The sequence below is a fragment of the Cryptomeria japonica genome, chromosome 8 (assembly GCF_030272615.1).
Source record: "Cryptomeria japonica chromosome 8, Sugi_1.0, whole genome shotgun sequence".
In the NCBI taxonomy this organism is placed as follows: domain Eukaryota; kingdom Viridiplantae; phylum Streptophyta; class Pinopsida; order Cupressales; family Cupressaceae; genus Cryptomeria; species Cryptomeria japonica.
Genome location: NC_081412.1, coordinates 680,794,330 through 680,938,508, shown reverse-complemented (window position 1 = coordinate 680,938,508; position 144,179 = coordinate 680,794,330).

Genomic DNA, 144,179 nt, shown 5'->3' with positions numbered 1-144,179 from the left:
ATATTGTTTCTTCTATGGTGAGGTTATGCCTTCAAAACATATGGTGCAAGTGCTATTACATGGATGGTGCAATACTTTCATAAGAAGACTATCTTCTATGTGTCTTTGAATCAAATGGGCAAAATATGAATGTAGCTCTTGAAGAATCAATATGGCCTTGAATATTTATGGAAGAGTTCCATTTGGATACATGTAAAAGAACCATCTTACTTGAAGTTACTTTACTATTTTTAGAGAATATCATTTCTAAAAATCAAAATGAATATTGAAGATCATGGGCACCTCACTCAAGTGAAATAATTCTATAATAAAGGCACCTTGAAGATCATGGGCACCTCACTAGAGTAAAATCATTCTATAATATAGAAACCTTGAAGATAATGGACACGTGCTATATATTGTAATTTTAGCCATCACTTTGAAATCCTCTATGCAAGTGATTGGTTTTAAGTGATGCCATTAATGGGGAGTGTACATGAAACCACCTAGTGGCTAAATCCTAGATGCAATACCTAATAGGCATAAGACCTTTAGGCATTATATTCTCCAAATTAAAATAATGCTTGGCCTTAGGTGATGTCATTGAGGGGGAGTGTGCATGTCAATGGCACCACCTAGTGGCTAAATCCTAGTTTTAAATCCTACGGGTAGGCATATGTCCTAATAGGTATGAAATAAGACCTATATAGGCATTAGTAAGTCATTTAAGCCTGCAGATAGGCATATGTAAGTCCTTTTTGTTTTAATACTATAGGTAGGCATTAGTAAGTCCTATAGGCACATTTGTGCTTAAGTCCTATGGGCATATTATAAAAAAAATTCTCCTTGTAAATCTTCCACTTGTAAAAGTATTGTATTAAGTCCTATGGGCACACTTGTATTAAGTCCTACGGGCACTATGTAATGAACCTAGGGAGAGGCTTATTTGATGAGACCGTGGCTCCAATATAATTTTTAAGAGCTCATAGCATCATTTTTAAAACAATGGGATCATAAATTATGACAAGATGACCTTCATGTAGTCTGGAATTCATAATCTTCATGTTGGAATATATATGTGTCCATGTTTATCAATGTCAAAGAAGACCTACGTAACTTGGATACTTCATTTTTTCTTTTATGAAAATTGACATGTGATCCCCTATTAACATTAAGGGGGAGTGTTAGAACATAATGTTATTAGGGGTCATATCCTAATAATATTTATATATAATGTTCTAATATAAGGCTATAAAACCTTATATATTATAAGCTTTATAAGCATATCCCATTTGAAATAATTATAATTTAATAAATATTAGATTATTAATTATTTATGAATGACGGTTATTGAAAAGGTGTGACTAGTGAAGCCACCCTTTCTCCTCTATTTAAGGAGGTTCTCTCTCATTTGAGAGTTGTGTAAATTTGGAGCTTTATGGTGAGTTGCATCACAATGCACAAGAGGTATTATTGGCCATGTGGAAGTATTGGAGGAATGTCCTATATTTGTAAGTGTTTTAATAAAATAATGCTTTATGGGGTTTTTTACCCGAAAGGGTTTTCCCCATGTATATCTTGTGTAATGTGTACATTTATGCATGTATGATTCTCATTTAATTTATTTTATGAACTTGTTTATAATGATTAGTATCCTAAGATCCTAATTTCTAACAGAGAGTTAATGAAATTGTAATGGGAATTCAATGTTGTGGTGGATCTTTGAGTGAAGATGAAATAGTTTCTAAAGTGATGAGAGATTTGCCACCAGATTAAAAGATGAAGGCTACTACAATTAATGAGTTAAGAACTATGGAAAACACTACTATCAACCAGGATACCTTGGTTGGAAAATTATCCTCTTTTGAGCTTGAGGAATTTGGACCTTCTAGAGTTGTAAAGTCTGAACCTGCTTTTCATGCATCTACATCATCAACCAACAAGAAAGATTGGAAATATTTGTATGCAAAAGAATTGGATGATATGAAGAGAGAAGATGAAGAATTTGAGCAACTTGAAGCTCTATTTGCTAGAAGTACCTAAAGGACAAAAAACAAGTATGAAGGAAACACACCTTTTAAATGTTTTACATGTAATAAGATAGGTCATTTTGCATCTAGATGTCTTGAAAGGAATTCAAGATTTGAGGAAAGAGCTAGATGATCTTTTAGGCCTAATCATGATTATCAGAACAAGCATAAGTACAAGAGAAACATAGACAAATCATGTTATATTGTAGATGAGGAAGGTGTGACTAATTATGATGATCAACCGACACAAGATTCTGCTAGTGGTTCCGTCAATGGAAAGGAATGGGTGTTCTTGGCTATCAAGGATGATGATCTAGTGCCGGAAGGGAAGCAACCAGAAGAGAAGGCCCTTGCTCATAAAATTGAAGATAAGGATGAATGGGCGATTGATAGTGGATGTTCACACCAAATGATTGGAGATAAAAAGAAGTTTCTATCTTTGCAAGAATTTGATGGTGGTCTGATTAGGTTTGGAGATGACAAAACATGTATGATCAAGGGAAAAGGAACTATATCATTGGATGGTAAGAATAACAATGATAATGTTTATTATGTTGAAGGTTTAAATCATAATATTTTGAGTGTAGGACAGTTGGTGGATAAGAAATTCCAATTACAATTCAAGGATGGAAAATGCAAGATTATTAACAGATTTCTGGATTATTAAGGATTTTAAGGTATTTGCAAGGAACAACTGAATATGGTTTATGGTATCCTAGAAATGATGACTTTACATTATGTGCATATACAAATGCAGATTAGACTAGAGATGTTGATGACCGTAAGAGAACATTCGGTGGAGCTTTCTTTCTTAGAAAGAAACATATTTCATGGATCAACAAGAAGTAGTCATGTACATCTTTATCTACTGCTGAAGTTGAATATGTTGTTGCTGCTATTAAATGTACACAAGTTCTATGGATTAAGCAAATGTTGAAGGATATAAAGGTGGACTGTAATGAACCAGTAGTTATTCATTGTGATAATTCTGCTACTATTGATATATCAAAGAATCTGGTATTTCATTATAAGACAAAGCACATATCTATCAAGTACAACTTTATGAAGGAAAAGGTGGAAGCAAATGAAGTGAGATTGGTTTATGTGAACACTAAAAAGCAGATTGTAGATATTTTCACTAAACCTTTCCCTAAGGAATCATTTGAGTACTTCAGGGACAGATTGGGAGTTTCTGCCCCTCTATTAGAGACTTGATTGATGCTAACTGACATCAGTCCAGTATCATAAATATTACTCATTCTAGATTTATGTGGGGATGCTACTACTCAGGGGGAGAAGTTAGCCTTGTAATTCAATAGTTTTTGGTTTTTGGTTTGATATTTTTGTCATATTTCTGGCATTGATGTCAAAGGGGGAGAGATATTGATGTGAAAAACTTAAGGAGTTGTATACATTAGGGGGAGATGTACATGTGTAATTCAGAGATTTACAATAATATCATTCACAGGGGAAGTTTGGTCTTTGGTAAGCTTGTTGGATGTCTTCCATTGAAGGATGCTTGTTTGGCATTTTCTTGGCACTTGGAAGTTTTTCAGATCTAGTGTTGCCATCAATGCCAAAGGGGGAGATTGTTGGCAATTTGGAGGAATTGATTATGTCTTGCATTGATGTTTTGTCATTGATGTCAACACTAGCTGTTTTGGTTGATTTACCGGTATTCTTCTGATCCCAGTAGGTTGTTTGGTTTCTGGTTGGATTAGATCATGGCGATCTGGTATGCTCCGGTATGTTTGGTTTATGGAATTAGATTATTCATGCTTCTTAGATTCATGTTCAGTCCATTGGTTTTGATTTAGTGGTCGAATGCTATCCTATATGCTGGCATGTTTGGTTTATTGTTCCAGTGAGGGTTTCACCGACAGAGCATTATTTTAGATATTTGATATTATGCATAAGTGGTGTTGGCATGGCTTTAGGTGGATCTTCAAGATGCTGATGGTGATCATGGTCAAGACTTGGTTGATTTAGATAATTGCTTTAGCGTGTGTGGACCTAAATTGGGTACCGATTTATCTAGGTTATGGACTGACATAATATAACGTGTGAATTGGTATTCTCTATGTGTTTCTAGAATGACTTATGATTTAGTCTTTGGCTGACATGTTTTGTAATTATGTAATTGTTTTATTGTCTTGTGGCTGAACTTATTGTTTATTGTTGAGGGTTTGTATATATAGATGTAAGATCTCATTGTAGATCATGGTTAAGAGATTATGAGATTATATGTGCGAATAATGTAATAATCATTAAGGCAGAGAATTTGGTTGATCATTGGAGATTGAGTTGGGTTTATGTAAGAGAATTTAGTCCTTCGATATTGAGCTTAACTAGAATTGTACTCAGGCATAGGGGATGTTATCATTGCAATTCATTCATTCTTCCAGATTGTACTCTAGATTTTTGTGTAGTCAGTGAGGGTCCTTTTGTAATGAGTAGTGTGCTCTAGGCTGTTGGCCTTCCTACAAGTATAGGCCCCTCATTTGAAATCTTTTTCCTTTATCAAGTTTTCCATGTACAAATATTGGTGTCATGTGGATGGTATTTATTCTCTAATTATCGCTTGTTCTTAATTGGTATATCTTCTATTTTGGTATTTGGTTTATTCATTTTGGTATTGTTCTTTTGGTTGTAGGTATTAAAGTTTTAATTACATAAGGTTCGGGTAATCTGCTGACAATTGATTCACCCACCCCTCTCAGTTGTCCTCCAGTTATTTGAATTGTCTAACAATTGGTATCAGAGCTTGGTCCTCTCTACAGAAGCTTAACCTCTTGTGGAAGATCGTATGGTGACTAATAGTTCAAGTTCTTCATGCACATCTGGAGTTGTTTTCCAGAGAGAAATTCCTAGGTTTGATGGAAGAAATTACAAGGTATGGAAGATTTGGATGGAGACTTATCTGAGATGTCTTGGAAGGGAGGTTTGGGAAATCATAGAGAATTGGGTTGCACCTTTTAATCCATCATCTAGAAATCCTCATCTTTTAGGTTTGGATAAGGAGTTTGAGAATGATTGTAGAGGAAGAGAGAAGCCTTATTGTGTGCACTTTTTGTTCAACAAATAATGGGACTAACTAACAAGGAAACTGCAAAGGCTATATGAGATAAATTGGAGACTCTGAATGAAGGTGATCCTACTGTTAAGATTGCAAAACTTGATGGTTACCAGGTGAGGTATGAAAACTTGAAAATGGAAGAAGATGAAAGGATTACTGCTTTTATGGAGAGAGTTAATGAGATTTTTATGAGATTTAAATGTTGTGGTGGATATTTGAGTGAAGATGAAATAGTTTCTAAAGTACTGAGAGCTTTTCCATCGACTTATAAAATGAAGGCTACTACAATTAATGAGTTAAGAACTATGGCAAACACTATTGTCAACTGGGATACCTTGGTTGGAAAATTATCTGCTTTTGAGCTTGAGGAATTTTGACCTTTTGGAGCTGCAAAGTCTGAACCTTCTTTTCATGCATCTACATCACCAACCAATAAGAAAGATTGGAAAGTTTTGTATGCAAAAGAATTGGATGATATGAAGAGAGAAGATGAAGAATTTGAGCAACTTGAAGCCCTATTTTCTAGAAGAGTACCTAAAGGACCGACAAGAAGTAAGTATGAAGGAAAAGAACCTTTTAAATGTTTTACATGTAATAAGATAGGTCATTTTGCATCTAGATGTCCTCAAAGGAATTCAAGATTTGAGGAAAGAGCTAGAAGATCATTTAGGCCTAATCATGATTATCAGAACAAGCATAAGTACAGAAGAAACATAGACAAATCATGCTATATTGCAGATGAGGAAGGTGTGACTAATTCTAATGATGAACCGGCACAAGATTCTGCTAGTGGTTCCGGCAATGGAAAGGAATGGGTGTTCTTGGCTATCAAGGATGATGATCCGATACCAGAAGGGGAGCAACCAAAAGACAAGGCCTTTGCTGCTAAAATTGAAGATAAGGATGAATGGGTGATTGATAGTGGATGTTCACATCATATGACTGGAGATAAAAAGAAGTTTCTATTTTTGCAAGAATTTGAGGGTAGTCTGGTTAGGTTTGGAGATGACAAAACATGTATTATCAAGGAAAAATGAACTATATCATTGGATGGTAAGCATAAGACTAATAATATTTATTATGTTGAAGGTTTAAAGCATCATCTTTTGAGTGTAGGATAGTTGGTGGATAAGGGATTCCAATTACAATTCAAGGATAGAAAATGCAAGATTATTAACAGATTTGGATTGGAGATTGCAACCGGTACACAAACTAAAGGTAATATCTTTCATTTGAATTCCGGTGAGAAGACATGTTTGATTGCACAAATTGATAAAAGTTGGCTATGAAATAAAAGGTTGTGTCATGTAAATTTTGATTGCATTGCAAAGATCAGTTCAACTAAGACAGTAAGAGGTAAACCTAAGATTGTGAAGCCCTATAATCCGGTATGTAAGGAATGTCAAATGGGAAAATAAGTCAAAATTTATTTTAAGAAAATACAAGGCAAATCTAATGATGTTCTTGATCTTATTCATACTAATTTGTGTGGCCCTACTAGAATCAAAAGTTTTCAAGGTGATAGATATTTTATGCTAATCATTGATGACTATTCTAGAATGATGTGGGTTACTTTTCTTAGGGAGAAATATGAGGCTTTTGAAAAGTTTAAAATCTTTGAAGCAAAAGTTGAAACTGAGACAGGTTTGAAGATTAAATGCTTAAGGTTAGATTATGGTGGAGAATTCGGGATAAGGAGACAATTATTTGCACCTTAGACTCCTCAGCAAAATGGAGTTGTGGAAAGAAAGAACATTACAATCTTGGATGCAACTATAACTATGATGATGGAAGCTAATCTGCCTCATATCTATTGGAGAGAAGTTGTAAGCATGACAATATGCACATTCAACAAAGTTCATATCAAAGGAGAAACCAGTCAGACACCTTATGAGTTATCGTTTGGTCATACATCGATAGTTAAATATTTCAAAATCTTTGGTAGTAAATGCTATATCAAAAGAGATGATTCCATTAGAAAGTTTGACCCAAGATGCGATGAAGGAATATTTCTTGGTTATTCTAATGAAAGCAATAGATGTTATAATAAAAGATTGCAAAGAATTGTGGAAAGCACTAATGTCAAGGTGGATGAGCATAAAAGAAGTCAAATCAGAGCTTATGAGAAGGAACCAGTAGTGGAAATGATCATAACTGAACCAGTAGCACCTACACCAAAACAAAATGTTGAAATAGTTACTCCAGTAGTATTTGAAAATTCAACTATAACTGAAGATCATAGCAGAAGAACATAAAATCAGAAGACTCCTAGGTATGTAAGGTTGAATCATTCAAAAGATCATTGGAGATAAGAACAATGGAGTGATGACAAGAAGGAGATTGGCAGCTAATGAGGTTTGTTTAATTTCTCAAGTTGAACGGACATCAACAATTGAATCATGTAAAGATGATTGTTGGATGAAATCTATGGAAGAATAATTAGATTAGATAGAGAAGAATAACATGTGGAATTTAGTTCCTTGGCATAAAAATAAGAATGCTATTCGAACTAAATGGGTTTTAAGGAATAAATTGAATGAAGAAGGACAAGTTGTAAGGAATAAAGCTAGATTGGGTTGTAAAGGATATTCTTAGAAGGAAGTAATTGATTATGATGTAACCTTTGCACTTATATCTAGGATTGAAGTTGTGAGATTATTTCTTACTTATGTTGCACATAAGAACTACAAGGTTTCTTATATGGATGTTAAGTGTTCATTTCTGAATGAAGATCTTAAAGAGGAAGTTTATATTGAACAACCTGGTGGTTTTTCACTTTCAGATGATAAAAACATGGTTTGCTAGTTAAAGAAGGTTGTATATGGATTGAAACAAGCTCCTAGAGCTTGGTATGCAAGGTTGGATAAATATCTTTTGAAGCTTGGTTTCACTAAAGGTAATGCTGATAGTAATTTATATTATAAGATCACTAATAATGACATACTGATTATTGAGGTCTTTGTTGATGATATCATTTTTGGAGGTGAAGATAAGTTGTGTAAGGAATTTGCTAACAATATGAAGAATGAATTTGAGATGTCTATGATTGGGGAGCTGAAATTTTTCTTAGGTTTCCAGATTACTCAAATTGATAAAGGTATTTTCATCTGTCAAACTAAGTATGCTAGAGAGTTATTAAAGAAATTTGGTTTGGAAAATTCAAAACCGATAGGTACTCCTATGGTTACAAGTGAAAAATTGACAAAGAAGGATGCATCTGCACTGATAAATCCTACTAGCTACAACTCTATGATTGGAGGTTTGTTATATTTGAATTAGACTAGACTAGATATAATGAATGCAGATTGTATTGTATCAAGATTTTATATTGATCCTAGAGAAAATAATGAGAATCCAGTGAAAAAGATTTTCAGGTATTTGCAGGGAACAACTGAATATTTTTTATGGTATCCTAGAAATGATGACTTTACATTATGTGCATATACATATGCAAATTGGACTAGATATCTTGATGACCAGAAGAGAACATTTGGTGGAGCTTTATTTCTTAGAAAGAAACTTATTTCATGGATCAGCAAGAAGTAGTCATGTACATCTTTATCTACTGCTGAAGATGAATATGTTGCTACTGCTATTAACTGTACACAAGTCCTATGGATGAAGCAAACGCTGAAGGATATAAATGTGGATTATAATGAACTGGTAGTTATTCATTATGATAATTCTGCTTCTATTGATATATCAAAGAATCTGGTATTTCATTATAAGATAAAGCACATATCTATCAAGTACAACTTTTTGAAGGAAAAGGTGGAAGCAAATGAAGTGAGATTGGTTTATGTGAACACTAAAAAGCAGATTGCAGATATTTTCACTAAACCTTTGCCTAAGGAATCATTTGAGTACTTCAGGGATAGATTGGGAGTTTTTGCCCCTTTGGTAGAGACTTGATTGATGCTAACTGGCATCAGTCCAGTATCATAAATATTACTCATTCTAGATTGATGTGGGGATGCTACTGCTCAGGGGGAGTAGTTAGCCTTGTAATTCAGTAGTTTTTGGTTTTTGCTTTGATATTTTTGTCAGATTTCTGGCATTAATGTCAAAGGGGGAGAGATATTGATGTGAAAAACTTAAGGAGTTGTATACATTAGGGGTAGAGATATATGTGTAATTTAGAGCTTTACAATGATATCATTCACAGGGGAAGTTTGGTCTTTGGTAAGCTTGTTGGATGTCTTCCATTAGGGGAGACTTGTTTGGCATTTTCTTGGCACTTGGATGTTTTTCACATCTAGTGTTTCCATCAATGCCAAAGGGGGAGATTGTTGGCAATTTGGAGGAATTGATTATGTGTTGCATTGATATTTTGTCATTGATGTCAACACTAGCTATTTTGGTTGATTTATCGGTATCCTTCTGATCTCATTGGATTAGATCATGGTGATCTGGTGTGTTTGGTTTATGGAATTAGCTTACTCATGCTTCTCAAATTCATGTTCAGTTGGTTGGTTTTGATTTAGTGATCAGATGCTATGATGTATGCTGGCATGTTTGGTTTGTTGTTCCAGCGAGGGTTTCACCGACAGAGCATTATTGTAGATATTTGATATTATGCATAAGTGGTGTTGGCACAGATTCAAGTGAAGTTTTAGGATGCTGATGGTGATCATGGTCAAGACTTGGTTGATTGGGATCATTGCTTTAGCATGTGTGGACCTAAATTGGGTCTCAGTTTATCTAGGTTATGGACCAACATAGTATAACATGTGAATTGGTCTTCTCAATGTGTTTTCAGGATAACTTATGATTTAGTCTTTGGCCGACATGTTTTATAATTATGTAATTGTTTTATTTTTTGGTGGCCGACCTTATTATTTATGGTTGAGGGTTTTTATATATAGATGTAAGATCTCATTGTAGATCATGGTTAAGAGATTATGAGATTATATGGGCGAATAATGTAATAATCATTAAGGCAGAGGATTCGGTCGATCATTGGAGAGTGAGTTGGGTTTAAGTAAGAGGATTTAGTTCTTTGGTATTGAGCTTAACTAGAACTATACTCAGGCATAGGAGATACTATCATTGCAGTTCATTCATTCTTACGAATTGTAGTCTAGATTTCTATGTAGTCAGTGAGGCTCCTTTTGTAATGAGAAGTTTTCTCTAGACTGTTGGCCTTCCTGCAAGTGCAGGCCCCTCATTTGTAATCACATACTTGCTGTATAAGTATTATCTGACTAGGGGTAGGCTTCCCACCGTGGTTTTTCCCTTTATCGGGTTTTCCACGTACAAATCTTGGTGTCATGTGGATGGTATTTATTCTCTGATTATTGCTTGTACTTAATTGGTATTTCTGCTATTTTTGTATTTGGTTTATGCATTCCGGTATTGTTCTTTTGGGTTTTAGTATTAAATTTTTAATTGCTTAAGGTTCTAGTAATTTGATGACAACTAGTTCACCCCCCCTCTCAATTTTCCGCTGATTATTTGAACTGTCTAATATTTACCTTCTTAACTACATCATCGGATTCTATCTTTTCTTCATTAGGAGCTGCAACATATATTTTGAATCCCATTTCTCTCTTCCTCTTCTATTTTCCATCAGATGATTTGGATTAGGGTTTTGTAGATCTTACAGGTCTTTGAGGATCGGAGGAGGGTGCAGAGCTCCTTGTCTGACTAGGCTTTGGAGCAAAGAATTTTGATTTAGCCTTTTGTTTCTTGACTGGATCCTTAGTAGGTAAAATATTTCTATTCCTCGCTTCCTAGCTTGCCTCTTTTGTGATCCCTATGCTCTTTGCATATGCCTCCACTTCGTTTCTTTCCTTCTTTTGAATTTTAGGCTCCTTGAACTTACTATGCAAGTCCAAGCTCTTCTTAGGATATGTTTTGAATCTTTCTTCTGAGGCATCTACCAACTTTCTTAGAAAATGTTGAGAATATAGCCTAAGGATTTATTCCTCTACCTCATACCCTATGGGCATGATCTAGGATGTCCTAGGATCAACAACTTCCATCAAATATTGGTTTGTATCTACCACGAAGAAAATAGTATCTTGGTACTTCTCTAGTACTGACTTAGGGATTCTCCCCCTTCCCTACATAGTACTCTGAATTTTTTTGAAATATCCCCAGAGTGTAGCATTCCAAACCTTTGCATCACCAATGCTATACAAATACTCTCTGATTTGCACTACCACAAGTCTATCATATGCCCATTGGACCTGATGTACTCCCAAAAAATTGTTCATGAAGTAGAAGTACAAACATAGTATCAAGGTGTCATAATTGAATGTGTGCTTCTTGTCCTCCTTGATCTTCTTTGGGTTCTTCATCAGCTCACTCTAGAGCAGTTCAAAAAAGTCATATTTCTTGTTCTCCTTAATCATTTCATAAGTAGCGTAGATTGTTGTTCTAGACATAGTTATCCCGTATGGAGTGGTATATTTTATACTCTATCACCATAGAACCAAACTTAACATCATACTCAAGGATATTGTTGATTGTCATGGCTCTTCGGTCGAATTTTGACCCTATCACATTTGTGACGATATGGTTTTTTAGAACCTTCAATGTGGATAAGTCGTCGGTTGAGCATAGACCAGTAATAGCCTTAATAACACTCTTTATAATCTTGAATGGCTTGTTCAACCACATAAATTTATTATGTATCCTACTAAGTACATATCAGACCCATTCAAATTCATCAAATATAAATTTTTTGACATACTACAAAAAACCCTTTTCCTCCATAGCTTTGAATTTGGGTTTCAGACTACCAACCTCACCTATCATCTCCTTGGTGTATAAATTTAACATATGTGCACTTCCAAGATCCTCAATATTGGCATGGATATAAACCCTAATATCCTCTACATGCAAAATGCCATATGAAATAGTTAAGAATGCAAGATCATCTTCCATGGATTTATACAGGTTCTTTTTGAAGTTGGGCCAAGCTCTCTTGGTAACATCTATGACTAGAGAAGTTGTTGTACCAAAATAAGCCATTTTAGAAATTTCAAACTTCAAACTTGAAAAGTTTCAACAAAAAAAAACCATGACCGCCAGATCAGGAAATTTTCATGGCAAATCTGTTGGTATTTTGGATATGTTGATATGGTTTTGTCATTGATGTCAACACTTTTCAACATTTATCAACACTTGGAGACTCTTGGTTATGTTCACAAGCAAGTTAGTGACTTATGCACAATCACAAGTATTTGGTTCACCGATAGGTTATATTGTTCATTGACACTTGGAATGACTTGGAGACTACTTGGTTATGTCTAAGACATTGTTTGGACACTTTGTTATGGTGATTTGTTCATTGGTCTATTTGGGTTTGCATATTTGCTGTTACAGGCAAATAGGTCCAAGTTATGCACCGACAAGCATATCTATTCCAAATCAGCACGACTCGATATGAAGATGATTTGTTGTTATTGTAAATGCATTGAGCCGACATGATGCATCGCATAATGATTTATTTGTAATTGATTTTATTATAATATCTTTAGTGAGCTGACCTACTCAATTGGTCTTAGGTTATGGTATAAATGTAAGATCTCATTTGTGAGATTGAGATGGGATTGGAAAAGGGATTGTAATAAGGTATATGCAAATATAAGCAGATCTATACATGCAGACATCATTCAAGACTGAATGAAGGTTTGAAGAAGGCGTATCAGAGCTAAATTGGTACTAAATCCAGCATATGAAGATGCTATTTTGAGTAGTACATTATCATTGGATTTAACCATCCAATTGTAGTCAGTGTGACTCCCATTTTGTGATTGAGCAGTGAGCTCTAGGCAGTTGGCCTTTCTGCATGTGCAGACTCTATATTGTACACACATACTATCTGTAGTAGTATCATCTGATTGTGGATAACACTTCCCACCATGGTTTTTTCACTTACAAGGTTTCCATGTACAAATATCTATGTTATGTGTTGTGGATGTTATTGTCTTTCTGTTTCATGCATTAATCTTTACCGGTACTGCAATTAATTGATAAAATTGTCTATTGGCATAAAGTTTGGTTTACCGGTATTAAGCATTAAGTTTTGGTTAATTTAATTTTGGTTTGAATTTATTGGACAATTGATTCACCCCCCCTCTTAGTTGTCTCTAGGTTCTAACAATTAATATCAGAGCCTAGTCCTCTTTTTGCAGAAGTTTAACAGCTTGAGGAGATTCAATGTCTTCTAACTATTTCAGGAAGGATAGTCCTAAACTTAATGGAACCAACTATGACATATAGAAGATCAGTATGGAGACACATTTGAATTGCATTGGAAAGGACATATGGGATGTTACAAAGAATGGTTATACTGCTCCTACTCAAGGTCAACCTAATCCAGCAACCTTGGCTAAAGATGAGGAAAATGATTGCAAAGCAAGAGAAGCACTTTTGAGCGCATTGTCAGATCAACAAATCATGGGATCATTATAGATCTACTGCTAAAGCTATTTGGGACAAATTGGAAACATTAAATGAAGGAGATTCCATAGTCAAAATTGCAAAACTTGAATACTTCTAGGTCAGGTATGAAAATCTGAAAATGGAAGAAGATGAAAGGATTTTTGCTTTTATGGAAAGAGTAAATGAAATTGTTTTGGATATACAATGTTGTGGAGGAACCTTAAGTGAAGATGAAATTGTTTCTAAAGTTTTCAGAGAATTTCCACTGGCATATAAAATAAAAGTTACTGCTATAAATGAATTGAGAACAATGCCTAATACATCAGTATCTAGAGACACTTTGGTTGGAAAACTTTCAGCTTTTGAACTTGAGGAATTTGGTCCTGTTGCTACTCTTAAGACATATTTAGATTTCAAGGCATCAACATCATCTGCATCATCATCATCATCATTTGACAAATCTGATTGGAAAGCCTTTTATGCAAGAGAACTTGAAGAAAGTAGGGGAGAAAATGAAGAATTGGAAGAACTTGAAGCACTATTTGCAAGGAAAATGCCTAAAGGTCTAGTTGGAAGTAAGTATGAAGGTAAAGCACCATTTAAATGTTTTAACTGTAATAAAGTTGGTCACATGGCTTCTAGGTGTCCTGATAGACAAGCACAATTAAGAGAAGAAGCTAAAAGAACATATAAGCCTAACCCTGAATATCACATATACAAGTTCAAGAAGAATAGAGACAAATCTTGTTACTATGCTGATGAAGGAGTTACTAATGATTTTGATGAAGATCCAACAGATAATGGATGGGCTTTTGTTGCCATAACAGAAGATCAACCGACACCTACTGTTCAACCGGTAGAGTAGGCCCTGGTAGCTAAAATTGAAGATAAGGATGAATGGATCATTGACTTAGGATGTTCACATCATATGACTGGTGATAGAAGTAAATTCTTAACCTTTTAGGAATACAATGGAGGTCTAGTGAGATTTGGAGATGATAAAGCTTGTTTGATCAAAGGAAAATGCACTATATGTTTTGATGGTAAGCACAATACTAATAATGTTTACTATGTTGAAGGTTTGAAGCATAATCTTTTGAGTTTTGGTAAATTAGTTGAAAAAGGATTTTAGTTACAATTCAATAATGGTAAATGCACAATCATGAATAGAACTGGCTTAGAAATTGCAACTAGTAATCTGACTAGAGGTAATATCTTTCATTTAAATAACAATGAGAAAGCATGTTTGATTGCTCATATTGATGAAAGTTGGTTATGGCATAAAAGACTTTGTCATGAAAATTTTGATTGCATTGTGAAAATCAGTACAACTAAGGCAATAAGAGATTTACCTAAGATTGTTAAACCTCACAATCTAGTATGTAAGGAATGTCAATTTGGAAAACAAGTTAGAGCATCTTTTAAGAGTATATCATATAAATCCAGTAATGCTCTTGACTTAATTCATACTAATTTATGTGGTCTAACAAGAACTAGGAGTATACAAGGAGATAGATACTTTATGCTAATCATTGATGACTATTCTAGAATGTGTTGGGTTACTTTTCCCAGGGACAAATCAGAAGCTTTTGGGAAATTCAAACTATTCAAGGTGATGGTAGAGAATGAAACCGGTAAGAAAATCAAATATTTAAGATCAGATCAAGGAGGTGAATTCACATCTAAGGAATTTAATACATTTTGTGAAGTGAATGAGATCAGAAGACAATTAGCAGCACCCCAGACACCCCAGTAGAATGGAGTTGTGGAAAGGAAAAACAAAACTATCTTGGATGCAGCTAGAAGCATGATATCAAAAGAAAACCTACCTCATATATATTGGAGAGAAGAAATGAATACAATAGTTTACACATTCAACAAAGTTCACATCAAAGGTGAAACCGGTAAAACCCCTCATGAACTATGGTTTGGTAATACTCTCACTCTTAAATATTTCTATATATTTGGAAGTAAATTCTATATTAGAAGAGATGATTATATTGGAAAATTTGATCCTAGAAGTGATGAAGGAATATTTCTTGGTTATTCATCTAAGAGCAAGGCATATAGATGTTTTAACAAGAGATTGCAAAAAATTGTTGTGAATAGGGTGTAGCTCCTGTAGGTGTGCGGACACTTGTGCGGTATACCCAAAGTGCAGGATTAAGTTGGATATGCCAATTACGGCCAGCGTCATTGACTGTCTTTTTTAGGATTTTAAAGATTGTCTTATTAGACGCCTCACCTTGACCGTTACCTTGGGGGTAATATGGCGTGGAGAAATGATGGGAAATATGGAAGCGGTCACAAAGTTCACAAACATCCTGATTTTTGAAGGGACGCCTGTTATTAGTGATAATGGAAACAGGAATACCGTATCGACAAATGATATAGTTGAGGATGAACGTAGCAATTTGTTTTCCAGTGACTTATGTGAGAGGCATGGCTTCAATCCATTTTGTGAAATACTTTGTGGCAGTGATAATGAATTTATGACCATTGGAAGGAGGGTGAATCTTGCCTATGAGATCGAGTCCCCACTAACAAAAGGGCCAAGGAGACGCAATTGGTTGAAGTTCTTGCATTGGCGCATGGATGAGGTCTCCATGAATTTGACATTGCTTACATTTCTTGACAAACTGATATGAGTCTTTTTCCATATTGGGCCAGTAATATCCAGTCCTGATGAGTTTCTTGGCTAAGGTAGGACCACTAGCATGTGGACCACATATCCCTTCATGTACTTCACATAACACAATTTGAGCTTCATTACTTTCTAAACATCTAAGAAGAGTGCCATCTAGACCTCACCTGTATAGGATATTAGCTAAAATGATGTATCGAGAAGATTGGCGAATGAAAGTGTGACGCTGGTTATTGGATAGATTAGGAGGTAGGGTATTGTCATGAAGGTATGTGAAGATGGAACCATATAACTGGGACTCAGGACCGACAACACATATCATCTCAGTAGGAATGATTTCATATTAAGGAACTAAAAGGTTATCCACCAAGAACTCATAACAAGTCTCATTCGGAGGTAGATCGATCAGTGAAGCAATTGTAGCCATGGCATTTGCGGCTTGATTCTGCTCTCTTGGTATCTGCTCAAAGTCTATCTTTGTGAAATGTTGTTTCAGGTCATCCACCATTTTTTTGTAAGGCATTAATTTTTTATCTTTTGTTTGGTAATTATTAGTTGCTTGATGGATTACAAGTTGAGAGTCCCCAAAAACACGATGTTCTTGGATCTTCCACTGAACTGCAATCCGTAATCTAGTTGCTAATGCCTCATATTCCGCTATATTATTAGTGGAAGGAAATGATAATCGGTATGATTTTGGTATAGAATCCCCTTGAGGAGTTATAAAGAGGATGCCAACTCTTGCCCCATGCTGTGTGTATGAGCCGTCGAAGTACAGTTGCCATGGCTTCGCATGTGACATTGTTAAAATGGATTCATCTAGAAATTTTGAACTTAGAGGAACATCATCTATCATGGGAGCATCTGCTAATTGATCTGTGATGGCTTGTCCTTTTATTGCTTTTCTGTCCACATAATCGATGTCAAATTCACTCAGGATCATTACCCATTTGGCCAGTCGCCCAGTAAGCATTGCTTTATTCAGAAGGTATTTCAATGGATCTATCCTTGCAACCAACTTAGTCTTATGAGTTAGCATGTAATGTCATAATTTCTGTGAAGCAAAGACCATGGCAAGACATGCGCGCTCAATTGGTGTGTAGTTTAGCTCATATCCTACCAATGTGCGACTGATATAGTATACTGCTTTTTCTTTGCCCTCAGCAATTTGTTGTGCTAAGAGTGCCCCCAGTGCTATTGAAGTAGCTGATATGCATAGTAACAGAGGGTGATCTGGAACTGGTGGCATCAAAACTGGCGGATTTAGAAGATAATCTTTGAGTGTCTGGAAAGCTTGTTGACAGTTATCATCCCATTTGAATTTGATGTTTTTATGTAGCAGGTGCTGAAAAGGATTACACTTATCCGCAAGTTGCGCTATGAATCTTCGTATGGACTGGAGTCTCCCTTGTAAAGACCGAAGTTGACTGATATTTCTTGGTGGTTGCATCTCTAGGATGGCCTTGACTTTTGCTGGATCAGCTTTGATTCCTCTTTTTGATACAATGAATCTTAGGAGCTTCTCGGAGGTTACTCCAAAGACACATTTCTTTGGGTTTAATCTTACCTTGTATTTTTCCAATTGATCAAAGACAACTGAAAGTATGTCCAAATGTGTATTTCTGTCTATTGATTTGCCCAAGAGGTCATCGACATAATCTTCCACAATTACGTGCATGAGATCGTGAAAGATAGTAGTCATGGCTCTTTGATATGTAGCACCTGCATTTTTTAGCCCAAAGGGCATGACATTCCAGCAGAAGGTTCCCCAAGGACAAGTGAATGATGTTTTATGTTGATCCTCAGATGCGATCTTTATTGATTATAACCAGAGAATCCATCCATCAACGATAACATTTCATGACCTGCTGTGAGATCGACTATCAAGTCAATATTTGGTAATGGGAAGTCATCCTTAGGACAAGCTTTGTTGATGTCTCTGAAATCTGTACATATTTTGATGCTGTGATCTGGTTTACTAACAGGCACTAAGTTGGAGATCCATTCGGGATAATCGATTGGGCATATGAATCCGACATCCAATAATTTCCCAAGATCTGCTTTGACCAATAATGCGACTTGTGGATGCATCTTTCTTAATTTCTATTTCACTGTTTTTGCCCCCAGCTTAACTATCAAATGATGCATTACTAAATCCAGATCTAATCCAGGCATATCAGTGTATGACCATGCAAAGTTGATTTGTCGATCTTTGAAGAAACTTATGAATTTTGACCTTTCTGACGCCGTCAATGATTGAGCTAGGAATATGTTGTGTGGAACCTCTTCTGTACCAATGTTTGTTTTGACAGTCTCCTCTACCAACATAGATGACTTTTCCTCATATGATGCTAGGAGAATGTCGAGCCTTCCATCTTCGGGTGCCTCAGAGAGGTTTTCACCCTTAGATACGTCCTTTCTTTTTACTTTTTTGGGGTCAAACAGCGCCACAGTGTGGTTTTCACCATAAGACCCTTGGTTTGTTCTTATTTTCACATTTTTGCAACTGGAAGGTCTGACGCCCTCACCAAAATATGCCACGCTATTGAGTTCTATAATGTATCCTACTTTATGGTCCCCAGGGGGTAGATCATCTCGTATGCCAAGATAGTCAATAAAAGCTTCATCATTTTGGAATGTGTCAAATTGTGCAGGTCCTTCATGATCCTAGTCAATGAGTTGGTGGTGAACGAGGGGAAGGCCTTTAATGTCTTCGAAGTTAGCGGGGCTAAGAGTGAAGATGCAGTTATATTTAGGTATGCCAAGGTAATTATCGAGGTCATCGATGGCACTCTCCTCATTAGTCTCAATCGCGAACGAATCTAAATTATCATCACTAGTAGCGCATTCTGGGATAGGTGTTCTCATCCTATGTGATTTCAACCTAGGACCTTGAGACAAGGACTATGTGGAATCCTCATGGGTTGTTTCTTAACCAACTTTGAATCTTTTATAAAATTCCTCTTCTTCTGTGGGTTCATCTGGCTCTCTAAATGTCTCGATGAGCTCGTAGTCACTGGAGGATTTGTTTGAACCCCATTCCCATTCGTTGGAGTCTGTGGAATAGCGATCCTCCTATTGAATCTTGGCAGCTTTGATTTTTAAAGCTTCTTCTATCCTTTGAGTGTGGACCTTGGAAGTCAGGAAACCAAGTCCCTTCGAGCATTCCTTTTTGAAAGTCAATTCAGGTTGTAAAGGTTCAATGATGCCTTCCTTTCGTAACCCAAGAGGGCTTTTTCCATCATACCCAAATTTTTGTAGAATCTTGAAACCTTTGCCATATTTCTCACATGGTAGACTGATGTGATCTTGTGTATCATCTTCAAGGTCTTTGTAAAGCATTTTGTATAAGTCTTCCTCTTCTAGTCCGCCCCATCTTTGAAAGGTAGTAGGGTCCCATTTGAGTACAATGATGGATACTTGCTTGTTAGGATGTGGTCTTCCATATTCTTTTGGTGAACTCATGACTTGTTGTAAGTACATGGTCTGATTTAAAGTGTATTCCCCCATGCCCTTGTCTTGAAATTTGCCTTTAAGCTCACCTTGTTTTGATGTCGAAGGTTTTAATGACTCAGGATCAATGTATGCCCAAGAAGGAATAGCTTCACGATTACTGGGAATGATGGTCTCAATTTTTGATCTCAGGTTATTATAGTATATGAATGGATTTGGATCACCGTTAACTGTTACCTCCACTCCATTGTGAGGAAACTTAATGCATTGGTGATATGTAGATGGGACTGCCCTCATTTCATGAATCCAAGGACGCCCTAGCAATATGTTGTAAGTGAGATCTAGATCTAGGACTTGACAAGCCACATCCTTCGTAACTGGCCCAACTCTGAGAGGTAAGGTGACTGTGTCCTTGGATGAACACTCTTCATCATCATATGCCTTGATGGTGATTTTGTTTGTAGAATTCATAGCTTTATCAGAATATCCCAATTTTTTAATTGTGCTCAATGTACAAATGTTTAGACCAGCTCCTCCATCTATCAAGACTCATTTTATTCGATGTTTATGTATGAAGGCTTCAATGTGTAATGGTGCATTATGTGGTTGGCTCACAGAGGCATCGTCGACTTCTGTGAATGTAAGAGAGTGTGGAATGGAAAGGTATCCCACCATGGCTTGAAACTGGTCCACATTTAGATCAGTAGGAATGACAGTATCTCTTAAGATTTTGTCAAGAATAGCTTTATGTGCGGGGGATATGCGTAAGAGCTCAAGGATGGAGATGAGTGCGGGTGTCTTCCCTAACTGTTCTACAAGGTCGTACTCTATCTTGGTTGATGAAGAAACAGTGTTTTTGGCTGGAGCACCTTTTAAAGTGAATTTACCTCGATGGGTTGTAACATGACATTCAGAGGTAGGTTCGGAAGAAGATCCAACACCTTGTAAGACAATCTTGGGTCTCTGGGTAGAATTCTCAGGGTTTTTGTCCTTGATGATAATGGTAGAGATGTAATTGTCCATCGAAATGTGATTGATAGTTGAATCATAGTTATAGGTTGCTCTGGTATAGTTGGTTTGGTCATCTGTGGCTTTAGCTTTTCCCTTGTCATGCTTTGGGAATGGTTCCTTAAACATCTCATGTTCTTGATTGGATGAGTGCCCTTCAATCTCAATGTCACCCCTATCAATGAGATCTTGTATGATGTTCTTCAGTCGATGGCAATTTCCTATCTTATGACCCTTGCTCTTATGAAATTCACAATATTGATCATCATTCCACCAATTTGGTTTAACCTTTGGTTCATATGGAGGAAAATCTAGAATAGTGATTACCTTGTTTGCCACTAGCTTTTTGAAAACTGACTCAAGTGGTTCTCCCAATGGAGTGTACTTCCTTCATGATTTGGAAGATGTTTGAGTATTCACTTGATTTGATCCGAAAAAAATGAATTTGGGTCGCACTGTATTGGCATCAACAACACCATCATTGACTGTGTTCTTGTTTTTATTCCAAAATCTTGGCTTATCTTTTCCTTTAAAGTCATCTTTGTTTTCCTTGAATATCTTAATGACTCCCTGTTCAGTTAGGACCTTTTCTGTCGCTAAGCCTTTTTCACTGACGTCCTTAAAGGTGGACAAACAAGCTTTTCTTAAATCATAGCCAATGTCTTTGTTAACATTCTGAGTGAACATTTCTACCATTTGTTTTTCTGGAATTTCACAAGAGCATCTGTTGGCTAGATTCCAACATCTTTTTAAAAATGATGCAAAAGACTCTCCATCTTTTTGCTTGGTGTTGCACAAAGTAGTGATTGATATGTCTGTCTCTATGTTGTAGGAGAAATGTTGGATAAATTCCTCTACTAAGTCACCCCATGACTTAATTCTAGGTGAAAGTTGGGAGAACCATTCCATAGCTTGATCGCCTAAGCTTTGTGGGAATAATCTCATCAAATATGTCTCTTCTGATGCTACCTCAATGCAAGTTGTGAAAAATTGTCTTATGCGTGCCTTAGGATCCCCTTCGCCTCTGTACTTATCAAACTTAGGCGTCACAAAGTGTGTAGGAAATGGAGGCATCAGAATGCTCTTGTCAAATGGATAAGGACATATGTCTCTCATTGTGTAAGTTGGCTTCGGTGTATTTATGTCCTCCATTTTCTTTTGTAAGTCCCTGATTTGTTGCTCCAAATTGCTCTTAGGTGGAGATCGACTTCTTGGACCATACCCTATGCTTGAGGCACCAATTGGACAAGGAGACTGTTGCATATATGGATGATATTGATCATACACATGTTCATATGGAGGAGGTCTATAGTGATGCTGCATATATGGACCACTTGGTATAGATTCATATTGAGGAATGCAATATCTATTTTGTCCATGTATACCATACTCTACAGGCATGTCATGTTCTAATGTGTTGCCCCCAAATTTGACACGGGGTTTCCTTGTGTCCAAATTTTGAGCATGCCTTTGAATATCCAATTGCTTTGGTGGTTGATCCTTAGCATTGGTATGTGATTGAGCATATCTTTCTGCATAAGATTTCGATAATGGTCTGCGAAGGTGAGCATCATATGCATGACCATGTGTATGTGGGACCTCTGGTTTTTGAAACAAAGATGATGGTGATTCAGGTACCATATGTGGTCCTCTATTGCCTCCACTATTAGGTCTCCTTTGATCCATGTTGGGGTGAGTTTGTTGCAAAGGCCTATGTTCCATTATTTGAGACATGTCAAAATCATGAGGTATCTTGGCTCCACTTTGTGCCATCATTTGTAAGAAATATTGTCTATCCCTCCTCATTATTTCCTCAACCAATCAATTGAAACGGGGATCCATAATGGATTCTTCCACATCTGTTGAATGTACTGAAAAGTTGTCCATATCATCATTGTGTGTATCATTGTTGTTTGTAGTGTCTATGTTCTCAACATTTGGAATATTTCTATAGGCATCCATGTCAGGTAATGTGTTATGATCAGTATTGAAAAAGACATCATTGTCATACTCATAGACACTCATGTTTGTGGACTCTTGAGCCTCTCTAGTTTCTCTCCTAGATTTTTGAAGACGGGTTTCAACCATGAACTAGGTATTGACCGAGATATGTGAGACTAGATGAAAATGGAAAAAATATGGAAGACTAAGAGTTGGATGGAATGTAAATGAATCTGAGATGTACTTGCAATGTCCAAAGTGTAAGACCAAGTATGTATGTAGTAGAGTAGGTGTGACTTCCAAAGAGAGGATAGTTTCTCTTGATGAGGTAAGTTGACCTTGACTCTAATAAGACCAAATGAGACCCAAAGGTGATAGACCTTGATGAGGGACCACTTAGCAAAATGTTGTTGTATGTAGTGTGTTGAAAAAGTATAATGAGGACAAGCAAGTGACCTTTTGACTCAAGTTTAGACAAATGTAAATTTAATGCAAGATGTAAAGCAATGATGGAATTTGTGAGACCTAAACACAAGTTGAATGCTAGATGAAAACCTGGAGAAACAACGTAGGAAGCTCAAGAATTTCGAAACTGACTGTGTTTGTTTGATGGACTATAAAAGTTTTTCAATTCTAAACACATACGTGTTTGTATACTGCACAGACGCGATTTCCTGACACAGATGTGGTTCTGTCTAACACAGACGCATTTTTGAGATTTTTGTAAAGTGCACTATTGATTCTGGAAACACAAACACGTTTTTGCCCTTCACAAACGTAGTTATACAACACAGACGCTATTATGTCAGACACAGACGCGTTTCCGAGATTTTTTTTTTTTTTGTAAATTGCAATGTTGATTCTGGAAACACAGACGCGTTTCTTCCCTTCACAGACACGGTTATATAACACAAACGCTATTATGTCTGACACAGACGCGTTTCTACAAAATTTGTGCAATTTTTTTCAATCTATGAAGTTATTTTGTTGTGACCAAATCTGACTGTTTGACTATTTTTCGTGACAAGAGGACATAGTGTTGATGAAGACTCAATGTTTGCAAGTGTCTAGTACTCCACAAAAAAATGATTCAAAGAAAGTGTGTTGTTTGATGTAAAATTATTTTACATACACGTGAAGACACAAAAGACACAATGTTTTGTTGTTTGGTCTTGAATGTTTTGAATGTTTAAAATAAGTCAAGCACAATTCTTATGGTTGGCCAAGACAATAGTTGTTGATCCCACATGGGGTTTTACCCCTGAGGCTATGCTATTTAGAGCGGATACTTAGATGCTTGACCTCACTGGCTCCACCCTCGACACTCACTTCTTGGGTTAGCCAAGCATTAGTCCCCACGAAAACTCCCTGTGGTGAACTTTGTATCTCTACTAAGAACCGTATGTGTGTGGGCCGCTACCAGAGGTCCGACCTCTTGCCCCAACAACTAGAAGGATTTGGGATTCTTAAATAAAAAGGTGCTAGTAAGGGCATCTGCTTGTGTGGCCATACATGCAACATTTTCAGCTCTATAAATACAGAAGGCTCCCAGCTGGTAGGGGTTATGCCCTACAACTGATCAAATAAATTTGATCAAATGGGTTTATGGGGAGACATAGTGTCGGTATGAACTAATCAGCACATGTTATTAATAGTTTTTACCATGAATACAGTTATTTACAGTGGTTTGGAAGAAGATAGATTTTTTTTTGCTACCACTTGGGTCGTTCTCTTCTCACTAGTAGTCCTAATGACCACACGAGAAGACAGGCCCTCTAAAGATTAAATAAAAAAAGCCTATTGCTCAAGACACAAAAAACAATGATTCAATTTTTAGTGCACCAATTGAAGTGTTTGCTAGTCTATTGAAAACAAAGCACATAATAAAAAATAAAAAACCCTTGCCAAGGACCTGCAAGAAAGATTTATTAGTAGTTTGGATTGTTTGAAATAATCACTCCTTCCTACAAGCACAAAAGTTAGGTAAATTTTAGATCCCAAAAGACTTTGTGAAAATAGGGGCCTTCAACCAAATGATTTTGCTTTCAAGACAAGCTGCACCAATTTCGTTAGCTAGATCTGAAGATGTTAGCTCAAAATAAACCAGATCTGAAATATTGAATGACCAAAAAGTGAATCAATAAAGCTAAGAAAAAAGAAATCAATGCACATAGACACGGTTACCCCAAACATAGACACACCTATCTGCCACAGACACACCTCTGTGAGACACAGACGCGTCTCCAGAACCCAGACGTGACTTTTGGATAGAGACACATCTAAAAACACCGCAGACGTGATTGAGGAACACAGACGCGGTTTTCAGAATCTGCAAAAAAAAATAATAAAATGCTGTCGAGGATGCAGATGCGGTTCCAGATGTCGCAGACGCTGCAGAAAATAAAAAACGCGACCCAAAAGTGTGCAGACGCGAAAATGTTGAAATGTTGTCAAAAAAAGTCAGATTTGCAACTTCAAACACAAAATCTGCAACAAGGATGTTAAATGCAAAAGGGACAAGAGTCCCACCGGGCGTGCCAAAATGTATATGGTGAAAATGGATAACAATAATAACAATGTTGGAAGACTAAATGGATTCAACCACAAAAACCCTAGCCTAACAACAACAAAGATCTACCATAACATATGAAGATTACCTAAGACAATGCAAATCAAATGAAATCATAAAGATTATACCATCACATGTCCAATAGGGTTTTGATCTCCATTCTTCCTATCTCCATTGATCTTGTTTGATATATTTGCTCTCGGATTTTATGTGTGCACAAGAGCTCAACAAAGAACGAAATGTGGTTGCAAGTAGGATCACAATATGCCAAGTAGTCAATTGATCAAGTAATTAAGATGCATAGATTGATTAGCCAGGGTTTGATAATGAAGGAAGCATCTCCTTATATAGAAGACACTATATGAAATGGAGGGATAAGATTGAGAGGTGTAAAGGAGGTCGGCTATGATTAGAGAGTAGGTAAAAGAAATATTAAAATAATGAAAGGGGTAGGTAGTGTAGGAATTAAGAGATTAATGACATGTGTCATGGGTAGAAAAGGTTAATGAATTAATTAAATAAATAAAGATTTATTTAATTAATAGAAGGAGTGAGATCAATTAAATAAATAAGATATTTATTTAATTTAAGAAAAGGATAATTTAAATAAATAAATATATTTATTTAAATGAGAAATAAGGCTAGAAGAGGATAAATGAATTAATTAAAAAGATTTATTTAGTTAATAGAAGAATTAGGCTAAAGTAATTAAATAAATAAGAATATTTATTTAATTAGACTAGACAATTTTGAGTGTCTACAAGTACAAATGTGAAGATTGATGAACAGTTTAGAGGAAATTCAAGGTACATGGACTCTGCACCGGCAATAGAGATAATCATAAATGAACCTACAATGAGTACACTGGTACAAAATGTTGATCCAGTCACACTGACATCATTTGAGGATTCAACTGTCACTGAAGAACAACAAGTAAAAACTGTTGGTGTAAATAAATATTCATTATGGATATTATTACACTTACTTAAGTTAACTTAGGATAATGCATCTCTTCGTAGTTTGGATTTGAGACACTTAGGGAAGTGTGCACTTAGGGATAGAGCTTGTAGGAGAAATTCCACCTTTTGTGGTCTTATTTTGCTGTTACACTCCACATTCAGTGGGTCACCCACCTCTTGTGGAATATTATATTATTTCTCCTACCTACCCTTAGTATTTCTTACCTACCCTTGTTTCTCATTGAGCCACATGTCCTATTTGTGTACTCATACATCCATATGGCCTTGCCTATATAAGCAGGCCTCTATTCATTGTATTGGTTAATCCAGTTGATCATTTTGTATATTGATGAGAATACAGTTTGTTCTTGTCATTCTATTGTTTCTTTTATACTTTTCATTGTGCCCTTGATCTTGGCAAAATCCTACATGGTATCAGAGCTATTGGGGCTTCATTGATCGGTTTTTGGAGACATCGTGGAAGGCTTCTATTTTCGGATTTGGGGATCTTCATTTTTTGGGGGCATCATATAGTGATTTGGACATCACCATTGAATCCGGGAGGTCGTTTCCATAAATTTCGATTATAAAGTCAACCTATTTTGGTGAGAAATTTTTTTCCCCCATTTTGGCTATTATCATACGGATTTCGAAAATTAAAAAAAAAAAAAAAAAAAATCAAAAAATCAAAAATCAAAAAAAAAAAAAGAAGTTTTTTTTGGGGGTCTGCAGACCCCCCTGCTGTATGTGTGTTGCAGGTTCTGTGGCCGCCGTACCTCCAAGCAGCCAAAGACCTGCGCTATGACCCGTGCCGCTGCCTGTCTCCATTGCCCGCGCCGTACCTGCCGAGATCCGTGCTGCCGCCGCCACTGCTGTGTCTCCTCCGGCGACCACAGCCACCTCCCGTCGCGCCCGTCTACCCAGCGCCACCGTCGGCCGTTTCGTCCCTGCCGACACCCATAGTCACCGGCATCTGAGTCGTCTCCCATCGGCTGCTTCACTTGCACGCCGCCGACAGAGACCTCCCGGCGACCTCGGCTCCCGGCCCGCCAGGATCTTCCTCTCCGGCAATGCCTCCCTCCGCCGATGACCACCAACACAAGTGGCCCCGCATCCGCCATGTGTCAGGCGGCCACTGGCCCGTGGGCTAAACCATACGACATGTCACCTGCCACAGACCTTCGTACACATTGTCAGATCGCCACGTCATCCGTACGGCCTGCACAGTCATCTACCCAGTCAGCAGTCCGTACAGTACGGACGCCCAGTCAGTAGGGAGGCGAAGTTTTTGCGACAATCATATGGCTGTCAAATTGAACATGGTGACTTGTTGACATCAGCGCCACATCAATACTTTTTGAAATTTTTTTGACCCCTCTCCATTGAGCTTTTTAGTTTTGTAGTCCAACTTTGAAAGACCATATCTTGCTCATTTTTTCTCCTTTTTTGGTGCAATTTTTTTTGAAATGGGCTAAAATTTCATGATCTTCGCAGTGGTGTAGCTATTTTATGAATTTGGTGCATAGGTTTTTTGAAATTTTTGGATTCTCTCAGCTGTACCTGTCCAATCCTCAATTCTACAACTTCAAAGGCCTCGTTTGAGCTCATACGACCTCCTTTTCAGGTGCCGTTTTTTTTGAAAGTACTTATTTTTTTGTCTACTTTCATAATCTATGATAAGATTTTAGAGATTTTGAGTGGACATTGTACTTTCAGATATTGGTCTTATTTGGCCTATTAGGTACTTGTAAATTGCTTGGATCTTAGTAAGATCTCTTGCATTCTCAGTTTGAGACTCTTTTGGCCTTATTGAGGCAGTTGTAAAATTTTAAATCAGAAGTCCACTTTGCCATTTTTGGCAAGTGGCCCATTGTATACGCACTACTTATAAAGTGCCAAAATCATCACATTGGGGGGGTTCTTTGATTGAGTGAATTTGGGGGGGTGTCTTGTGTGATTGTGCCTCTCTTTGTGCTCTTTCCATTCTTGTTGCAATGAGTCCTAAAAATTTTCCACCTTTAACTCCACATAATTATGCATCATGGAAAATTAAAGTATGGAGTAAACTAATGGAAAAGGGTCTCACACACTACATGGATGGAACAATAACAACACCACCTGATCCTAAGGCTGATCCAAATGCTCAATTAGAATAGCTCACAAAGAATTGCATGGCTCTTGGAACCTTACGCAAGTATGTATCAGATGACCTCATTTTTCACATTGAGAAGTGTAAAACAATCAAAGAGGCTTGGGATATGTTTCAGAAATTATATGGACAAGTTGATGAAATCAGAGGCTATCAGATTGACAATGAGCTCACCAACTTGGATCCCAAGAGTTTTGATACAATCCAAGATTATGTCACCAAAGCAAATGAGCTAAGAGCAAAGCTTAAGGATTGTGGAATTGACAAAAAGGATGCTTAATTGATATTCAACTTGTTGGATAAGCTTGCAGCAGAATATGCAGCATTTGTGTCAAGCTTCCAAACTCATCATTTGACAGTGGGGAGTTCTTATGTTATGCCTTCATTTGATGCTTTCACAGAAATGTTGATATTGGAACAAACTAAGTTGTTGAACATGGGGTTTCTCAAGTCTTCAAAGTCCAGGGCTTTGGTAGCGAATCAAGGAAATCAAGGAAGTCAAGGCAAAGATTCCAACAAGAAGAAGAAGCACTCTAAGTCTAAGCCACACCAGCAAAAAGGATAATCATCCTCTCCATCACAAGGCGATTTTTCATACTCTTCCAAGAAGGGGACACCACCTAAGAAGGATAAACCAACTTGTGCATATTGCAAAAAGTATGGTCATGATGAGCATCGATGCCACGCAAAACAAGTTGATGAGTTAACCAATCTACTCAAGAAAAACAACATCAACTTGCCATCTGCCTACACAAAGAAGGATTCATCTCCTTCCTCTTCCTCACAGTTTAAGGGAAAAGGGCAAGCATTTATGGCTAAAACAGGTTCTTCACAGCAATGGATACTTGACTCGAGTGCCTCATATCACATGGGTTCTACAAAGGAGCAGTTTTCTTCATTGGAACCATCTAAGGTACCTCACATTTACATAGGTGATGATACACAAGTAGAGGTTGAAGGGAAAGGTTCAATTGACATGGATGATGGAACATTTGAGAATGTTCTCTATGTTCCTAACTTGTCTACCAACCTTCTCTCCATCTACCAAATCACTCACTATGGGAATGGGAAGAAGGTTGAGTTTACACCAGATTTAGTTGTGGTAAAGGAACTTGGTGATGATGCCTTGGTAGCAGTGGGACAAGTCAATGACAACTCAAGGCTTTATTCATTTTCCCACTTTGTGCCAAGTTCACCTTCTAGGGCCTTGCTTACTCATTCAAATTCAGAAAGTAAGCTATGGCATGAGCGGTTTGGTCACCTCAACTACCGCTATTTTCAGTAGCTAAGCACTAAAGACATGGTCACAGGTCTACCTCGAATCAGTTTTTCAGAGGGTGTATGTTGAGGTTGTTCCATGGGCAAGCATCCCGAAGAGAAGTTTGATAAAGGGAAAACTTGGAGAGCTTTGGAAGTTCTTCAACTTGTTCACAACGATGTAGTAGGTCCATTTCCATCACCTTCATTCAGTAAGGCCCGCTATGTTCTTACTTTCATTGATGACTACTCCCGCTTCACTTGGGTTTACTTTCTCATTCATAAGAGTGAAGTATTTGACAGATTTCAGGACTTCAAGACTCGTGTGGAGAAGCAATCAGGGAAAATGGTCAAGATTCTTCGCACAAATATTGAAGGGAATATGTGAACAAGAGACTTGAGGTTTTTTGTACATTTGAGGGGATTGATCTTTAGCATTCTATCGCATACACTCCACAGCAGAATGGGGTTGTAGAACGCAAGAATAGAACTCTCAAAGAAATGGCTGGCTATATGCTACATGCACGTTCTCTTGATCCCGCCTTTTGGGCGGAGGCTATTAGTTGTAATTTGAACTAAAGACAAATGTAATTTGAACTAAATGGGTTTTCAAAAATAAACTTAATGAAGATAGTAAGATAATTAGAAACAAAGTAAGATTAGTGTGTAAGGGATATTCACATAAAGGAGTTGATTATAATGAAACCTTTGCACTGATAGCTAGAATTGAGGCAATCAGATTATTCTTTGCTTTTGCAGCTCACAAGAACTATAAAGTATATCAAATCGATGTTAAATGTGCATTTCTGAATGGAGATCTTGAATTATATTGAACAACCTGATGGATTTTCATTGACAGATGACAAAGATATGGTTTACAGGTTAAGGAAATCTTTGTATGGACTAAAGCAAGCTCCTAGAGCTTGGTATGCTAGATTGGACAAATATCTTTTGAAGATTGGATACACTAAAGGTAATGCAGACAACAATCTATACTACAAAGTGACTAATGATGACATCTTATTTATTGAAGTTTTTGTTGATGATATAATCTTTGGAGGAGAAGATGGATTATGCAAAGACTTTTCTAAAAAAATGCAGCAAGAATTTGAAATGTCTATAATTGGGGAGATAAATTATTTTTAGGATTGTAGATTTCACAGACTGATAAAGGTATATTCTTATGTCAATCTAATTACTTGAAGGAATTACTAAAGAAATTTGGCATGGAAAATTCTAAACCGGTAAGTACACCTATGACTACAATTGACAAATTATCATTGAAGGATGAATCAACACCTGTTAATCCAACTAGATACAAGTCTATGACAGGAGGTTTACTGTATTTGACACAAACAAGACTTGATATTATGAATGCATTATGTATTGTCTCAAGATTTCAGAGTAATCCTAAAGAAAATCATGAATCAACAGTAAAAAGGATTTTCTGGTACCTACAAGGCACTACAAATATTGGGTTATGGTATCCTAGAGATGAAAAATTTGATTTATGTGCATATACAGATGAAAATTGGGTAGGAGATGTAGATGAAAGAAAAAGCACTACCGACGGAGCATTTTTTCTTAGTAGCAGATTAATTTCTTGGTTGAGAAAGAAATAGAGTTGCACATGTTTATCAACAACTAAATCAGAATATGTTGCAGCAACAACTAATTGCACACAGGTATTATGGATTAAACAAATGTTGAAGGACATAAAGGTAAAATGCAAGGAGCCTATAACTAATTACTATGATAAGATTGTAGCAATTGATATATCTAAGAATTTGGTATTTCACTCAAAGACTAAACATGTTTCTATCAAATTAAATTTTCTGAAAGAAAATTTTGAAGCAAAAGAAGTGAAATTGGTTTATGTGAATACTAAAGAGAAGATTGCAGATATTTTTACTAAGCCTTTTCCTAAGGAGACTTTTGAATATCTCAGAGAGCAGCTTGGGGTTCTACCCCCACTAGTAGAGACTTAGACAATTTGATGTTTGTCATCAACCGACATAATTAACAGAGAAATCTTTTATTCCGACTTTGATGAGGAGAGCTACTTCTCAGGGGGAGTAGTTGGTATTTTGTAACGAGTTGGTATTTTGTATTTGAATTTGGTTTTTGTATTGCTTTAGCATTTGATATCAAAGGGGGAGAGATATCTATGAAAAATGCATTATACCTTGGGGGAGAGACTGTTACTTTGGAGAGAAATTGTTGGAGAGATTATTACTCTTTGTATCTGTATTATGGTTTCTGGTTAATGATCTCTTTGGGAGATTGTTGGTTTTTGATTTTTGGCATTTTTGTTTTGGCACTTTGATGGTTTTTCCATCTTGTGTTGCCATCAATGCCAAAGGGGGAGATTGTTGGTATTTTGGATATGTTGATATGGTTTTGTCATTGATGTCAACACTTGTTAACTTTTATCAGTACTTGGAGACTCTTGATTATGTTCACTGGCAAGTTAGTGATTTATGCACAGTCATTGGTATTTGGTTCACCGGTAGGTTATATTGTTCACCGGCACTTGGAATGACTTCGAGACTACTCAGTTATGTTGAAGACATTGTTTGGACACTTTGTTATGGTGATTTGTTCATTGGTCTATTCGGGTTTGCATATTTTCTTTTACCGGCAAATAGGTCCAGGTTATGCACCGGCAAGCATATCTACTCCAGATTAGCACGACATGATATGAAGATGATTTGTTGTTATTGTAAATGCATTGAGTTGACATGATGCATCGAATAATGAGTTTAGTGTAATATCTTTAGTGAGCCGACCTACTCAATTAGTCTTAGGTTATGATATAAATGTAAGATCTCATTTGTGAGATTGAGATGGGATTGGAAAAAGGATTGTAATAAGGTATATGTGAATATAAGCAGAGATATACATGCAAAAATCATTCAAGATTGAAGGAAGGTTTGAAGAAGGCATATTAGAGCTAAATCGGTACTGAATCCAGCATATGAAGATGCTATTTTGAGCAGTACATTATCATTGGATTTAACCATCCAATTGTAGTCAGTGTGACTCTCATTTTGTGATTGAGCAGTGAGCTCTAGGTAGTTGGCCTTTCTGCATGTGCAAACTCCATATTTTACACACATACTATTTGCAGTAGTATCATCTGATTGTGGATAAGGCTTCCCACCATGGTTTTTCCCCTTACAGGGTTTCCACATACAAATATTTGTGTTATGTGTTGTGGATGTTATTGTCTTTCTATTTAATGCATTAATCTTTACTGGTACTACAATTAACTGATAAATCTATCTACCGGCATAAAGTTTGGTTTACCGATATTAAGCATTAAGTTTTAGTTAAGTTAATTTTGGTTTGAATTTATTGGACAACTGATTCACCCCCCCTCTCTCAGTTGTCTCCGAGACCTAACAAAATCTTCTTCATGCCTTGTTCTTTGAAAATTTTGCTTGCAATGCTCTCTTCTCTTCTTCTCTTTGACTTCAAAGTGAGAAATAAAGTTATTAATTTACTTTTTATCTTCCACACACCTAAATTTTAGGTATAATAAATACACTTTTCCCTAATTCTTTTGAATACCCTGCATACATAAATAGTTCTTCAAGAAATCTTCTGTGGCTCTTCAATTTCATCAAACTCATCCATAAATCCTTCAAAAACATCTGTACTACCATAGTACAGTTACTTAAAATCTATGGATCTTCTGACACCAACATCTGGTAGGGGAGAAAAGATCTGCATGAATATTCCCCTTAGGCTAGAGGCCTCAATCTAATTCCCAAAGGAATTATCAACACCAAAATCAGGTGCAAATCGAATTCCATCATTCGAATCACTCTTCTTCACCCATGTCTTATTCATTTGATCTATGATCTCATCCACTTTCACTTTCCCTTTCTTTATTTTCCTGCACATTATTATTCTTGTCTGTTGGACTATTCCTATTCATATTTTTGCTTCTGCAATGTCTTGCAATGCGATCATTTTTGTTGTAATTACAATAAACAACATTTCTTTGTCTAGGCTTGAAGTTCCCTTGATTTTCTCTTTGTCTGCATTGATTAGCAACATGTCCAAACCTACCACATGCATAACATCTAGCATTCCTTCTATTTTGAGAGTTAATCATCATACTTTTGTATTCACTTGACTTATGACTGTATGCAAGGAAAGGGGTTGGTCAATCAAGAGTACAAACAACTTGCATACCAATGAAACATTGTATAACAGAGATGAAATGAACAAAACAAGTTAAATAAGCCAGCTCCTCAAACTGTTCCATTATTTTCTATCTCCAAGGATTTTTCAAATCAAGATTGCTCTCAGATTATATGAGCATTTGATCTTTAGAATGACCACCTAAAGAATGAGGGATGAATTGATAAAGATCTAAATGGAAGTGCAACTAAGATCTATTGATATGATATTGATAAGCTATGATATGATAAAAGATGGCGAACCTAAGATGAGATTATGCTAACATGATACACGAACATGATAGATGCTAAACATGATAGAATGTTATACTAATATGCTTCTAAATGATTAATATAATGATTAAAAAAGAGAGGCAATGCTTGATAAAGTATATTATAATCTAGATGCATTAAAACTTGGATTGTGATAATGAAGAAAATGAGGCCTATTTATAGAAGAAATGGACAATTGGATGGTTAATATTGAGTAATATTAACAAGGGAAAAGATTGAATGATCCTCAATCCATGTGCTACTTTAAAACTAATCCCATGTTGACAAGTGTCAATATGAGAAGGCTTGAGAGGGGAGAGAAGAGGCATTAAATGCTTGAGGAGATATGAGGGTTGCCCTAGGGGGTTTGGTTAGGGTTAGGTTAGAGTTGAGCTCTTGGATAATCTTTTTTCCCAAAGGATAAACTCTTGTGCAAGAACTTTACATGATAACCATGGTCAAAGCAATGAATGCTTGAAGAGACTCCTAGGTTAAAATGATGGTTAAGTTGGAGAGAAAGTCTCTAACCCAAGGTTGAGGTTGAGTTAACCATTAAAGGTTATGTAAGAGTCTTTAATGGTTTGAAAGACTTTAGAGGTTAACCATTTGAAGACATAAAGCCTTTAAAGGTTATTGAATACTTTGGAGACTTTTTGAGAAGTGACCTCTTCTCTTAAGGAATGTGCAAATGATTAAGGGGTAATTAGGAAAATAGGAAGTGATTAGAAGAATCTAGAAGGGGTTTAGGCATGCAAGTGGATTTTGTAGGAGAATGAAAGTGGGAGATATTTTAGGATTTTTAATTAAAATAAAATTATTTATTTCAATTAAATGATGCAACTTGCATTTGTAGGAAAACACAAGTGAGTTTGGGAATTATAAATAAATATTGATTTATTTATACAAAAGAATTGGTTTAATCAAATTTAAATTTTATTAAATGTGGAAAAGAGTATTTTATCAAATTAATATGATTTATTCAATTAATAGAAGAATTTGGCTAGGTGAATCAAATAAATTAAATAATTTATTTAATTAATAGTAGAAAGGTGAAAAGGGATTAATTAATCAAATATTGAATTTCATTAATAATTGGATAAATGATAATTAAACAAATTTAAAATTCATTTAATTAAGTGGACAGAAATAGGTGTCTATATTTTTCCCCTCTTTGAAGTGATGTGTGACCACACATTGATTCAAAGAAAAATCACCTGATGATGCTGCCAAAATTCTTAATTTTGATGATGTTGATGAAATTTTTGATTCTTGCCCTAGATACTAGTTGTTGGATATTGATATGATAATGATGCCCCCTCAGGATATGAATTGAGAAAAAATTAATGATCAGGCCGATTACTTGGATTTTTATAAAAATTTTGATGTTTTGGGTTTTTTAAAAAAAAATTCTGATTTTATTTTTATATTTAAATTTTTCAATTTTGATCTTCCAATAAAAAATGATATGATTTGCAAAATTATGGTGCGAGCATAACACACACATGCCCCATACATCCATCTAGGTGTCATACCATGTTGACATCACCACCCACTATATAAACCCCTAGAGCTCACTTTCCAGCTCATTTGTGCATTTGTCATTTGGAGATTTGGAGCTTGGAGAGAAGAGCATAGGAGAGAAAAAGGGTGCCACCATACCACCTTCACCAATTTGAGAGAGTTTGTTGGTTCAAGAGGCCAACTGCATATGGATCTTTGGTAAGTGAAATTTTATACCTTTCTCATGTGATTTCAAAGATTTTTGTGTGTTTTTCACCTTTTTAGTGTGCCCTAGGTTTTATGATTTTTATAGCACCTTTGAATTTTTGCATGGTGCATTTGATTTTTTAAACAACGCATTTAATTTTTTTCATGGCGCATTTGATAGATTAAGTAGCACCTTTGAAATGTTTTGTAGCGCCTACAAAAAATTTATTAGCCCATTTAATTTTTTAGATGGTGCATTCAATTTTGCTGATGGCGCATTTGTTGTAGTGCTTGCGTTGATTGTTTTAGTGTATATGCAACAGTGAGGATTTTTGATAGATTTTTTTCAGTGTTTAAAGTATACAAACTTGATTTTGATGTTGTGTATGATGTTTGATACTTATTTTGATGAATGATTAGAACCTGGTTGATTAGATATTTGAGAAATTTTGAAATTTGATCTCGATAGGACTAGTGAATTGCCTATTTGTGTTCATTGATATGGTGATTTGATTTTGTTGGTGTAAATAAATATTCATTTTGGATATTATTACACTTACTTAAGTTAACTTAGGATAATGCATCTCTTCGTAGTTTGGATTTGAGACACTTAGGGAAGTGTGCACTTAGGGATAGAGCTTGTAGGAGAAATTCCACCTTTTGTGGTCTTATTTTGTTGTTACACTCCACATTCGGTGGGTCATCCACCTCTTGTGGAATATTATATTATTTCTCCTATCTACCCTTAGTATTTCTTACCTACCCTTGTTTCTCATTGAGCCACATGTCATATTTGTGTGCTCATACATCCATATGGCCTTGCCTATATAAGCAGGCCTCTATTCATTGTATTGGTTAATCCAGTTGATCATTTTGTATATTGATGAGAATACAGTTTGTTCTTGTCATTCTATTGTCTCTTTTATGCTTTTCATTGTGCCCTTGATCTTGGCAAAATCCTACATGGTATCAGAGCTATTGGGGCTTCATTGATCAGTTTTTGGAGACATCATGGAAGGCTTCTATTTTCGGATTTGGGGATCTTCATTTTTTGGGGGCATCATACAGCAATTTGGACATCACCGTTGAATCCGGGAGGCCATTTCCATAAATTTCAACTATAAGGTCGACCTATTTTGGTGAGAAATTTTTTTTTCCCCATTTTGCCTATTTTCGTACGGATTTCAAAAAAATTTTTACAAAAAAAGTTTTATTTTTAAAAAAAAAATTCCGAAAGCAAAAAAAAAATTAAAAAAAAAGAAGGTATTTTGTTGGGGGTCCGCAGACCCCCCCCGTACACAGCACCTGTGTGTTGCAGGTCGCAACACCGTGCACTATATTTCTGCAGGTTTCGCAGGCTGCCCGTACCCACAGACCGCCGCCGAATGCCGTGCCACCACCTCAGTTTCCGGTGCCTCCCCCGCCCACTGGCTCTGGTAGCTCTCGACGCCTCCCCTGCCCACCGACTCCGATAGCTCCCGACCACCACCACTCCACGGCTCCGGTAACCTCCTCCGCCGGCCAAAGACTCCCGACGCCGCCCTGTTGACCCGACTGCCACGCAAGAGTCCAGTCAGCAAACAGACCCCACCACGTGGCTCGTAAATAGCTGTCCATACGCTAGGTCATCGTGCCACATCGACCATACGGTCTGCCCAGTCACTGTGCCACATAGCCAGTCCGTACAATGCAACATCATCTGTACGACTTGCATAGTCATCTGCATAGTCAACAGTCCGTACAGTACGAACGCCTAGTCAATAGGGAGGCGAAGTTTTTGCGACAATAATACAGCCATCAAATTTAACATAGTGAATTTCTGATGTCAGTGCCACATCAACAGTTTTTGAAATTTTTTTGACCCCTCTCCATTGAGCTTTTCAGTTTTGCAGTCCAACTTTGAAAGGCCATATCTTGCTCATTTTTGCTCCTTTTTTGGTGCAATTGTTTTTGAAATGGGCTAAAATTTCATGATCTTCATAGTGGTATGGTTATTTTCTGATTTTGGTGCACAGGTTTTTTGAAATTTTTGGATTCTCTCAGCTGTACCTGTCCAATCCTCAATTCTGCAACTTCAAAGGCCTCGTTTGAGCTCATACAACCTCCTTTTCAGGTGCTGTTTTTTTTGAAAGTGCTTTTTTTTTGTCTACTTTCAGAATCTATGATTAGATTTTAGAGATTTTGAGTGAAAATTGTACTTTCAGATATTGGTCTTATTTGGGCTATTAGGTACTTGCAAATTGATTGGATCTTAGTAAGATCTCTTGCATTATCAGTTTGAGACTCTTTTGGCCTTATTGAGGCAGTTGTAAAATTGTAAATTAGAAGTCCACTTTGCCATTTTTGGCAAGTGGCCCATTGTATACGCACTACTTATAAAGTGCCAAAACCATCACATTTGGGGGGGGTTCTTTGATTGAGTGAATTTGGGGGGGTGTCTTGTGTGATTGTGCCTCTCTTTGTGCTCTTTCCATTCTTATTGCAATAAGTCCTAACAAATTTCCACCTTTAACTCCACATAATTATGCATCATGGAAAATTAAAGTATGGAGTAAACTAATGGAAAAGGGTCTCACACACTACATAGACGGAACAATAACAGAACCACCTGATCCTAAGGCTGATCCAAATGCTCAATTAGAATGGCTCACAAAGAATTGCATGGCTCTTGGAACCTTACGCAAGTATGTATCAGATGACCTCATTTTCCACATTGAGAAGTGTAAAACAATCAAGGAGGCTTGGGATATGTTTCAGAAATTGTATGGACAAGTTGATGAAATAAGAGGCTATCAGATTGACAATGAGCTCACCAACTTGGATCCCAAGAGTTTTGATACAATCCAAGATTATGTCACCAAAGCAAATGAGCTAAGAGCAAAGCTTAAGGATTGTGGAATTGACAAAAAGGATGCTCAATTGATATTCAACTTGTTGGATAAGCTTGCAGCAGAATATGCAGCATTTGTGTCAAGCTTCCAAACTCATCATTTGACAGTGGGGAGTTCTTATGTTATGCCTTCATTTGATGCTTTCACAGAAATGTTGATATTGGAACAAACTAAGTTGTTGAACATGGGGTTTCTCAAGTCTTCAAAGTCCAAGGCTTTGGTAGCGAATCAAGGAAATCAAGGAAGTCAAGGCAAAGATTCCAACAAGAAGAAGAAGCACTCTAAGTCTAAGCCACACCAGCAAAAAGGACAATCATCCTCTCCATCACAAGGCGATTTTTCATACTCTTCCAAGAAGGGGACACCACCTAAGAAGGATAAACCAACTTGTGCATATTGCAAAAAGTATGGTCATGATGAGCATCGATGCCACGCAAAACAAGTTGATGAGTTAACCAATCTACTCAAGAAAAACAACATCAACTTGCCATCTGCCTACACAAAGAAGGATTCATCTCCTTCCTCTTCCTCACAGTCTAAGGGAAAAGGGCAAGCATTTATGGCTAAAACAGGTTCTTCACAGCAATGGATACTTGACTCGAGTGCCTCATATCACATGGGTTCTACAAAGGAGCAGTTTTCTTCATTGGAACCATCTAAGGTACCTCACATTTACATAGGTGATGATACACAAGTAGAGGTTGAAGGGAAAGGTTCAATTGACATGGATGATGGAACATTTGAGAATGTTCTCTATGTTCCTAACTTGTCTACCAACCTTCTCTCCATCTACCAAATCACTCATTATGGGAATGGGAAGAAGGTTGACTTTACACCAGATTCAGTTGTGGTAAAGGAACTTGATGATGATGCCTTGGTATTAGTGGGACAAGTCAATGAGAACTCAAGGCTTTATTCTTTCTCCCACTTTGTGCCAGGTTCACCTTCTAGGGCCTTGCTTACTCATTCAAATTCAAAAAGTAAGCTATGGCATGAGCGGTTTGGTCACCTCAACTACCGCTATCTTTAGCAGCTATGCATTAAAGACATGGTCCTCGAATTAGTTTTTTAGAGGGTGTATGTTCATGTTGTTCCATGGGTAAGCATCCCAAAGAAAAGTTTGATAAACAGAAAACTTGGAGAGCTTTGGAAGTTCCTCAACTTGTTCACAGTGATGTAGCAGTTCCATTTCCAGCACCTTCATTTAGTAAGGCCCGCTATGTTCTTACCTTCATTGATGAATACTCCTGCTTCACTTGGGTCTACTTTCTCATTCATAAGAGTGAAGTATTTGACAGATTTCAGGACTGCAAGACTCGTGTGGAGAAGCAATCAGCGAAAGTGGTCAAGATTCTTCACATAGATAATGGCAGGGAATATGTGAACAAGAGACTTGAGGATTTTTGTATATTTGAGGGGATTGATCTTCAGCATTCTGTCGCTTATACTCCATAGAAGAATGAGGTTGCAGAACACAAGAATAGAACTCTCAAAGAAATGGCTAGTTGTATGATACATGCACGTTCTCTTGATCCCGCTTTTTGGGTAGAGGCTATCAGTTGTGCCACACACATCTAGAATTGGGTTCCTCACAAAGTTTTGCAATGTATTACTCCTTTTGAAGCTTGGGCTGGTAGGAAATTGATTGTGAGACATTTCAGAGTCCTTGGGTGTCCAGCATGGGCTCGCATACCTCCACAGAAATGCAAGGCATTGGAACCACAGAGTCGGCCTTGCATATTTTTTGGAAATCCTGAGGGTGTTAAGGCATACAGATTGATGGATCCAGAGACACATGAGGTATTCATTGAGAGGAGTGTTCACTTTGAGGAAAGCTCTCCTAGCTTAGCCTCTCTACCTTGTCCACCTTCCTCCATTGTGGATAGTGATGTTAGTGATTTAGATGATGAGACTCCCTCAACTCTGACTTGCAGGGTTACACCTCCGCAGGGTCCACTTGCAGTTGAGGATCCTCATTCTCCACCTCCACCTAGACCTTGTTGGGCTCGACAGACACTTGAGTCCACGGGATCTCTTGTTGGGGATCCTTCAAATACACAGAGAACTCAATCACAACATCAGGATCTTCCACATGCATTCATTGCTACCACTTCCAATCCATAGACATTTAGGGAAGCATCAGGGGTTCCTGAGTGGGACCAAGCTATGGAGGAAGAGTATAATTCCTTGATGAGGAACAACACATGGGATCTAGTCCATCTCCCTAAGGGGATAGAGATGGTTCGATGTAAGTGGATCTATCAGACCAAGTTTGCAGCGGATGGTAGTGTGGATAAGTATAAGGCTCGGCTTGTTGCAAAAGGTTTCTCACAGGTTGCAGGTGTTGACTATACTGAGACCTTTGCACCCGTAGCCAAGATGAACTCCATTCGTTTGACACTTGCTATTGCTACAGCTTATGGTTGGGTTGTACATCAGATGGATGTAAAGAGTGCTTTTCTTCATGGTGATCTTGATGAGGAGATTTATATGGAGTAGCCACAGGGTTTCATCTAGGATACTTCCTTGGTTTGCAGACTAAGGAAATCTCTCTATGGCCTTAAGCAGGCCCCCAGGGCTTGGTACGCCAAGATGGTTTCCTTTCTTCTCTCCGCAGGTTTCACCAGGTGTCATTTCGATCCAAATGGCTACATTTTGCGAGAGGATGACTCTCACTTGATACTTGTTCTCTATGTTGATGACTTGATCATTACAGGGAGTACTTCATCCATCATTAGCAGGGTCAAATCTGCTTTGCATGACAGATTTTCTATGACTGACTTGGGTCTTTTGCACTACTATCTCAGGATAGAGATTTCACAGTCACCTTCTGGGATTACTCTATCTTAGCCCAAGTGTGCTCTTGATCTACTTGCATGCTTTCATATGGTTGATTGTAAGCCTGCCTCGACTCCCTTTCTTTTAGGAGTCAAGCTTGAGGCTCAGTGTTCTTCTCCACTAGTTGATGCCACTTTGTATCGTCAGCTTTTGGGTAGTCTTATCTGCTTGACTCATACACGCCCTGACATTTCATTTGCAGTTGGTATGGTTTCTCACTTCATGCAAGATCCACATGAGCTTCATTAGAAAGCCGCCAAACGCATCCTTCATTACATCTAGGGTACACATCACTATGGGATTCACTATGCAGCAGGCAGAGGACTTCGCTTGGTTGGTTACACAGACTCCGATTGGGCTGGTGATCTAGTTGAACATAAGTCTACTTCTGGTTATAGTTTTCACCTTGGTTCAGGCCCCATTTGTTGGCAGAGCAAGAAGCAACATGCTATTGCTCTCTCTTCGACTGAGGCTGAGTATTGAGGCGCTGTTAATGTAGTGACTGAGACCATTTGGCTCCCCAAGATCCTCACAGAGTTTGGATTCACTACTCCACGACCGATAGTCCTATATTGTGACAATCAGAGTGCCATTGCCATCTCAAAGAACCCGATCCAGCACCAGTGGACCAAACATATCGAGATTCATATGCACTATATCCGAGAGTTCATCTAGGAGCAGGTCATTGATTTGCAGTATTGTCCTACAATAGAGTAGGTTGCTGACATATTCACCAAACCTTTCACCGAGAATAAGTTCCAGCAGTTGCAAGCTCTCTTGGGGGTGCAGGATGTGTCATTAAGGGGGGTCAGCTAACTTCTCCTTCCTCTCTTATGGGGGGGACTTTTTCCTCTTTGAGGTTTTGTCCTTCCTCTTTGAGATTCTTTTGTACATTCATCTCTCTTTTGGGGGGGAGTTTTTTCCCACTGGGTTTTCTCCCTTTCTCCATTTGTGAGAGATTGCATTGCATAGTTTTGCTTGCATTTGCATATTGTACATGGGTACCTATCATGGCCTAGTAGCCAGGACCCATCTTGCATTGTTGACTTGAGTCTTCATTCCCCTAAGTTGCACTTAAGGGGGGGTGTTGGTGTAAATAAATATTCATTTTGGATATTATTACACTTACTTAAGTTAACTTAGGATAATGCATCTCTTCGTAGTTTGGATTTGAGACACTTAGGGAAGTGTGCACTTAGGGATAGAGCTTGTAGGAGAAATTCCACCTTTTGTGGTCTTATTTTGCTGTTACACTCCACATTCGGTGGGTCATCCACCTCTTGTGGAATATTATATTATTTCTCCTACCTACCCTTAGTATTTCTTACCTACCCTTGTTTCTCATTGAGCCACATGTCATATTTGTGTGCTCATACATCCATATGGCCTTGCTTATATAAGCAGGCCTCTATTAATTGTATTGGTTAATCCAGTTGATCATTTTGTATATTGATGAGAATTCAGTTTGTTCTTGTCATTATATTGTCTCTTTTATGCTTTTCATTGTGCCCTTGATCTTGGCAAAATCCTATAGATTTTTTAAGAGTTTATGATTTAAACTCTAAGTGTTTGATAGATTCATGACTAATGTCACTTGATAGGAATAGTTAGATTGACCCACCAGAGTTGATAAGAGTTTATGATTGAAACTCTTGAATGATAGCATGACTTACATCACTGATAGGTTAGGTTAAGATGAGCCCACCTAATGGATAAGAGTTTGTGATAGAAACTCCTAAATGATAGAATGACTTACATCACTGATAGGGTAGGTGAAGATGAACCCACTTGATTGATAAGAGTTTTTTGATAGAAACTCCCAAATGATAGCATGACTTACGTCATTGATAGGTTATGTTAAGATGAACCCACCTGATTGATAAGAGTTTGTGATAGAAAATCCTAAATGATTTCATGACTTACGTCACTCATAGGTTAGGTTAAGGTGAACCCACCTGATTGATAAGAGTTTGTGATAGAAAATCTTGAATGATAGCATGAATTACGTCATTGATAGGTGTTGAAAGAGATTGATTAAGATCTCACTTTGAGCTTATAGGATATTGATTGATTGAGTGATGATATTTGATTAATTGGATAGATAGAGTTGACATTATGTTGATATCTTGATTTAGGAGCCCTTGCATATATAGATGTCTTGGGAGTGATACCTAAAGACCTTCTCCATGACAAGAGACCTTTCAGATGTAGATTGTGTGATCATTGATGCATATGGATTATCTCACATTTTGTTTATGCCCGACTATCATATGGATAGGTATCTACTAAATGCACTAGCTAAGAAGTGGCATACCAATCACAACACCTTTCACCTTCCCACTGGATAGATGACAGTGATTCCAGAGGATGTATACCAAATTTTACGGATTCTTATCATAAGGGATTTGGTATAGTATGATTGTCAGACAATAGTAGGGGTAGTGACACTGTGACGGGTATTCAATGATGAGGAGATTGATATGCCGTATATCTATAGGGACTACATAGTAGCATTGTATTTGCTGCTGCCATGCATATTGGCAAGTTTTATAGGAGGCTTCCTCTATCTCGATAGAAGGCCACATGGGTTTCTAGTGGGATGGGGTTCTGTACTGGAGTAGATGGTGATGTGGGGGACCCAGTATGCTTGGGGGATTTATGTCCTATCCCACCTCTATCATAATTTACATCAGATGGTGTATGATAGGGCAACCAGTCTATCTATAGGGGTGACATTATTATAAATATGGGCATGGGAGCACATAGCAATGACCTGATTGGTTGTAGAGAGATCTTGAGCACTAGGGAATCACTACCTATTTTCTTATAGACATACAGTTTCCTAGCCCATTCTTGGCAAGATGGAGTATTGGAGGTGAGTTCTTGATGACCTGGATCAAGTGATATGGAGGTCATACCTAGATTGTGAGGCATGGCACGAGGGTGTGACTAATATTTCTATCTTACTGCAGAGTAGATATTTGATAGGGAGGACCCCCTATGTGGTTGAGAGATTCATTTTAACTCATGTGTATCAGCAATTTGGTTAGACCCACGGGATGCCTCAAGGTTCTATTTATATGTCCATATGGACAAGGACAGGGAAGAGTGGGGGCCTACACTGGATTTTGACGTGTAGAGTTTCATGCACTTCCACTGGTGTGGTGGGATATGGCACTAGGGATGGTGGATGTGGGGATGACACCATGTATGCATAGTCTATGGTAGAGCATCCTTTTCCATGCTTGACAAGGCCAAGAAATCCAGTACCACCCCTTAAGGGGGTGGATGATGATTATGATCAACTAAGTACAAGAGGATAGAGAGAATTTGGTGGGCGCAGTTGTGGGAGAGTTAGGGGTAGGATGGTGAGAGGGAGGGGTGGTGGATTGATTATAGGTCGAGGGCGAGGAGTGATTGGGAGAGGTGGAGGGTGTAGAGGAGGTTTAGGTTGGGGTGGACTACCTACGGATGGGGGAGGATATTGGCAGGGTTGGTGGAGATTATTTTGACTCCGAGGAGATAGAGGATGAAAAGGATGAGGAGGGAGGTGGGATGAAGGATTTTGATGAGGAGTAGCCACTAGTCAGGAGGAGGAGAGTAGATATACCTCCACTTGTAGCCCTAGTATAGGTTGTTCCAGGATAGGTCACATTGGATCCTCAACCTCCACAATGATTGATAATATAGATTTCAGTGCCACCCATCAACAATAGACACAAATAGCCACTTTGAAGTCTATGGTGTAGGGTTTATAGGGATAGTTGGCATAGGCTCAGGCACAAATTGCACAACTATAGGGATAAGTGACCTATTTTACTACAGTATGGGATATAGGGATAGAGAGGCATGGTCAGACAAAGGATTTAGTGAAAACTCTATAACAACCAACATCCTTAGGGCCTTTTGGAGAGACTATGAGGGAGATTATACACTAGATAGGGTGAGCTGAGTATTACAAGGGTCTTTACTTTCAAGCTGTAACCCCACAGAGATGAGCATTGACATATGTTCAGAGTTCCAAGAATGGGGGTTCCTAGTGAGAAACAAAGAGCCAAAGGGTTACAAGACCTAGGAGAGATCTAGGTGGAGCTGGTGCAGGTGCAAGTCCCTTAGTTACAACTAGTGGGCTAGGTTCTAAGCCTATAGATTCAGGAGGGAGTCACTCATAGTTTTGCCCCTCTGTTGTATTTTGATCATCAGATGTATACATTGATGTACTTTTATATTGATGATTTTGATCCTTTGTACATTTATTTTGATGTGATATCTGGACACTTGATAGTTATTGATTGTTTTTTTACATTTATGAGATGGTGACAATGATTTTCCTTTGGATCCACATATGTCACTTATGCATTATGATATGATGTTGGATATGTTTTTATATGTTATGGATTCTTATATGATGGATGCATTTACTTAATGATCTATATGCCTAAATACATGTGCCTATGAGTTTATGTTTATGGATGGATATGATGTCTACGTGGTGTATGATTTTGATGTAATTTTTGATGATCTGATCTATATATTTTGAAGGTGATATATGCCTATATAATGATGTATTGTAATGTGATGCATTGATTTATATATGATAATGTTCTATGATGTGATGAATAAACATTTATATGTATGTGATTCCTAATGATGGTATAATGTGATGTAATGCATTTACCCATATGGATGAATGTTTATATGATTTGATGTGATGTATGGATGTATGATGATGCCCCTAATGGTATGGATAAATGATATTTGTGTACTAATGTGATAATAGACGTGCACCTATTTCGATGTGAATGAATGCATATGTGGCTTAGAATGAGGCTGATAAATGCAATTACATGTAATTAGAATGATGATGTAAATGATTATGATAAATGCAATTAAATGCAATCTATATGACATGTAGCTAAATGCACTAATATATAATGATTTAAAATGATATGCAAATAAAGATAAAAAAATGATATGTAACTAATGTTTAAATGAAATGCACCTAATGTGAAGATTAGAAAATGATATGCAACTAATGTGAATATTAGAAAAAATGATACACAACAAATGATTATGACTTAAAAATGATATGCAACTAAAGTAATGATGCAAAGATAGTCATTATGTTGATCAAAGTATTGTGCCCCTTTTATCATCATTGAATTGTTTAAAATGTTGAAAGTTATTACAAACATCGATGGTATAATTGAACCATGATGACCTGAGTATAAATTACATGGATTTTGATATTTCAAGATGACACAAGCATTGAGGTATCATTGAACCAAGATGATCCGAGTGTTGCTTGCATACAACAAGCAAGAGTTAACCTTCATCCTGTGCAAATATGAAATGTCCTCAATGATATGTTACTGTTGGTGTAAATAATTATTCATCATGTATATTATTACACTTACTTAAGTTTACTTAGGAAATGCATTTCATAGTAGTAGTTTGGGTATGAGACACTTGGGTGTTTGTGCCACATTAGGATAGAGCTTGTAGGAGAAATTCCACCTTTTGTGGTCTTATTTTGTTGTTACACTCCACATTCGGTGGGTGATCCACCTCATGTGGACTATTATATTATTTCTCCTACCTACCCACACCTATTTCCTACCTACCCTTGTTTCTTATTGAGCCACATGTCATGTTTGTGTGCTCACATATCCCTAGCCTTGCCTATATAAGCAGGCTCATCTACATTGTATGTAATCATTATTATTGATCATTTTCTATTGATGAGAATACAGTTTATTCTTGTCCTATATTGTGTCTCTATTTTGTACATTTCATTGAGCTCTTGATCTTGGCAAAATCTCATAGTTACCAATGATTTCTGGAGAAAAAATTTCATAGTGTTAAGGATTCACTCACAAAAAAAATACAAATGAAAATATCAAACTCCTTCCTCACTTCTCTAGTTTCAAGACATCCTTGAGTTTCTTAGGAGATTTGATAACCCAAATCAAACTACCATAGATGATCATGTATGCTTACCCTTGTTACTTTGTCAGATAAAAAAATCTTGCCAGATGAATCTTTGTTTGGTTTTGTTGTGGATATCACTTGGTGTGTTTGGATCTTGTTTCGATTTTTATCATTGCGTTTCATGATCTTTTCTTATGCGAGATATGTCTTTGTTTGTGTGGTCAGTTTCTTGCTAAAACCCAAAAAGGCGGATTGCCCCCAGTGAGGTTAGAATTTTGTCCCCAGCCTTAGACACAATAGTCTATATGGATATATACATTAATTACAAAGCCATGGTGAGATATTATACAAATAAACTATTGTAGACAATGAAGGAAAGTGACTACGCTAAGTGTATCCAAGATTGTACTACATTAAAGAGTTGTGCTAGCTGATGGCTTAGATGAAATGGATGCAAAAAGGTATGATATATGTATTGATAGATAGAAGAGCTGATCTATCACAAATAGCACATGTTTGCCAAGTTTTCACCACTTTCTTTTATTGCACTTTTTGATTTTTTATGATGTTTTTGTATTTTTCTTCATTTTTCTCTTTTTTTCTTTTTTTTTTCTTTTTTGTGCATTGGATGACTTAGGTGTAAAAATTGTTGAGATGTATGTTGTTGATAGGTTCATCAAACATGTCTTATTTTGATGTAGATAGCTGATATACCCTTGATCCATAGGCTAATATGATGACGAAAGGATGTAGCTAGTTTGGTTCATTCTTGCCTTTCTTTTCTCAATCCTGTTGATTGCGAGGATTTTCCTTCAGTACCAAGTCATCAATTTGAAATGCCCTTGATTTTATTATGTGGTTATAGCTCCTGCACATGTGTTTCTAGTATTCTTTGAGGTAATCAAAATCATGTTGACAACTTTCATCTAGTAACTCTAATTATTGTAGTCGGTTTACCTTGTATTCCTCATCTGGAATGCGTCCTTTTAGTGATACTTTAAGTGATGGTATTTTGACCTCAATGGGAAAGATGGCTTTTGAGCCATATAAAAGTGCATATGGCATGTCTCTTGTAGGTGTGTGGATGCTAGTGCAGTATGTCCATAAGGCAGGATTTAACTAGACATGCCAATCATGACCAACATCGTTCACTATCTTCTTTAGGATTTTCAGGATGGTTTTATTTGAAGCCTCTGCTTGGCCATTCCCTTGAGGATAATAAGGTGTGAAGAAGTGATGCTATATATGAAATATTTCATAAAGTTATTGCACATATTTATTCTTGAAAGGTCCACCATTATCAGTGATAATGGAATTGGGTATGCCATACTAACAAATGAGATAGTTCAGGATGAAAGATGATATTTGTTTGCTAGTAACATAAGTCAATGGAACAAATTCAATCCATTTCGTAAAATACTCGGTGCATGTGATTACAAACTTGTGTCCATTTGAGGAGGATGGATTAATCTTACCCATGAGGCCGAGTTCCCATTGACAGAATGGCCATGATGTTGTGAATGACTGCAATTCTTGTGATGGTGCATGTATAAGATTGCCATAGATTTGGCATTTCTTACACTTCTTAGCAAACTGATAGGATTCTTTTTCCATGTTTGGCTAGTAGTGTCCTAGTCTTAGAAGTTTCTTGGATAGAGTAGGACCACTTGAATGCATACCATAAATACCTTTGTGAACTTCTTGCAAGGTGGTTGCAGATTCATTACGATCAAGACACCGAAGGAGTGTACCATCAAGACCTCACCTACAAAGTGTATCAGTGGTTAGGGTATAACCGAATTTTTGACATATAAAGTTGTGTTTCTGGTTCAAGGATAGATTTGGTGGAAGGGTATTATCCTTTAGGTAGGCATAGATTTTTCCATAGAGTGGTGAGTCAGAACTAACTAGGTATCATACGACTTAGGATTTGGGATTTTCATAGGTAGGGGAATATAATTGCTCCACTAGGAACTCATAATGAGTCTGTCTTTCTGTTATTTGTAGGAGTGAGGTTATGGTCGCCATGGCATCTGTAGCTTTGTTATCCAGCTTGGGTATTTGTTTGAATTTGATATCCACAAAGTATTTCTTTAAGTCATCTACCATCCTTTTATATGGCATCAATTTGTCATCCTTGATTTGATAGTCATCATTGACCTGATTGATGACCAATTGGGAGTCTCTAGAGACCTGTAATGCCACGATCTTCCATTCTACTACCACCTTGAGCATGGGACCATGGCTTCATACTCAACTATGTTGTTCTTGCAAGGGAACATTAATCTACAAGATCTTGGGATGCTGTGTTCTTGTGGCATGATGAATAGAATGCCAACACTTGATCCATACTGTGTGTATGATCCATCAAAGTACAAAACCCATAATTATGGTGACTATTAGAACATTCATGTTAGGAAATTCTACATGCAACAAATGATTGTATTGTAATGGGGCTTCGAATAACTGATCTGCTATAGCTTTGCCTTTGATTGCTCTTTTCTCTATGTACTTAATGTCAAACTTGCTCAAAGTCATCACCCATTTAGCTAGTCTTCCTGTTAAAGTAGGTTTGTTGACTAGATACTTTAATGTGTCTATTTTTTCTATTAGCTTGATTGTATGAGCTAGCATATAGTGTCAAAAATTTTAGGAAGTGAACACCACCGTTAAACAATATTTTTCAAGGAAGGTATAGTTGAGCTCATATCCATTCAATGTTCAACTGATGCAGTAGATCACTCTTTCTTTGCTTGTTGAATCTTCTTGTGCTAATAAAGCTCCTAAAGATACCTTTGTGGTTGATATCTAGAGAAGTAAAGGGCTTCCTATTATTTGTGGCACCAATATGGGTGGATTAATCAACTCTTCTTTAATTCATGGAATGATTCTACACATCTGTCCTCCCATCTGAAAGAACATTCTTGTGGAGTAGGTGAGTGAAAGGGAGGAACTTGTTAGCTATTTAAGCGATGAATCTTCTGATGTATTATAACGATCCCTATAGAGATATTAAATGACTGATATTTATAAGAGGTGGCATCTCCATGATTTCTTGTACCTTTGCAGGATCCACTTTGATGCCCTATTCTAATACTATGTATCCCAATAGTTTGTCGGATGTTACACTGAAGACACACTATTTTGGGTTCAATTTTACATTAAATTGTTCTAGCCTCTGAAAGATTTTGTCAAGAATCTCCAGATTTCCTTCTCTTGTAAATGATTTGGCTAATAGGTCATCTACATAGTTTTCCATGAATGTGTGCATCATATCATGAAAGATTATGGTTATTGCTCATTGATAGATTGCTCCTACATTCTTTAAGCCAAAAGGCATAGCATTCTAGTAGTAAGTACCCCATGGACATGTAAATGTTGTTTTATCTTGATCTTTTGGCACTATTTTGGTTTCATTATAGCCTTAGAAACTGTCCATAAGTGATAACATGGCATGTCCTACTATTAAATCTACAATTTGTTGGCATTGCATGAAGATTGCATTGAAGAGGTATATTAAGAAGTGTTGTCATTGATGTCAATGGCAACCGGTAATGAAGTAGTAAAGGCAACTGGCAATGAAGAAGTATGAATGGTTATGATCAAAACAATATATTTCATGATGAGTTTATGAGATATGTGAGATTAGAAAATATTCAAGTAATGCGGTTATGGGTGATGATTTGTTTCATAGTCATGATCGCAAGTGTTAGTGTGAAGTACAAATTAAATTTTGAGTCTCAGTGAAGATCAACCGGTAACCCTATCCAGTTGAGAAGTAGAAATCTAACTGATGAAGCTTTGAGATCAGTTGTGATGATTTATGATCAGATGATGATCGGTGATGAAGATACCACGAAAGCATGTTGTACATGATGAGTTTCTAGAAGGTTTTGGCACGTAAAGATAACCGTTTATCTTGGGAATGATCAAATTCATAGTATAAAGTAACAAACATGTGTTGTGTTACAAGATTCAAAGTGCGATGATCCAAGAGCGGTTGTAGATGCCTAGAAGAATGTAAAGTTGTTGCAATATAATCTAACCGTCAAGATTAAACCGATGTGTTTGTAATCTCTATGAGAATTTTAGTGTTTATGTTGTGTTACCAACCTAATGTATTTGTTTATAAGGTCAATGGATTGGTTGAATGAGTGGTTGGAAAATTTGATAAAGTGTGAAAGTGATTATTGCCAAACCAGAAGGTGTGTCTACAGAATGATGTGAAGGTAGATAGGAGTAGTAAAGGATCTGATTCAGTAAGGAAGTGTTATTTCCAGATCGGTCAAAGAACCTATTATTCTCTAACCATTACAACAATTTGAAATCCCCTCACAGGATAAGCTATAACAAGTTTGTTGTTGAAATCCTCTAATCAGGTGATCCATTAGCTTGTATTTAAAATCCTCCACTGAGGTTACCTTTAACATGGTATTTGTAGTCAGCCCCTTAATCGGGTGGTCCTTAACCAGATTCGTTCCTAACATAACATTCTTGTATAAGCTTCTAACCAGGATTGGCTCCTAATAGGGCGAACTTCAGAAGAGTTCAAATAATACTTGTGGGTATTCATCCTCACCATGGTTTTTCCCATTTGGGTTTCCACGTGAAAAATCACTGTGTCAAGTGGTGAATGATTTTATGGATTTTTTTTGGTATGGTTGATATGAATGATTGGTAAATATACATAGATATATTTAAATGATTGCAAATGATCTAAAATATGTTATTATTAGTATTAGTGAAGTGATTTAATGTTTTGGTCAAAGGATATTTAAGTTTTAGATTTGTTGCATTATATCACTGAAGTATTAGGTCAACAGATAAGGTTTAATAGAGCATCTACATATTTGTTAAAGTGACTAAATCGATAAAATTTGCGAGTTGATTCTAAGTTGAAAATTTTTTTGGTGAAAATTTAGTTTATTTTCCAACTACTGATTCACCCCCCCTCTCAGTAGCTGACTAGATCTTTATAGCTTCATCATATTATTAATTGGTATCAGAGAATTCTAGGTCCTCTTGAGTATAATCCTAATAGATTGAGGAAAATATCCAGGAGAAAATGATGAAGAGAGAGGGTTTGAAGTTCAATAGAGATAACTACAAAATCTGGAGTGATAGGATGAGATTTACATCAAGAGCTTAGGAAGTCAGTATTGGGATCATATTGTTACTAAGTATAACTTGCCCAGTGGAACTTTGACAGATGATCAGAAGGAGCAACAAGAGAAAAACTAAGCATTGGAAGCCATCATCAGTACCTTGTTAGATTAATAATATGTTGATGTTCATAGATTGGAGACTGCACATGAAGTTTGGAAGAAATTGGAAGAAATCTATGGTGATGATGAGCATGTAAAGATAGCCAAGGAAGAGAGTCTCAAAGGAAAATTTGATGATATGAGAATGGTTGAAGGAGAAAACATTCAATAGTATGGTCATAGAATCAAGGAGATAATTGGAGAAGTCAAAAGTGTTGGAGGTACAGTGGATGATGCCACTATGGTTAGCAAGGTATTGAGAACCCTTCTACTGGTCCACACTATTAGAGTTGTAGCCATTCAAGAAATCAAATCTACTGACTAGACAAAGGTAACTCTTGATTCTATCATTAGTAAATTGATTGTATTAGAATTAAATGTTTTTGATGGAAGTGTTCAGAGGTCAAAATCTTCATTTAAAGCCTCAATCTCAACCCCACCAATAAGGAAAAGCAAATAAGTAAGTTACAATCATGAATCTAGATCCACCCGAGAGGTAGATGATGAAGATAGCTTGGTGGAACTTGAAGCATTGTTGGCCAAGTTGTTACCCAGAGGTACTAGTAAGTATAAAGGTAAATTACCACTAAAATATTTTGCATGTAACCAGATAGGACATAATGCAGCTAACTGTCCTAATGAAGATAACAAGGAAAAAAAAGAGAAATATAGGAAGTTTAAAGGAAAAGGAAAAAGAAAATGTCTCATTGTAGTGGATGAAGGTATTGCATATGAAGAATCCAAGGAAGATAAAAATAAGGACATTGTCTTTGTTGCTATCAAAGAAGACATATCAGATCATAAGGAATTGGTCTCTCACTTGGACAACTCAAATGACTAGATTATTGACAATGGTTGTTCACACCACATGACTGGTGATCGAAGAAAGTTCCTAACACTGGACGAATTTGATGGAGGTGTTGTTAGATTTGGGAATAACTCTCCCTGCATGGTGAAAGACAAAGGACCCATTTCCCTGAATGGTAAGAGTACTGCAGATGATGTCTACTGGGTTGAAGCTGATGAATAATGATGAACAACAGATACCCCAATCGGTATTGAGAGGGGGGGTGAATCAGTACAAGCAAAAAATTTCTCAACAACTTATCTGGTTAAAGAAATACCAGCTAGTTGTCACCATCACTAAACTTAACCATGGCAATACTGGTTAAACACAGTAAGACATCAGAAACCATAAACTGATAAGTCTGAACACTTGAAATACGATCAATACTTGATATCAACTTCACCCATAAACATATGCATGTGGTATACTAGTAATACCATAACCTAATAACTCTGCATGTATAATCATTCAACCAAATAATACATAATCATCACAGGGAAAATGCATAACACATAATGTTAGGCCGAATATGGAGAGCTAATGTACTGAGAGGGGAGGGATGAATCAATAATCCAAAACTTTTCTTCAATAATAACTTTACTGTTATGCATAAATCGAATAGTGCAAAAATATAGTATAAAGCTAAAACAAATAGATAACAATCATACATGATTCACTCCATAACACATATATTTTGGTTACGCAGAAACTCTTGGTTAGAAAGAAAAAGTACGGTGGGGATGGCACCCACAAGTTCACTACTACAATAATAAAGAGTTCTCGGTTAGAGCTACATGTTTAGCTATTTTTGATAGCTTACCCTGTTAGGAGTAACAAGATCTGTTAGATCTACCTTGATAAAGGATTTTACAACACTTCATCTAAATGCTGCACCTGGTTAGAGGCTTTGCAATTTATAGATTTGATTAGTGTCTTTTACCCTGTTAAAGGTTTCTCTTACAACTTCAAAATTTTACAATAAAATTATTACAAATATCTGCAACTTTACATCTGGAATGTTATAGCAGATTCTATGTGCTCAAAATAAGCTTACCTTGCTTATAACATACCTCGGTAACCCATATAGTAACTCGGTAAACCCTTCTGTTTACTCTGTTCTTTGACTGTTCTCTGAAAACCTTCTCGGTGACCTTTGTGTCTCTGTAACAATCTTCTTACACTCATGCACACACCTCTTTAACTCTTAACTCATGCTGTATAAATAGATCTCTTATGATGGTGATCCTTTTATTGCTTCGATCTTACAAACATGATTTATTGAATGAATAGCCATGCAAATTATTTCATTGGTTAGATGACCTCAAAATCATACACAATCTTTAAGTGCAATTTCCAATGTGATAATGGTTAGATGTGCCTTGATCTTGTAACATGTTTTCATATGCATGTCCAGGTTCAATGAATCTGGTAACACGTTTCACGCGGTGTATATCAACTCGGTGTGTCATCTTTGCTGCTTGGTAGAGATGTAAAGATACTCGGTAGACAACTTGGTGTATACTGTGTTTTGTGACTGCTTTCTTCTGTAACCCACTAGACTGTGCATGCCGACTGAATATCTCGTTAGAGATAACCGACTAGAGTATATAGTATAATTTTGACATAAAACTAATGGCAATCTAATAAGTAGTAACAATCTCCCCTTTTGACATTAGTTGAGATGTTTGACAAAAACTACTTTCAAAGTTATAACTCAAAAATTTATATACTTGCAAAATTTGACTATACTGATAGTATATACAGTAGTCAATAATATAATATATCAGATATACTCCCCTTATCGATATATGTACAAAACTCTAATTTTGCATGCTTGGTGATCTATTATGTGTGCTTTGCTTAGTGTTCTATTTACTGCTTAGTGTACTCCCCCTGTATACTATACTCTGAATACTATACCATTCTCTCAATACTGTATCACTCTGTATTACTCCCCCAAGACTGTATCATATTACTCCCCCTTTTTGACAAACATCAAAAACTTAATTACCATTTGGGGGTGGTAACTGATCAAAAATGGATTTGTACTTGGTCCGAGCGTTGGTGAGAGTGACAGTGAGTGCATCCTTTACATTGTCCATTAAAGAATTCTACACTTGAATATTAGCCAATAGTGATATTAAGCCATCTAGAGTGCTTCCCTCTTGAGTAGTAGATAAGTATGTGGCTCGGTTGATCTGTTCTTGGACCGATGAAAGATGTGGAAGGAATAATGTCTAAAGGGTCATTATGTCCATCCCGATCTTGTGTTCTTCATTTCTTAAGTCCAATTGTTGAGCCATGAGCTGTTGTAACCTTGTATAAAAATTCTGAACTAAATTTGGCTCTGTGGTCAACTTGCTTGAGAGATCGGTGATCTCTTTCTCAATTGCCTCTATTTTATTCTTAATGTCTTTAATGAATAAAGAAAATGTGCAGAGTTTCTGAAATAAATAAAAAATGTGCTTGAGTTGAGGAGTCAACTCAGCAATAAATTTGACAAGTTTAACTTTGCCAATAGCTATAGCTTTTTGTACCTCTTCTATCATTTTTGCAGTGATCTCTTTGTCTTTCAGCTTGCTCAAATACTCCGATGCATCTAATCCAGATGTCTCTATCTTTGTTAGGAGTTCATCTAGTTGAATGTGGATGGCTGCATCAGTTGATACTGTAGCTTCAGGTAGCATATCTATTAGGAGTGCTTTTACCTTCTGAAGTACTTTATTTTTCTTTTGAATGGCCATTTTCATTTCTTGTTTGGCCTTTGCTTTGCACAGTTCACCGAAATCAATGAGTGCTTTCCCTTTCAATTTTGATATGTCTACATTGGGCAACACTATTGGTTTTGAGAAATCAACTTTAAAACTATGCTTTTTCATTTTCTTTTCTTTACCTTTCACCGATGGAACTAAGAGAATGGCTTGTGAGGCTTGATGACCCTCAGTAGGTTGCTCGATAGAGGCAACACTTTGATCGGTTCCTTTAGCCTTTGTAGAGTCCTTCGGTGTCTCAGTTGCAATAGTCTTAGTGTTAGAAGGTGCTTGAGATGTCTGTTCTTGACTAGTACCTTCTCCTGCTGTAGACTTGTGACCTTCAGTGCCTTGATCTGTATCCTATGGAGTTTCAGTTGAGACAGGTTGCTTGACTAGTGGATAAGGCTAAACTTGTTCCAAGACCGATTCACTAGATACAAGTTTTGCATATGCAGTGCCTTCTATCATTTCCTATTATGGTGCCTTTGAATCCATGACATCTTCATCTATTTGAATGGTGTCAGCAGGGTCTTGTTCGGTAGCATCAAGACCTTGCTCGGTGACATCAGGATCGTGCTCGGTGACATCAACAATTTCAACTATAGCTTGCTCACCAACATCCTTGATTTTGAAGATTTCTTGTCACTTTTCTTTTGTCTCATTTTCCATTTCAATATACAACCCATTCATCAGTTTTAAGGCTCTTTGTTTGACAAGAAACTTTGAGTTGTAGGTTGTCAGATGTTCCTTTATTTTAGCTACTGACATGTCAGGAAAGAGATGAACCAGACTTCTCTTTCTGATCTATTTCTCTGAGTCCATTGCATACTTCCACCTATTATCAATATGCAGATACAGTTCATTCAGAAGTGACTTAACTAGTTCCAATGGAGCTAACTGGAACTTTATAAGTGTGCAGATAACAATTGCTTCAATTTGTCTCTTCTCATCATTATTCCTAGTTTCATACTTGACATATCTAAATGATCCAAATTCTCCATATTCTTTCAGATTAGCATAGAAGTTTTCAACACTATGTATATTTACCTTCTTGCTCTTGACAATCTGGAATTTGCTTGCATCCTTTGATTCAATATCACTAGACTCTTTTGCCAAAATGAGTCTCTGAGTAGATTTCTTGAATGTCTTTGTTACCTTGGGAATAGTAACACTCTTTGTCTTCTTACTCGGTGAGGCTGTAGATGCTCTTGTGTTAGGTTGCTTTACTGGAGGTGGAGTCATTGAGGCCTTTGACGTGTCCCGTTTCTTTCTCTTCAATACTTTTCTCTTAGGCAATTTGGTGCTCAGTGTTATAGCTGCCTCTTGGGCTTCAGATTCCTCTTTAGTAATGGCAATGGTGCCTTTGACAGGTGTAGAGGAAGAGTCTGTTCCAAATTTCTCTAATAATGCCTTTATCATTTTTGATGCCTTTCTTGTAGCTTTGGGTACTACAATGTTCATCTTTACCTTTTCCTTTACTTCCTCATAGGTACCATACCTCAGCTTAGTAGCATGTCTAGGCAATGTAAGAAATGCATCAATTTGTTGTTTTGTGATGTTAGAATCAATCTCGTAGCCCATTGGTGACAAAGATTGAGTCCTTGGTTCCATAGCATTCACATAACAGTAATCGGTGTCAACTTCAAAACATATATCATTTTTGTATTTCTCTACTAGCTGGGGTGGAATCCTATATCTGTTATTCATTTTCTCTTAAAATTTACTGAAGTATTCATCCATAATATCATTGAAATTGTCTCCTAACTTCTTAATGAAGTCATTAATCTGATGGGTGATTGGTCAGTGTAATTCCCAAACAACTTTACCGACTGATGGAAAGAATTTTTCAAAATAGAAAAACATGCATACCAGTAATGATCCAAACTTTAGAGTATTAGCCGAGTTGTTCTTCTTCGGCTTCCTAATGGTGTTCAGATTTTCAAACAGGTTCTTCAACAACACCTCACATAGGTCAATTTTCATTCCCTTTTTCACAATTTTGTAGGCCAGGTCTACTGCTGCATAGGGAACACTGTTTTCCCTTGCCGATTGGAAGAAACAGTAACCCATTACTCTAATGTAAAATTTTAATTCTTCATCTATGACATTGTTTAGTTTCAATCCCCTGCAATCATATTCTACTCTGGTTAAACTGATCAATTCCTTCTGTGATATCATCTTCTGGGCTCGGGCATGATCATAGATAGGGTAACCGGTAATCAGATGAATGATTTCCTTAGTAATCTTAAATGGTTGCTCTTCTAGCCACATGAAATCATCGTGAACTCTGCTTAGAAAAAACTTGACCCACTAGGGTTTGAACACACGAGGATAGGTTAGGGCTTCAGTTAATCCTTTGATTTTGATGTGCTCATACTTGTTGTTCAATTTACCATCAGTACACAACTCATCATAGGTGTCTTTGATTTCAACATGACCGAGTTCTTCAACACGACATTTGGTGAAGAATCTCACATCCTCGACTAGTAACACTCTGTCCAGGATGAGTGAAAAGGTGGTTTTGTCATCCGGTTCAGAAGCAACTTTGGGAGTCAAAGAGTATTTTAGTGAGGGCTTTTCTACATTCTTGACAACTATGGGACCTTGAATCTTGGGTGCCATTGAAGATTTTAGATAAAAGCTAACAAAAGATCCTTAGGGTTTCAGGATTTCAAATGACAGACGCTTTATACTTAGTAGATAATGGCAACTAGATAAGATCAATAAACTAGCTTAATGATGTGTTGAGATTGATGTAAATACCTTGAATTTGCTTTGTAGGAGGTTTGATCACCTTAGATTCGCTTGCTCTTTTTTCTCGAAAACTTGGTAAGTGAAAATGACCGCGAAAATGCTTTTAAGTACACAAAATACCTTATCGGGCTCCATGCAGGTTAGGTCAAAAACATTAAATGCACTCAGTTCCTCTTTAACCGATTTACTCACCTTTTTCCATTTTGACTGAGTAACCAACTTCCTTTGTTCACCAACTAGACAGGTTTCCTGTATTCACCGACTTGACAGACTTCCTGTAAAGTGCTTCAAAAGACTTTGATAGAATTTTAAACTTACTAATACATCTTAATTATGCAGATTTTGAATTAAGTACATAAATAGAATTGGAACTCTTAAGAGTTTAACCTTCAAACAATGCAGTCCCTTCATACCTTTATCGATTAATTTGGAATAGGTGCACCTAACTCGGTAGGTAAGGTGCTTTATTCATTTGACACAATTTCCTTCTTTTTCCAAATCATTTTTAATTTTTCTTTTATTTCTTCAGTGTCTTTTCTAGGTTGATCTCTATAATCTCTAGCTAAGTGTTCAACTTTATGACAATGAAAACATGCCATACCGGGATTTCTCCATGATCTTCGGTTGTTCATTCCAAACCTTATAAAATAGTTGGCACTTATATGTCCATATCTTCCACAACATTCACACCATATCCTTGTATTGTAATCCCACGGTACTACAGAATACTGTCGATAAGGATCTGTGTGAGTTCGATAACCTCTAGCATTTGCTCGGTGTGCATACCACGTATAGTTCTTTTGCTTAAGCCAACACTTCTCGGTACTATGTCCATATCTATTGTAGTTTTTACAAAACCCTTTGAATTTTGCTTTCTGATAATTGTTAATAGACTTTGTCCTACATTGATTAGATGTGTGACCATATTTATTGCAATTGTAACAATAACCATTGGACTTAGTGACATTCGGTTTTCCTTACCTTTTCTGATTTGGCATATGTTGGCAGTGTGACCTTGATTTCCACAGTAGTTGCAAATAGGCTTCTTTCTTTTGATGTTATTCTTATTTCTAGCTTGCTTTGATGATTCTTCTCTCTCGATAGTATGAATTCCTTTCTCGATAGAGACTTTTCCTTTGTAACCGAGTCCTGCATCTTTGTTGGGTTGTCTTGTATTCAGTTGCTCATCCAACATCTTTGATGCTTCATAACTCTTCTTTAGTGTTTCTTTGGATTTATTGTTTGTTTCAAGTTCATCGGTTAACTTTGATACTTCAAGTTTCAATGCTTGATTCTCATCATTCTTCAGAATTGCTTCATGATGTGCATAACCTAGTTGATCTGATAGGTTTTGTTGAATTCCAGTTAACCTTGTGATTTCATTATTCTTATCAGATACTAAGACTTCAAGTTGTTGTTTCTCTCTCTGTAGATCTCTTGCTTTATCCTCAGCTGTCCTCAATGCATCAAGATTTTCAATCATCTGTGTGCTGAAATGTTCATGTTCTCTTTCCATTGCTTTCAGTTGATCAACCAGTGCTTGGTTCTTTTCTTTCAATTCTCCAATCATTTCTTCAGTTTCTTTAGATATAGTGTTCTTAGATGATGTGTCAATTTGTTCCACTAACTCTTGAGAATCCTGCAAATCATCAGATAATCTTCTTCTCACTTTTAGAGATTTTTGCATTTGTCTTTGCATGTCTGCAATCACTTGATTAGCATGATCTAGCTCTTCTTGCAGATACACAATCCTCCAAGATTGTTTATAGGCTTCCATTGATAAGATCTTTCTCTTTAGGTAGTTAAACCCTTTTCCAAGATTCAAGCTTTGATACCAATTGTTAGGCCCAATATGGAAAGCTAATGTACTGAGAGGGGAGGGGTGAATCAGTACTCTAAAATTTTTCTTCAATAATAACTTTACTGTTATGCATAAACTGAATAGTGCAAAAACATAATATAAAGCTAAAACAAATAGATAACAATCATACATGATTCACTCCATAACACATATATTTTGGTTACGCAGAAACTCTTGGTTAGAGAGAAAAACTGTGGTAGGGATGGCACCCACAACTTCACTACTACCATAATAAAGAGTGCTCGGTTAGAGCTACATGTTTAGCTATTTTTGATAGCTTACCCTGTTAGGAGTAATAAGATCTATTAGATCTACCTTGCTAAAGGATTTTACAATACTTCATCTAAATGCTGCACCTGGTTAGAGGCTTTACAATTTATAGACTTGATTAGAGTCTTTTACCCTGTTAAAGGTTTCTCTTACAACTTCAAAATATTACAATAAAATTATTACAAATATCTTTAACTTTACATCTAGAATGTTATAGCAGATTCTATGTGCTCAGAATAAGCTTCCCTTGCTTATAGCATACCTCAATAACCCATATAGTAACTTGGTAAACCCTTCTGTTTACTTTGTTCTTTGACTTTTCTCTAAAAACCTTCTCAGTGACCTCTGTGTCTCTGTAACAATCTTCTTACACTCATGCACACATCTATTTAACTCTTAACTCATGCTATATAAATAGATCTCTTATGATAGTGATCCTTTCATTGCTTCGATCTTACAAACATGATTTATTGAATGAATAACCGTGCAAATTATTCCATTGGTTAGATGACCTCAAAATCATACAGAATCTTTAAGTGCAATTTCCAATGTGATAACGGTTAGATGTGCCTCGATCTTGTAAAACATTTTCATATGCATTTCTAGGTTCAATGAATCTGGTAACAAATTTCACTTGGTGTATATCAACTCAGTGTGTCATCTTTGTTGATTGGTAGACATGTAAAGATACTTAGTAGACAGCTCGATGTATACTACATTTTGTGACTGCTTTCTTCTGTAACCGACTAGACTGTGCATGCTGACTGGATATCTCGGTAGAGATAACCGACTAGAGTATATAGTATAACTTTGACATATAACTAATGGCAATCTGATAAGTAGTAACAGATAACACATAAATTTTTCACGTGGAAACCCAAATGGGAAAAAACACGGTGGGGATGAATACACACAAGATTGTTTTTGAACTCTTTTGAAGCTCGCCCTGTTAAGATCCTAGTCCAAGTAAAGACTATACATTAAGGTTCTGTTAGGAACTGCTCCTATTAGAGATCACCCAGTTAAGGGATGGCTATATACCTTGTTAAAGGTTCAAACCCTGTTAGAGGTCACCTTGCTAGAGGATTTGAAGAACTCAATGATCTTGAGTCACCTTGTTAAAGGTTTTACAATAAGCATGTTAAAGCTACCCAGTAAAGGGATTTTCCAACTATTGAAATGATTAGAAGACAACAGGTAAAACTTCTGATCTGATAACAACACTAAATGCCAAGGCAGATCCTTTTCATTTCCTCTACTTTGCATTCACACTCTACAGTTTTCGTCTTACTAGTCTGGCAAGTATCTCATCTCTCAGATACACACAACATTTGCCAACAACTTTACAATAACAAACATCATCGACCTTATAGACATCAGTTAGGTCGGTAGCATAAACCCTAAACCCTAAGCATCTTAGGTTTACAACATAGGTGGTCCAATCCTAACCATCCAAACACATTGCATAGAGTATTACAATTTCAAATAGATTACAAGACAATATGCATTGTTCATTCTTCACCGCACATGGGAATCAGTAACCAATCACGCTCTCTTCTCATACCGCCAAGAAAAATGATCATTCCCGAGGTAGAATTCAAACACAGTTGATTTTATCATGCAAGAGCCTCAAGGAAATCCTTCACATGCACAAAGCTGATGTGGCACCTCGATCTCATTCCTATCTCTTAGCTAGCTCATAACAAAATGTCATCGGTTGCATCTCACAAGCAAGATTTCCAAACCGGAAACCCTAGAGTTGAGACTACCAACTGGTAGTCACACTCAGTGAAACCCCGACACCGGTTCACTACATCTCTTCATACTGGTTTACCAACTTCTTTCAATCTACATACCGGTTCACTTACACTTATTGACATCAATGGCAACATACATTATCATCATATCAACATGTCTGTTCATCATATGCCAACATAAGGTCTGAAACACAATCTTTTGAGTGTTGCTCAACTCAATGAAAATGGTTACCCATTAGAATTCAAGAATGGAGTATGCAATATCTTTGGAAGCAAAGGTGAGCTAATTGCAACTGGCAAACAAAGCCATGGTAACCTATTCCACTTAAAATCTAAAGTCAATAGTTGATTGATTGAATAAGTAGAAGATAGTTGGCATTGGCATTATAGGTTTTGTCATGTGAATTTTGATAACATTGTAAGAGTCAGCAAGTCAAAATTAGTAAGAGGATTGCCATAGTTAGACAAACTGATGAATACTTTATGCAAGGAATGTTAGTTAGGGAAAATGACATCCTCAACCTTTAAGAGAAAATCTTTCTCAGCTGAACATTTTCTAGATTTGGTTCATACTAACCTATGTGGACCAATGAAGACTAGGAGTATTCAAGGAGATCAATACTTCATAATATTTATTGATGACTGCTCAAGGAGGACGTGGGTCACATTCTTGAAAGACAAGACACAAGCATTCAACAAATTTAAAGCATTCAAAGGCTTGGTTGAGAATAAAATTGGAAGGAAGATAAAATGTTTAAGGACTGATCAAGGTGGTGAATTTACTTAAGAGGAATTCACTAGATACTATGAAAACAATGGGATCAAGAGGTAGCTATTTGCACCAAGGACACCACAACAAAACAGTATTGCAGAAAGGAACATCCGATCAGTGGTCGAAGCTGCTAGGACCATGTTAAACCAAGGAGGTGTAGCTAAGATATTTTGGAGAGAAGCTATCAGCACAACTATTTTATATAATGAACTGGATATTGGTCAAAAGAGGTAAAGACAAAACACCCTATGAATATTGGTATGGTATATCACTGAATGGCAGTTACTTGAAAATTTTTGGTAGTAGATGTTTTATTAAAATAAGTGATTATATTAGAAAGTTTGATGCCAAAAGTGATGAATGCATATTTCTTGGTTAATCCACCAAGAGAAAAGCTTACAAGTGCTATTTATGGTGAAAATGGATAAAACAATATTGAAAGACTAAATAGATTCAACCACAAAACCCTAGCCTAACAACAACAAAGATCCACCATAACATATGAAGATTACCTAAGACAATGCAAATCAAATGAAATCACAAAGATTATACCATCACATGTCCAATAGGGTTTGGATCTCCATTCTTCCTATCTCCATTGATCTTGCTTGATATATTTGCTCTCAGATTTTATGTGTGCACAAGAGATCAACAAAGAATGGAAATGTGGTTGCAAGTAGACTTGATCGCATATGAAAGTTCGAATGCTAGAAGGCTTGATTAGGTGATTAGGTTATTTAGTTGATAATGAAGGAAGCATCTCCTTATATAGAAGACACTGTAAGAAATGGAGGGATAAGATTGAGAGGTGTAAAAGATAAATGGTCGGCTAAGATTAGAGGGTAGGTAGAGAAAATAAGAAAATAATGAGAGGGTAGGTAGTGTAGGAATTAAGAGATGAATGACATGTGTCATAGGTAGAAAAGGTTAATTAATTAATTAAATAAATAAATAATTATTTAATTAATAGAGGAAGTGGGATCAATTAAATAAATAAAAGTAGTTATTTAATTTAGGAAAAAGGATAATTTAAATAAATAAGTATATTTATTTAAATGAGAAATAAGGCTAGAAGAGGATAAATGATTTAATTAAATAAATAAAGATTTATTTAATTAATAAAAGAATTATGCTAAAATAATTAAATAAATAAAGATATTTATTTAATTAGACTAGACAATTTTAGGTGTCTACAAGTGCTACAACAACCAGACTAAGAAGATCATTGAAAGTGTCAATGTCTGAGTAGATGAATTTGCTGAAAAATCTGAACAATTCCGCAAGAAGAAAGAAGAAGAAGAAACAAACACACTATTTTTGGAATCAAGATTGGTAAAGCCAAAAGTTGGAGGACTGAACATAGAAGTCCCAGTTCAACCGAAACATGAAGGTCCAACAGAAGATGAAGAAAGTGAAGAAGAAGAAGAACCTGAAAAACCAAGATCATGCTATTCCAAGGTATGTCAGATGCAATCACAGTCCCGATTAGATTATTGGAGACAAGAATGCAAGTGTGTTAACTAGAAGGCTAAGAGAAAACTCTTGTATGATCTCCACCATTGAGCCTAGAACAACAAAAGAAGCCTTTGCAGATGAAGACTGGATCAAGGCAATGGAAGAAGAACTTGATTAGATAAAGAAGAATAGTACATGGTCATTGGTACCCATATCGGAAAAAAAAGAATGTAATATGCACAAAGTGGGTATTTAGAAAAAAATTGAATAAAGATGCAGTAGTGGTCAAGAATAAAGCTAGTTTGGTATGCAAAGGATATGCATACGAGGAAGGTGAATATTATGGTGAGACATTGGCTCTAGTAGAAAGATTGGAAGGAGTAAGGATTCTACTTGCATTTGCAGCATACAGAGGATTTAGGGTATATCTGATGGATGTTAAATCAACATTCTTAAATGGAATATTGGAAGAACAGGTATACATAGAATAGCTAGATGGTTATGCATTAACTAAAGAAAAGGATATGGTGTGCAAGCTACATAAGGCACTATATGGATTGAAATAAGCACCAAGAGCATGGTATGAAAGATTGCACTCCCACTTAGTAAAGATAGGTTTTCAAAGAAGTAGTGAAGATAGTAACATATATCTCAAGACAAAAGGAGATAAAATATTGGTAAGTGAGGTATTTGTTGATGATATGTGTCATGATTTTGATAATGAAATGAAGAATGATTTTGAGATGTCACTGGTAGGTAAGATAAAAAAATTTATAGGTTTGCAAATCCAACAGATGAAGGAAGTAATTTTTATCACACAATCCAAGTATGTGAAGGAAGTGTTGAGAACTTTTGGAATGGGAGATTGTAAACCAGTTGGAACACCAATGGTTACAGACTATAAATTATCTAAGGAAGATGATTTTGCACTAGTTGATGAAAAAGAATACAAATCTATGATAGGTAAGCTACATTATGTTGTCCACAACAGACCAGAAATTGCTCATGCAAAAGGATTGGTTGATAGCTTTCAGAAAAATCAAAAGGAGTCACACATGATTACAACCAAAAGAATTTTTAGATACTTGAAAGGTACAATAGATTATGGATTATGGTATCCATATGCAAGAAACTTTGACTTAAAGGTCTATACCAATGCAGATTGGGTAGGCAATATTGATGATAGGAAAAGTACAACTAGATGAGCATTTTTTCTTGGAGACAGATTAGTGTCTTGGAGCAACAAGAAACAGAGTTGTATCTCTGAATCAATAGCAGAAGATGAGTATATTGTAGCTTACATGAATTGTACCCAAGCAATCTGGATGAAACACATATTGGAAGGTTTCAAGTTGAAGATATTAGAATCGGTAATAATTTTCTGTTATAACACAAGTGTTATAAATATTTCTAAGAACTCGGTGTTGCATGCTAGGACAAAGCATATATAGCTGAAGTATCATTTCCTGAGAGAGAAAGTTCAAAGAAAAGATGTATCACTGGAGCATATTTCCACTAAAGAACAACTAGAAGATATTTTTACTAAGCCTCTACCTAAGGCTACATTTACATATTTTAGAGGTGAGTTAGGGGTTGTACCCCTAGATGAAGTCAATTAAGAAGATATGGAAGACATCAATCCCAGAGCCTATTGAAAATATTGAAGGACTGGTGAAGAATGGAGCTACTCCACAAGGGGAGAAAATAATTGCATATTAGTGAAGCATGGATAAGAAATAAAATGGTTTACCTTCACTTTGGCATTGCTATCGAAGGGGGAGAAAAGTATATGATTGAGGGACAAAAAGGAAAAGTATATGATTGATAGCCTTATATTTTAAGGAGAGAAGATAGGTTGTAGACCAACTACTAGCTGAAGATATGAAGATACAATTGAAGGATAGTATATGTTGAAAAATGTAAACCAGGATTCCTATACCCAAGTATATGTTTTATTATCAATCATGACAATCAATTGGTATTGATATTTGTATTTTCATCAATACCAAAGGGGGCGAATGTTGGCATTGCAGGAAGATTGCATTGAAGAAGTATATTAGGAAGTATTGTCATTAATGTCAATATCAACCAGTAATAAAGCAATAAAGGCAACTAGCAATGAAGAAGCAAGAATGGTTATGATCAAACCAATATATTTCATGATGAGTTTATGAGATATGTAAGATGGGCAAATATTCAAGTAATGCAGTTACAGGTGATTATTTGTTTCATAGTCATGATCACAAGTGTTAGTGTGAGGTACATATTACTTTTTGAGTTTCAGTGAAGATCAATTGGTAACCCTATCATAGGCTATGGGCTTGTGATATATTTTGTATGCACCTGAGTTTCGAGCAAATATATGATTACTGACAACATTAGCTAAGAGATGGAACTCAAAGACATGCACATTTGATTTGCTGATGGGTGAGATGATAGTCACCTTGGAGGATGTATATAGGATATTGAGGATACCGATCGATGGGGAGTTAGTTCCTTATGATCGAGAGGGAGACAGGGATGCACAATGATGAGTGTTTCAAGATCTAGGACTGGAGATGAGGGCTAGACACATGGCTTGGGATACCATGAAAATGACATAATTGTCTCTATTGGTGGTGCTAGCAGGAGCTTCTGTAGACCATCACAGGCTGCAACGACCACTAGAGGGAGAGATAGGAGACAGACATCTAGTGGTGGAGTCATGGGTCCTCCACCACCACTAGATAGAGGGGACATGGGAGATGATCCTAGGGTGGGTCCTTCTAGGGCTCAGACTCCATCGAGTCTATCCAACTCCGAGGGAGGGAGTTCATCACAATATTAGAGGGATCCCTATGTATCAATGTTGTACCATTTTGTATGATGATGTTGACACCTTCGGGTGATTGTAGCCATATGTATTTTGACATCATTGTATCATGACACTTATGATTTTTTTATATATATATGAGATGATTCATCTTTGCTGCAACTATATGTATGGGTACCTATGTGATGTATGTTTCTATGTGATGCTTATGATATGGATGCAAAATATGTACATGATGAAATGCAATATTTTTGTTCGTTTATGTTTTATATGTTTATGCAAATGCAAATGTGAATGTATAAGATGCAGATGGATATGATAATGCAAATAACTATTTACATGATGAAAATGTAAAATGTGCTAACATGTGTTGTGTGTGGGATGTGATGCAATTGTGATATCTATATGTATGTATGAAATACTAATATGTGGTAATGCAAGTGCAACTACATGAAATGCAAATATTTTTGGCGTGTCATTATACTCAGTCATGTGATAGTAGGCTACACAGATTCAAGAAGGAAGATGAAGGTCAATCAAGAAAGGGGGATGGAAGATAGAAGATATGAAAGTGAAAGAGCTTCTTGTGCATTATCATCATTGAGCTTTTTCATGGCAAGTAGGTTATGACAATCTAGATATATGTTTGACCCAGAAAGTCATTGTACCTGTTTGCATGGAGATCAGACAGTTGCAAACAAGGAATGCCCCAGTTCACACTAGACTCATAGTATCCTCATATCCTTGGAAAAGTCATAGTATTACTAAGAGACAATCCACAGACAACAAAGAAAAATAGGTGACGATACCCCATCCTCGCCTTTCTAGTCAAAGACATCCTGGAGATAGAATCTCTAGTCAGAGACATCCCAAAAAAGCTAAAAGACATGTCACCAAAAGATAAAATCAAAAGAAAACCAAGAATCGACACCAACATCCACTGTAGTCCTCAAGTTTATTGTCTCTTTTCACTTGGATAAGTCTATTTGATTGTGGTCACAATGTTTACTTTCACAAAAGGATAGATAGCACGAAACCATAATGTTGTCTAAGTCTGTTGAAAGATTTGATTTGTTGAAGCCCATTGTTGCTCGTGTCTTATATGAAATTGACTGAATCCATGCAAATGATACTTTATTGTGGATAAGACAGAACTTTATTATGGATTGGCGATGCAAATGTTGTTTTATTGTGGATTGTGCGCAGATAGACTGAAGAAAGCCGGAAGAAACTATACTCCTCGGAAAATGTGATGCTCTTAGTTCCACACCCATCACTAGACGTAGTATTTTCCTTAGCCATAGATAGGAGCTGATTTATTATGGATGAAAAGGGTGAAAAGGGAATTATTAGGAATAGCTAACCAATCTTGGGTAGATCAATAACAAGCCATGATGGGAATGGGTAAGTTTATTATGGTTTAATAGGTTGCGAGTGTGTGCAAAGTGAAAGGATGAAATGGAATCCTGAAGGAGGGAGGAGCAATGTCTCTACACATGGTGCCAATGACCCAATTTTCACCATTGTATTTTCCTAGGGTGCCACCGAAGTGGTTTTCACCATTGGATGAATTACTTTTTCTTTACTTTTTTTTGATTTTTTCAATTTTTTTTTTGTCACAAGGCACCTGTTTGCCAAGTTTTCACCAAGTAATGATTTTTTATTTTATGATTTTTTTGTATTTTTGATTTATTTTTTGTATTTTTGAATTAGGATATGTTGAAGAGCTATGTGTAAAACCTGCAAAGGTGCATGTTGTTGATTGGATCTTCCAAAGATTCTCCATCTAGTGTTGAGAGCTGATATGCACCAGATCCATAGGGTACTATGATGATGTAAGGACCAAGTCAATTTGGTTCGAACTTGCCTTTCTTCACTTTGTCTTGCTGATTTTTTGGATTTTGTTTTAGAACTAAGTCACCCATCTCAAATGTGTGAGGCTTAACTTTATGATTGTAGCTTTGATGTTCCTTGAATGAATGATATGTAGTTTGAGTGACTATCTTCCTTGATGAAGGGACTAAGATAGAATTACTAGTGTGCAGACTACATAGGCCCGTATGCATGTCACCTAAAGAAGTTTGGGAATCCTTTATAACAAAGTCCCTCGAGTAAGTTCCATTAAAGGTCCATGATGTATCGCCATAGGGGAATGGATGTGTGGAACAAGTGGATGAGGAATGAAGGCTTATGATTGTGAAAAGAAGTGAAAGTAGGATGGTATGATGGAGACTTAGGATCAAAAAGTATGCTTTTTGACTTAAAATTGTAGAACTTTTGCCCCCAGTTATTTTGGTATTAGGGGAGATCAACTCTTGTTCTTTTTCTTTCATAGGATTTTTATCCTTGACTTTGATTTTTGCAGAGTCCAATAGTTTTTTATTTTGATTTGGACTAAAGAACTTCTCTTTATTTTTTTGTTTTAGATTTCTCTTTTCAAAGGTTGATTTGTGATCCCCAATTCTTTTTTATCCAAGTCTAGGAGAGGAGTGGAAATGGAATGACTAGATGAAATGGCAAAGCTATGTGAGTTCTCAAGAGGGTTGTCAATACGCTCAATAGATTCTTCACTGTAACCACTCTTAGGACTATTGATATCAAGAGTTGCTTGCACCACTAGAGGAGATTTGCATTCAGACTCAGTAGCCACAACACTAGGTGGTTCACACCCAATTCCTTGCAAATTGTTTATAGATTGTTCCCGTCGAAGGAATACCTTAGGAGATAGTGGGAGTTGATCAACATGAAAGATATACTCACCACATCCCATATCTTTAATCTTGAAGTCTTCTTTGATCTCTGCTTGCTTTGATGTAGAAGGTTTCAAGGATTTTGGATCCACATATGTTGAAGATGGAACAACTTCTTGATTGACTGGTATTGTTATTGTTGATCTAGGTCGTAGATTATTGCAATATATGAATAGATTTGAGTAAACTTTGGTGGTCACTTCAACTCTATTGTGTGGAAACTTGATACATCGATGATATGTAGATGGGATTGCGCTCATCTCATGAATCCATGGACATCTTAGCAATATGTTGTATGTGAGATCGAGGTCTAGGACTTGACAAACCACATCCTTTGTAACCAGCCTAGCTCTGAGAGGTAAGGCGACTGTACCTTTGGATGAGCGCTCTTCATCATCATATGCCATGATGGTAATTGCATGTGTAGAATTCATAGCCCTTTCAGAATATCCCAATTTTTTAATAGTTCTCAATGTATAAATGTTGAGACCTACTCTTCCATCTTTCAAGACTCATTTTATTTGATGTTTGTGTAGGAACGCTTCAATGTGTAAAAGTGCATTATGTGGTTGGCTTACAGAGGCTTCATTAGCTTCTATGAATGTAAGAGAATGTGGAACATAAAGGTATCCCACCATGGCTTAAAATTGATCCATGTTCAGATCAGTAGGGACAGTAGTGTCTCTCAAAGTTTTGTCAAGAATGGATTTATGTGCAGGGGATACGCATAAGAGATCGAGGATAGAGATAAGCACGGGTGTCTTCCCTAACAATTCTACAAGGTCATACTCAGGTTTGGTTAATGAGGAAGCAGTGTTTTTAGCTAGAGCACCTTGAAAAGTGACCTTTCTTTGACGAGTTGTAACATTACATTCAGAGGTAGGTTAAGAAGAAGATCCAATGCCTTTTAGGACAACCTTGGGTCTTTGGGTAGAATTTTTCAAGAGTTTTGTCCTTGATGATAATGGTAGAGACATAATTGTCCATCGAAATGTGATTGACAGTTGAATCATAGTTGTAGGATGCTCTGTTATAGTTGGTTTGTTCATCTATGGCTTTGCCTTTTCCCTTGTCATGTTTTGGGAATGGTTCTTTAAACATTTCATGTTCTTGGTTAGATGAGTGTCCCTCGATCTCAATGTCACCTCGATCAATAAGATCTTGTATAATGTTCTTCAAATGATGATAGTTTCTTGTTTTATGACCCTTGCTCTTGTGATATTCACAATATTCATCATCATTCCACCACTTTGGTTTGACCTTTGGCTCATATGGAGGCAAATTTGGAATTGTGATTATCTTGTTTGCTACTAGCTTCTTGAAAGCTTACTCAAGTGGATCTCCCAATGGGGTGTACTTCCTTCATGATTTTGAAGTTGTTTGAGTATTCACTTGATTGTTTGTAGAGCTTGATCTAGAAAAAAATGAATTTGGGTCATACTGTATTCGCATCAACAACACCATCATTGACTGTGTTCTTATTTTTATTCCAAAAACTTGGCTTGTCTTTTCCTTTAAAGTCCTCTTTGTTTTCTTTGAATATTTTAACGATGCCTTGCTCAATTAGGACCTTCTCTGTTGCTAAGCCTTTTTCAATGATGTCCTTGAAGGTGGACAAGCAATCTTTCCTTAGATCATAACCAATTTATCTGTGGACATTCTAGGTGAACATCTCTACCATTTGTTTTTGTGGAATTTCACAAGAGCATCTGCTAGCTAGATTCCTCCATCTTTATAAAAATGATGAAAAAGATTCTCCATCCTTTTGCTTGGTGTTGAACAAAGTGGTGACTGATATGTATATCTCAATGTTGTATGAGAAATGTTGGATAAATGCCTTTGCTAAGTCACCCCATGACTTAATTCTAGTTGGAAGTTGGGAAAACCATTCCATAGCTTGATTACCTAATCTCTATGGGAATAATCTCATCAAATATGTCTCTTCTACTGCTACCTCAATGCAAGCTGTGAAAAACTGTCTTATATGTGCCTTAGGATCCCCTTTTCTTCTATACTTATCGAACTTAGGTGTCATGAAATGTGTAGGAAAAGGAGGCATTGGAATGCTTTTGTCAAATAGACATGGACATATGTCTCTTATTGTATAAACTGGCTTCAGTGTATTTATGTCCTCTATTTTCTTTTGTAAGTCTTTAATTTACTGTTCCAAATTGTTCTTAGGTGGAGACCGACTGCTTGGACCATATCCCATGCCTGAGGCACCAGGTGGAGGAGGAGCACGTTGCATATATGGATGGTATTGATCATACACTTGTTCATATGGAGGAAGTCTATAGTGATGCTGTGTATAAGGACCATTTGGTATAGAGTCATTATGAGGAATGGAATATCTATTTTGTCCATGTATACCATACTCTACATGCATGTCATGAGTTTGTTCTAATGTGTTGCCTCCAAATTTGATGTGGGGTTTCCTTGTGTCTAGATTTTGAGCATGCCTTTGAATATCCAATTGATTTGGTGGTTGGTCCTTAGCATTGGTATGTGATTGAGTATACTTTTCTACATAAGACTTCCATAATGGTCTGCGAAGATGAGTATCATATGCTTGACCATGCGTATGTGGGACCTCAGGTTTTTGAAACAAAGATGATGGTGATTCAGGCACCATATGTGGTCCTCTATTGCCTCCACTATTAGGCCTCCTTTGATCCATGTTGAGTTGAGGTTCTCGCTGTGTCAACTTGAATTTATTCCTTAGAATGTTACCTGCAATAAATTAGTTTCACAAAATACAAATGGAAATACTACAGGAAATCCAAACTCAACCAATGAAACTACATGAAGTACATATAAAATAAAATACTAATATTACCTTCATGGCTTATGTCTCATTGTGTCCTAACTCCACTGTTCCTGGTTGCAAATGGTGTGCTCTCAGACTACACTGATGGCTTCCAAGATGGCATATGAAGAATGGATTGATAACTTGTAGTTAACTGATACTATGATATGCAATACTACATGATTATGCTAAATGATTATGCTAAAATGCTATATGATATTTGTTATTTTCTATTTGCTTCAAGATTAAAACTCACAGATGCATATGATTAATTTGAAGACTAACTCTCTCTCAACTGAAGCTCTTAATTTTATAGACTTTGAGAGGATGAGATGATGTGGCTTAGATCAATGGTCATGATTAGATCTGCAGATTTAGATGGCTGTGAGCAAAGGTGAAGGTTGAGAGAAAGGGGGAAGGAGAAGACAAGTGTCACTCATCTCACCTTGACTAGGTTGCTGACTAAGGGAATCTAGGGATGGTTGGAGAAGATTTACACATGATAGAAAAAGTGGACTCAAGTCCTTCCTGAGATGTAGGGGGTGTTGGAGAGAATATAGAAGATGGTTATGAAATATGTGTACGTACACAATTTTCATTAAGTTTGGAGGTTGGAGATAAATGATGAATTAATATTTAAGAAATATTAATTTCCTTAGCAACATGATGGATGAGTTGGCAAAGGGAAGATGAAGTGGAGATGGAAGGTGAGTTGGATAAGTGGTTAAATAATGTAAGAATTATTTAATATTTGAGACTATAGGATAGGAGAATAACCATTAAATATTAGATATTTAATTGTTTGGAGGGGATAATTAAATATTAGATATTTAATTAACTTGGTTAAAAGGAATAATTAAATATTAGATATTTAATTAATTAGAGGAATAAGATAGATGAATTAATTAATAAAATATTAATTAATAGAAAGACACGAAATGAATTAAATAAATTAATCTTTTCAAAATTAACTGTTTAATAGAAGAATAATTATTAAATAAATATAAAATATTTATTTCATTGCTCATAGCCATTTTGATGTGTATACACTTGCAAAGGTCAATTTTTCATTATTTGAGACATGTCTAAATCATGAGAGATCTTGGCTCCACTTTGTGCCATCACTTGTAAGAAATATTGTCTATCTATCCTCATTATTTCCTCAACCAACCGATTGAAATGGGGATCCATAATGGATTCTTCCACTTTTGCTGAATGTACAGAAAAGTTGTCCATATTGTCAATGTGTGTATCATTGTTGTTTGTAATGTCCATGTTCTCAACATTTGGAATGTTTCTATAGGCATCCATGTCACGTAATGTGGTATGATCAGAATTGAAAAAGACATCATTGTCATACTCATAGGCACTCATGTTTGCGGACTCTTGAGCCTGTTTATCTTCTCTCCTAGATTTTTGGGAATGGGTTTCAACCATGAACTAGGTCTTGACAAAGATGTGGGAGACTAGATGAAAATGGAAAAGTATGGAAGACCAAGAGTTGGATGAAATGTAAATGAATCTGAGGTGTACTTCCAATGTCTAAAGTGTAAGACCAAGTATGTATGTAGTAGAGTAGGTGTGGCTTCCAAAGAGATGATAGTTTCTCTTGATGAGGTAAGTTGACCTAGACTCTAAGTAAGACCAAATGAGACCCAAAGGTGATAGACCTTGATGAGGGACCACTTAGCAAAATGTTGTTGTATGTAGTGTGTTGACAAAGTAAGATGAGGACTAGCAAGTGACCTTTTGACTCAAGTTTAGACAAATGTGAATGTAATGCAAGGTCTAAAGCAATGATGAACTTTGTGAGACCCAGAAATAGGATGAATTCTAGATGAAAACCCATAGAGATAACCCTAGGAAGCTCAATAAGTCTGAAACTAATTGCTCTTGTTTGTTGGACTGTAGATTTTTCCAATACTGAACAAAGACTTGCCTGTATACTTCGCACACGCAGTTTCTAAAATATAAGTGCAATTTGTCCAATTTGTGAAGTTGTTTGTTGTGACCAAATCTGAATTTGTGACTATTTTTCATGACAAGAGGACATAATGTTGATGATGACTCTATGTTTGCAAGTGTTTAGACTCAAAATGACTCAAAGAAAAGTGTGTTGTTTGATGTAAAAATATTTTCAATACACTTGAAGACACAAAAGACACAATGTTATGATGTTTGGTCTTGAATGTTTGAATGTTTAAAAGAAGACAAGCACAATTCTTATGGCTGGCTAGGACAATAGTTGTTGATCCCACATGGGGTTTCCCCCGAGGCTACACTATTCAAAGTGGATACTTAGATGCTCGACCCCACTGGCTCCACCCTCGGCACTCACTTCTCCAGGGCAGCCAAGCATCAGTCCCCATGAAAACTCCCCTGTGGCGAACTTTGTATCTCTACTAAGAACCGTATGTGTGTGGGTCACTCTAGAGGTCCGACCTCCTGACCCAACAACTAGAAGGATTTTGGCTTTCTAAGACTAAAAGGTGCTAGTAAGGGCATCCGCTCATGTGGCTATACATGAGGCACTTTTAGCTCTATAAATATAGAAGGCTCCTAGTTGATAGGGGTTACGCCCTACAAATGATCAGATAAATTTGATCAAATGGGTTTATGGGGAGACATAGTGTCGGTATGAACTAATCAACACATGTTACCCATGGCTTTCACCATGGATACAGTTGTTTATAGTCGTTTGGAAGAGGATGAATTTTCCTCACTACCACTTGGGTCGTTCTCTCCTCACTAGTAGTCCTAATGACCACACGAGGAGATAGGCCCTCTAGAGATTAAACAAAAAGAGCTTATTGCCCAAGACACAAAAGACACTGGTTCAATTTTAGTGCACCAATTGAAGTATTTGATAATATATGAAAACAAGGCACACAAGGAAGATCAAAAACCCTTGCCGAAATTCTACAACAAAGATTTCTTAGTAGTTTTGTAATAATACCCCTCTTGGAAGCACACAAGTTAGGTAAATTTTAGATCAAAAAGACTTTATGAAATAGGGGCCTTCAATAATGCATTTTTTGATCAATTCAAAGATCTGAATCATCATAAAAAAAAGGATCACCTGTAAAATTTCAAGAAATTTTTAGAAATGTAAGAAAATAAAAAAAAATGGCTAATTTGCTCCAAAAATTAATTTTTTATGAAAAATCATAAAAAATTCATATAAAATGCAAAATTGATCCAACAAATTTGAAATTTTTACTGGATACTCCTGATAGTCATCCAAACCTGCATAAAAACTTTCTGCAAAAAATCCAAGCAGTTTGTGAGATATGAGCAAAATAATGCAAAACCCTAATTTTTAAAGATCCAATTTTTGAGGAAATATTTGTTAGGATTCCCACAGATACTGAGAGGGGGGGGGGGGGGGTGAATCAAAATCTAACTGGTGATGTGAATTTATTAACTTAAAACATGTAGAGCATATTATAATAGTGTACCGGTATGCAAGAAATAATGTAATAAGTAGAAATAAAAGTAACCACATAAGAAACACACCATAACATAATATTTTAACGAGGAAACCTAGTGTGGGAAAAACCTCGGTGGGATTTGTGACCCACAATATTCACTTACTGACCAATAAGAGAATATTACTTACAAGAGGGGCCTGCACATGCAAGAAGGCCAATTGCCTAGAGCTCACTGCTCAATGGGAAGTCTCACCAACTTACAATGTAGATTATACAAATCCAATATCTTGTACTGCTTTACAATAGCATCTGTAATGCCAGATCTAGTACCAGTTTCTGCTCTGTTCTTTACATAAAACCCTTAACCTATATTTCGCATAATAGGTCTGCCTAATATTTTTCTTTTTCTCCTTCTATATCTTCCAAAATGTCTACAATGATCTCTCTTATATATAAGAGTCATTTTACAACTTGCCAAGTCGGCTTACAAAGTTTTTACAATAATAAACAAAATATAATATATCAAAAAATCCTGTCGGCCTCTATGCTGGTATGCTTCCTTTCTCTATGCCGGTGCTAGTGGTCTGAGTGCCGGTGTAGAGTGTGATATGTTGATGCTGGTGTAATACCTTGCTGGTAACATAAGATTGTAAGGTTGCCATCAATGACAAAACCTTCAATCACCTACAATGCCTCATTGGAGTGTGCATATGCCAACAATCTCCCCCTTTGGCATTGGTGGCAACACTCATGAGAAAATTCAAAATTGTATCCAAAACTATAATCCAAAATTATGTTACCAAAAAATGTGTTTACAAAAAAAAATTGTGCTCCCCTTGAGTAGATAATTCTTCTGCCGGTTATTTTCTCTTATTTTCGTATACTACTCCCCCTTTGGCATCAATGACAAAGGTTGTCAAGGTGTCAATAGAGTTCTAGCCTCAACCTTGTAACTAGGTAGTTACAATTTGAAATAGATCTGCCAAAATCAAGTTTATATTTTCCATAAACTTCTTACTATCTCTTATTGCTGTTTCTATTCTTTGAACTGTACCGGTGAGATGCTGCATATGCTCTGCCAGTGTTCTCTGTCCTTGTACAAGTGCCTCAGATATTTCTTTCCACATGAGTGCTAGATAGTCCAATCTTGGACTCAGTCTTAGTCTCAAATTCTTTAGTTTATCCACTATTCTCTCCTTTTCTCTTCCTAGCTTAAGTAACTCTTCCTCAAAACTTGTTATCTTCTATTAAAAAACTGATAATGTATCAGGTGAGTTAACAAAATTGTCTACAAGTTTATTTATTTTATCTTGTACCTTGCTCATTTGCTTATCTAAATCAGCTGTTAGTAGGTTTGTTTTGCATATGTCTGTATACAAAGTTTTGAACTCTTTTACTAAGTTACATAGTTCTGGTAGAAGTGTGTCAAATTCCCTTGTACACTTCTTTATCTAATTTTCAAAGAATTTTTGCTTTTCAAGTTCCATCTTATCCTTTAATGCCTCTTCCTTTACTTGCTCAATTGTCACTATGTTCTCAGTGATGTACTTGGACAAAATGTCAGTTTGACTTAATGAATCTTTATTGTCTCTATTGCAGTTAGGAGCTAGCCTCTTCAAAATCAGGATTGTGTCATCTATAGCTTTATAAGCTTGTGAACTACAATCTATTATCGTTTGATTGAATCTAAGAGTACTTTTGTTATATTAGTTGATTTATAGCCTGCTGATGATGAACTAACATTCTCAATTCCTTCAGTGGAGGAAGTAACCAAGCTTGTTGTGACCTTTGGTAGGTTTGTTTGTGTTTGCATTTCCTTAAGAAAATGTTTTTGTACTTCTCCTATTACCGGTTGTACTGTTTCCTCATGAATTTGTTCCTATACCTGTTCCTGTTCTAGTTTCGGATCGTTATGCTCTACTTGTTCCTCTGTCTGTGTCTGTTGTCTTGTGTTATCATCTACCGGTTTCTCTTGTGTTTGATCATGTTTCTCAGTTGCCGGTGGCTCACTAGCCATGTCTATCTTAGCAGTTGTATCTTTGTCTACCACAATGTTGATCTTTTGTGTATCAACATCTACTGTGTATAAGACTTTAGGATTAGGATTTATATCCTCTATATTCATACTTTCAACTACCGGTTGATCTTCTGTAGTTGTTGTTACCAGTGATGTAATCAAAGGAGGTGGAGGTAAGTTGTCTTTTACTTTGATACTAGGAGGTGCACCAAATTTTCCTTTACCCTTGTCCTTGTCCTTTTGATATACCTTTATAGGTTTGTGGCTCATGTACTCTTCCTATTTTTCTTTTTCAACTAGGAATATATCCCATGCATTTTCTATTTCTTCAGTTACCTCATTAACTTTTCCAACCATTAAAGCAATATGCCAGTGACCAGTAGAGAATACTGATCAGTTGGCTTCTGCAATTAAGTCATCTATCTCCTTAGGTGAGTTTGCTGGGTAAACAACTAGTAACTTTTCAATTTTGATTTTCTTGTCAAGCTCTACAACAACTTGTCTTCTTGCTTCCAGTCTTTTGAACAGTTCATCTGGTACTTCATGTATCACTTCCATCAAAAATTTCTTATACATGTCCATGTGCAAAATAACACTATTTTCCACTTGTTCTTTTTCATCTACTGTTAGAGTGTCATACAATTTCTTCATATTCTTTAGTTTCCCTTCTTCTATAATTTCATTTAGAAATATGTCAAGATGGGCCATGTTTTGTTTTGTCTTCTTCTTCTTTTGTGTTATCTTTCTAACTGGAGTTCTTACTGCTTACTGTTTCTATGTAGTTCTCCTAGGAGAGGGAGTGGTTGCCGATGAAGGATCTCTTTTCCTTACAACTCTCTTGAAAGTTGCAGGCATGTCATTCTCTGAAGAAGTGCCTACCGATGATAGGTGAGTTTCAGGCTATGGGGCTGCTAACTCATCCTCAGTGATATCGGTTTGTTTCATCACATCTTCTTTAATAGCCTTTGCCTATCTAGAACCTCTTCTCACAACTACCTCAATCTTTTTCACTCTTTTCTTAGATTGTATTTGACTTTCTATGGTTTGAGCACTACCAAATACTTCTTCCTTTGGTTCTTTGGGTGCTTCAAGAAGTGCTTTAGCATATGTTTCAATGATAAGGTCATCAGTCTCATAACCCATTTCTGTTACCCAAATTGTCTTGGGGATGACTGGTTCCATCCAGATTTCATCCTTTTTTATTACAAAACATATATCATCTTTGTATTTGTCAACAGTCTTCTGTGATAATCTGATTCTTTTATTCATGGAACAAGTATTTGGCAGTGTAGAAACAATTGAAAGTCAAATTCAATCTAAGAAGAGAGTAAATAAAGTTGAAGCAATAGTAAGAAAATGTTCAAGACAGGCAAAGGCTATCAATGAAGATGTACTAAAACAAACCGGCATCATCGAAGATGAGTTGGAAGCATTACAACCTAAAACTCACCTTTCACCGGTAGCTACTTCTTCTGAAAGTGATATGTCTATAGCATTTAAAAGAGTTGTAAGGAAAAGGGATCCTTCACTGGCATCCATGCCCTCACTTAAAATAACTAGACAAAAACAATAGGTAGTGAGGTCTTCGGTAAAGAAGACAACCCCAAAGAAAAAGCTAACACCTAAGAAGAAAAGGACTCAACAAAACATTGCTCCAATTGAGAGACTGTTAGATGAGATCACAGAACAAGGAAAACTCAAGAACATAGAAAAATTATATGATACACTATCAGCAGATGAGAAAGAGCAAGTTGAAAACAGTGTCATTTTACACCTAGATATCTATAAGAAGTTCTTAATGCAAGTGGTAGATGAACTACCAGATGAATTATTCAAGAGACTAGAAGCAAGAAGTTGTGGTAGATCTTGACAAGAAAATCAAAATTGAAAAATTACTTGCTATCTACCCAGTAAACTAACCAAAAGAAATAGATGACTTAATTTTAAAAGCCAACCGACCAGTATTCTCTACTGCACACCGGCATATTGCACTAATGGTAGGAAGAGTAAATGAGGTAACCGAAGAAACTGAAAATGAATGGGATATATTCCTTGTGGAGAAGGAAAAGCAGGAAGAGTATAGGAACCCCAAGCCTATCAAAGTCTATCAAAAAGACAAAGATAAGGGTAAAGGAAAGGTTGTTGGACCTCCTATCATCAAAATAAAAGATAACTTATCCCCACCGCCTTTGATTACTCCACCAGTAACAACAACTGAAGACCAACTGATAGATGACAGTATGGATGTATCACAAGAGGATACTAATCCTAATTCTGAGATACTATACATAGTGGATGTTGATACTCAAAAGGTCAATGTTGTGGTAGATAAAGACACAACCGGTAAGACATACATGGCTAGTGAGCCACCGGTAACTAACAAAATTGATAAAACTGAAGGAAAAGTGGAAGATGATAGCATAGGGAGATAGACAGAGATTGAAACAGATCAACAAACAAAGAGACAAGTAGAGCAACAAGCTCCAGAACAAGAACAAGTTCATATGGAAACAGTTCCACTGGCAACAGGAGTGAAACAAAAACCCTTGCTTAAGGAAATGGAAACATGGACTGACCTACCAGAGGTCACTACAAGCATGGTTACTTCCTCCACTGGCAGAATTCAGAATGTTGGTTCCTCCTCAGCAGGTTACAAATCAACCAATGTAATTGAAGTTCTCTTAGATTCTTTGAAGAAAATAATTGATTGTAGTTCACAAGCTTATAAAGCTATAGATGACACAATTCCAGTTTTGAAGATGATAGCTCCAAAATGCAATATAGATATTAAGGATTCTTTGAGCCAACTTGATACTTTATCTAAGTACATTACTGACAACACAGTGACAGTTGAGCAAATAAAGAAAGATTCATTCAAAGAGAAATTAGAAATTATAAAACAAAAAATCTTTGAGGATCAAATAAAGAAGTGTACTAGGGAATTTAACACACTTCTACCAGAACTATGCAACTCATTGGAGGAATTTAAAACTCTATACAGAGACATTTGCAAGGCAAACTTTCTAGCAGTTGACATAGATAAGAAAATGAGCAAGGTACAGGATGAAATCAATAAACTTGCTGACAATTTTGTTAACTCACCTGATACATTATCAGTTTTTGAACAAAAGATAATAGGTTTTGAGGAAGAATTACTTAAGTTAGAAAGAGAAAAGGAGAGAATAATAAACAAGGCTAAAAATCTGAGACTAAGGCTAAGTCCAAGACTAGACCATCTAGCATCCTTGAGTTAGGAAATATCTGAGGCATTAGTACAAGGATAGAAAACACCGACAGAGCATATGCAACACCTCACTAGTACAGTTCAAAGAACAAAGACAACAATAAAAGATAGTAAGAAGTTTATGGAAAGCATATATTTGGTTTTGGCAGATCTTTTTCAAATTGTAATCACCTAGTTACAAGGTTGAGACAGAAAAACTACAACTCTATTAGGGGAGTAGTACTATGTGAAAATAATCAGCAAAAGACTTATCCGCTCAGGGGGAGCTCATATATTTTTGGTACATATTTTTGGAAACAATTTTTGGATTACAAGTTTTGGATGCACTTTTGAAATTTTCTCATGAGTGTTGCCATCAATACCAAAGGGGGAGATTATTGGCATATGCACACTCCAATGAGACATTGTAGGTGATTGAAGGTTTTGTCATTGATGGCAACCTTACAATCCTATGACATTGGCAAGACATTCCACCGGCACTAGCAAGATCAGACTCTACACCGACACTGACAGTGAAAGGAAGCATACCGACACAGAGCCCGACAAGATTTTTGTTGCAATATATTTTGTTTATTATTGTAAAATCTTTATAAGATGACTTGGCAACATTGTAAAATGACTCATATATATAAGAGATCATTGTAGAGAAGGATGATAGAATGTAATTAGGCGAAATAAGGTAGACCTATTATGCAAATTATAGGTTAAGGGTTTATGTAAGAAGAAGAGTAGAAACCGGTACTGGATCTGGCATTATAGATGCGATTCTGAAGCAGTACAAGACACTGGATTTATATAATCCATTTTGTAAGTCAGTGAGACTTCTATATTGAGCAGTGAGCTCTAGGTACTTGGCCTTCTTGCATGTGCAGGCCCCTCTTGTAGCAGTAATATTCTCTTATTGGCCAGTAAGTGAATATTGTGGGTCACAAATCCCACCAAGGTTTTTTCCACATTGGGTTTCCTCGTCAAATCTTTATGTTATGGTGTGTTTTTCATGTGGTTGTTTCTATCTCTGTTTATTGCATTATTTTTTGCTTACCGGTACACATTCTAATATGTTCTACACGTTTTAAGTTAAGAAATTTAATATACTGGTTAGATACTGATTCATCCCCCCCTCTCAGTATCTATGGGAATCCTAACAGATATGGAATTCATATGGATTCCATTCTCAACTTGTTAGGGTACTTCATCATACGAGCTCAAATATGCTTCATCTCTACTGCAAATTCTTCAGTTCTTCTTCAAATAATGTACATTGGTACAAAGATCTCAGAGTCACCACTCACTACTTGTGAGGTATTGGAATAATCATGAAATAGGGACAAATCTAGACAAACTTGCATTGAAAGATGAAATACAACAGATTCTCAAGCAACATTCATGAGAATTGACTCAACTGACAAGGGAAAAATTAAGAATCTCATAACTATATGAGGCAAAAGATTTGGGTCCCATGAAACAGGAGCAAATCTCAACCATTAAATCACAGGAAAACATGGAAAACTATTCCCGAGCAGAGTTGCCATTTTTGTTGGTGACTCGGATGGGATAATCTCAGCTATATATTAGGCCAATCTTTTCTACCCATAGATTCTCCATAGTTTATTCCCCAAAAGAGTCACCATTTTTTTTAGTGCCTGAAAATGGGTTTACACTGCCATAGGGTAGAGACCAAGCTGATTTCCTCCAAATATCTATGGAAAGCCTCTTCCACCTATTAATATTCTTCAAGCTTGGACCAACTTCAACAAGGATACAAGATCCTTCTACACTTTGGGCTCTGCAAAACCTGGGAGGGTGATCCCTACGCTAATTTATGATCTCTACACCACACTCATAAATCACACATAAAATAAAGTAGATAATATTGTTGGCATTTGCATGAAGATTGTATTGATGTCAATTGTAACCGGTATATGTGTTGGAATTATAATAGACAATAAGAGATTGTTGGCATTTCAATTAGGATATTGAGAAGGTTGTTGATAATTATGGATATAACTTATTAAGGATGTTTACTATCTTCACAATATTATTTTGTCATTGATGTCAAGAAATTGATTTTCTGATTTAGTATGATGTTGCCATATCTTAAGAAGTATGTTTTGAAGAGAATTAAGATGTCAGTTAAAGACACAGAAAGAATGTGATGAATAAGGGGAGGAATGAGTTATTCAATGGGAAACTATTACCGAGTTAGACAATGATGAGATCATGTTGTTTAGATTGTTTTGATATCCTACATATGCTATTGTTTGTAAGGTTAATAGTATATTATGTTACCAAGCAAGGAACCTAGTCGGTAAACCCTAAGGAACCTAGTCGGTAAACCCTAAGGTTATCGCTATCGGTTAATGAAGGCGAAATGTCTACCGACTGAAGTTTAGTATTTACCGAGTTGCAACCGAGTAATAACAGAATGCATTGGATGAATACATGCATTATTTAATGATGGAAGCTGGTGAGCTAGTTATGATTAAATGATTGATACAATGTGTATGAAGTTTGTTAAGGATCTATGGCAATGGAAGATCGACAGGAAGATCTATAGCTCATATTGAACCACAATACCATAGCACAAGTTCCAAGAAATGTATGCAAGTTCCAAGGTGAGGTAAAACATTTTCAGATCCAAGGATACATTGAACCTGGTCAAGATTGAAGATCTGATGGCTATGATTGATCATGGGAAATGTGATCAAAGAGATTAAGCGGTTAGCAAATTGTTTATAAATAAGGAACTATTGATAAACATTGTATGTGGGCAAGTGTAAGCATAGGGATGCTACATAGTGATTACCGAGCACAAAAACTTGAAGACCTGTTTGAATAACAGAGTAAGGAGCCCAGCAGAGGGACAAGATAAGTCCTATGACTAGATTGTATTGAGCAAATAAGAATCTACTTTAGCATTTTAGATGCAAAGTTGCAGACATACTCATTACTGTTATTTATTTGTAAGTGACAGAAAATCTCTTAACCGAGTGGACTTAATAGTCTTATTTGTAAATCCTCTAGCAAGGTGACATTCTGATTGAGTGTTTGAAACCCTTTAACAAGGTCACCTCTAACAAGGTGGGGATCCTAATAGATTCGAGGGAAATCCCTTAATCAGGTCACATCTAGCAATGTGTTTGTAATCTTTAACAGGATTTTCTTTTAACTGAGCATACTCTAGAAGAGTATATTTCTTAGTGGGTCCAAAATCCCACAATGGTCTTTCCCTATTTGGGTTTCCACATTAAATTTGGTGTTATGATTATGTGTTCTTAAGTTTGCATGTTTTACAGTTTTGGTTACATATATCTGTTAAAACTATCGAGGTTGAATCTATTGAATATATTGAAGATTAAGTTTGTATGATTTACCCCACCCTCTCATCTTATTAACAATTGGCATCAAAGCTAACAATTGGTATCAGAGCTTTGGACTCCGGAAGAAAAGTTTAAAGGTACTTGAGGAAAAGATCCAAAGATGTATAAGAGGGATGCACCGAAGTTGAACAAGTCAAGTTTCTCTATATGGTAGAAAAGGATGAAGCTGCACCTATCAGGAATTGGAGAATATGCTATATATTATCTGGAGAATGATTTCATTACACCTATTACCTATCCATTGACAATGGAAGAGATAAATGCAAAGCAAGAACATATTCAAGCAATGATTGAAATAACATCTGCATTGACCGACTCGAAGTTTAATGATCTAGAAAGCTGCAATGATGCCAAGGCAATGTGGGACAAGCTCATATCTGTGTATGGTGGTGATGAACATGTTCAAAGAGAAAAAGTGGACATTCTAAGAGGACAACTTGAATCTATGATAATGAATGAAGGTGAGAACATAACCCAGTACAATACAAGGTTAAAGAAGATTGTCAATCAAATCAAAGGAGCAGGAGGAACCATTGAAGAGAAGGATGTCACAAGTAAGTTATTAAGAACCCTTCTACCTGCTTATGCAATCTGAATCTCTGCAATCAATGAATTAAGGTCTATACCCAATATGCTAGTTTCTTTGGATGCTACTATTGGTAAGCTACATGCATTTGAGTTAAGTAACTTTGATAACGGTGGGTCTTCGGTAAATAAAGTTGAATCTGCGTTTAGTTATTTTCATCTTGATGAATCTGATGATTACAATGATAGAAAGTATAAGTACTCTGAAGGGAATCACAATGGAGCAAGTGAAAGATTTCGCAAAAACATGGAGGAGATACACAAACTTTATGAATAAATCAGAAAGCAAGAAGAGTTTGAAGCACTATTAGCCAGAAGGCTGCTGAGAGGAAAGGGTAAGTACAAAGGAAAGTTGCCTTTGAAATGTTTTAACTATGATAGAATAGGACATATGGCTTCTAATTATCCTGACAAAGAATCCAATGAAAAGAGAGATTACCGAGATGACAGACAAAAAGATAATCATTATAGAGGACACTGAGACTTCAGAAGAAGAGATAAAAAGAAATGTCTAATAGCTGATGAGGAATCTAATGATGATAAATCAGATGAAATTGATATAGAGGAAGTTGTTTATGTGGCTATCAAAGATGGATCATATGAAGAAAGGTACATAGAAAAAGCTTTAATATCTCACATAAATACTAATGATTCTTGGATCATAGATAGTGGATGCTCATATCACATGACAGGTGATAAACACAAGTTTGTTATATTAGAAGATTATGATGGAAGTTATGTAAGATTTGGTAATGATGCACCATGTCCAGTGAGAGGTAAAGGATCTATAACACTTCTTGACAGTGCTAAATGTAATGATGTTTATTGGGTTGAAGGTTTGAAATACAATTTGTTGAGTGTAGCACAACTAAACAATATAGGATACCAAATAGAGTTTCAGAAAGGAATTGTCAAAGTTCATGACAAGCATGGAAAGTTAGTAGCTACCAAGACACAAACAAAAGGTAGCACATTTCACCTTGACTCAACTCAGAATAAGTGTCTATATGCAAAGATAGATGATACCTGGTTATGGCATAAAAGGTTTTGTCATGTAAATTTTGATAATCTGATCAAAATAACAAGAAGTACTGAGTAAGAGGTCTACCGAGTCTTGAGGAACCTAAGAATGCTATGTGCCGAGGATGCCAGATGGGTAAGATGACAAGATCAAGCTTTACAAGTAAGTCCTACACTTCTAAGGGAATTTTAGATATTGTGCATACTAATCTTTGTGGTCCTATGAATGTTTAGAGTTATTATGGTGATAAGTATTTCATATTATTTGTGGATGATTACTCAAGGATGATGTCAGTTATGTTTTTAAAAGAAAAATTAGAAGCTTTTCAAATGTTTAAATGGTACAAGGCAAGAGTTGAAAATGAAAGAGGAAGACAACTGAAATGTCTTAGATCTGATAGAGGAGGAGAGTTCACTTCTAATGAATTTAACTTATACTGCAATGATCATGGTTTAAAGAGGAAAGTATCTGCACCGAGAACACCCCAGAAAAATGGGATAGACGAGAGAAGAAACAAATCAATTATGGATTGTGCAAGAACCTTGATGATAGAAAAGAAGATACCTCAAACATTTTGGAGGGAAGCAATCAACACTGTAGTTTTTACCCTGAACTGAGTAGAACTAAAGAAAGGAACTTTGAAGACACCATATAAAATCTAGTATGACAAGAAACCTAATGTAGGTTATTTTAAAATCTTTGGAAGTAGATGCTATGCTCACAAAGATGACATAAATGGTAAGTTTGATCATAAAAGTGAAGAAGGAACATTTCTTGGTTATTCTTCTAGAAGCAAAGCATTTAAATATCTGATCAAATCATCTAACAAAATAGTAGAAAGTGCAAATGTAAAAATTGATGAATTTGTAGAAAGAAATGATGAAGGAAACTCCAATGAACCAGAAGATTATGAAGGATTTGTATATGCTCAACCGAGAAGTCCTACCGAGAAAATTGTTGAAGGAAATGAAGAGAATATCAAGTTACTGAGTGATGAAGAAGATCATACAGAATCTACCAATCTTATATTAGCCAATTATGTCAGAAGGAATCATGCATCAAGTCAGATTATAGGAGATAAGAATGATCCAGTGATGACAAGGAATAAACTGAGATAGAACACATGTCTGATATCTGAATTTGAACCAAGGATATTGAAAGAGGCATTTAATAGTGAAGATTGGATAAATGCTATGACATAAGAGATTGATCAAATCAAGAAGAATGACACATGGACACTGGTCCCAAGACTGAAGGACAAAAATTTAATCGGTACAAAGTGGATTTTCAAAAACAAGATGAATGAAAAAGGTGAGGTTATTCGAAATTAAGCAAGACTAGTTTGCAAAGGTTATGCTCAAGAAGAAGGAATTGATTATGGTGAGACTTTTGCACCTGTAGCAAGACTTGAAGGAGTAAGAACATTGTTGGCATACGCTGCTTACAACAATTTCAAAGTATATCAAATGGATGTCAAATCTGCATTTGTGAATGGTATATTAGAAGAAGTTTTTATTGAACAACTTGAAGGATTTGTTGAAGGAGAGAATAAAGATCAGGTATGTAAACTAAACAAAGCTTTATATGGTTTGAAACAAGCACCTAGAGCATGGTATGAAAGATTTCACTCTTATTTAATCAAGATTGGTTTTATAAGGACAAGTGCAAATAGAAAAATGTACATGACGAATGATGAAGACAATGGAATACTGATCTCAACCATATTTGTTGATGATATTATCTTTTGTGGAAATGAATCTTTATGCAAGAACTTTGGAAATGAAATGAGCAAATAATTTGAGATGTCATTAATTGGTGAGATAAAGTATTTTATAGGTCTACAGATACTGCAAATGAAAGATGAGATTTTCATTACTCAATCCAAGTACATAATGGAAATCTTGAAGAAATTTGGAATGCAGGATTCAAAACTAGTACTCCTATGACTACCAACTGTAAACTATCAAAGAATGATGAATCTGAATCTGTTGATGAGACACTTTACCGATCTATGATTGGAAAGTTGCAATATGTTGTTCACAGCAGACCAGATATAGCACATGCAGTAGGTATAGTTGCAAGATATTTTGCAGATCCCAAGGAAACACATATGACAACAATAAAGAGAATTTTCAGATACTTGAAAGGCACTGAGGATTATGGCTTAGTATATCAGAAAGGAAATGACTTTGACTTAAAAGTTTATACTGATGCTGATTGGGCAAGCAACATAGATGACAAGAAAAGCACAAGTGGCGGAGCTTTCTTTTTAGGAGAAAGACTAGTGAGTTGGCTCAACAAGAAACAAGGATGTATTTCATAGTCAACATCAGAAGTTGAATATGTTGCTACAACATTGAATTGTATCAATATAACATGGATCAAACAACTATTGGAAGGCATAAATGGGAAAGTTACCAAGCCAGTAACTATATTCTATGATAATACTAGTGCCATTAACATTTCAAAGAATCCTGTTATGCACTCTAAGACAAAGCACATCTCTATCAAATATCATTATCTTAGAGAAGAAGTTCAAGAGAAGAAAGTGGTGTTGGAGTATGTTAGCTCAAAGGAACAAATAGCAAATATTTTCACCAAGCCACTACCAAGGGACACTTTTGAGTATCTCAAAAGTAAGTTAGGGGTCCTACCCCTATCTTCTACTCACTGACTGAGTTTGGTGAAAGCATCAATTTGATGACTCTAAAGAATACCTTTTAGGAGTTGATGCTAATTTACACACTTTAGGATGTTTTCTAAAGGTGTGCAAGAAACAAAAATAGGGAACATGAATTGAAGACAAAATGCTCTAACTGAGACTGAGTTGATACCGAATAGCAAAGGAATTACTTCACACAGGAAGAAATTATGTATTAGTTTTCTTTTGGCATTGTTGTCAAAGGGGGAGAAGACTAATGTATGGGGGAGAAGACTAATGATAGGGGGAGAGAATTTCAGTAATCTGAGCAATCACAATCATAGCAATATGAATTTGAATCTTTAAGGTCAAATCAATTGGTTTTGCAATCAATGCCAAAGGGGGAGATTGTTGGCATTATAACAGACAATAAGAGATTTTTGGCATTTCAATTAGGATATTGAGAAGGTTGTTGATAATTATGGATATAACTAATTAAGGATGTTTACTGTCTTCACAATATTATTTTGTCATTGTTGTCAAGAAATTGATTTTCTGATTTAGTATGATGTTGCCATATCTTAAGAAGTATGTTTTGAAGAGAATTAAGATGTTGGTAAAAGACATAGAAAGAATGTGATGAATAAGGGGAGGAATAAGTTATTCAATAGGAAATTATTACTGAGTTAGACAATGATGAGATCATGTTGTTTAGATTTATTTGATATCCTACATATGCTATTGTTTGTAAGGTTAATACTACACTATGTTACCGAGCAAGGAACCTAGTTGATAAACCCTAAGGAACCTAGTCGGTAAACCCTAAGGTTATCACTATCAAATAATGAAGGTGGAATGTCTACTGAGTGAAGTTCAGTATTTATCGAGTTGCAACCAAGTAATAACATAATGCATTGGATGAATACATGCATTATTTAATGATGGAAGCTGATGAGCTGGTTATGATTAAATGATTGATACAATGTGTATGAAGTTTGTTAAGGATCTATGGCAATGGAAGATTGACAGGAAGATCTACAGGTTAGATTGAACTGCAATACCCTAGCACAAGTTCCAAGAAATGTATGCAAGTTCCAAGGTGAGGTAAAATGTTTTTAGAGTGAAGGATACATGGAACCTGGTCAAGATTGAAGATTTGATGGCTATGATTGATCATGGGAAATGTGATCAAAGAGATTAAGTGGTTAGCAAATTGTTTATAAATAAGGAACTGTTGATAAACAATGTATGCAGGCAAGTGTAAGCACAGGGATGCTACATAGTGATTACCGAGCACAGAAGCTTGAAGACCTATTTGAATAATAGAGTAAGGAGCCTAGCAGAGGGACAAGATAAGTCCTATGACTAGATTGTATTGAGCAAATAAGAATCTACTTTAACATTTTAGATACAAAGTTGCAAACATACTCATTACTGTTATTTATTTGTAAGTGACAGAAAATCTCTTAACCGAGTGGACTTAACAGTCTTATTTGTAAGTCCTCTAGCAAGGTGACATTCTAATTGAGTGTTTGAAACCCTTTAACAAGGTCACCTCTAACAAGGTGAAGATCCTAACAGATCTAAGGGAAATCCCTTAAGCGGGTCACATCTAGCAATGTGTTTGTAATCTTTAACAAGACTTTCTTTTAAACGAGCATACTCTAGAAGAGTATATTTCTTAGTGGGTCTGAAATCCCACCGTGGTTTTTCCCTATTTGGGTTTCCATGTTAAATCTGGTGTTATGAGTGTTGTTATGATTATGTGTTCTTAAGTTTGCATGTTTTACAGTTTTGGTTACATATATCTATTAAAGCTACCGAGGTTGAATCTATTGAATATATTGAAGATTAAGTTTGTATGATTCATCCCCCCCTCTCATCTTATTAACAATTGGCATCAGAGCTAATAATATGATGTTTTTATGATGTTGTTTTGTAACTGGTAGGTGAGCTAGTGAAGGAAACTAGAATTACTTAAAAAGAAGTGAGATCAACCGGTAACCCTACTTGGTGATGTGCCAAACCCTAACTGATGGAGCTTGGTGAATTAGTTGCATTGATTTATGATCAAATGATAAATGGTAATGATTATGCCACATATGCATTTTGTTTGTGAAGAGTTTCAAATGGTTTTTGGCACATAAAGAGAATGGTTTTATCTTGGGAACGAGTGAATGCATATCAGGGAGAGGAAACCAAGTGATGAGTTACAAGATACAATGAAGTGGTGATCAAGGAGTGGTCGAGGTTGTCTTGAACAATGTGTAATGATTGCTATGTAATCTAATGGTCATACTTGAACTCATTTCTTTGTGATCTCTATGAGATCTTAGGTTTGTGATGGGTTACCAACCTATTATTTTGTGTATAAGGTTGATGAGTTGTTTTGTTGTAGTGTTGGAAATTTTGGTTAAGTGTTAGTGTGATTGGTTGCCAAACCAAAAGGTGTATCTACAGTATGTGAAAAGGCAGATAGGAGCATGAAAAGGATTTGATCAAGCAGAGTAGTTCTATTTACTAGATCAACAAACCCATGTTGTTCTCTAACAATTACAACAATAAAATCCCTTAACTGGGTAAGCTTTAACAAGCTTAGTGCTATCTAATCCTCTAACTAGGTGATCCATTAGGTTGGATTTTAAATCCTCTACCAAGGTTACCCCTAACAGGGTATTGCTTCTAATAGGGAATTATAGTCAATCCCTTAACCGGGTGGTCCCTAACAGGATTTGTTCCTAACAGGATATATTGTAAAGCTTTAATAGGCTGGCACCTAATAGGGCGAACTTAAGAAGAGCTCAAAATACTTGTGGGTAGTCATCCCCACCGTGGTTTATCCCATTTGGGTTTCCATGTCAAAAATCATTGTGTCAAGTGGTGAATGGTTTTTTGTGGTTATGTTTGATATGGTTAACTTTCTTAACTATTAAATCCACTTAGATATGATATGATGACCAGTAGTAATTTGAAATGTGCTTTTACTATTGTTGGCAAAGTATTTTGTTGTTTTGGATAAATGGTTTGGAAGTTTTAGAACTATTATACTATTATTTTGATATACTAGTCAAATTAGTAAATTGTCAATTCTATTGAAGTTTGTAGTTCAATGTTTGAACCAGTTAGTTCTGAGATCACCCCCCCCCCCTTAGTAGTTGTCCAGATCCTTATTGATTCATCATATCATCAATTGGTATCAGAGCATTTCAAGTCCACTAGTGTCTAAGCTTAACAACTTGAGGTAAAGATCTAGAAGAACATAATTTAGAAAGAAGGTACAGAGTTTAAAAGGGAAAATTACAGAATATGGAGTGATAGGATGAAAATATATATCAACAGTCTAGAAAGTCATTACTGGGAACATGTTACACAATATGTTGTACCTAGTGGGAATATGTTTGATGATCAAAAGAAAGAACAACATGAGAATAATCAAGCATTGAAGGCCATTATCATTTCTTTGTCTAATTTAGAGTATGTTGATGTCCATGGTCTGGAGAATACTTACGATCTATGGAAGAAACTTGAGGAAATCTATAGCGGTGATGAGCATGTGATGGTTGCCAAAGAAGTGACTTTGAGAGGTAAATTGGATGACATGCGGATGGTTTAAGGTGAGAATATTCAACAGTATGGTTAGAGGATCAAGGAGATAGTTGGTGAGATCAAGAGTCTTGGTGGTAAAGTGGAGGATGCCACAATGGTTAGTAAGGTTTTGAGAACCCTTCTACCTATTTGAGTTGCAGCCATTTAGGAGCTAAAGTCTATTGATAAAATAAAGGTAACTCTTGACTCCATCATTGGTAAGCTTACTACATTTAAATTAAATGGTTATGATGGTAGTGCTGAAAATCCGAATATGCATTTAGAGCTTCAGTTTCTAACCCACCTATGAGGAAAAGTAGAGATGTTAGTCATTGTTAGGAGTCTAGATCCAACAGAGAAGTTGATGATGAAGACAGTCTAATCGAGCTTGAAGCTTTGTTGGCCAAGCGGTTACCTAGAGGTATCGGTAAGTATAGAGGTAAATTACCTTTGAAATGTTTTGCGTGTAACAAGATTGGACACATTACATGTAACTGTCCTAATGGTGACAATGAGCATAAGCATCAAAAGTACAAGAAGTAAAAAGGAAAAGGCAAAAGGGATTGCCTCATTGTAGTTGATGGTGGTATTAATGATGAGGAATCTGAGGGAGATGCTAATGAAGAAATTGTCTTTGTTGACATTAAAGATGAGACATCTGATTCGAAAGCATTAGTTTCTCGCATGGATAGTTGTGATGATTGGATCATAGATAGTGGTTGTTCACACCACACGACTGGTGACTTGAGTAAATTTCTTACCTTGGAGGAGTTGTGAGATTTGGAAATGACTCACCCTGCATGGTAAAAGGAAAGGGAACCATTTCTCTTAATGGAAAGAGTAGTGCAGATGATGTCTACTGGGTTGAAGGATTAAAGAACAATCTTTTGAGTGTATCTCAACTCAATGACAGAGGTTATTCATTGTAATTTAAGAATGGAATCTGCAAAATCTATGGGAGCAAAGGTGAACTGATTGCAACCGGCAAGCAGACAAAAGGTAACCCATTTCACCTAAATCCTAAAGTCAACAACTGTTTAATTGCTAAGGTATATGATAGTTGTCTTTGGCATTGAATATTTTGTCATATAAATTTTAATAACATTGTCAAAGTTAGTAAGTTCTAGGCATTCAGGGCCTTAGCTGAAAAGGAAAGTGGTAAGAAGATAAAGTGTCTAAGGACTGATCAAGGAGGTGAATTTACTTTAGAGGAATTCACTAGATATTATGAAGACAATATAATTAAGAGGCATCTTTTTACACTGAGGACACCACAACAAAATGGTATTATAGAGAGGAACAACCCGTCAGTTGTTGAAGCTGCTAGAATGATGTCGATACAAGGAGGTGTAGCAAAAACTTTCTGGATAGAAGCTATCAGCACAACTATCTATACTATGAACTAGATATTGGTAAAGAGAGGTAAGGATAAAACTCCTTATGAATACTGGTATGCTAGATCACCTAATGTCAGTTATTTTAAGATTTTTGGCAGGAAATGTTTTATCAAGAGAGGTGACTATGTTAGTAAGTTTGATGCTAAGAGTGATGAAGGCATATTTATTGGTTACTCCACCAAGAGTAAGGCTTACAAATGTTACAACAATTGGACAAAGAGAATCATTGAGAGTACTGATGTCTGAGTAGATTAGTGTCCTGGAGTTTTAGGAGAAACCAATGAGGAGAAGAAGGAAGATGAACCTTAAATTCTGATTTTAGAACCAGAACTGGTGAAGCCAGAAGTTGATGAAGTGAATATTGTAGTACCAGCTCAACCAGAATGGGTAGATTTTGAAGATGATGAGAGTGAGGAAGAAGAACCTGAAGATAATGATCATGTTATTCCAAGGTATGTGAGACTCAATCATAATCCTGACCAGATTATTAGAGATAAAGATGTTGGAGTGTTAACCAGAAGAAGAATTAGAGATTGTCTTGTGAGATTGGTTTTGAGGTTGGTGAAAGTTTAATCAGTTTTCCATCTACTGATTCACCCCCCACTCTGAGTAGTTGTCTAGATCCTTATTGATTCATCATACCATCAAATCTCATGTAAAGGCTCGACGGAAAGGGAGAATGCCCAAGAATGGAAAGTTCCTCAATGATCCTAAACCAATTTGGAGCATGAGATGATTAAGTGCACTTCAAAACATACATGAAAATATTCTTATATTCAACAAATTATAGCAAATAACTTGGTGATTTCGAATAGAAAATCAACACTAGGATAGTTGCAAGCTATGAACAGTGCCTTATTCCATTGGGTAGATGAATTCATACTATATAAAATGTATTTCAACATAATTTATCTAAAAAAATATAAACCTAAGATATAATTGCCTTGCAATACATCATATTTACAATCCCAACCAAAAACTACTTATGAAAATCCCTGCAAATATCCGTACCACTCTACAATTCTACTCAAGCATTTAATTGGCCCCTTAGACCATAGTATGAACTTAAAATACATACACCATAATAGTGCAATGAATGATAAAATCCTTAATTTTATTCATTCAAAATATGATAAAATAATACTGGAGAGAAATGGGTTTGAATAATAATTCTATTCAATAATCTGACTGTCTTTGTCAAAATACAATTTATACATAACTCCTTCAAGAACCTCAGAAAAGAACCAAACACCAGACTCTCTATTTTTGCTCTACAAATGACCTTTTTATAAATTTTTGTTTCACCTAGAATTTTCTATTGGAACAAAAAATTCAGAACACTCAAGGGACAAAAATTGAAACTCCATCTCATAACCTTGAATTCCCTTTTATAATAAACAAAGGAGAAAACAAGATTCAAGCCAAATGAGACACCTGTCATCTCAAAGTGATCACACATAACTACATTTTGTTACAAAAATATCTCATCTTTGATTTCATTCATACAAGATCAATATCTACGACTGCTTCTCTAAAAATCATGATGAATTTTACCACCATCTTTGTTATACCGGTTCACAAATATTTGCCACTAGAAGACAAAAATAGCTATGTCAAACTATTTGCAACCTTTATTCATCATTTAGATACATACTACTCCACTGTGGCAAGCGAGTCCACCCTTGGCATGATGTGGCATACCCAACTGATTGCTTGTTTCACTACTTTTAGTGACCCCACCATTGGATTTCCTTGTCCCACCTTGGATACGTGGCATCATCTCATGATGTCGTGGCCCATAATCTCCTCACATCTCTTGATCTTGGGGTCACAAAAACTATTGGATCTGCTATCTGTTTACTTCCTAACTGCACCAGTCACTTAACAGTGACCACTAACTCCTAAGAATTTCTTAGACCGGGATTAAAACATCACCACTCGATATAAGCACATGTAGAAACATTCATTTCTAGTAACTCAGGTTTTGTGGGAACCAGTAATATCAAAAATTTGAAAAGTCAAACTACTGGCTCACGTTTCTTTGCCAAGAACACATGACATCATCTCATGATTTTGTGGTCTTTATCATCCTTGCACCTTCTACCATGGGGAAGTGCAGACCATGTCCTGCCTTTATCAGCTGGTCAAAGAAATAAAATTTTTTGACTTAGGAAAAATTTGATGGGTGCGGACACAAATATTGAAATGGGACTGCTTGTAGGAAAATTTTCATGCGACTTTAGGAAAGTCATTATATGGACCGGTCTAACACAACTTAACATTTAGGAAATAAAATGGCCCCACCAATGGTAACCAACCCTTAGATTAAGTGGAAAAGGTAATGAAGAAACATATCAGGCTCAAGGTTTTTCTTTTTATATCAAGACTTAATTAGAAATCACAACCCCTAAAACCCTAAACCTTGAAACTTTGGTAGAAGGCATGATAAAATCAGAATGACCAAAATTTTGTAGGACATATTTTAGGTCCTATCAAGGTTGGTGCTCCTTGGGTTGATGCCCTAAATATTGTAATTAGATTTCCAACCCAAGAGTGCTTCAAATTTGAACTTCTTATCTAGATTCATCACAGATAGTCTTTTAGCTTCTAATCTCATGTATAAATCATTGGGTAAATAATCAATTACTTCTATCAAAACTTTCTTGTAAATATGCAAATGTAGAATAATGCTTTCTTCAATAGTTTTTTTGTCAAAATCCTTAAAAGAATTATACCATTTATTTACATTTACCAAATTACCTTCCTCTATAATCTCATTCAGTAGATCATCCAGTGTAGGGGTAACTGGTGTCTATTTCTTCTTTGGTGTAAGCTTCTTCTGCGGTTCCCTAACTGCCTCCTACTTTTTCCTTAATTTTCTAGTTTTCTTAGGAGGATAAAAAGGTATCGGTGAGGTTTTCCTTTTCCTTTCCACTCTCTTATACTCAGTAGCCTTGCCACTGTCACTATTAGAAGATGTTACAACCAGTGAAACATGTGCTTCAGGTTGCAGTCCTTCAAGCTCACTTGCTGATATACCACTGATATTCATGACATTTTCCTTGATTTCTTTGACCTTCTTGGAGGCATCTCTGATAAAATTTTCTCTTCTTTTTCTCCTCTTCTGCATAGATACATTACTCTTAATGGTTTCCGCACTACCAAATAATTTCTTAGATGGTTCCCTTGGTGCATCAAGTAGAGCTTTTGCATATGTCTCCAGAACAGATAGGTCTACCTCATAACCCATCTTAGTAACCCAAATAGTTCTAGGGATTACTTCTTCCATCCAATTTTCATCTCGCTTAATGACAAAGAAAATTTTCTTGTCATACTTATCAATTGTGCTCTGCGGTAATCTCTCTCTTGCCCTCATCTTAGTTTGAAATGTTTTAAAGTAATCTGCAATGTTCTTATCATAGTTAGTGCCCATACCGGTGAAAGTTTCCTATATCTGTTTGCCTATCGAGATGTCATAACCAAAATCTTTGTGACCTATGTTGGGTATCTCTTTGGTAAAGTATAACATCAAGCATACTAGTAGGTTCCCAAAACAAAAAGTACCTTTCTTATCTCCCTTAATCTTCTTTAAATTTTCAATCGGTTCATCTTTAAGCCATTCACAAACATTAATCTTAGCATTATTGTTCACCATCTCATATGCACTATGAATACAAAGGCTAGAAACAAAATTTAGTCTATTTGCATGTGTTTCTTTATATCCAAGTACCATACTCACATATCTCACATTTATATCCTTAACATCATTGACTCTAAGTGATCTTCTATTAGATGTGGCTCTGGTTAACTCCATAACTCCCTTATTAGGTATTTTATTTGTTTTATCAGGCCTACTATCGGTTGAAGGTAAACCAGTAACTTCCTTAATTTCTTCCTTGGTTATCTTGCAAACAGAATCTAACCATATGAACTCTCCATGAACTCTGCTTAATACAAGTCTTACAACTTCGTTTGGAAATTCGGGAATATTCAGAATCTCTACAAAACCTAAGTCTTCCACAATCTTATGTTCAATTTTAATCACACCTTGTTCATTGGTAATGACCTCATTAAAAATTTTCTTTAAATCCTCAGTCCCTAGGTTTTCTATGTTGCAATGGATGTAGATTCTAGTGTCTTCGGCAAATGCGACACCCTTCATAATTTTCAAAAAAGCTTCGACATAATCATCCTACTTTGCAATCTTAGGGGTAATCTTAAACACAAGTCTAGGGTGTTTGATGTTTTCAATAATGGTAGGGTTTGCAATAAACTCAGGAATAGAAGATGAGGTTGCCATTTTGATAAATACGTCTTAACTGAAGTTCTCTAAATGCCTGAAATTCACTTTGCTGCTTCACCTTAGAATGCCCTTGCTCAGTTTTGCATTGTCTAATTGTTTGAATTCTCGGTGACTCAAAAATGAGGGATTATCGGTGCTTTATAGCCAAACAGTTTCTTTAAAACTACATTAAATGCTCGTCGGTTAAGTGAAAACTTAACAAATCTATTGGTAAAGAAGAAATGTATCTTCTCACCATCAACCAAGGGTAGAATGCATGATTTTCAACTTGTTGCAATAACCCCTAAGGATTATTCCTCAGTTAGATGAAGAAGCTCCTACCAATGGAGGGTTACTCTATTCTACCGGTGCAGAGATAGTTTCATCAATTCTCTAATCACTCTTCTTAATCCATTGCTTTGAAAATTCTTGCTTTACTTAATCTACCTTTTCTTTTCCCTTCAAACTAGATCCTTTTTTTTTCGCCAGTATATTCTTGCTTCTAGAGAATTTTGCAATATGTCCAATCTGTTAGCATATGATGAACTGGCATGTTGATATAATGATAATGTATGTTTTCATTGATGTCAATAAGTGAAAGTGAACCGGTATGAAGAGATGCAGTGAGCCGGTATCAGGGTTTCACTAAGTGTGACTACCGGTTGGTAATTTCAGCTCTAGGGTTTCTAGTTTGGCAATCTAGCTTGTGTGATGTAACCAGTGACATTCTATGATGATTTAGCTAAGAGATTAAGATGAGATCAAGATGCCATGTTAGCTTTGTGTACGTGAAGAATTTCCTTGAGGATCTTGCATGTGAAGATCGACTGCATTAAATGTCTACCTCGGGAATGAACATTCTTCTTAGTGGTATGAGAAGAAAGCATGATGAGTTACTGATTTCTATGTGCGGCGAAGAAAGGATGGTATAGATTGTCTTGTGATCTTTTTGAAATTGTATTTCTCTATGCAAAGTGTTTGGATGGTTAGGATTGGATCGCTTGTATTGTAAACCTAAAATGCTTAGGGTTTAGGGTTTATGCTATTGACCTAATTTTTGTCTATAAGGTCGATGATGTTTGTTATTATAAGTTGTTGGAAAAAGTTGTGTGTGTATTTGAGTGATGAGATACTTGCCAGACCAGTAAGAGGAAAACTGCAAATTATGATTGCAAAGTAGAGGAACTGAAAAGGATCTACCTTAGCATATAGTGTTGTTATCAGATCAAAGTTTTACCTGTTGTCTTCTAACCATTTCAATAGAAGGAAAATCCCTTTACCGGGTAGGTTTAATAGGCCTATTGTAAATACTCTAACTAGATGACTCAAGATCGTTGAGTTCTTCAAATCCTCTGGTGGGGTAACCTTTAATAGGGCTTCAACCTTTAACAGGGTATATAGCCATCTCTTAACCAGGTGAGCTTTAACAAGATCAATTCCTAGTAGAACCTTATTGTAAAGTCTTTAACCGGACTAGGCTCTTAACAAAGCAAGCTTCAAAAGAGTTCATAACAAGCTTGTGGGTATTCATCCCCACCATGGTTTTTCCCATTTGGGTTTCCACGTGAAAAATTTGTGTGTTATGAGTTGTGCATTTTTCATCTGATGATATAGTATTATTTATTTAAGTGATTATGCATGTAGAGCTAATGGTTATGGTATTGTTGATACACCACATACATATGTTTATGGGTGAAGTAGTTATTAAGTATTGAAGTTATTTGAAGGGTTCAGTTTTACCAGTTTATGTTGTCCGAAGTCTTACTTTGTTTCACCAGTATTTCCATGGTTAAGTTCAGTGATGAAGACAACCGGTTAGTGTTGTTCAAGCTTGATAAGTTGCGGAGAAAGTTTTTGTCTGTACTGATTCACCCCCCCTCTCAATACCGATTAGGGTATTTGTTGTTCATCATTATTCATCACAATCTTGTTACATGCATAACAAGTTACATTATTCCTCTAAATAGCCTTTCCATATCCTTGACTGGTTTGTGATCTACATTGATTAGATAAATGCCCAAATCTACCACAAACATAGCATTTCACATTCATTCTACAATTTTATGAATTATGACCAACTTTGTTGCATTTGGAACATGGACCGGTGGGTGAGTTTGTATTTTGATTATTTCTAAATCTACATTGATTTTCTCTATGACCATATTTGTTGCAATTGAATCATTTCCCATTAAATTTATAAGCATTAGGTTGTCTTACCAGTTTGTTCTAATCTTGATTATTTGCAGTACTAAAACTTTCTCCAATTTCAAAACCAAGTCCAATTGTATCTCCATCAGGTTTTTGTCTTTTCAGCATGTCATAAAGTGTTTATGAAATTTTCTTGAATTTGTCTTTGTGTTCATTTGCAGTGATCAACTCATTTTCTAGAATTGCAACTTGTCTTGTAAGCTCCTCTTTGTCATGTTGAATGTGAATCAAATATGTCTTTAGCATATCATTCTCATGACAAAGTCTTAGATTTTCATTTCTTGCATCATTAAGTCTCCTATTCAAGTCTTCTTCATTCTTCTTCCTATCTTCAATATCCTTACATAACCTCATAGTCATATCTTGCATTTCATTCTTCATATTAGTGTTTTCTTGTCTAAACTTATTTGCAATGTCTCTAAGAGTTTCCTTTTCATCATCATCATTCTACATTTTCTCATGAAGTTCCTTTCTCTTAATTTGTGCTATTACTAGGTTCTCCTCAAGTCCTTTAATGAATTCCTTAACAGTCCTCAGATCATCTTCAAGTTTGATATTCTTTAATTTTTCTACATTAAAATATTCAAGATCTCCTTCCAATTGTTTTCTTAAGTTCTCCATCTATACTGGTTTTAGAATCTTCCTCAAGACATTAGGCTTTTGCAAATAGAGGACCAATCTCTGATACCAACTGTTAGATTCAATGACATTCCCACAAACACTGAGAGGGAGGGGTGAATCAGTGTCTAACCGGTTAGTTGTATATTTAAACTTATTTCTAACTTTGCCACCCAAAAAAGTGTACTGGTAAACAAGAATTAATGCAGTAAACAAAAATGATAGAGACAACATAGAAACACACCATAACACAAGATATTCAATGAGGAAACCTAGTGTGGGAAAAACCTCGGTGGGATTTGTGACCTACAATATTTACTCATTGGCGAATGAATAAATACTACTTACAATAGGGGCCTACACATGCAGGGAGGCAAACAGCCTAGAGCTCACTGCTCAAAGAAGAGTCTCACTAACTACAAAATGGATATTTAAATCCAATACAATGTACTTCTCAAAACAACATCTCTAATGCTAGGTTCAGTACCAGTTTAAGCTCAGATAGATACCTTAACCAAAAACCTTTTCTGCCACTAAAGAATTTTCTTCTACCATACATATATCATATCTCATTTTGCTTCTCTTGTAAAATGACCTATAAGATCTCATACATATATGATTCTTTTATAATATACAAAGTTGGATTACAATAGATAATTATATTACAATAAATAAATTTTCATCCCATGTCGGCTTGAGTGTTGGTATGCTTTCTTCTCGATGAATTCTGAATGTCGGTGTAAGCATGCACCGATGTCGGTGTTTGTCGGTGCATGTAGAAACCTATTGCCGGTTGGTGCCAATTTGTTGCCATAAATGAAAACATCAACTATTCTCATTAGAGTGTAGAATGCCAACAATCTTCCCCTTTGTCATTGATGGCAACACTCTTGAGAAAAATCCAAAACTGTTATCCCAAAACTGAAATCCAAAAAGATGTGCTCACCTTGAGCAAGTGATCTCGTTTGTACATGCATTTTTCTCTCCACTACTCCCCCTTTGACATCAATGACAAATGATGTGATAAATAATCAAAAGAGTACAAAAATGCTACCTCAAGGTCTATAGCTGGTTGGTTACTATCTAAAAAATGTCCGCCAAAACTAGATTCAAACTTTGCATAAACTTGTTGTTGTCAGTTAGAGTTGCCTCAATTTGCTCGATCATACCGGTGAGATAGTGCATATGCTTCTCTTGTGATTGTTCTCTAGGAATTTTTGCCTTAGTCAGTTAAGCTCTCTGAGTAATTAGACTATCCAACCTCGGATGAAGTTTATTCTTTAGTTCTCAGGCCTTCAACCTTATTGTTGCCTTTTCTTTCTCAAGTTTCTCTAACTTCTCCTAAAAAACTATCATTTCTTGCTCAAAAACTAGTGTAAGTTTAGATGAACATATCATGATGTCCGCTATGTCATCAATCTCTTTTTGTGTCTTTTTGATCTCTTGATCAATCTCCTTTGTCAAATAGTGAGTTTTGCAGGCTTCTCTATACAACTCCTTATACTCCAAAATTGTTGAATTAAGTACCGGTAAAAGTGTGTCCAAGTGATTGGTGCATTTCTTTATAGTGTTCTCAAAGAATGTAATTTTCTCTTTGTCAACTCTCTACTTAATGGTATCCTCATTCACCTTTTCTAGAGTTATGACATTATCAGCAATGAATTTGGACAATGTGTCTAATTTACCTAAAGAATCATTAATGTGGTCTATCTTACAGTTAGGTGCAATCATCTTCATAATAGGTAATGTGCTATCAATTGCCTTAAATGCTAAGGCATTGCAATCAATTATCCTTTTAATATAATCTAATAGAACCTCTGTTATGTTCGTAGGTCTAAATTCTCCTATTGATGTGCTTGGTTCTGCTATGGGTTTCTTCTCAACAAATGTTTTTCCAATTACCTTTACTATATCCTCTTTATTTCCATTAGATGCTTTCACTTTACTTACATTTTCTTTCGGTGGATATGTTTGTGTATGTACCTCTACCTTTAATTGTTTCTTAGTTTGATTAAGAACCTCTGCAATTGCCAGTTTCTGAGACTCAACATGAACCTTTGGCTCATATTGTTTCTCTATTTGTTCAACTGCCGGTTTCTCTGATTCTAGTTTCTCTGTGTTAATTCCCTTATCCTCTATTGGTTTCTCAGTCTCCAGTTGCTCTGCTTGAGCCGCTATCCCAGTTTCCTAAGAGTCAATAGTTTGTGTCAGTTTCTTTGAGATTTTATTATCCTTAACATTATCTACCTTAACCTCTGCAGTCTCTTTTTCCACAACAATGTTTATATCTTGTGTATCCACATTCATTGTAAAAAGTATTTCTGACTCTGGGTTAGTATCATCATGAGTTATACCTTCAGTCGCCATATCTAGTGGATTAGCTGTATGTACCAATGATGTTGAAGTTAATGGAGGGGCATCCTAAGCCAGTGGAGGGATGTTATCTGTTACTTTTATAGCAAGTACACCACCTACTTTACATTTTCCCTTATCTTTCTGTTATACCTTGAATGTATTTTCCACTTTTGGTCTATTTCTTTCCTCTTCCTTTTCCTTTTCAACAAAAAATATGTTCCATTTATCTACAGTCTCATCTACAATTTCCTTAACCGTTCCAACCATCAGGCTTACTTGCTAGTGCCCACTGACAAATAATGACCGGTTTGCTTCAGATATAAGCTCATCTATCTCTTCCTTAGAATTTACTAGATGTACAGTCAAGAGTGCTTCAAATTTCAACTTCTTATCTAGTTCCATCACAGATAGTCTTTTAGCTTCTAATCTCATTTATAAATCATTGGGTAAATCATCAATTACTTCTATCAAAACTTTCTTGTAAATATCCAAATATAGAATAATGCTTTCTTCAATAGTTTATTTGTCAGAATCCTTAAAAAAATTATACCATTTATTTAAATTTACCAGATTACCTTCCTTTGTAATCTCATTCAGTAGAACATCCAGTGTAGGGATAACAGATGTTTGTTTCTTCTTTGGTGTAAGCTTCTTCTACAGTTCTCTAAATGCCTGCTGCTTTTTCCTTAGTGTTATAGTTTTCTTAGGAGGAAGAGAAGGTGCCGGTGAGGTTTTACTTTTCCTTTCCACTCTCTTAAACTTAGTAGCCTTACCACTATTAGTATCAGAAGATGTTACAACCAGTGAAACATGTGCTTCAGGTTACAGTCCTTCAAGCTCACCTACTGATATACCACTGATATCCATGACATTTTCCTTGATTTCTTTGACCTTTTTGGAGGTATCTCATATAAAATTTTCTCTTCATTTTCTCCTCTTTTTCATAGATACATTACTCTCAATGGTTTTTGCACTACCAAAGAATTTCGCAGATGGTTCCCTTGGTGCATCATGTAGAGCTTTTTCATATGTCTCCAGAATAGATAGGTCTACCTCATAACCCATCTCAGTAACCCAAATAGTTCTAGGGCTTACTGCTTCCATCGAAGTTTCATCTCGCTTAATGACAAAGAAAATTTGCTTGTCATACTTATCAATTATGCTCTGCGATAATCTCTCTCTTGCTCTCATCTTAGTTTGAAATGTTTTAAAGTAATCTGCAATGTTCTTGTCACTGTCAGTGCCCATATCAGTGAAAGCTTCTTGTATTTTTTTTCCTACCGGGGTGTCATAACCAAAATCTTTGTGACCTATGTCGGGTATCTCTTTGGTAAAGTATAGCATCAAGCATACTAGTAGGTTCCCAAAATAGAAAGGACCTTTCTTATCTCCCTTAATCTTCTTTAAATTGTCAATTAGTTCATCTTTAAGCCATTCCCAAACATTAATCTTAGCATTATTGTTCACCATCTCATATGCACTATGAATACAAAGGCTACAAATAGAATTCAATCTATTTGCATGTGTTGCTTTATATCCAAGTACCATACTCACATATCTCACATTTATATCCTTAACATCATTGACTCTAATGATCTACTATCAGATGCGGCTCTAGTTAACTCCATAGATCCCTTGTTAAGTATTTTCTTGGTTTTATTAGGACTACTACCGGTTGAAGGTAAACTAGTAACTGCCTTAATTGCTTCCTTTGTTATCTTGCAAACTGAATCTAACCATATGAACTCTCCATGGACTCTGCTTAATACAAGTCTTACAACTTCCTTTGGAAATTCAGGAATGTTTAGAATCTCTACAAAACCTAAGTCTTCCACAGTCTTATGTTCAGGTTTAATCACACCTTGTTCATCGGTAATGACCTTATTAAACATTTCTTTAAATTCTCAATCCTTACGTTTTCTATGTTGCAATGGATGTAGATTCTAGTCTCTTCAGCAAATGCGACTCCCTTCAGAATTTTCAAAAAAGCTTTGATAGAATCATCCTGCTTTGCAATCTCAGGGATAATCTTAAACATGGGTCTAGGGCATTTGATGTTTTCAATAATAGTAGGGTTTGCAATAAACTCAGGAACATAAGATGAGGTTGCCATTTTGATAAATACCCTTTAACTGAAGTTCTTTGAATGCCTGAAAGTCACTTCGCTGCTTCACCTTAGGATGCCCTTCCTCAATTTTGTGCTCTCTGATTGTTTGAATGCTTGGTGATTTGAAAATGAGGGATTATTGATTTTTTATAGCCAAAAAGTTTCTTTAAAACTACATTAAATGCTTGTTGGTTAACTAAAAACTTAACACATCTGCTGGTAAAGAAGAAATGTATCTTCTCACCATCAATTGAGGGTAGAATGCATGATTTTCAACTTGCTGTAATACACCCTAAGGATTATTCCTCAGTTAGATGAAGAATCTCCTATCGGTGGTGGGTTACTCTGTTCTACCGGTGCAAAGATAGTTTCATCAATTCTCTGATCACTCTTCTTAATCTATTGTTTTGAAAATTCTTGTTTTACTTCATCGACCTTTTCTTTGCCCTTGAAACTAAATCCTTTATTGTTTGTCAGTATATTCTTTCTTCTACAGAATTTTGCAATGTCCAATCTTGTTACATGCATAACAAGTTACATTATTTCTCTGAATAGCCTTTCCATATCCTTGCCCGGTTTGTGATTTGCATTGATTAGATAAATGCCCAAATCTACCACAAACATAGCATTTAACATTCATTCTACAATTTTCTGAATTATGACCAACTTTGTTGCATTTGGAACATTGACTAGTGGGTGAGTTTGTATTCTGATTATTACAAAATCTACATTGATCTTACCAGTTTGTTCTGATCTTGATTATTTGTAGTACCAAAACTTTCTCCAATTTCAAAACCAAGTCCAACTGTATCTCCATCAGAGTTTTGTCTTTTCAGCATGTCATCATGCCTTTCTGAACTTTTCTTGAATTTGTCTTTGTGTTCATTTGCAGTGATCAACTCATTTTCCAAAATTCCAACTTATCTTGTAAGATCCTCCTTGTCATGTTGCATGTGAATCAGATATGTCTTTATCATATCATTCTCATGACAAAGTCTTAGATTTTCATTTCATGCATCATTAAGTCTCCTAGTCAAGTCTTCTTCATTCTTCTTCCTATCTTCAATATCCTTACACAACTTCATAGTCATATCTTGCATTTCATTCTTCATATTAGTGTTTTCTTGTCTCAACTTATTTGAAATGTCTCTAAGATTTTCCTTTTTATCACCATCATTCTGCATTTTCTCATGAAGTTCCTTTCTCTTATTTTGCGCTATAACCAGGTTCTCCTCAAGTCCTTTAATGAATTCCTTAGCAGTCCTCAGATCATCTTCAATTTTGATATTCTTCAATTTTTCTGCATCAAAATCTTCAAGAGCTCCTTCCAACTATTTTCTTAAGTTCTCCATCTATACCAGTTTCAGAATCTTCCTCAAGCTATTAGGAATTTTCAAATAGAGGACCAAACTCTGATACCAATTGTTAGATTCAATGACAGTCCCACAGACACTGAGAGGGATGGGGGGTTGAATCAGTGTTTAACAGGTTAGTTTTATATTTAAACTTATTTATAACTTTGCCATCCAAAATAGTGTGCCAATAAACAAGAATTAATGCAGTAAATAGAAATGATAGAGACAACATAGAAACACACCATAACACAAGATATTTAACGAGGAAACTCGGTGTGGGAAAAACCTTGGTGGGATTTGTGACCCACAATATTTACTCATTGGCTAATGAATAAATACTACTAACAATAGGGGCATGCACATGCAAGGAGGCCAACAACCTAGAGCTCACTGCTCAAAAAAGAGTCTCACTGACTACAAAATGGATATTTAAATCCAATACAATGTACTGCTCAAAACAACATCTCTATACCAGGTTCAATACTAGTTTAAGCTTAGATAGATACCTTAACCAAAAACCTTTTCTTCCACTAAACAATTTTCTTCTACCATACATATATCATATCTCCTTCTACTTCTACAAAATGACCTATAAGATCTCATACATATATGAGTCTTTTACAATATACCAATTCGGCTTACAATAGAAAATTATATTACAATAAACAAAAGTTCATCCCATGTCGGCTTGAGTGCCGGTATGCTTTGTTGCCAATGAATTATGAATTCCAGTGTAAGCGCCTATCAGTGCCGGTGTCTGCCAATGCATGTACAAACCTATTGCCGGTTGGTGCCAATTGGTTGCCATCAATGACAACATCAACTATTCTTATTAGAGTGTAGAATTCCAACAGTTAGACACTATTGGACATATTCTATTTTGATGATCTATATGGATGTTGGTACTATCATGATTGATCGTGTGATTTGATGATATATGTACTCGATGGATTTTATATGCTCACTATGTGATGGATTGTCGATAGATTTGATTTATCATGGTTTTGATGATGATTATGATTACACTGACCCTACTTCATGACTACATTTGATGATATATTTATGAGATGTATTTGACTATTGTTTGACTATCTTCATGATAGAGACAATTCCATATCACTTATTGCGAGCGAGATGTGTCATCGCGATTCTTTATCACTTGCTTGTTTTATATATGTATATGTATATGTATATGTGGTATTGTCATTTTGTGGTTGCAGGACTTTGCAGGTACCAGACATCAACTCCACCTATCTTCACAGGTTTGAGCATGTCTTTAGTTTCAATGGCTTATGTGGTTCAGAGATGGCATGAGTTCCCCTCACATACTCTAGGTCTAAGATTGTTCACCGTGAGTAGTCAGCATCTTGGAATAATTCACCATGTCGGTTAGTAAGCTTGGTCTTCTTGATTTTGTGAGTTCAGTTTATGTCAATTGATTTACTTGATTATGTTAGAGTAATTATGTGGCTCTTGATGTGTGGTTTAATATATTTAGTAATGTTTATTTTAATGTATTTAATTTATTAGTTTTGAATATAATTATTTGGCATTTATATTTATTTGATAATTAGCATTTATTGATTTTATGATTACTTATTTGGTAAGCCTTATTGTTGTTTAATATTTAATGGTATTTGATTATTTAATTATTTATTTGATTTCTATGGTTTAGTATTTATTTGATATCTTATATTTATTTGGTTCTTTAATTTATTTTATTAGCTTTTGGTTTATTTAATTTTAATCCCCATTTGGATTATTTATTTGTAGCTTATGTTCATTTAATATTTTTATTTTTATTTCCTAAGTGGGGTGTATGAACACATTAAATTAAAATAATAATAAAACATTCCCACTTTGTTGGATAAGTATATTTTATATTTACTATACCTACCCTTTACTCTCATTGGCTAAATTCAAAATGGGAGAATAAATTATAATATATGGTGGGTTGGTAAAATATATTCTAAAATGGAATAGTTTGATTGGTCGAGATTGAGGCTAGGGTTTTTGGTTATTGTTACTTTTTATTTTCATTCCCGTGATGGTTTTCGGGTTGGCTATTCTCTGGAAAATTTTCTAGCAAGCATTCTTCCCTAGTTTTGGATTTATTCTACTCTTGGTTTTTGCTAGAGCTTGGTTGGATTTCGGTTTGGCTTTGTGGGATCTCTTCTTTAGCTTTATTCCATCACTTCACATTGCAGGTTGGAGTTCTTTTACTTTTGCATTTTGATTTTAATGGTTTCTCTATGTATGCATTGTGTCTACAAGTGTATTGGGATTGGGATGAAATATTATGTTATTCTATAGTTTTAATATTGTTTGGAGATTAATATTTGGGGAAGAAAGCTTATATTATTTGGGATTTTATATAGTTGCTGGGAATAATTTTTTGGTTGTCTGGGAATGCTAGTTCAAGGCTCTATCAAATTTTTGTATGAGCTTGGGTTGTTGAATCTTTTGTTTGTATGGGAGCTTGAAGGGTTTTTTCCCCCTTTTGAGTCTTTTAGTTTGAAAGTGTTCGGATTTAGTTTCGTTGGTTTTTCTGTGAGTTTGAAGTGGTTTTGTATGCCTAATACCGTGAAGAAATTTTGGTTGAATCTTGAGTTATAGTTTGAATTTATTTACCTTGTTTATACCTATGTATTCCTTATTTCTGGGTGTCTCTATTCATGTGTTTTTTGGGCCCCTTGGTTTAAGTTTGGAATTTACATTCTTGCTGTAATTTTTCTGAGTTTTTCATGTGAAATATGTAAATGCATTGTTTCAGTGAATGTGATGTTTAAATATGTAGAAGCAATGTTCTGTTTTGTGTTTGTGTTGTTCTGCACAACATAAGTGTTGTCTCAGAAGGCATAAGCACGAATCTGGGAATGCATGCATTGTCTTAGAAGATGTATGTGCGATTCTAGAAATGTTTGCATTGTCCTAAGGGATGAAAGCACCGTTCTATCTAACAAAAACATTGTTCTATGGGATAAAAGTGCTAAATAGTTTGTGTTCTATATTTTCTCAGTTTTGGTCATTTTTGAGGTATTGTCCCGAGTTGATTTTTGTACTAGTGGCTTTATTTGAGGTCTACTAATATTTTCTAGTGTTGGGTTTGATTAGTTTTGATGCATTTTGATGGTTTTAAGTATATTTATTTCTCTATGCCATAATGGATGTTATGGATCCTCTTCCATGTTGATAAACCATGGTTATTTGAGATGATTATTATATTATTTTGGACCAGCAAGTGAGTTGGCTTTGCTGTGATGTTATATTTTACTTGATGATAGATTTTGATGGCTTGATAGGCCTTTGTTTATTGCTATCCAAGGGGCTCATTTTCCTATGTTGATGTTGTTGTAGCCTTGCATATGTTGTGAGAGTATGTGTGGAAGTTATTGGCTGCATTGAGTGTTATTGTCATGTGTTTATTTTGGTTAGAGCCTCTTGTGATTTATTGTTGGGCCATGTTAGGGGGAGTGGACTTCCTTGTGATGACCGAGGTCATGAGAGATAGGCTTGCATGAGGTTCCTGTAAGGATGCATGGAGTCTAGACCACCAGGGCACATTGGAGTTTACCATGATTTATAAATAAGTGAGAACCTAATAATTGATGGGTTGGGCAACTAGATTAATTAATAAGATGATAAATTGATTTGAGCCTCATGAATTAGTCTTAGGGAGGATATTGTAGGATAAGGATGAGAAGGCCATGATAGCAGTAAGATAATCTCCCTTAGTCTGTCATAGGTTGAGATGGCTCCACATGTCCATCAGGATAGTGCCTTATGTTATTATGTTTTGAGGATGGTATGTGATGACACTCCATTCCTACATGTGTTCCCCTTAATGCTTTATGATTATGTTTATTGGATGCATTTATGTCTTGACGAGTTTTATGCCTTTGGGAGTTAATTCTTGTTGTATTGTGTGAGTTCTTTCTTGAGATTCCCTTGTGTGGTTAGTCTATTTGGTTATAGGTGTCAGCTTAGGTTTAGAGTGTGTGTTGGGACATTGTGTCATCTCCTTGCATGGGGGGTGTTTCCTTTGGGTCCACATGGTTGGGTGGTTGGTGTCTTTTAGCCATTGGGATGTTCTCTTGGATTCTTCTTGCGTGGATATGGATTCTTCTTCATGATGGAGTATGGATGTGCCTTGTAGCAGATTTATGTAATGGATAAGATAGAATGCATGTAATCTAACATTTTTGTATATAGTGGATGGATTCTTGTAGTAGAAGGAGCTATGCTCATGATGTATTTAATGTAATTGTATTTATAAGATGAATTGTAGTTAGAATATAAATGGATTTTTATTATGGTTCAGTTGTATTATTTTATAGAATGTTAGGGAGCAAGTTAGAATGTAAAATAATCTTGAAAGAGGAAAATTCATAGATTAATAAATGAATATGTTAGAAGGTGTTAATTAGATCTAGTGAAGATGAATGATTCATATAGCTGCACTGGTAGAGAGGAAATACTGCATATCATGAGGAATAAATAATGTTGTAGATTGCATATCTCATGGTTAGAGAATTAAAATATGATGCATTAAATGAAGATGAAATATACCTATCATGTAAGTAGTATGTTATTATGGTGGTGAATTAAGTAATGATGTTTAAGTACCCTAGGGAAAAGTTAATGATGTTATGTTATTTTCGCTTTTGTTATTTGATGAAATGAGCAATGATATGTTCATATTTGATGAATGGTTAATGGATGTAAATAGATGGAGATGTTATGTGTTACATTAGTTGTTATTAGATATTAATTAAGAAAAAAATTATCTCCATTTGCATGTTATTGTTTAGTTTCTCTAGGGTATCTTGGTGGGCATTACATGGTTTGACTATGTGTAATTTAATGTTATCTTCAATGGATGTTGTATCCAAATATATTTCCTAGAAAATTCATAATGTAGAATCAATAAGTTTTTGGGATGATTCATGGCATGGACTTTCTCCTTTTAATCATAATCAACTTTTACAATCAACAATGCCCACTCTTAATAATTTATGAGGCTCTAGATTGTTTGATTATGTTTCTGCAGTAGAAATATACACAAGGAAAGTCATTTGGAAAGACTTTTCAAATGTTCTCATTGATCCAAATCAAAAAATCCTTCTTCAACAAATTTTATTTCAAAGGACAGTTTATCTTTCTCAAAAGGAGGATACAATTATTTGGGATCCATCTAAAGATGGTATCTATTTAGTGAAAAATGGACATAAAGCATTACAACAGATGGACAATTAGCAACATGTACAAAGAGCATATTCCTTTTGTTGAAATAATACAATTATGACCAAGGCAAGATGTTTCTCATGGTTAGCCTTGCAAAAAAAAGATATTAACCAATGATAAACTGGTTAAATTATAGATATCTGAACCATTCCATTGTGTTTTATGTGAGAAAGAATATTAGGATGTTGATCACTTATTGATACAATGCACATTTGCTCGAGAATTTTGGATTTTCATCATGAATAAACTAGATTTTTCCATGCCACTACCATAGTCCATATGGGATATGTTTCAGTCTTGGCCTACTCTTTTCAATTCATCATTTTTTCCCTACATTTGCAAGATTATTCCACCCATAGTTTTATGGTCTATCTAATGGGAAAGAAATAACCGCATCTTTAGGAAAGTGGTATCTCCTATCAGAAGGTTCTAGAAGGTATAGAAAATTCCATCTTTGAATTGGTTAATGTTTATGTTCAAAACCATCACAATTGCAATTCTATTTTCACCTCATGGGATGCTAGTATCTTGAACAAATGGAAGCAGATTTTAGTTCTAGAAGCTAATGGATTCTCAAAGGAAATAGTTTAACCATGGCTAAAAGATTGGGTTTTTCAAATATTCATGTTGAGGGAGATTAAACTTTAATAATAATATTTAGTTTGATAGATAAAAATGCCTTTGTCGGTCTAAGTAATCTACAAACCTAAGAAAAATTTCATCTCACCAATCATAGACATCTCAAATTATTTCTCCATATTTTTAGAAAACTCTATACATAACTTATCTTCACCTCAAAAAATAATGTCATCAACAAATACTTCAACAATCAGTATATCATCATTAGTGATTTTATAATATAAATTACTATCAGCACTGCCTTTAGTAAAACCAAGCTTCAAAATATATTTATCCAACCTTGCATACCAAGCTCTAGGTGCTTGTTTCAATCCATATAATGCTTTCCTTAACTTGCAAGCCATATATGTATCATCTAATAGTAAAAAACCATCAGGTTGCTCAATATAAACTTCCTCATCAAGATCCCCATTCAAAAATGCACATTTAACATCCATGTGATAAACCTTGTAGTTTTTATAAGTAGCATAGGCAAGAAATAATCTTACAGCTTCAATCCTAGCTATAGGTGCAAAAGTCTCTCCATAATCAATTCCTTCCTTATGAGAATTTCTTTTACAAACTAGTCTAGCCTTATTGTTTATAACTTGACCATCGTCATTCAATTTATTCCTAAAAACCCATTTAGTTCCAATAACATTTTTATTTTTAGGCTGAGGAACCAAAGTCCATGTGTTATTTTTCTCAATCTGATATAATTCTTCTTCCATAGCTTTTAACCAATGTTCATCTTTACTTACCTCAATTACTGATATCGGTTCTCTTAGTCTCAAATTTTGATTTCCCTTCTATCCTTCCTATAAGAAATAAAGTAACTCTGTCTACATATAAAAAGATTAGAGAAATAGAACTTAGGAGCAACATATAACAAGGTTTTGAGACCTTCTACACTTTGAAATTATCAAAAGTTCAGGTGGGTATACCTTTTGTGAATATTTTCACACTTTAAAATTGAGATCCACAGTAAACCAGTGCTAAAAACCTGTGGATTTCATCACTTCAATGAAACTGAAACAATAAAAGAAAAACTTGTATTCATTTTTAGTATTGATCTTCAAGAAAAGATAGAAAGAAATCCTTCAATCAGATACCAGTGCTTTATCTAGGTCACAGAGTCACCTAAATCAAGCAATAATTTTCAAAACTGAACATTCTCATACATCTCATCATCTCGGCTTTCATGAACCCCATACATGCCTAACATATACATAGGTCCTCTCCCATTTAAGTAAAACAATTCATCAAATTCATAGCAACAAACAATAGATTTGCTGATAGATATATTTCATGCACATTTAATCCCTCTCCTGAAGAGAAAAGCTAGAAATAACATCTATAAGATTGCCTTACAATCCATGCTCATTCGAACAACCCTAGATTATCCAAATGAAACCAACAAACTAAAGAATGCACACCAGAAGACAAAGAAATTTTAGGCCTAGAACTTTGATCTATATATTCATATTCATTCTTGAAAATATTACATAACCCAGAGTAATCTGCTTAAAACCAGAAAAAAGTCCTAAATATATTTTGCCAGAGCTTCTTTACAAAATTATTGTGATCTTTTTTACTAGTCATGGTATCCATTTATAATATCATGGATTCTTACAAGCTTCAGACATTCCTAAGAAAAGTTTGGTACAAACCACAATATTCTCCAAGAAAAAGTTGTGTCCTTTTCAGCATCAATGACCTCTTCAGTTGGTTGCGCCACTACAACATCTTCTAGCTCTTTTGGAATATCTTCTCTTTGTCTGGCATACTTATCTTTCCACTTTTGGAACATGTCATCACTCAGCCAAGATAAGCTAACAATCTTCTTCTTCAGCCCTTCTAGCCTTTTCCAAGTAACTCTTAACTACCCAATTTCTATTTCTATGAAACCATAATGTGATTTTACCTTTTCAATCTCCTCAATTGTCTTGACAAATAAGGACGTATCATCAGTGTTAATGATTTCATTAATCCTTTGGGACAATTTGTGGTCCAACTCTTCTAGCCATACCTTATCCTCTTTTAACTAAGTAGGACCAACAAAACCCCTTGGAAACAACTCATACTTGTGATCAAAATATTCTTTTCTCTACAATTGGGATTTTCTTTTCACACCCGCCCTTTCTTCTAAGATTATATTCATTTCTTTTATAAATTTACAAGTAGATTTGAGACTATCATTTCCTCTACATCTGCATGGGATGAAGACATAAGCTCTAACACCTTTCCCCTAGGCATCCACTTACTCAAAATTGGTTCTAAAGTGGTCTCATCTTCTCTTAATTCAGTCAAAATATTAAGAATCCTTTTAATAGAAGTATGTACAATACAAGCCCCATCTGAATCAACAAACTTCAAAATTGTGGCCTTTACCTTTTCCTCATATTTGCTTGCAAACAGGGCTTGAGCCTATTTTAGCTTTTCCAACTCATGTTGAACAGTTTTAGTTGGTTGGAAACCAGAAGGTACATGAGAAGGGGGATATTCTATGATAGGACTTGTAGGTGGAGGTCTTGCTAGAGAAGAAGCTATCATAAGAGTAGAGGATTCACCTTGATGGTGTTGACCTGCCAACTGACTCTGAACCCTAGCAATAATGCTATCTTGGTTGGCTATTCCTTCTTTAGCTTCATTGTAAGACTTCAAGATTGTTTCCAATTTCAACTAGAGATTAGCCTTTTCTTTTGCCTCCTTTTCTCCCACTGCTACACTGAACTTTGTAGTTTCTAAGACTATGCTTGCAACTTCCACCATCCCTATATCTTGAACTCTTTTTACAATCATACCTCCTAGGAAACTAGAATCTGAGGCATCTCTCCTTCTTCTTTTTTCATCCTTTTTCAATGACCATATAACTAAAGCAGCATTATCTTTGCTGAAGGTCACTCCTTCCATGGGTTTAGTTTCCTTCCTGACTTCTTCAAGTACCAGAGCATCAACTATATCCCACTTAGGGAGGATCACAACATAAGCCTTTGATACCATCTCTCTTCCCTTTTCAGGAGTAATGGTCTTGAATTCTTCAATCATTTCTTGTTTTACCTCTTTCTCCACCTGAGGTACATCTCTATGAGGCTGCCCACTCTTCCTTTTTTCACATTTGGCCTTAAATTGTTCCAAGTTTTTCCTCCATACAAATTGCATGAAGGCCCCTATTGCAACAAAGTTACTATCAACCAGGAACTCCTCACTGGCTTGTTTAACAGTTGGGTCTACCCATTTACCTTTGAACTCAATTTTAGTCAAGTCCATCTCAGCACTAGGTGGCTCTTCTGGCATGCCTTCTTGTGTCTCCTCATATGTGTAGGCAATCTCTCTAAGACTCCCTAACTGTAACAACTGTTTGGCCACCGCTTGCTCATCTCCTATGTGGATAGGGGACTAAGATGGAGAATACAGAGACTCATTTGTTTGGACTTCCTTCCCCACTCTTTTCCTTTTACGGGAGTCTTGGATGTCAATGACATCTTCAATTGCTCTTTTCCTTCTTGAAGTAGAAGGCTTACCAATCACTGGCATCATCACATTGTATTTTAATTTTTTGTGCATCACATAATCACCTGGTGGGATAGCCTTAGCAAAGGAAAACTTAACCAGAACCAATTTAACCATGTCAGGGTCATTTCTCATTATAACCTCCCTCTTTTCCTTCAAGTTTTGCATGAGGTCTTCAAAATAAAGAATTAACAATTTGATTTTCTCCTCAAAGGGATTGAAACTAGAAAGAGGGTCATAACTACTATCAAATTGATGAATGAAATCAAGAGCCCTTTTGTATGCAACCCACTTCTCTTTCCTCAATTCTTGCTCATCCAAATTGAATTCATTCCTAATTAAATATTCAGGGAATTGAAATTGGTGAGGCCTACCTTTACAAATTGCTCTTTTTTTAAACATGCCATTGAAAAATTCTTCAGGGTCTGCAAACCTTGAAATTGTAGTTGACAACCTATATGGTTTAAAGAATTCTTCAAGATACTTCCAGCCACCTTTGGTGATCACAAAATGATGGGCCATGGTAATAGTTGGGAATATAGTCGCTTTACCTTTATTGTCAGCTTTGCCTCTTGCACACCTCCAATCTGCCTTAAGACTTTTGCAATTCCTATCTTCAATGGGACTTTATAAGGCAAAAAATATGGAGTGCCCCTAAAATCATATACTCTGAAAACTGTAGAAATAGGGTACAAATACATATCTCCCCAATTATGAACAATCTTGATACTCTCAGCAAACTCTTTGGGTCTAAGGAATTCTAATAGAGCCTTAGGGATCCTAGGGTTTTCTGTGCACAAAAGAATCCTAATCTTAGATGCAAAGCATCTATCAAACTTTAAATAGCTAGCATCCTCTCTGTCCTAGGACAAAACAATACTCCAAAGTTGAATAGGCATCTCTTCCTTATCTTTCACCTTGACCAAATCCATTTCTTTTGCAAAATAATTAGCACCCTTGAACAAAAACATGTGCATTAGAAGAGAATACCATCCAAATGGTCTATCCACTTTACCATTTTTTATCCCTACCAGCCTTGCATGAATTGCATCAGTGAGGTAAGGTGCATAGTCAAATGTTATTTCTAGAGAGGGGTTTATAATTTGTGCAATCATCAGCATATAATGGGTTGGCATGTTTTTCTTAGAATCTTCTCCAAAAATCTGACAAAGTGCCCAATACATGCCCTTATCTCTTAAAGTAAATAGATTTAGGGAGAAAGGTTCCATGGTGCTGGGGCCTACAATAGTCAACCCTCCTATCTTAACAAAAAACTCTTTCAGTGGGCCACTCCTGAGGTGACCCCTTTGTGCATTATAAACCTGGGCCTGTGATTCAAAATCAATAGGCTCTAACAAAATTGAAGCCTCACTAAGCTTAAAAACTCTTCTGAATTCATCATCATTAATTTCAATCAGGGTTGCTCCCTTCACATTCCTGATACATCTAGCTACAGGGTCATAATTTTGTGCAATTAGAGTTAGCAAATCTACATCCATGAATACCCCAGGGACTATAAGCTTCCCCACATCCAATTCCCATATACTATTTAAAGGGGCAAGGGAATGTCTTTGACCAAAACCTACCTTGAACAGTCCTAAACCTGACATCCCTATTTGTGGATCCCTTAACCAATTACCTTTTTCATGTAGGCCATCCCCAATTCTTAAAGTAGGGTTCTTTGACATCAATTCTTTTTCTTTGGCCCCAGCATTGGTAGACATAGTTAGTTGTTCTAGAAAGTCATCACATATATTCCTATCTTGGTAGTTTACCTTTTCTGTCAACTCCCTTCTTGGCACCATCTCATTAATGCAATTATATCAATTGAGATTTGCACAAAACTCTAATGAAACAATTCACATAGCAACACCGATTCTCAGACTACAACTAGCAAGGAAAACACAGAAAAAACCTGGTTATTCACTTGAAGAAACTCACTCTGCACCAGCTCCTCTACAATAAACTTGTCAAAATGGTACCAATATTCTATTGATGTGGACCTTAATACAACAATTTAGCATTGAATTGAGAAATTAATCCCGCATGCTTCGGCCATCACCTCAGAATTGAATTCGTAAATCGAATTCAAAAATAGGCTCCAACGGATCACAAACCTTCTGAGTAAATTCTTTGTTTTGTTGTTTTGCCATTTCACAGAGTTTAAAACCCCTACAATTTTTCTTTCATGAAGCAATGACGATCCTCAGATCCTTGGAACTTGCACTACCTTTATTCCTTCCGGTCGCTCTGCATTAGTGACGGGCCCTACCTTCTTTTCACTGTTTCGTGAATATTAAACCTTGCGTAGTTTCACCACATGAAACAACGTGGGCCATTAGATTGTCATCTACTTGCTTGATCTTTATTTCTTACAGTGACCGCCAGTCTTCTTAACTAACCGTGCTCAACCATGATGGCTAACAGTTTTCGCCGCTTCGCGAAGACATAAACTGTAGGCATCTTTGGGTTGCGAAACAATGACAACCATTGGATCAAATATGAGATGCACAACATTTAACATGCTCAGACCTTCAAAGTGGGCCCCCAACTCAAAAACCACTCTCCTTTGTTTCATCACTGGTGAATAAATGCCATGTGGCAGTCGACTATTTGCTTAGATAATTCCATCAGGTTCCATTCTAAGGCCGCCACATGTTTTTTTCTCACAAGTCACCAATTCCTTCCACGAAGCAATCCATCTATACTACCATGCCATTTCTCTATTTCATGAACATTTAACCTTTTCTTGACTTGAGGATATGAATCCATGACAGTCATCCGATTAAATCCTACTTAATCGGTCTTTAAAACTACGACCTGCCTGTCTTTTGGGCCCATAGACATTTTCGCTAGTTCGCGGACCTTAAATCTCAGGCAACTCCTTTTCACAAAGTAATGACCACTCTTAGATCTTAGAAACCTGCTCATCTATTACCCTTGTCGTGGTCACCTTGCCCGTGCCCTCCACCTTTTTGGTACTTCGCGAAAGGCAAAACACATGTATCTTTTGGCTTGCAAAGCAATGCCAGCCATTGATCTCTTCTAAACTGATTGTCCTTTATCCAATAGAATAGATTGCCTCTGGGACCTGCCAAGTCTGTCTCTATTTTGTGAAAGGTAAATCACATGTATCTTGGGCTTCGCAAAGTAGTGCCAGTCATTGGATCAAATACGAGATGCAGTCTTTTAACCTGATGAGCAATCCTTTGGTTGGGCCCACTTACCTTTTCGCCACTTTGCGAAGACATATACCATGGGCATCTTCTCTCAGTGAACCAATGTACATCATAGGATAAACCTTAACTTGCATGATAGTTAAGATTCCCAACAAAATTAAAACAATACATAGGCAAAGGCGTAATATTTGAAAACATTAAAAAGACCGCCTAGGGAAAACCTATGGGGGGGGACAATTTTCATGATAAAACGACCCTTCCTTAAGTGGAAAAAGTAATGTAGGAATAGAATGTGAGGGTTTTCAAACATATGAAGGGTTAACCTTAACTTGCATGATAGTTAAGATTCCCAACAAAATTAAAACAATACATAGGCAAAGGCGTAATATTTGAAAACATTAAAAAGACCGCCTAGGGAAAACCTATGGGGGGGGGACAATTTTCATGATAAACTGACCCTTCCTTAAGTGGAAAAAGTAATGTAGGAATAGAATGTGAGGGTTTTCAAACATATGAAGGGTTAAATCTCTTCAAAAACCTTAAACCCTCTTTTGACCAAAAAACACAGAGGCAACAAGGCCATGCAAAGCACATTTTGCAGAATTTTAGATGACTATGGGACAAGAATACCCAATTTTCTAAACAGTGATAATAGGTTCAACTTGTGAAATTAAACATACTTCATTAGTTTCTAGTCTTCTTCTAGTCATCACTCCATTTCTCTTATCCCTAATGATTTGATCTTCAAAATGATTCAATCTCACATACCTAGGAGTCTTCTGACTCTCTGTTTCTCTTCCCTATTATTCAGTTACTATAGAGTTCTCTGATGTTGCTAGAGTAATTGGTTCAACTCTCTATTCTGGTAAAGGTGCTACCAGTTCATATATAATCATTTCCACTGCCGGTTCCTTCTCATAAAATTTGATTTGACTTTTTTTCAGCTCATTTACTTTACATTAGTACTCTCCACAATTCTTTGCAATCTCTTGTTATAACATCTATATGCTTTTCTTTCATTTGCATAACCAAGAAATATTCCCTCATCACATCTAGGATCAAATTTACCAATATTATCATCTCTCCTGATATAATATTTACTACCAAAAATTCTAAAATACTTAACTGTAGTGTATTGCCAAACGATAATTCATAAGGTGTCTTATTGGTTTCTCCTTTGATATGTACTTTATTAAATGTATAAACCATTGTACTCACTACTTATCTCTAGTAAATATGAGGTAGATTATCTTCCATTATCATTTTTCTAGCAACATCCAAGATAGTTTTGTTTTTCCTTTCCACAACTCCATTCTACTGAGGTGTCTAGGAGAAGAAAATTATCTTCTTATACCATGCTTGTCACAAAAGTTATTAAACTCACCAGATCTTAATTCTCCACCATGATCTGATCTCAAACATTTAATCTTCAATCATTTCTTAGTTTCCATTTTAGCCTTAAAGATTTTAAAGTTTTCAAATGCTTCATATTTTTCTCTCAAAAAAGTAACCCACATCATTCTAGAATAATCATCAATGATTAGCATGAAATATCTATCACCATGAAAACTTTAACTCTAGAAGGGCCAAACAAATCAATATGAATATGATCAAGAACATCATTTGATTTATCTTGTATACTCCTAAAAGAGGTTCTGACCTGTTTACCCATTTGACATTCTTTACATACCGGATTATAGGGCTTCATAATCTTAGGTATATCCCTAACTGCCTTAGTTGAACTAATATTCAAAATGCAATCAAAATTCACATGACACAACCTTTTATGCCATAGCCAACTTTCATCAATCTCTATAATCAAACATGTCTTCTCACCAGAGTTCAAATGAAATATATTACCTTTTGTTTATGTACCAGTTGCAATCTCCAAGCAAGATCTGTTAATGATTTTGCATTTTCCATCCTTCAACTGTAATTGAAATCCCTTGTCTACTAGTTGTCCTACACTCAAAATTTTATGTTGCAAACCTTCAACATAATAAACATTATCAGTATTGTTCTTACCATCCAATGATATAGTTCTTTTTCCTTTGATCATACATGATTTGTCATCTCCAATTCTAACTAGTCCACCATCAAATTCTTGCAAAGACAAAAACTCCCCTATATCTCCAGTCATATGATGTGAAAAACCACTATCAATTACCCGTTCATCCTTGTCTTCAATTTTAGCAGCAAGTGCCTTCTCTTTAGGTACATTCTCTTCCAGTGCCGGATCATCTTCCTTGATAGCCAAGAATACTCATTCCTTCCCATTGCCAGATCCACTAGCAGATTCTTCTACCGATTCATCATCTAAATTAGTAATACCTTCCTCATCCTCTATGTAGCATAATTTGTCTTTGTTTTAATTGTACTTATATTTGTTCTAATATCCAGGGTTAGGCTTAAATGATCTTTTAACTATTTCTTCAAATCTTGAATTCCTTTTAGGACATCTAGATGCAAAATGACCAATCTTATTACATACAAAAAATTTAAAATGTTATTTTCCTTCATACTTACTTCCTATCGGTCCTTTTGGTACTCTTCTAGAAAATAGTGCTTCAAGTTTCTCAAACTCATCATCTTGTCTCTTCATATATTCCAATTCTTTTGCATATAAAGCTTTCCAGTCTTGCTTACCAGTTGTAGATGTAGATGCATGAACAACAGGTTCAGTCTTCACAGCTCTAGAAGGTCCAAATTCCTCAAGCTCAAAAGAAGATAGTTTCCCAACCAAAGTATCTATGTTGACAGATGTATTAGCCATTATTCTCAACTCTCCATAAATGCAGTAACCACAACATTGAATTCCCATAACAATATCATTTACCATTTCCATGAATGCAATAATCCTTTCATCTTCTTCCATCTTTAGGTTTTCAAATATCACCCGGTAACCATCAAGTTTAGCAATCTTCATTGTAGGGTCATCTTCATTAAGAGTCTCCAACTTATCCCATATAGCCTTTCCAAATGATTTGTTAGTTAATCCCATTATTTGCTGATTAGAATGTGCACACAAGAGGGCTTCTCTTTCTCTACAATCATTCTCAAGATCCTTGTTCAAGTTTTCCAGAGAAGGATTATAAGGTGTGACACCATTCTGTGTGATCTCCCAAATATCCTTGCCAAGACATCTCAGATGAGTCTCCATCCAAATCTTCCATACTTTGTAATTTGTTCCATCAAGCCTTAGAATATCCCTTTGAAAGATAGCTCCAGAAGAACTGGATGAACTTCAATTGTTAGTCGCCATAGGATCTTCCTTAAGTGGTTAAGATTTCTGTAGAGAGGACCAAAGCTCTCATACCAATTGTTAAATAGTTCAGATAACCAGAAGACAAGTGAGAGGGGGGTGAATCAGTTGCCATAGATTACAAGAACATTCAACAATTAAAAATTTAATAATGGAACCCAAAACAATAATACCGGAATAATAGTTAATCCAATTAAGCATAAACAATAATTAACAAATAAAAGCCATCCACACAACACCAAGATTTGTATGTGGAAAACCCGGTAAAGGGAAAAACCATAGTGGGAAGCCTACCCATAGTTAGATAATACTTCTGTAGTAAGTATGTGAATTACAATGAAGGGGATTGCACTTGCAAGAAGGCCAACAACCCAGAGAGCACTGCTCATCACAAAAGGAGCCCCACTGACTACATATAAATCCAAACAACAATCCAGAGAAGTATTGAGCTGCAAAAGATAGCATCTCCTATGCCAGAGTACAATTCAGGTTAAGCTCAATACCAGAGGACTAAATCCTCTTACATAAACCCAATTTGATCTCTAATGATTGACCAACTCCTATGCTTGAATGATATTACATTATTCACACATTACATTCCTTGACCATGATGATCTACAATGAGATCTTACATCTATTTATACAAACCCTCGACCATAAATAATTAGGTCAACCAAAAGACAATAAACCGATTACATAATTACAAACAATCTCAGCCTTAGATCAAACAAGTAATATCAACACATAAGACATCCTTGAAATATATCAATAGGTTCTATCCACACGTTACATTAAAGTTGGTCCATAACTTAGATCAACGGGACCAAGTATAGGTCCACATGCTTTAGAAATGATCTCCAACCACCAAGTCTCAAACATGATCACCAAAAACATCCCAAAACTCCATCAGAAGCTGCACCAACACCACTTATGCAATTCATCAAAGATTATTGGTGAAACCCTCACCGGAACCAGAAACCAATCTTCTAAGCAAGCAGGATAGCATCCAATCTCGAGACCAAAACCAACTGACTAGATATGAGTATAAGTATCATGAACAAGTCAATTCTATCACTAGACTATATCGGAGCCCATCTGATCATGTCAGATCCAAGTTAACTAGAAACCACTCAACCTACCAGGACCAAAAGGGTGTTAGTAAAGCATCTAAATAGCTAGTATTGACATCAATGACAAAACATCAATGCAACACATAATCAATTCCACCAAATGGCCAACATTGGCGAGGGTTTCACTGGCAAAGATTTTGATGGAGATCTTTGATGAATTACATAAGTGGTGTTGGTGCAACTTTTGATGGAATTTCAGGATGTTATTGGTGATCATATTCGAGACTTGGCGGTTGGAGATCATTGCTAAAGCGTGTGGACGTATACTTGGTCCCGGTTGATCTAGGTTATGGGTCGACTTTAATGTAATGTGTGTATAGGACCTATTGATGTATTTCTAAGATGTAATATGTGTTGATATTACTTTTTTGGTCTAAGGTTGATATGGTTTGTAATTATTTAATCGGTTTATTATCTAGTGGCTGACCTGATTGTTTATGGTCGAGGGTTTGTATACATAGATGTAGGTTGTCATTGTAGATCATCATGGTTATTGTAAGAGGTCATGGTCAAGGAATGTAATGTGCAATTGATGTAATATCATTTAGGTAGAGGTGTTGGTTGATCGTTGGAGATTGAATTGGGTTTATATAAGAGGATTTAGTCCTCTGGTATTGAGCTTAACCGAAACTGTACTCAGGCATAGGAGATGCTATCTTTTGCAGTTCAACACTTCTCCAAATTGTAGTCTGGATTAATATGTAGTTAATGAGGCTCATTTTGTGATGACCAGTGTGCTCTAGGCTATTGGCCTTCCTGCAAGTGCAGGCCCCTCTATTGTAATTCACATACTTATTTCAAAAGTATTATCTGACTATGGGTAGGCTTCCCATCATGGTTTTTCCCTTTAGCATGTTTTCTACGTACAAATCTTGGTGTTGTGTGGATGGCTTTTATTCTGTGATTATTGTTTATTCTTAATTGATTAATTTCTAATTTGATATTAATCTTTTAGGTTCTGGTATTAAATTTGTAATTGTTGTATGTTCCTATAATCTGAGACAACTGATTTACCCCCCCTCTTAGGTGTCTTTTGGTTATCTGAACTGTCTAACAGGTAACACATCACAAACCTAAGATCTCATAGAGATTACAAACAAAACAGTTCAAGTATGATCATTGGATTACATAGAAATCATTTCACATCATTCAAGACAACCTCGACCACTCCTTGATCATTGCTTCATAGATCCCTATAACTCATCACGCGGTTTCCACTTCATGCAATGTACTCGTTCATTCGCAAGATAAAATTGTTATCTCTATGCACCAAAAACCATTTGAAACTCTTCTCATACAACATGCATATGTGGCATAATCATTAAAGTTTATCATTTGATCATAAACCAATACAACCTATTCACCAAGCTCCATCAGTTAGGGTTTGGCACGTCAATAGGTAGGGTTATCGGTTGATCTCACCTCTTCTCAAGTAATACCAATTTCCATCACTAGCTCTCCTATTGGTTGCAAAACAACATCATAACAATATCATTACTAGTTATAATTGACATCAATGACAACATAATAGTTCATCAATGCAATCTTCATGCAAATGCCAACATAATGACTAGGAGAAAAAATGTTGAAGAGTATTGCTTAATTTCTAAGATTGAACTTGTTGTTCTCAAAATCTAATTCCCTTCAATGTCTTTAGAGTATTATGATTCAAACTAGGTGCAGAAGAGACATCAAAAGATAAGGAAATCTCAAAGACAACATATGACAAGGTTTGATTAAACCTTCTACACTTTGGGCTTCCTTGGAGCCCAGGCGGGTATACCTTTGTGAAGTAACTTCACACTTTTAAACAATAAACCCACAGCAAACCAGTCTAGAAAACTAGTGGATCTATTCACCTTGAAATAAACTGAAAAATATAGAATGGAACGACACTTAATTTCAGCATCTTGATCAACAAAGCATGTAATAAACAACTTTGATTAATACCAGTGCTTTATCCAAAGCTACAGAGTCACATAAACTCAAATAAAACTCTTGAAACAATATATCTTTATATTCCCCATCAATTTGATTTCCACTAATCCTTGCACATGCCTGACACATACAAGAATTTAATCATCTCAACCTAAACTATGGTCCTCAGAATTCAAAGTTCCTTCCAAAGAATTTACTGGTATGAGTGATCTAGCAGATTTAATTTCCCTCCTAAAGAGAAAAGCTAAAAACACTCATACTGAGATTGCCTTGCAATTTCAATCAAACAGAAAAAATCCTGGATTGTTCAGAATGAAAACAGTAAATAAACTTGTGGACAAACTTGAAGACAACACAGAGTTTTACTCAAAACTGACAGCCTGTATATTGATATTTGTTTGAAGAGATTTTACAAAAATTCTGATTTTCCATTAAACTTTGGAAAAGCTCAGATAATATTTCTGCAAAGTTTTCTTACAAAATTTTGTGATCCCTTTCCCTCTAGTCTTGGTATCCATTTATAACAACATGGATGCACAAAGCTTCAAACTTTTCGAGGAGGGTTTGTTACAAGTATTTCCAAAATTGATGTGGTTACAATTTTTACGCAAAGCAGTTATGCGCTCTTTTCAGCTTCTGCAGTCTGTTCAACAGGTTGTTCGGTTGCAACCTCTTCTGGCTTTTCAGGGGCGCTCTCCAACTGCTCCGGATCATGGGTGGAATATTTAACTCCCCATTCATTGTATGTCTCTTCTGTCGGCCATGAAAAACTAATCACATCATTCTTAACTTTAGTCAACCTTTTCCAAGAATTTCTCAGTTTGTTGACTTCTGAGTTAAGAAAATTATAATGTGATTTAATTCTTTCTATTTCCTGTATGGTTATAACAAAGAACGAGGTATCATCAAGATCAATGATTCCCTTGACCCTTGCTGACAACTTGGCTTTTATCTCAGTAAGCCATATTTGCTTATCTTTTAGCTGATCCGGATTAGCAAAAATTCCTGGGAGCAACTCAAAAACCTGAGTAGTGTATTCCTTGTTACATAAATTGACCTTCCTATCCACATTGTCTACATCTGCAGCCAATTGCATTAAAACTTTAGCAACATCAGAGGTAGATTTTATAATGGGATTGGCCCTTGCTTCATCACAGGAAACACACATGAACTCTAAATCTTGCTCCCTAGGTCTCCATCTATCAAAAATGGGTGTCAAAATGGCCTTATCTCTCCTTAATTCATTCCATATCTCCATGACCTTTCCCACACTATTGTAAAGCAGTGAGGCATTTATAGTATCTGCAAAACTGGAGATTGTGGCTTTTATTTTCTCCTCATACTTCTCCGCATAAAAGGCTTGAGCTTGCTTTAGGTTCTCCAATTCTTGGGGGGTTATCTCAATCATTTGGGAGCTGGAAGGCGCAGGAGATGGTGGGAGCTCAATAATGGTGCTAGTAGGTGGAGATCTTGCAGGAGAAGAGGCAATCATCAATGTTGAAGACTCACCTTGTTGGTGTTGTCCCACCAGCTGGCTCTGCAATTTGGCAATGATGCTATCTTTGCCTCTTATCTCCTCCTTGGCACTGTCATAGGCCTTCAAAACTGTTTCCAATTTAATCTGGAGGGCCTCCTTTTCTTTGGCTTCCTTTTCAGCCACTGCAACACTGAATTTGGCAGTCTCTAACGCAGTGCTAGCAGCCTCTACTACCCCTATGCTCTCTACTCTTTTAATCATCAATCCACCAAGGTGACTTGTCCCTGAGATGTCTTTACCTTTCTTGTCCTCATTTCTTTTGAGGGACCACATGACTAGTGCAGCATTGTCCTTACTGAATGTAACCCCTTCCATGGGTTTAGTCTCTTTTCTTACTGCATCTAGCACCAGAGCATCAACAATATTCCATTCTGGTAAAATGAGCACTCCAGCTTGTGCTACTAGATCCCTTCCCTGTTCAGGAGTGATGGTTTTGAATTCTTCCATCATCTCTTGTTTTATTTCTTCCTCCACTGAGGCTGGATCTTTGTTGGGCTGCTCTGCCTTTCTTGTTTCACATCTAGCATTATATTTATCTATATGCTGTTTCCAGACAAATTGCATGAATGCTTTAGATGTGACAAAGTTATCATCAGCTAAAAAGGCACTAGTGGCCTTCTTTATCTTAGGATCCCACTCCTGGCCTTTAAGTTCAGTAGAAGTGATGTCCATTTGTGCTTCAGTGGGCTCTTCTGGCATCCCTTCTTCCACTTCATTATAAGTGTATGCAATCTCTCCCAAGCTGCCCAACTGCAAGAGGTATTCAGTTGCTGCTTGTTCATCTCCTATGTGGAGAGGGGATTGGGATGGGGAATACAGGGGTGTATCTGATTGCACTTCCTTCCCCACCCTTTGCTTCTTTGGGCTATCCTGGATGTCAATGATGTCTTGTACCTTCCTCTTTCCTTTGGATGAAGAGGGCTCCCCTATTGTAGGCACTAGCACACTGTAACCTGCTTTCTTATGCAGGGTGTAGTCACCAGGAGGGACTGCTTTAGTGGAAGTTGACTTGCCTAAAATCATTCTTGCCTTTTCAGGGTTACTCTTAGTTACAGCTTCCCTCTTCTCCTTTAATGTTTGCTTCACATCTTCAAAGCAAACAATCAAAAATTTTATTTTTTCTTCCAATGGGAAGAAGCTAGACAATGGGTCGTAGCTAGCATCAAATTGATGCACAAAATCCAGGGCTTTCTTGTAAGCCACCCATTTTTCTTTCCTCAACTCTTCCTCATCTAAATCAAATTCATTCCTGATGAGGTCTTCAGGAAAGTGGAATCGATGAGGCCTACCTCTGCATGCTACCTTCTTCCTAAACACACCATTGTAGAAGTCCTCTGGATCAGCACATCTGGACACTACAGTGGATAAATGGTAGGGTTTGAGGAAATCCTCAAAACAATTCCAGCCTCCCTTTGTAATTACAAATTGGTGGGCTATTGTAGCTGCAGGGAAAATAGTCCCTTTACCTCTGCCTGTTAGCTCTGCCTCTTGTAGGCCACCAATTTGTCTAAGGATCTCAGCTATTCCCACTTTGAGAGGGACCTGGTATGGTAACAAAAATGGGGTGCCTCTGAAACCAGAAACTCTGAAAACTGTGGAGACTGGATATAAGTACATATCACCCCAGTTATGAACAATTTTGATGTTCTCTGCGAATTCTTTTGGCCTTAGGAATTCCAGAAGAACCTTGGGGACTCTTGGGTTATCAGAGCAAAGGAGAGTCCTTATTTTGGATGCAAAATATTTATCGAACTTTAGGAAACTAGCATCCTCTCTGTCCCATGACAACACAGTGCTCCATAGTTGTACTGGCATCTTCTCTCCTTCCTTCTCTTTTACTAGGTCCATTCCACTGGCGAAATAATCACCACCTTTGAGGAGAAAAAGGTGCATCAAGAGTGAGTACCATCCGAATGGCCTATCCACCTTCCCGTTTTTTATTCCTATCAACCCTCCATGGATAGCATCGGCAATATAAGAAGCATAATCAAATGTGATAGCAAGAGAAGGATTCAAAATTTGAACAATAATTAACAAGTAATGGTTTGGCATATTTGACTTAGCATCCTCTCCTAGAACTTGGCAAAGTGCCCAATACATTCCTTTAGCCCTCAAGGTAAACATACTCAATGAAAAGGGCTCTTGTGTGTTGGGTCCTACAACTGCTAACCCTCCTATTTTTAGGAAAAGTTCTTTAAGAGGCCCATTCCTAAGATGACTCCTCTGTGCATTGTACACTTGGGCTAACTGTGTGAAATTTATGGGTTCCAAGAAGTTCGTGAACTCATTGAGCCCAAACGCTGTTCTTAATTCCTCTGCATTGATTTCCACAAGGGTTTTCCCATTAACATCCCGGATGCATCTTGTGACTGAATCATAGTTCAATTCCATTTGGGTTAACAAGTCTGTATCCATGAACACCCCTGGGACTACCAATTTCTCAACATCTAGTTCCCAAATGCTATTTTGAGGAGCAAGAGAATTCCTCATTCCAAACCTGACTCTAAACAACCCCAACCCGGACAGTCCAACCTGTGGGTCTCTTAACCAATTAACTTTGTCATATAATCCTTCTCCTATCTTCAGACGGGGAGCCCTGGGCACTAACTCTTTGGCCTTTGATGCCTGGTTAGTTGACAATGTCAACTGTTCTAAAAAATCATCACATACACTTCTTTCTAGATAATCAACCTTACCAGAAAATTCCCTTTTAGGAGCCATTGGAAAATACAAGAAAATGAAAACACTCTTAAACAATCCTGCAATACGAGAATGATTTTATCTAAAAGCCACACAAGAATTGCTTCAAAACATGAGAGAACTTGATGCTTGCTTGAAGGAAATTGCTCTGCAACTGCACCGCTTGCTCTGTATCGGAAAAGGATAACTCTACGTTTGCTCTTTTGCAAAATCCTTTTAAAAGATATCCTTACTTGGTTGTTAGGAAATCAAATGCTTGTACTCTGGGCCTTAACTATAACATTGATTCTGCATGCTTCGGCCATCCCTTCAAAATCGAATTCATACGAGAATTCATATTTTAGCTCCAACGGGTCGCAGCCTTCCTGCAAGTGTCTCACTGTTAATTTCATTTTGACGGCTTTGTCTTTAGTCTGGGTCCCGTTTTCTATTGGCTACATAATACCACGCGGCATCTGACCATTGGCTTAGAAAATCCCTTCGCATTCTATTTTGATACTGGCTGAATGTCTCCCTTTATACTATGGCGGGCCCATATTTTTCCCTTTTGGCCATGTCATCATCATGACACGTGGACGACCCTCGTTAACTCTCGTTATTTCACGGGCTTAAAGGGGAAGCATTTTACCCTTGCGAAATAGCACGGGCCGTTGGATCATCCTTCAAGTTGATCACTTTTTAATCCTTTGAAAAGGTTCTCAAGAATGGTGGGCTTGCTGAGTCGTCACATACACCTAGCACCCAGTCACCTGCTGCGCTGATTTGTCACTCCGTCACTTGCCAGAAGAAAAACCATGGGGGCCCCACTTTCGTCTCAACAGGTCTATCTCCTACGTCATCATCATGACACATGGACGGCTGATATTCATTCTCGCTATTTCGTGGCCTTAAAGGGTGAGCACTTTACTCTTGCAAAATAGCACCGACCATCAGATCATCTCTGCAGTCGATCGGTATTTAACCTCTTGAGAAGGCCCTCAGAAATGGTGGGCCCATGGACACGTCACGGACACATGGCGCCTTGTCACTTTCAGAGCTGACTTGTCAATTTTTCATTTGTCAAGCAGGAACCATAGGGACCCACAGTTTCCTTTTAGACCGCGTGTCATCAAGACACGTGGACGGTCCTTGTTCATTTTTGCTATTTCGCGGCCTTAAGAAGTGAGCATCTCACCCTTGGGAAATAGTGTGGGCCGTTAGATCATATTTCAAGTTGCTCAGCTTTTAAACCCTTTTAAAGGCCCTCAGAAGTGGCGGGCCCATGGACACGCAATGGACACCTGGCGCCTTGTCACTTTCGGAGCTGACCTGTCAATTTCTCATTTGCTGGAAGGAGCCACGGGGTCTCAACAAATTGTTAGGAGCTGTCCCGGCCAGGTCATCTCTGGGGCCCACTTCGAACCTTTAATCCTAACCTGCTGACTGTAATGACTCGTGCCACATGCCACCTTTTAATACGCCAGAAGAAAAGCATGGGGGCCCCACTTTCTTTGACAACTATATCCTTTACTTCCTTCGTCATGACACATGGACGGCTAACATTCATTCTCGCTATTTCGCGGCCTTAAAGGGGAAGCATTTTACCCTTGTGAAATAGCGCCAACCATCGGATCCTTTCTCAAGTTGATCGGTGTTTATTGGGCCTGACACTTTAAAATGAAATAATACAAGGCGAAGATTTTTCAAATAATCAACGTAACCGCCTAGGTAAATAACAAGGGGGGACACTTCCTACGACCCCACGACCCATGACCTAAGTGAAATAAAGTAACGGCAAAATAGAAACCAGAGGGTTTAACACAAAAGGATAAGGTCTAAAACTTAAAAAACCCTTAAACCCTCCAGGTTTAGAACAAAGCTGAAGCACTTGGGACTACACCCTATTCGAAATTTTTTAAAATACCACAGCCAATTATGGGAAAGAAGAACCCAATTTTAAAACAGTGATAACAAAACCTAAGGATGTTGATGAAGATTATAAAGATGAAAATTGAGTTAGAGCTATTGGCAATTGACACTCATCCAGTGATTTCAGGTGACTTCTGGTAGTTGCTTATTTGTTTAGGGTTGTTATTGATGGTAACTCTTCATGATGATTTGATCCGACAGTCATGATTCATCTTATCCAGAAGATGGAGTTAACTGGTAGGTAGTTAATTAGTATAACTAAGTATTTCTGTAATGTTTTGATCCAGAATAATTTTTGATGATTGTGGTGTTTTTGGTGATTTATTTTATGATCTCGGTGATTGGGAAGACTCTGAGGAAGTGTGTGATTATAATATTTTGGTCCAGTGCTATGTGTTGTTCGAGATTGAAGTTGACTTGGAGATACACATTACACTTCTTGAAGCCAACTTGAAGGAGAGTAATTTAGTGTTAAGATCGGATATATAAGATCAATTTGGTGATTTATTTTTGATGTGTTAGTGGTGTAGTGATCCATTTTGGTGCGATTGAGTGCAGTTTCATATGCACACTTTGTTTTCAGACCAACCGGTAGCTAATTGAGACAGAAACAAAGTATTCAGTAGAGAAAAGACAGTTAGAGATTTAGTGCTCAACTAAAACTCATTCTTGCATAGTCAGATGCTAATTGAGAGTTCATTTCATTTTATTTTCTCACTGTAATCAAATTGTAAGTTAGTGAGACTTCCTTGAAGGTTGTAGCCTTCTGGGCAACTATATTTGAGTAGTGAGCTCTAGGCAGTGTGCCTAAATGCAAGTACATTCCCCATCTATATAATATTTATGTACTCCTGGCCATAGATATGAATATTGTGGGTTCTAGCCCCACTGTGGTTTTTCCCTTTTCGGGTTTCCATGTAAAAAATTGGGTGTTATGGATTTGTGTATTTTTTGTTGCATGTTTATATTCTTTTCTATTATGCATTGCTAACCGATGGATAAAGAATAAACTTGAGGATTTGATTTCTAGTAGATCACTGATTTACCGCACCCCCCCCCCCCCCCCTCTCTCTCAATGATCTCTAATTCTAACAAGAGAAATGGAAGAAGAGCTAACTCATATTGCAATGAACAATACATGGATTTTAGCTCCTAGACCTAAAGATAAAAATGTAATTGGAACTAAGTGGGTGTTTCAAAATAAGTTGAATGAACAATTTGAGGTTGTTTAGATTAAAGCTAGACTTGTTTGTAAGGGTTATTCATAGATGGAAGGTGTTTATTTTAAGGAGACTTTTTCTCCGTTAGCTAGAATCTAAGCTATTAGATTATTCCTTTCTTATGTTTCTTACAAAGATTTGAAAGTGTATCTGATGGATGTCAAGTCAGCCTTTCTTAATAGTGAGCTGGAAGAAGTTTACATTGAGCAACCAGATAGATTTCAACTGACAGAGGAAAAGGATATGGTTTGTAGGTTGAAGAAAGCTCTGCATGGATTAAAGCAAGCCCCCCAGATCCTGGTATGCAAGATTGGACAGGTATTTGTTGAAGCTTGAATTCAATAAAGGTACCACTGACAGTAATAGGGATAACTTTAAGAAACCACCCCCTGGGCAAAAGTGTAAAATCATGGCGAATCAGACATTATTTTTGGGGGGAAATTTTCATATTGATGGCGAATTTTTTTTTCAAAGTAGGAAAAAAAATTATTTTGCATTGGTGATTTTTTTCTAAGGTACAAAAATTACATAAAATTCTGGAAAAGAATACCTTGTTCTATGGGAAAATATATATTGTAGGAGGCAAATATAATTTGTTTAAAGGAACAAATATATAATTCTATGGGCGAAAATTTTTACTCTGAAGGAAAAATTATTTAAGTGAATTGGCGATTTTTATCCACTGCTTGAAAATTATTTAATTTGTTTGGCTAATATTTTGTTATTTATGGAAAAATATATATTTTATTGGCGATTTCATGAATTCATTGTCATTAATAGACAAGGCAAATTGCACCACATCATACATCACATTGAGTCTAGACTCTACACGATGTATCGATAAGCGTGACCTCTTTGACATGTGAAGGGTGACACATACCTAAAATCCATCAATGTTTTTAAACCATTTGATGATCATAGATCAATGGCTGAAGTTTTATTTCGGCCCAAATTTCTAAAGAGATTTTAGTTGACCAAAAAGTGCCCAGAATGGAATTGGATTCAATAGACACATATCAAATGTCACGATCGATAATGTTGGTCATTTAATATATGTCTAGTCACTAACTACAATCCACTCTGTCCCCATGACTTCGAAAGTTTTACTTGGTACTGGTTTATAGCTGTTTCCAATTTTGCACACTAGTGCATTTATGGGAAACATTTGCAAAGATATATGAAAGATTTAAAAAAAATAAAGGAATTAATACGGTTAGAGAAGGAATTATTACAATTAAGAGCTTCAACCATTTATATACAATCTCTGCTTATTTCATCTTCTATTAGCCTTTGGTAGATAAATCGTCGGAGCTCACGATATTTAAATTCTACCTCTAGTTTAGGTCTATAGGCTTAGGCTATTTCATTTGGTACTCTGATTTCTCAAGATGGACACTCCTATCCGCTTGAGAATCATTTCTGCGGAGGACCAGAGGGCTTTTTGGGGCTCCATTAGAGACCCAACCCTCCAATCAGTCTGTAAGGAGGTTGGGATGTTCACTAATAAGGCTATGAGGATGGTGTTGGGTAGAGACTTTATGCGTAATGAAAATAGATTATGTGTTAACATGGATGTTACATCCCCATTCTTGGCTTCTCTTCTGGACCTCAGAGGATACAAGGTGGATACGTTGATGTTGTTAAGGAAGGTGTTTAAAGAAGACTTCCTTGGAGATGATGTTATTGTTTTCATCTTTGCAGAAGTAGTGGTGGGGATCCTTTAGGCGAATGAATTAACCAAGCTTCTCCTCCCTGACCAAATAGTGTTAGTGGCTAGGAAACCATTTCTTTTGAACCTTAATGCGAAGCAGTTGACGCCTCATAGAAAATGGGCGTGGATTGGTATGGAATTTCTCTGGAAATGGTTCCTCCTAGATGACTTTCCAAACTACAGTTGGCTTGAAGAATTCTCATAGCTTATAATGTTTGAATAATTCTATATGGACGGAGGGTGAGATTCTTAGGGTAAACCATGAATGTGTCCACTACTTGTGCCCTAGCCCTGACCCCCTAGTAGTTTTGTTTTTTTGGCTATTTTCTCGTAACCTTACAGGCTCACTCATTTTGGCTTTAAATTTTTTGAGGGACTCAAACATTTAAAAATTGTAAATTTGTGAAACATATATATTAATGATAATTTTGCAAATTCCAGTTCATTTCAGTTTGCCTCTTATGGATATAAAAATGCTTTCTATTTCATTTTATTATTTTTTGCTGCCATCATGCCATGGTAGGATACTTAGCATAATCATTATGTTTTGAAATACATTAAATAGTTATTAATTTGTGAGGATATAAGATTTAATTTTCACCATAAAAAAATAGTAGGTCTATTCTAATTTCTTCTCTAAAGTTAAAGAACAAACTCACTGTCACTTATGAGACGACCTTTTCTAAAAGATATTTGAAGTGCTTGACAAATAAGTATTTGAAAAAAACATAATGTCAGGGATTGGCTGCAAGTGATAGAATCCAATAAGGATCGCAATGTCTATGAGCTACATTTTTTTTTGGTCTATGAGCTACGTTATTTCAATATTTTGTTAAACAATGGAAATAAATTTAATACTGTGATCTTGTTTATGTAATGTTTCTTCCTCTATATTTAATATATAAAAAAAAATCTAATTTGTTCCATTAATTATTTGTACATTGATTATCATTGATTATACTTTTATAAATATAAAAAAAAGATGTTTATCTTATGAAAAACAAGTGAATTAAAAGTCCAACTTACTACTTGTAATTTTTTTTGCATAATTTTAATAAAAAAAAAAGCCCAACTAACTAGATGCATGTACATTGAACACTGAAGATGCATGTACATTGAACACCAACATGAAACAAAGGCTATGGCCAATGGGACGATGAAGCATCAGGTGGCATGGCATTTGGGTGATACAAATTGTATGTATAATGGGACCCATGAGAACTGACAACGAATATGCAATATTATTTCCTTATGGACCTATGGTACACACATCACTATCATGAAAATGACTGGTTAATATTTAGCCTTTATGTGGCTTTAATGTCAGCTTGTGCATATGAATTATGCAGTTGAAGTTTTGAACTACTGCATGTAGAGGAACGATTCTCAAAACCATTCTCAAAAAGTGACTCGTGTCAGTTGACGTGGCCGAAAAATGGAAAAATTCCTGGGACCCATGATAACTGACAATAGATACCATCGTCCATTGGATGAGCACAAATCAACGACTTAGGGTGGATTTCAGCCTGAATGTGGGAAGTAAACACATTTGTGAGAAATTTTCCCAGAATTGAATGTTTTACATTTAATTAACTATAATTAAGTCTATAAATCTCTATTTCAGGTGGTAGTTGAAAAGGATTAAAAAGAATTCAAAAATAGTCCAGAAAAGTGACTCGAGTCTGGTGACGTGTCTAAAAATGGCAAAAGTCATGGGACCCACGACAAATGACAATAGATACCATCATCTGTTGGATGAGCATAGATCAACGACTTAGGGTGGATTTCGGCTCGAATGTGGGAAGTAAACACATTTGTGAGAACTTTGCCTGGAATTGAACATTTTACATTTAATTAACTATAATTAAGTCTATAAAGCTTTATTTCAGGGGGAAGTTGAAACAGATTAAAAAGACTTCACAAACAGTCTAGAAAACTGACTCGAGTCTAGTGACGTGCTTGAAAAATTGCAAAAGTCATGGGACCAATGACAACTGACAACATATACCATCATCTATTGGATGAGCACAGATCAACGACTTAGGGTGGATTTCGATCCTAATGTAGGAATGAGAACTTCACCTCAAATTGAATGTTTTATATTTAATTAACTATAATTAAGTCTATAAAGCTCTATTTCAGGTGGAAGTTGAAAAGGACTAAAAAGCCTTCAAAAATAGTCCAGAAAAGTCACTCAAGTTTGGTGACTTGCCTAAAAAATGGCAAGTCATGGGACCCACGACAAATGACAATAGATACCATCATCCATTGGATGAGCACAAATCAACGAATTAGGGTGGATTTTTGCCCGAATGTGGGAAGTAAACACATTTTTGAGAACTTGACCCAGAATTGAATGTTTTACATTTAATTATCTATAATTAAGCTCTATTTCGGACAGAAGTTGAAAAGGATTAAAAAGACTTCAAAAACAGTCTAGAAAAGTGACTCATCACTTGAGTCTGGTGACGTGTTCACTGTCCTCAAAATTTAGACTAAAGCAATGAATGTTTTGTCCTTCAGCGGCGAATAGATATTAATAATAATTTATAAAATTACAGCAAGATTCTAGATATTTTATCCTTTAGGTATTACTTTTGTACTTTTCAGTGTTTTCAAAATAAGTGACTCATAAATTATAATCATATCTTATTTCATGGACAAACTAGTAAATCAAGGGATATTCAGAAACAACTACTAGATTGAGGAATGCAAGTTGCAGCAGACTCTATCTGCACCAATCTAGTGAAATAGAAATTTTGAGTAAAATCTAGAGCACCTACATCATACGTTTTTTCACTTTTTTTAATCTCATGGTTCAACTTGAGGGTTAGCATTTTCAGGCTTGTATCTAGCATTATTTTGAATTAATAACAATAATAGTGATGGGGAAATTGAGAAGCAGTAGTTCAATAGGAAGCCAAGTGAAAAAAATAGACCTAACCGAACTGGTAAAACACCAGGTTTCACTGATGAATACCATGGTATTTATGACCCTGCTATCCATAGTGAAAAGTGTATCATAGATATTAGATATATGCATTGTCTAATAAGGTGGCAAATCCAAGTAGGGAAAATTTTACTATTGTCAACAAAATGTTAAAACAAAGAACAAATAAAATCACATCGTGGGATGCTGGATTGAGAAGCATGGTGTTACCTGAATTATTCCCTTGCCCTGAATTTATCATGGTCTACGCCAAAAATTATGATGAAGATAAAAAAGCAATTGTCAATAAAAAAACAAAAGAGGAAATTATATCCATAAACGTGGGAGAATTTTCTTGTTTGATGAACCTAGGGTTTGAAGCACAAAACTAAAATGCCCACATTGACCTAGGAAAGCTAGTAGAGAAATATGAGAGTCTCAATCCAAGTCATAGAGATTCATTGATCAAAGGTCTAATAATGTGTGATACTTCGTTGGATCGGAATCATAAGCCTCCTTATGATTATAACATTTTGTTCCATGGGTTCAAGATACTATTTCCTTGTTGACATTTTGCCTAGGATTAGAAAATAATAGGGAAGTGGGTGCTAGCCTTCTTCAAATGAATTTTAATATCCATTGTGTAAGTCAACCAGTAAGATATAATTTTGTTGAGCATGTTGTTTAATCCATGCAAAAATAATTACTAATGATAAAAAAGGGTTCTTGTAAGACATTTAGGTTCTCACTCTACTTGTGCTATTTTCTTCTATCCAAGTATCTATTAGGATTCCCAAAGATACTGAGAGAGGGGGGGAGGGGGTGAGTCAATATCTAACCGGTTTAAGGATTTACTTGATTTAAAACATGTAAAGAATGTCAATACAGTGTACCAGTAAATCAAAAGTAATGCAGTAAACAAAAAAAACAATAACCACATGAAGAGCACACCATAACATAGTAGTTTAATGAGGAAACCCGATGTGGGAAAAACCTCGGTGGGAGTTGTGACCCACAATATTCACTTACTGGCCAATAAGGGAATATTACTACTACAATAGGGGCCTGCACATGCAGGAAGGCCAAGTGCCTAGATTTCACTGCTCAATTACAAAAGGAAGTCACACTAACTTACAAAAATGGATTATAATAATCCAATATCTTGTACTACTTCAAAATAGCATCTACTATGCTAGATCTAGTACCGGTTTTAGCTCTGTTGCATACATAAACCCTTAACCTAAAATTCACATATTAGGTCTACATTATTTCGCCTATCCTTCATTACCAAATGTTCTATAATGATCTCATACATATATGAGTCATCTTATAAATCGCCATGTCAGCTTACAATGATTTTACAATTAATTACAAAATATATTACAAATAAAATTCCTGTTGGCTTGGGTGCCGGTATCCTTTCTTTCACTGCCGGTGTTTTGTGTGCCGGTATAGAGTTTGTCATTTCCGGTGCCAGTATAATTGTCTTGCTGGTATCATACGATTGTAAGGTTGCCATCAATGATAAAACCTTCAATCACCTACAATTTCTCATTGGAGTGTGCATTTGCCAATAGTATCATGCAATATTCGAGAACAACAATCTTCACATTATGAACTATAAGATTGATGAGAAGACTCAGAATAGAATAGAGTGTCCAATATATGAATGGACACCAAAGATAAGGATGCATGATAACATAAAAAACTACAACCATTTTGTAGACTTATTTTTGGCACCAATGTATAATGAAATTATAAGCACTCGAATGCCTAGATTGCCTATGTCTTGTAGAGATTGCATTCAATTCAGAAGTCAAATACAATTGGCTGACTGGTTCTTCATGGAAGAATAAATTATTTTAAGGTTTTACGGATTAGCAATAAAACCCTACAGATTTCCAATACATGTGACAGAGAGGGTATTTGCATTGGAATATGTATGGCAGTTGGAGAGCATAGATAGGCACTTCCATGGTAAGCAAAAGAAGAGCATATTTCCTTCCTTGCCTTTCTCATGTGGAGGGTTCACATTTGAGAGAAAATTATTCAGTGTGGCACATGATTTTTTGATAAATTTTAGCTTTGGTGATGAGGGTCTCTGGCAGTATGATCCAATCAATGTAGTTCAACCAAGGCTTAAGAAAAATGGGAACTCTTGAACGTTATGTCAACATGAAAGTAAACCATTTCCAGAAAAGCTTAGAAACATGGACTCCTGAGATGAGGTAAAAAAAGAGATGGAGAAAATTGCCATTGACAATAACATTTTAGCAGAAGAATTGTCATCACAAACTATGACACTACACACACAAAGGACAACAGAGGAGGCATCTGAAATAGGAGGTCCCTCAATTTCTACTAAAAAACTGCTAATCCATCTAACAAATCTATTCCCAAAACAATTTAGCAAGAATGTAAAGATAGTTATTGGACTCAAACCAAAATAAATGATTTTTGGACTATGAGGAAGAATCTCGATGAACCAAAGACTAGTGCATAATTTGAGTCCATCTATGAGGATGTAGAGTTTAAAAAATTATGGAATATGGAGCGTCCTATTAGGATCCGGAGGCAACTCAAAGAGGGGGGGGGAATGAATTAGTTGTCTAATAATTTCAACCAGAATACAACTTGATCAAACTTGATACTTAATATCGGTAAACCAAAATTAATGTTAGTAAATAGATTATCAGTTAATAACAGTACTAGTGAAACTTAATGGATGAAATAGAAAGAGAAACAATATCCACAACACATAACTCAAAGATTTGTACATGGAAACCCTATAAGGGGAAAAACCACAGTGGGAAACCTTACCCACATAAGATGATACTACTGCAGATAATATGTGTTTACAAATGGGGTCTACACATGCAGAGAGGCTAGCTCCCTAGAGCTCACTACTCAATCACAAGATGGGTGTCAAACCGACTATAATTGGATGATTAAATCCAATGATAATGTACTGGTCAAAGTAGCATCTCCAATGCTAGATTCAATACCCGTTAAGCTCTGATTGTCTCCTTCAAACCTCTCTTGAATCTTCAAATGATGTTTGTGTGAGTAGCTCTACTTAGATTTGCATATATCGAATATCACAACCTTATAATACCTTATTACCTATCACCACCTTAATCTCACAAATGAGATCTTACATATATACCAAAACCTAAGACCAAATGTGTAGGTCAGCTTACTAAGAATAATACAATAAAATCTATTACAAGTAAGTCAAGATGCGATGCATCATGTTGGCTCAACAACAATATTAATTTATTAAGCCATCTCCATAACGTTTCATGCTGATGTAGAATAGATAATGCATGTCGGTCCATAACCTAGACCAATTTGCCAGTAACAACAAATATGTCAACCCAATTAGACCAATAACCAAATCTCCAAAACCAAGTGTCCAAACCATGTCTTCGACATAACCAAGTGATCTCAAGATGATAACAAGTCATCCTCGATGTCGGTGAACAATATAACCTACCAATGAACCAAATACCGGTGACTGTGCATACGTCACTAAACTTGCCGGTGAACATAACCAAAGATCTCCAGAAGGATAAGTGTTGATAAGTGCTGACATCAATGACAAAACCAATGCAACATATCCATAATACAAACAATCTCCCCCTTTGGCATTGATGGCAACACAAGATGGAAAAACCATCTAAGTGCCAAAGCAAAAATGCCAAAAACCAAAAACCAACAATCTCAAAATAGATCAATACCAGAAATCAAAATACAGATGCAGAGAGTAAAAATATCTCCCCCAATGAATAATCTCTCCCCAAAGGATAATGTGTTAATGTTTTTCCATAGATATCTCTCCCCCATTTGACATCAAATGCCAAAGAAATACAAATACCAGATAAAACTAGTTCATAGAACCAATTACAAATACCAACTTATCCAAGTACTCCCCCTGAGAAGAAGCTCTCCTCCATCAAAGCTGGAAAAAGGTTTCATAGTAAATTCTATTGGTTTGATGTCAAGCTTCAACTATCTAAGTCTCTACCGGTGAGGGTATGACCCCAAGATGCTCTTCTAGATATTCAAATGTTTCCCTAGGTAAAGGCTTAGTAAAGATGTCTGCAATCTACTCTTTAGTATTCACATAAACCAATCTCACTTCTTTTGCTTCAACATTTTCTTTCAGAAAATTGTATTTGATAGAAACATGTTTAGTTTTAGAGTGAAATACCAAATTCTTAGATATATCAATTGCCGCTAAATTGTCACAATAGATGATTATAGGTTCTTTGCATTTTACCTTTATGTCCTTCAACATTTTCTTAATCCATAATACCTGAATACAATTGGTTGCTACTACAAAATATCCTGATTCTGCTGTTGATAATGATGTACAACTCTATTTTGTGCTCAACCATGAAATCAATCTATAACTAAGAAAGAATGCCCTACCAGTGGTGCTCTTTCTATCATCTACATCTCCTTCCCAATTAGCATTGGTGTATGCACATAGCTCAAAATTTTCATCTTTAGGATACCATAAACCAAGATTTGTTGTGCCTTGTAAATACCAGAAAATCCTTTTTACTATTGATTCATGGTTTTCTCTAGGATTACTCTGAAATCTTGAAACAATACACACTGCATTCATTATATCAGGTCTTGTTTGTGTCAAATACAGTAAACCTCCAATCATAGATTTGTATCTCATCAGATTAACAGGAGCTGAATCATCCTTCAATGATAGTTTATCAATTGTAGTCATAGGAGTACTTACCTGTTTAGAGTTTTCCATACCAAATTTCTTCATTAATTCCTTCAAATACTTTGATTGACATAAGAATATGCCTTTATCAGTTTGTGAAATCTGCAATCCTAAAAAGAATTTTATCTCCCCAATCATAGACATTTCAAATTCTTCTTGTATCTTGTTAGAAAAGCCTTTACACAATCCATCTTCTCCTCCAAAAATTATGTCATCAACAAAAACTTCAATAACCAAAATATCTTCATTAGTCACTTTGAAATATAAGTTGTTGTTAGCATTACCTTTAGCGTAACCAAACTTCATAAGATATTTGTCCAATCTAGCATACCAAGCTCTAGGATCTTGCTTCAATCCATATAAAGCTTTTCTTAATCTGCAAACCATATCCTTATCATTTGTCAATGAAAATCCATCGGGTTGTTCAATGTAAACTTCCTCTTCAAGATCACCATTCAGAAATGTACATTTAACATCCATTTGATAAACTTTATAGTTTTTGTGTGCTACATATGCAAGAAATATTCTGACTGCCTCAATTCTATCTACCGGTGCAAAGGTTTCATTGTAATCAATTCCTTCTTTCTGTTAATATCCCTTACACACTAATATTGCTTTATTTCTGATTACCTTACCATCTTCATTAAGTTTATTTCTAAATACCCATTTAGTTCCAATTACATTTTTTTTTTAGGCTTGGGAACCAATGTCCATGTATTTTTCTTTTTAATTTGTTCTAATTCATCTTCCATAGCCTTAATCCAATGTTTATCGTCACATGCCTCCATGACAGATGTTGGTTCAGTTTGAGAAATTAAACATACCTCTTCATTTGCCAATCTTCCTCTAGTCATAACTCCTTGATACTTATTCCCAATTATCTGAATTTTAGAGTGATTCAATCTTACATACCTGGGTGTGTTCACT